At 42.4% G+C, this 112037-nt stretch overlaps 4 protein-coding genes and 1 pseudogene across 7 annotated transcripts; 4 read left to right on the top strand and 1 right to left on the bottom strand.

Moving 5' to 3' along the window:
• The first annotated feature begins 12258 nt into the window (after positions 1-12258).
• On the top strand, positions 12259-22497 carry LOC150017743 (glycine N-acyltransferase-like). 2 transcript variants are annotated; one of them, XM_090267497.1, is made up of 5 exons: positions 12259-12355; positions 17796-17903; positions 19774-19900; positions 21228-21399; positions 21612-22497. In XM_090267497.1, the coding sequence occupies exons 1-5, from the start codon at positions 12275-12277 to the stop codon at positions 22012-22014; spliced, it is 891 nt and encodes a 296-aa protein (XP_090123623.1). In that variant the 5' UTR covers positions 12259-12274; the 3' UTR covers positions 22015-22497. The 2 variants fall into 2 exon arrangements, with proteins under 2 accessions (XP_090123623.1, XP_090123624.1); XM_090267498.1 differs by lacking the exon at positions 17796-17903 and having other exon boundaries at positions 21612-22496.
• A 16417-nt stretch (positions 22498-38914) lies between these two features.
• LOC150017744 (glycine N-acyltransferase-like) lies at positions 38915-49421 on the top strand. The gene is made up of 6 exons (XM_090267500.1): positions 38915-39066; positions 40121-40216; positions 45374-45481; positions 47109-47235; positions 48455-48626; positions 48839-49421. Exons 2-6 carry the CDS (start codon positions 40136-40138, stop codon positions 49239-49241), a joined length of 891 nt encoding a protein of 296 aa, XP_090123626.1. The 5' UTR covers positions 38915-39066; positions 40121-40135; the 3' UTR covers positions 49242-49421.
• An 8595-nt stretch (positions 49422-58016) lies between these two features.
• LOC150017745 (glycine N-phenylacetyltransferase-like) lies at positions 58017-77235 on the top strand. Of its 3 annotated transcripts, none has more exons than XM_090267503.1 (6): positions 58017-58058; positions 64120-64215; positions 67481-67588; positions 73599-73725; positions 74477-74648; positions 76341-77235. In XM_090267503.1, the coding sequence occupies exons 2-6, from the start codon at positions 64138-64140 to the stop codon at positions 76741-76743; spliced, it is 888 nt and encodes a 295-aa protein (XP_090123629.1). In that variant the 5' UTR covers positions 58017-58058; positions 64120-64137; the 3' UTR covers positions 76744-77235. The 3 variants fall into 3 exon arrangements, with proteins under 3 accessions (XP_090123629.1, XP_090123627.1, XP_090123628.1); XM_090267501.1 differs by lacking the exon at positions 58017-58058 and adding an exon at positions 58145-58180; XM_090267502.1 differs by lacking the exon at positions 58017-58058 and adding an exon at positions 58145-58171.
• A 6620-nt stretch (positions 77236-83855) lies between these two features.
• Positions 83856-84750, bottom strand: LOC150017746 (large ribosomal subunit protein eL6 pseudogene; annotated as a pseudogene).
• A 1370-nt stretch (positions 84751-86120) lies between these two features.
• On the top strand, positions 86121-95808 carry LOC150017747 (macrophage-expressed gene 1 protein-like). The gene is made up of 5 exons (XM_090267240.1): positions 86121-86211; positions 88009-88110; positions 91620-91719; positions 92354-92534; positions 93556-95808. Exons 1-5 carry the CDS (start codon positions 86121-86123, stop codon positions 95806-95808), a joined length of 2727 nt encoding a protein of 908 aa, XP_090123366.1.
• Positions 95809-112037: the final 16229 nt, after the last annotated feature.

The following is a 112037-nucleotide window of genomic DNA, read 5'->3' on the forward strand; positions in this document are numbered from 1 at the left end:
CTCACAGTTGTCTCAATTTCCCCCCCCCCTTTATCCTCCTCCGCCCATCCCACCGCCCACTTCCACATTCAATTCCCACCCTGTTGTCCACGTCCGTGGGTCATTCACACATGTTCTTTATCTAGTCCCTTCCCCTTCCACCCTGGTCACTGTCAGTCTGTTCCATGTTTCCATGCCTGTGATTCTATTTGGTTCATTAGTTCTTTATGTTCATAGATTCTTGTTATAGGTGAGATTATATGGTATCTGTCTCTCACCGACTGGCTTATTTCACCTGGCATAATATTCTCCAGTTCCACCCATTCTGTCCCAAATGTAGAAGTTCCTCCTTTCTGGCAGCGGGGTTTTAAAACAAGGGAAAAAGTGCACTTGTGGGCTAAGAATGACGTAGGGATTGACTGTGGGAGCAGGAGGAGAGGTTAGCTTGGTGACGGAGGGCAAAGGGGGAAATTGGGACAACTTCAACAGAATAACAATAAAAATTGAAAAATAACTTAGTGTCAAGTGTGCGCCATAAACCAAGAATGTGAAGAGCTGCCCCTTCCTTCACTTTTCCCTGTTACACTTGCCCCTGAGGTTCTATCTCCATATTCCTTCAACCATACAGCAGCCTCTAGCAGGTAAACCATAACCTGGTGACTTTAAAGATTAGAAGCACAAATACCACATGACCTCACTTATATCTGTAATCTAATGAATACAACAAATTAATGAACAAAAGAGAAACAGAAGCATAGATACATGAAACAGACTGACGGCTGTCGGAGGGGAGGAAGGGGGACTGGGAGAAAGAAGGTGAAGGAATTAGCCAAAGAACATACATGCATGACCCTTGGACAGGGGCAATAGCATGGGGATGACCTGAGGGAGGGGGTCTGGGTGGAGGTGGGCAAAAGGGGGAAAAGTGGGTAAACTGAAAATGCATAAATATTAAAATACAATTAAAAAAAAAAGATCAAAAGCAATGATTTCCACCCAGAATAGTGGTTGTAGAAGTAATGCACTTGATCTGCTGGAAGATGGGTGGACTCTCTAGAACAAATTCTTCTGACTCTTAATGGAAAAGTATTTTTTCATAAACATTCGGTCCCACCTAAAAAGGCCTGCTGAACCTAGAAAATGTTGAATTCCTGGACTACTCTTCAGGAGGCCAGAAAAAGATGGAAGTTGAATGTCTTCCATCTGCCTTCAGCAGGGAACTGGGTGATTTCTACTTTTAGCTGGGGAAGGGAAAGGAGGTGAGTGGGATAACGTGAAAAGGGTCATAAAGGCATAGTTTTTGAGGTAAGCCTTGAAAGTGGGTATTTGGTTGTCTATTGCTATATAACAAAATTTAGTGGCTTCACACAGTTTATCCCTCACTATTCTGTGGTCTGACTGGTCCATGGGATGATGGCCAGGAGGGAGCTCAGCTGGGCAGAATGTCTACGGAGGCTCACTCACATTTCCTACATGGAGGTGGCAGGGAGGCTGGGCTAAGCCAGGATGCTGGCAGAGCGGGGCCCTCTGTCTCTCCAAATAGTCTAATGGTGTCTCCCTTTCCATGTGGTCTCTCCAGCAGATATCTGGTCAGCTCAGGGCTCCAGAAGATTTAGGCTCCAAACTGACACTGCTTCACCTCTGCCACATGGAATTGGTTCACGTGAGCCACAGGGCCAGGCCAGATTCACTGTGCATTGGGACCGCACAGGGGCATGAATCCTTGGAGGGGTGGTTAATTGGGGACCGTCCTTGGAGACTGGTTACAACACTGGGTAAGAAAAAGATGCTGAGAGGTAGCAGAGAGAAAAGCCTAAATAACAGCATAGAATTTCTAAAAAGTACAGAAGAACAGGCTAGTTTAAAGTGTTCAGTTTGAAAAGAAGAGTAAATGGACCCACTGGTTGGAAAGGTGACAACAGTCAGAAGGCTGACTGAGATCCTGAGTGTCAGGCTTAGCAGTTTGAATTTAATTCTGTCTGGTAGTTACCAAATCTAACTGTGCCAGGGAACCTCCTGGGGACTGCGGAATGCCAGCTCCCTCCAAATCAGCAATACAGCCTGTTGATGAGACAGAAATAACAACTTCTCAGCAGAGATTTGGCAGTGCCTCAGAGCAGGAAAGGCAAGGTTAGAATTTATTGAGAATTGGACGATGGGCTTCAGGCAGGTCCTTCACTGGAGAAGGGGAGGTCTTGATTAGGTTTGGGTAAAATCACAACACAAGCATCTAAGGTTAGCAACCAAGTAAGGTAGGCAAAGGAGTCCCATAACCTTAAGGCACAAACTATCTGTTGATGCTTTTGTTGAAGGATTGGTGAATATTTTGGAAAAATTCTATGATGGGTAATGAAGGCATTTGTCTAGGCAAGAATCACCTGGAATAGTCAAGTTTACACTAATGAAGACAGCGGTATAGTAGCTTCATATTAACGTAGAGCGTCGGCTCTTCGCCGACGACGCAGCTTTGACATCACACTCCGAAGAGGGACTCCAGCAGCTAGTCACTTGCCTTTCCCACGCATGCAAGGAGTTCGGACTAGCCATCAGCCTGACGAAGACGAATGTTATGGCTCAAGGCACGGGGACTCCCCCATGCATCACCATCGACGGATACACCCTGAAGGTTGTCAACGACTTCACTTACCTCGGGTCCACCATCTCGAGCTCTCTGTCAGTCGACTTGGAGGTCAACCGGAGAATCGCCAGGGCAGCCACAGTTATGGCCAGACTGAACCGGCGAGCGTGGAACAATTCCAGCCTCACTGAGAAAACCAGACTGCGCATCTACCAAGCCTGCGTACTCAGCACTCTCCTCTATGGCAGCGAGACGTGGACCACCTACGCAAGGCACGAAAGGAAACTCAACAGCTTCCACATGAGGTGCCTGCGACGCGTCCTGCATGTCGCCTGGCAGGATAAGGTCCCCAACACCGAGGTGCTGAAGCGAGCCAATATGAGCAGTTTGCATGCAGTTCTTAGCGAGAGACGCCTCAGGTGGCTCGGCCATGTCAAAAGAATGGATGCAGGCCGTATCCCCAAAGACCTCCTCTACGGCGAGCTAGCAGAAGGCAAGAGGATGACAGGGCGCCCAAAACTGCGGTTCAAAGACATCTGCAAAAAGGACATGACACAATGCTCCATCAATCTCAACACATGGGAAGTTCAAGCAGACGACCGCCTAGCCTGGAGGCTCGTGGTCAGGCAAGGTACGTCACGCGCAGAGGCTGCGCGCAACGAGGAGGCGGCCCAGAAAAGATCGAGGCGGAAGCAGCGTCAACAGCAGCAACAACAGCCATCTGCCTTCACCTGTGACAAGTGTGCCAGGGATTGTCACTCCCGAATCGGACTGCACAGCCATTCTCGGCGGTGCAGATAGACTCTCAGGAAGCTACGCCATCGTCTCTCGAGACGGACGGCTGCCGACGACGACGAAGGCCTATAGAATGTAGATAAGTTGGTTCTTAGAACTTTGTCAAAATACAGCTTCTCAGAACTCATCTTCAGATATTCTTATTCGATGAAGCAACAGAACCTTTATTCTTAACAGTCTTTATAGAGAATTGATGCTATAAGTTGAAGGATAGTGGGCCCACATACCACCCCAAAATATTCTACTTTGATATATTTCTCTAAGATAAAGGTATTTGAAAAAAAGCAAATGCAGGAAGAAGCTTTCTCTAAACTTCGGCTGAAAAACAGACCCTCCAAAAACAACTCAATTGTCCCCTCCCTGGGAGTTTCATCAACGAGGGAAGACTAACTGTTTTTTAATTTATTTTTTAAGTACATGTTATTGATTATATTGTTACAGTAGTCCCATTTTTTTCCCTTTGTTCCCCTCCGCCCAGTACCCCCCTTCCCTCTAGCAATCCCACCCCCTCTTAGTTCATGTCCATGGGTCACGTAAATAAGTTCTTTGGCTTCACCATTTCCTATATTATCCTTAACTTCCCCCTGTCTACTTTGTACCAACCAATTACGCTTCTTAATCCCTGCACCATTTCCCTATTTCCCCCACTTCCCTCTCCCAGCTGATACCCTCCAAATGATCCCCATACCTATGACTCTGTTCCTATTCTGATTTGCTTAGTTGGATTTTGTTTTTATCTTTTAGATTCAGTTGTTGATAGTTGTGAGTTTGTTGTCATTTTAATGTTCATAGTTTTGATCTTCTTTTTCTTAAATAAGTCCCTTTAACATTTCATATCATAATGACTTGGTGATCATGAACTCTTTTAGCTTGACCTTGTCTGGGAAGCACTTCATCTGCCCTTCCATTCTAAATGATAGCTTTGCTGGATAGAGTAATCTTGGTTGTAGGTCCTTGCTTTTCATCACATTGAATACTTCTTGTCAGTCCCTTCTTGCCAGCAGTTTCTTTGGAGGAGTCAGCTGGTAGGCACCCCTTTGTAGGTAACTCTCTGCTTTTCTCTTGCTGCTTTTAAGATTCTATCTTTATCTTTAAACTTTGGAATCTTAATTATGATGTGTGTTGGTGTAGTTCTCTCTGGGTCTAGCTTCTTTGGGACTCTCTGTGCTTCCTGGACTTGTATGTCTATTTCCTTCACAAAATTTGGGGAGTTTTCCTTCATTATTTTTCCACATAAGCTTTCAATTTCTTGCTCTTCCTCTTCTCCTTCTGGCACCCCTATGATTCAGATGTTGTCATGTTTAAAGTTGTCCCAGAAGTTCCTAAGTCTCTCCTCATTTTTTTCAACTCATGTTTCCTCATTCTGTATTGGTTGACTGTTTTTTCTTCCTTATGTTCCAATTCATTGATTGCAACCCTGGTTTTCTCCCCTTCACCATTGGTTTTGTGTGGATTTTCCTTCATTTCATGTAGCTTAGCCTTCGCTTCTTCCCTTATACATTTGCCATACTCAAGCATATCTGTCAAGCCTGTGAGCATCATTATCATCAGTGTTTTGAATTCTGCATCTGTGAGATTGGCTATCTCCACATCGCTTAGTTCTCCCACTGGATCCTTGATCCGTTCCCTCTTTGGGGCCATACTTCTCTGTCTCCTCAACTTGACAGGCTCCTGTGTTTTCCTCTGTGTCTCAGGTAGAGCAGTTGCATCTGCTAAGTTGTAAGCGGTGGAACCTTAGGTATTCATCAGTATGGGGCAACCCATTTCTCCACCTCATGGCGCTGTACATTGGCAAGGGGTCTGAGGGGGAACAATGCCGAATGTCAGCACTCACCCCTTTTCCAGGCACTTCTCTCACTTCCTGTATGCAACTGGTGCCTTTCTAGCTGATGCCGTGGCCATGGATCACAGAGTGGGTGAGTCTACAGACGTTCTAGGACTGTGGGGGCTCTCTAAACAAGGGGACTGTGCTGAGAGACCAGCAGTTTCTTCCTCCACTGGTTTTCAGTCAGAAGCAGTGTGGCTTTATTTTCCCCAGTGCTGGGACCAGTCTGGTCTGGTGCTGTGAGTGCTCCCCAGGTGTCCCCCCTTACTTTTTAAAAATGTGTACTGTGTTTTATGCCAGCAGGCCACGGCCACTGCCACAGCCACCACACTGCATCCTCTCCACCTCTCCTACCTGTCTGGATGAGTATTTATTCTTTATGTCTTTGTTTGTTTTACTTTCATGCAATTTGATTTTCTGGAACTTCTGATTGTCTCCAGTTTTGAGGTAGCTGTATTCCTTCTTAGTTGTGGAGGGAGACGCAGCATGTCTGTCTATGCCTCCATCTTGGCCGGAAGTCCACTGCAGGTATTTTGTCTGCATGTCTGCCTGAATCCCAGCTATGCTCAAGGAGATGGAACACCTGTGCAGGGACTCCAGCAATCATCCAAACAAGGTAAAATGATGGTATAAACTGTGAGCTTTGAGGACATGAGTTAATTCAGTGATGCAAGGCAAGGCTTTTCGCTTCTCTATTTTCCTCATTTCTCTATGATTCTGGGTCTTCTCCAGGCTGATTTGAAGAGAACACATGTATCCATCACCACGTAAGGCAGACCCAGGAGAAATCTTGGAGGAAACATATCAAAGGAAAGGCAGGGAGGCTGCTGGAAGCAGGGATTCCCAGGTGCCCATGGAAGCGCAGGAGCAGAACTGGAAGCATCTTTGAGCCTGCAGGTACCTTGGTCAGTGGATATTGAGTGTTCTGGCAGGGTAGGAGTTGGCTACACAGAGAGGAGTGATTTAGAGGTTTCACCCAGAATCTCCAAGAACTTGCATTCAGAGTGAGAAAGGCCATATGACCCCCATCCAAAATTTAGGACCCCTGGGCCACCCTGACTTGAACTGTCAGCTTACCAGAGTAAAAGCCCACAGACCTCTCAGCCTATGTGATCCTTAGTAGATGTAATCTTGATTACGTTATTCTTTGTTCCTCTCCTTCCCCTCACATTCACAGATGTTTACACAAAAAGTTCACGGAGATTAAGTTTCTCATCCAAGGTCACAGAACTACTAAGTGCCAAGGTATCTCCCAAATCCAATCTGCCAACTCCAGCCAACGCCCGCTGGCGCTGCGGCACAACTACTCGTAGTGCCCCAGCAGGGAGGATGGCGAGCACCTGATCCCCGACCACGTGCACGTGGTGCCGCGGCGGGAGAGCGTGGTGGAGACCCACGCGGAGCTGCTGGACGAGTGGCTCAGCTACACCGACACCTGGGCGGCCTCCATCAACGCTGAGCTCTCCTTCCTCCCCAGCCTCAATGGTAAGTTCTCCACCGACTTCCAGAACGTCAAGAAGTACAGCCTGGAGCACGGGACGGTCACGGTCAGAGTGCAGGTCCGCCACAACATCTACTCTGTGAAGGCCCCCGAGGCCCCCGACTTCCACCCCGACTTCCTGCAGCACCTGCTGACCGTCAGCGACCACCTGGAGAGCAACCAGAGCCGCGAGGCCGAGTACCTGGCGGAGATGCTTGTGTTCCGCTACGGCACGCACGTCCTCACCCACGTGGAGGCCAGGGCTGCCCTGGTGCAGGAGGACCAGGTGAAGCGGAAACTGGTGGGCAGTAAGGCCGGGGAGGGGCGCAACATCACGTTGGCCGCCTCGGCCGCGTTTTTCCGCACGGTCAACGTCGGGGCCGCGGCCTCCTGGCAGGCACAGAGTCAGCTCCTGCAGGACTACGTGAAGAACACGGTGAGCTCCAGGACGCGCAGCCACGGCGGGGTGCCCTTCTACCCGGGCATCACCCTGCAGACGTGGCAGGAGGGGATCGGTAACCGGCTGGTGGCCATTGCGCCACGCCACCCAACACTAACTACTACGCGGTCAACGCGCACCCAGGCTGCCTGCGGCGCGGGGCGCCCGCCTTCAATCCCCAGGCAAAGGACCTCAAAAGGCACACATTTCTTCAAAGAGGACAAATGGATGGTTGATAGATCTATGAAAAAATGCTCAACATTACTAATCATCAGAGATGCAGATTCAAACTACAATGAGGTATCTCCTCACATCTGCCAGAATGACTACCATCAATAAATCTACAAGTGCCGGTAACAACGTAGAGACAAGGAGAATGTAGCGCACTGCTGGTGGGGGTGCAGACTGGAGCAGCCGCTGTGGGAAATGGAACTGCCTTTTGACCCAGAGATCTTACTTCTTGGAATATATCCTAAGAATCCTGAAACACCAATCAGAAAGAATATATACACCCTTAAGTTCATAGCAGTGTTATTTTCCATAGTCAAAATCTGGAAACAGCGTAGTGCCAATCAATAGAAGAGTGGATAAAAATGCGGTGGTACATTTACACAATGGAATACTACGCAGCCATAAAAAGGAAGGAGATCTTACCCTTTGCGACCGCATGGATGAATCTGGAGATTATTATACTAGGTGAAATAAGCCAGTCAGTTAAAGACAAATATCATATCATCTCACTTATATGTGGAACCTAATGAGCAAAATAAACTGATGAACAAAATAGAACCAGAGGCATGGATACAGGGAAAAAACCTCACAGATGTCAGAGGGGAGGGGTTTGTGAGTGTCTGAATAAGGAAGGTGATGAGATTAGTCAAAGAACATATATGCATAGCCCAAGGCCAAGGGCAACGAGACCGGGGACTGAGTGAAGATAAGCAAAGAGGAGGAAATGAGGGATATAAATAGTGTCAACAATAAATTTCTTTTTTTAAAGAAAAAACATCATTGGGAAAAAAATGGACTTAAGAAATAAAAGAATAAAAGAAAATGGCTTTATTTACCTAAACTCTTGGAGGATATCTTCCCTAGATATGAAATATATGGTTGTTTTCCCTGAAGCACTTTTACAACGTTCCAATGCATCATAACTTGTAGTAATGACAAATCAACTATACTTCTTATCATCGATCCCTATATAAAATGTGTCTTTCTCTCTCTGACTGCTTTGCAACATTTATTTATGCATTTATTTGTATTTTTAAAAATATGTAAGATCTTAACAAATATTTAAGTGTTTAACATAATGTTGTTATCTATAAGCACCATGTGGTACAATAGACCTCTAAAACTCTTTCATCTTACATAACTCTTTTTACTTTTTGAACAGAAGCTCATTATCTTTTCCTCTCCACAGCCCCTGGTAAGCACAACTCCACTCTCTGCTTCTATGAGTGTCATTACTTTAGATGCCTGATCTCAGTGGAATCATGCCCTCTTTGTCCTCTAGCTCGCTGATCTGATCCTCTGCTTCATCTAACCTGCTTTGGATTCCTTCTCCTGTGTTCTTCAGTTCAGAAGTTGTATTCTTCAGTTTTTCTGGCTCTTATTGATAGTTTCTATGTCATTTTTTAAAATTAATTTATTTGTTTATTTTTTAGAGAGAGGTGAAAGGAGAAAGAGAGGGAGAGAAACATCACTGTGTGGTTGCCTCTCACTCGTACCCCCAACTGGGGACCTGACGTGTAACCTACTCGTGTGCCCTGACTGGGAATCGAACCAGTGACACTTGACTCGCAGGCTGATGCTCAATCCACTGAGCCACAGCAGCTGAGGTTTCTATGTCATTTTTAATGCTGGTGTAGTTCTCAGTAAGTTCCATGTAGCTCCCCTGGAATTCTTTGTAGTTCCCCTGGAGCTCGTAGTTTTCTCTGAGTTTGTTGAGTTCATTGAGCTTCCTTATTACCATTATTTTGAACTCCACGTCTGATAGTTTGCTTGCCTCTATTTCATCTATCACTCTTTCTGGTAATTCCTCTTTTCTTTTTGATGGGATGTTGTTTCTTCATCTCCCCATTTTAGGTGGCTCTTCTTGTTTGTTTCTGCTTCTTAGATTGATCTGCTTTGACTTCCTGCTTCCATGGTGTGACCTTTTGTGGTAGGAGTCCTGTGAGATTTAGTGGTGCAGACTCCTTGGTCTCCTGAACTTGATGCTCTGGGGATGCCCTTTATGCCATTTATTTGGGCTGTCTGTTAGTATTTCTGTTTTAGTTGTTGTTGTGTTGCTCTTTGTTGAGCTGCTGCTAAAACAAAACCACCAGCCCAGGCAAGAATCCCACGCCCACAAAGATATCCCCCACCTTTAATCACTGTATCAACTGCAAGAGCCAGTATTAATGAGGATGTAAAGAGATTAAGACTGTTATAAGAAAGGAAAGACAAACAAGAGCTGACTAACTGAAAGAAAAATGATTTAGGGGAGGGGGAGGAACAATAATAGTAGCAAGTAGGGATAAGGCAATCAGAGAAAGAAAGTAAACTTTATATCATATATTAAAAAAGGAAGGAAGAAGGTAGAATGAAGTAGTGTGTGTGTGTCTGTGTGTGTGTGTGTGTGAGAGAGAGAGAGAGAGAGAGAGAGAGAGAGAGAGAGAGAGAGAGAGAACAAACACACACACAAAATAAGGAAGATGAATAAGAAGAAAAAATAGGCACCAAATTAGAGAAAAGGTTTCACCACAACACTGTCAATAACCTGAGAGCTAAGATTAATAGAGGTGAGATTGGAGTAAGAGGTAAAAAAGAAAGAGAAGCCTCCGAGATGTCTGGAGGAAAGGAAAGTAAGTGATTTTGAGATGACAGAGGGGAAGAAATACTAAGAGTGAGGAATGAGAACCAGGCTAAGACAGGGAAAGTTTCAAATTTAAAATGAAAAAAAGAAAGAGCTGGAGGAAGGTATAAATGGAGTAGGAGAGGGGGATGATAAAATTTGAGATTTGAAATACCAGAATAGTGAAGATCTATGAATAAAGTTGCAGGAATGTCACAGCTACCACTGTATCCCACTCAATGGGCACAGATAATCAAGGTGGAGAGAGAATAAGTGTACTTAATGATGGGAAAAAGAATGTGAGGTGACTAACGACTAGAAAAATGGTATGGAGAGGCTGGAGCGGTGAGGAATAATCAGCGCAGGTTGGAAATGAGTCATAGCAGAGAGAAGATAGAATGTAAATAAAAATAAGAGGAAATCAGATGGCAAATTGAATGAGAAAAGGGAGGAGAAAATTTTGGGATTTGAAATCAACTATAATATAAAGACTAGTAACTTATAATGCACAGCGTGAAAGGACAAGAAGTGACTGTTGAAAGGATATGCAGGAGACAAATAACTCCCGTAGGAGATCACAGTGGAATTCATGTCTGTCTCCGCAGTATCTGGTTTTACCACTTTCTTCTCCTTCTGGATCCGCCCCTGGTGACGTCAGATTGTGCCCCAGCCTGGACCTAGGTAGCCTGTTTGAGATGACCGGTGTTCTACTGCCTGTGTCTGTCTCTTTCGGTTGCCTTTTACTCTAGGAACTCTGTCATCTGCAGTCAGGCTTAAGCACCCTGGCACACGGTTGAGTGATTTCTTGGGTGGGGCTATTGCTCCTCCAGCTCCTGCCAGTTGAGGAGGAGTGGTCTGCTTAAAAGATTTCTCCGTAAGTGCTGCGGATGAGTCTGCCCTGTGGTGGGGTCCGCTGCTCCCCCAGTTCTCTCTCCCTGACATCAGCACCCCAAGCTCTTCTCAAGCGTCTGTAGTCCACTTCCCCCTCCCTCTGCCAGAGCCCAGGACACGTGGGAGGGAGTACAAACCTGCACGCCCCCCCCTACCCCCCCCTCAGGGACCTCGCCACGCCTCCAGCCTTTCCTCCTGGGTCAGCAAGAACTTGTTGGCCAGAGGAACTTTGTAGCTCCCAGTGTCTGGCGAAGGGTCTTTCTCTGTCATTAATTTTTGATGCCTTGAAGGCCATTTGGATTCAGGTAATTAGGTTTTCTGATTTCCACTTATATTTGAGGATCTAATTTTTTCCATTAGCCCAGTAGTTCTTATCAATTATTTGTTTGAACAGACTCTCTGTGCCCTTCTCTCTTTTGTTTTCATATGTTTTTATTCCTACATTGCTCTTTCTGATAGTCAGATAGTTTATGATTCATAGAGTTCTTTCTTTCTTTCTTTTTTTTTTTTTTTTTTTTTTTTTTTTTTTTTTTTTTAGTGCTCAAGCCTCTTTCTCTTCCCTCTGCATAATTTCTAGATTTTTATATTTGGTATCATTAATCCTTTCCTCTATCAGGTCCACCCTATTACCTATGCTTGCTAATTTATTCTTGAACTCTATCATTGAGTCCTTCATCTCTGGAACTTCTGTTTGGTGAATTTTAAATTTTTCAGTGTTTTTGATAAAGTACTCATTTCGTTCATTGAGGGTTTTTTCTGAGCTCATTAAGTTGTCTGCATTTTCTAGCATCATGAAATAGGAAGCATTTTAACTCAAGTTGAGGGAAGGAGGAAGAGGAAGAAGACAAAGGAGGAAGGAGGAGGAGGAATGAAGGGAAGGAAGAGAAGAGAGAGGAGGAAGAATGGTAGTAGTAATACAATAAAATGTTCAGTACTTACTCTATGTTAGAAACTCCTCTAAGCAATTATTTACTCATTTTAATGCATTAAGTCATTTAATTCTTACAAAAATTCTTAGTGATATTATCACATCTACCTTTGAAGAAACCAAGGTACAGACAGGCTAACTCAATTTCCCCAGGTTACACAGCTTATTACTTGTGGAATTGGGGAATCACTCATAACAACTAAATTTCACAAGGTGTTATATTTTTCAAAATGTGCTCATTAGTCTAACATAAAACTAATTGTTGGAGATCATCAAAGTGTAAGAAAGTGAACTCAAAAAAATCAGAAAGTGCCCTCTCTGCTTTCTGCCATTCTTTTCCTTCCTTGGAGATGATGAGGATTTTCATGAAGGTGATACCAATAAAGGGACACTGAACAGGGACCTGGCCATTAGCATAGAACGTGCTATTACTTGTTTCAGAATCTCCTCTAGTTTTCTCATTCCTGTTTTTTTGTTCTTGTTGTTTGTGTGTTTGTTTTAATCTCTCTAGGTTAAGGTGTCTTCCATGATGTTCCCGCTGCAAGGTGCCCAGATGCTTCAGACGCTGCAGAGATCCTTGAGAAAGAGCCTCCCTGAATCCTTTAAGGTGGCAATTGATGTGCCAAAGCTTTTAAATTCATGTAGTGCCCTTTGTTTATTTTTCCTTTGTTTATCTTGCCTGAAGAGATATATTTGCAAAAACATTGCTATGAGAAATGTGTGAAATTTTGCTGCCTATGTTTTTTTCTAGGACTCTTATGGCTTCACAACTTAACACTTGAGTTGTTAATCCATTTTGAGTTCATTCTTGTGTATTGTGTAAGTTGGTGGTCTGGTTTCATTTTTTTAATGTATGTGTCCAATTCTCCCACCCCTTTTATTGAAGAGACTGTCTTATCCCTCTGTCAAATATTAAGATGTAAGTTTATTTCTGTTCTCTATTCTGTTTCATTAAACTATATGCTTGTTCTTGTGCCAATACCATGCTGTGTTGATTACTATGACCTTGTAGTTTAGTTTGATACCAGGTAGCATGATTCCTCCATTTATGTTTTTCTTTCTCAAGATTGCTGACACTATTCAAAGTCTTTATGGTTCCATATAAATTTTTGAAATATTTGTTCTAGATCAGTGAGATATGTTATTGGTATTTTAATAAGAATTGTAATGAATTGATAGATTGCTTTGAGTAGTATGGACATTTTAATTATGTTAATTTTTCTTCTTCATGGAGATAGTATAGTCTTCCACTTATCTGTATCTTCCTCATTTTCTTTCTTCAGTATCTTAGAATTTTCTGAGTACAGGTCTTTTACTGAGTACATGTATTTTACCTCCTTGGGTAAATTTATTAATAGGTGCCTTATTTTTTGTTGCAATAGGAAATGGGAATGTTTTCTTAATTTCTCCTTCTGGTTAGTCATTATTGTTGTATAAAATACCACCAGTTTCTGAATATTAATTTTGTATCCTGCTACTTTGCTGAATTTACTTATTAGATATAGTAGGTTTTGGTGGAGTCTTTAGGGTTTTCTATATGCAATAGCATGTCATCTATGAATAATGACAGTTTTACTTCCTTATTTCCAATTTGGATGCCATTACTTTTTCTCTTTGTAAGATTGCTGTGGCTAGTACTACCAGTGCTATGTAGAATAAGAGGGGTGAAAGTGGACATCCCCGTTTTGTTCCTGATCTTAAAGGAAATGTTTTTAGTTTTTGCCCATTAAGTATGAGGTTGGATTGGGTTCATTGCAAAAGCAACCACCAACAAAATGGAAAGGGAACCCTCTGAATGGGAGAACACTTTTGCCAGTGATACATCTGAGGAGGGTTAATTTTCAAAGTATATAAAGAGCTTATACTACTCAACACCAAGAAGACAAACAACCCAATTAAAAAATAATAAGTAAAGGACTTGAATAGACACTTCTCCAAAGACAACATACAAATAGCCAATATACATGTAAAAAATGTTCAGTGTCACTAATCATCAGAAAGATGCAAATTAAAGTCACAATGAGATATCACCTCATACTTTTCCGAATGGCTATTATTAATAAATCGTCAAACAGTAAGTGCTGGAGAGGATGTGTAGAACAGGGAATCCTAATGCTTTATTGATGAGAATGAAGACTGGTGCAGCCAATGTGGAAAACAAGAGTTTCCTCAAATAACTAAATATGGAACTGCATTTTGACTCAGTGATTTCACTTCTGGGAATATATCTGAAGAAGCTTGAAACACTAATTTCAAAGAATATATGCATACTCTCTTTATTGCAGCATTATTTACAATAACCAGGATAGGGAAACAGCCCTAGTGCCCATCAGTAGATGAGTGAATAAAAGAAGTCTGGTACATTTACACAATGAAATACTACTATGCCATTAAAAAGGGTATCTTACCTTTGTGACAGGTTAGTTCAATCTGGAGATTATTATGCTAAGTGAGATAAGCTGGTCAAAGAAAGACAGATACCAAACGATCTCACTTATATGAGGTACTAATGAACAAAATAAACTGATGAACAAAAAAGAAACAGAGGAATGGATACATGGAACAGATTGACACCTGTCAGAGGAGAAGAGATTTTGGGGCCTGGATGAGGAAGGTGAAGGAATTAACCAAATATATATAGTGATAGCCAGAAGGAAAGTGGGTGGGGCCAGTGAAGGTGGGAAAAGAGGGGAAAATTGGGACAGAAAGAGACTATGCTTGGGGCAATGGACATATTATTCAGTATGCAGATGATCTTTTGTTGAGATGTACACTTGAAACCTGTATGATTTTATGAATCAATGTCACCCCAAAAATTCAATAAAAAAGAACATTTTAATGCCTTTTAAGAAGAGGTGGAAACTGAAAATTTTGAGGGCAGTAGGAATAGAAAGTTTCTGTGAAAAAAGAGGGAAATGACTAACATTTATTGAGCACCAATTCTGTGCCAGGCACAATTGCATGTTTTCTGTCACTTGATATCATTACCTCCCTATAAGATATTTGTTTATGTCTATGTCACTGATGAGAAGATGGAGACTCAGTTAAGTGACTTTCCCGACGTCACACAAAGTGTGAGTTGCAGTGCTTGGTATGATCATAGGTGTGCCTGAGCCCTACCACGGCCTTTTGTTCTGTGCTCTGTGATTCAGAATGTTTTCCCTTTTCCCTTTCCAAGGAAAATTTTATGATAACACTGGAAATTTTCCCAGAGTTCTCTTCCAAAATTCAAACTACATATTAAGCTTTAATTTGTTCTCATTAAAAGATTACTTTGCCAGGTAAGAATTTTAAAGTCATCATGAATCTTCTTTAGAATTCCAATTTTGAGTTAAATTTTCCAGTTGCTCTGAACTTATTGCATATCAGACTATGTTGTGGCTGACTCCCAATATCTCCCTTAACCTAGTGCAATTGATCAGAAACCTCTTTATCAAATGAAGCATATGCATAAATATCTACATTCTCATGAGCAACTCTAATGATAGACTTGGGTCCTGGCTTGTGCTTTTCTTTAACAACCGAAGGGATAGGGTCCACTCCAGTGGAAGCTAAATGAAACTCTGTATGTGTATTTAGAGGACAACCCTTTTTCCCTGAAAAGTTTTTTAATAGAAATGCAAACTAGTTTTGAATTGTTTTATATGACACTCCTAGATGATTCATTCATCTCTCTCACCTCCTAATAGGTTCATTGGTGTTTCACTGTAAAGAATATATTTAAATTATTTTATTTGTAGATCCATTGGCTTTATTTTAATTTATTAGAAATAGATTAATGAAAACACTTGTCTGTTCTTTGATTACTACCAAAAATAAATGGCTTCAGATCAGCTAATCTAAGACTAAATTCACCACTTTGATAGATCACCCTAACTTTAATCTCTATTACCTAATATTTAACTGCTTTTAATGGATAATCCTTAAGACCAAGACAACCTCTCAGAGATATAGTCAATGTTTCTAAATGTTACATCAGTTATCTGTGAACATTTGCCTAAGACATTTTTTTATGGTGAGTAGCTATTTTTAAAAAATTCTTCAGGCTAAATGATTTTTTTTTCATTCTTTCTTTTATTATTTTTTATTTCTTTTTCTTTTTCTTTTCTTTTCTTTTATTTATTTATTTATTTTCGTTTTTCAGTTACAGTTGTCTCATTTTTCCCCCATTGCTCCCCCCCACCCAGCCCTCCCCCTCTCCCGCAATCATATCCCTCCCCGTTGTCCACGTCCATGAGTCATTTATACTCGTTCCTTGACTAAACCCTTCCCTTACTTATCCCCCTTCTCTCCCTCTCCCCCTCCCCCTATTGACTGCTATACTGCTCTTTGTTCTATTTAGTTCTTTTGTCTGTGTTTTTTCATTCTTTATAGTGTAGAATACCATGATCTCAGTTTCTTTTTATTCCTTGTTTTAAGTGAACCCCAAACATTTGAGAAAACTTTTGGTGTTTCTCAGGTGTCCTTTCTTGGATAATCTCCGTGGTTAGATAAGGTGGCCCTCTTGACTTCTCAACTTTTGAAGGATAACATCCCTAATTTTTGGTTGCATATTAAAGACACCCTTGCCCCCTAACTTAATCTAGGATATTTGTATGTCAGGTACTTTCAATGGAGGCATAACTTAGAACTCAATACTTAGTTGAGTCTCAGTGAGGAAAAGTTCATCCACTTTTCTAACTGTTCAGTATTAAATACAATTTATCATATCTGTCATCTCCACTTGAGTCAGCTTAGAGTAGATGCCTGACTTAACTGCGTTCTGAGTTCAGAAGGAAAAAAAAGAGTTTTTAATGAAATAGGCCATGGGAATAAGAAAGAGTAGCAGTTCTAAATATTTTGCTAAACTACACTGAATTTCTATATCAAGCCTCTGCTCATGGCTGAGGACAGAATAAATTCAGAAAAACAGTCCATTTAGAGGAACTTATTTCCTTTCAATTTCTCTCTGTTCTAACATCAATAGCTCACATGGGGAGGAGGGTGGCAGTGGGGAAGGATGCTGGTATAGTCCTTAGACATCATCTTTCCATGGTGATGAAAACCATTAAAATGTGTACATACCATCTTTTGGGTCTTGGTCATTGGCATGTTTCCATGCTAGTATCTGTGGAGGCTTCATGTTCACAGTCATCATGAGGCCCATGTCGGTACCCGTTGCTGCATCCCCCAACCTTCCAAACCTCAAGGGAATTAATGTTCACCTGCTCAGTCTCACTCATTCTCTCCCCATGCCTCTCTCTCTCTCAATAGCTTGCACAACATGGTGAGGGTAGAGATTCAAGGTTGGTCCCAGCTTATGGGACCCCACAGCCACTTCTGCAGCCTCTGCTTGTTGTTGAGAGTTCACTTAACCTTTTCAGGGGGCAATATGGACATATGTGTTAAAGAGTTTTAAGTCTATCCTTCATACCAGCAAGTACCCTTCTTCATAGTCTACAAAAATATCAGGTGTCCATGTAGAGACTTCTGTGGAAGCACGTTCTATAAAGAATTAGTTGTTAAGATAAAAAGCTGGAAACAGCTAAAATGACCATCAACAGGCAAGTGAATAAATAAAAGTGTGATATATTCATGTCATGAAATTCTATACAGCCATTAGAAAATAATTGAAAATTTTTTTTGTGATTATGAACATATAAACATGTCCACCATATATTCAGTGGGGAGAAACACCATGCATCTGATTATTTTATTTTCTTAAAATTGTGTGTCTCAAAGTGTATGAATAAGAGAAAGTCTGAAAACAGGTAACATTAACTCGTAAAATAGTGGCATACTTAAAATCATTAATTTTAATTGTCTTAATATTCTATTATATGTATGTATGATCCTTATTGGAGGAGATAAAAAAGCTCTTCTCACTTCGGGTTAAAAGAAAAACAAAGTGGGATTGAATACAGGGAGATTGACTAGATTCCTAATTTGGCCTGAATCCACCATAAAATCTTATGATTTCATAGAAATGCTCTTTGTCCTGATCAAACAGGGCCCTTTGCCAGCTCTTCCTAATAAGCCGACCCTCTCATTTTCTTGGGACTCTGCAGGTTTACGGGACGGTCTTCCACATGAACCAGGGAAACTCATTCAAGCTAAAGGCCCTGGTGGACCAGTGGCCTGACTTTAGTACAGTGGTTGTCCGCCCTCAGGAGCAGGTAAGGTGGCAGATGTAGAACGCGTGCACTTCTGTTTGCTGTCTGTGCCTGCCATGCACCTGGCAATGTACACCCGGGGACACAGAAATGTATGTCAGTGATGGTGAACGAGTCCTTGTGCTCAAGGAGCTCACAGCCTGGAGGAAAAGGTAGAAGAGCAAGTAAATTACAACTGAGTACAAAGTGTGTAAGAACAGGAGATGCACGACATGCAGAAGTAGCGCAGACAAACGCGGGTTAAACCACAGCACCTGCAGACGGCGGTCACAGGGTGAGGTCAGACGCACATCTCAGTGGGCATTTCACCGGAACTGCGTCTGTAGGTAACTATCTGTTTGTTAGGCTCACAAGGAAAAGAGGGCACAGCAAGGGCCGAGACAGGAAGGTGGGATACAGGGCAGTAAGTGGGGGCGATCCTAAAAGGCAAATTCATGACACCAGAATTTCCACATACATTTTGGGGAACATTCAGAAATTAGTGCAACTCAATTTTAAAAACAAAACATTCTAAACTCACTTTAGAACATCCAGTGAAATGATACATTTATAAAAATGCAACTAGTATACCTTTCAGACAAATAAAACTTGTTTTAAAACCACTAAATTAAATAATACATAAGTAAAGTAATTTATATTAATAATAAATATAGAAGTAAAATGAAAGTGTATAGTAAGTAAAATTATCTTATCTTTTATCCTAATGGGGCTCTAAATGTGTGAGTGGTATCATTGATGACCCGTGTGTGTGTTGTTACATTTTCTAGCTATATTTTAAGAAGGCTTTCTAATTCTGCTCTAGTCATTGTCAGATAGCCTGGCTCTGAGAAATCACCCGGAGACCACTGGGGGATCAGGCAACTGGCTTATGGAGGGAAAGGGGTGGATGGAAGAGGACACTCCCTGACCAACTCAAGGGCCCGTAGGAGCAAGAGAATGGGGGAGCAGAGACTTCCGGCCCACCTCAGGGATCTGTAAGAATCGCCTGATGGGACCTCGGCAGGAGCCTTTTTTATACTTGCCAAACACACATTTTGTTGGTGGTGAGTTTGCTTATCAACATATTCAGTGGGTCATTTACATCTTTTTGCTTTCACCCCACCAGTTTAGTGAACATATAGGGCTAGGTACATTGATACTTCCTCTGGGAACCAGCTATAACCAGGTTGATTGGCATATGGTTGATTTGCCTATGTCAAAAGTCCAGGTGGGTGTTCTACCTGCATCCATGTTCTGACAGTCATGGTAATTTTTCTGGGCCTCCTTACTCTTAATAATCTTATGTGTTTTTTAATAATTTAAGGGGATCTTTCTAAATAAGTGGGGTTTTCTTTTGTTCTTCTGTAACTACAATTTAACTATAGTCTTGCTTTCAAAAAGCCTGTCTAACTGGTTTCAACTTCTTTAGCTTCATTAAGTATAGATGGAGATTTTAACCCAGAGTTCTGTAACAAAATTTAATACTGTCACATTTATATTTTTCTGTGTGCTGCAACTATTTGAATTGTGGTAAAATTTATTCATGCAACAGCTTTTCCTTGTCAATTGTGTGTCCCTTCTTCTTGTTGGGGATGATAGAAATACAGAAGAATGCTTTCTAAATAGGTGTGTCTTTGTTTGATTTACAATTTTAATGCAATACATGGGTAGAAAATAGTATTGTTCTGCCATTTTACATCATAAACTGAATATTTTACTTTCTCATCTTTATCTTATGATTGAAATGAATCAGAAATAATTGTAAGACACCAGACAACACCCCCGCCAAATTTTAGTACTTAAAAATATCATAGTATAATGGAATTTAGAAAAAAGTATTGCAATGATGAACTACATGGAATTTGCTTTATTTCTTTTTCTCCAACAACAACAGGAGATGGTAGATGACTTTGATCACTATACCAATGCTTACCAAATCTACTCCAAGGACCCCAAGAACTGTGGGGAATTGCTTGGCTCACCAGAAGTAATCAACTGGAAACAGCATTTGCAGATCCAAAGTAAGAAAGGCGAATGGGAAGTGTGCTTACTCACTTCTCGGTCTTACATCTCCTTTCTCCACACTCCAGACCCTAGCCTGCTGTCAATTTTCCCTCAGCTGCAACTCTACTTGTAAAGAGGAAAACACATCCTCAAAGCTTGCAAACAGTGGGCTTCGTTTAAGAAAACATAATATAATGCCTTGAGCCAAGAATTTATGGTATATTTTGCAGACATCAGGTGCCAGAGCAGAACTTCCCCAGGTGCCTTCCATGACACCTGGAATAAGAATGACAACTCATGCTATGAAGCACCTCCCAAGTCATGAAGGGCAACTGTCATGTTTACGAGTTAGCGTCCAGAATCAGACTTCCTATGATGGCATTTTATATTACTTGTATGTAGACGTAGCCATATGACTTATCCTTGCTGAGATCATATATACAAATGTAGTACCTGATGAAGTAAAAGTACCTAAAACACAAGGAGTGTTGAAAGATTGAATGATATCTTGAATGGGAATTGCTTAGCACCATACCTGGATGTGTCAAGTAACTTCCACTGCAAAGCAAATCTTGTAAATCTGTGAATCAACATTTGGGGCGGGCTTTGCAAGGCAGTTCTATTGGTTTCATCTAGGTTTTCTCAAGCAGCTGCACTCTGTTAACAGCTGGACTACGAGCTGGTTGCTCTAGCATGGCCTCACTCACATGTGTGAATGAGGTTTCTGGCTATTGATGCTGACTGATATGGTGACAGCATGATAGGAGCACAAATCCTCAGCAGGCTAGCCCAAGTCTGTTCATATGGTGTTGATCTCAAGGTAATCAGGAACACAAAGGAAGGGCAACCCCAAGGTGCAATCATTCATCAGCTTCTCCCTGCATCAAATTTACTGTTTCCCATGGCAAAAGCTAGTCATATGACCAAGGTCAGATGCAATGCAGGTGGGGACAAGTCCAGGGAGTGGAAACAAAGAGGGGTGGGCAAATTGTGGGTCATTCCTGCAGCAATCTAGCACACTGGGAACATAGTAAGTGCCCAACAGATGTTGGTGACTCTTGTTTTTATAGCTCATCTCCTGTGATGATCAAAACTGCATGACCATGTAGCCCAGAAAACTTTGTTCCAGTCTTGGTATTGCCACAACTGGTATGACCATAGCTTAATAAACTTCTGGGCATATTCATTGCACAAATCCTCCCTATGTGGCCCCAGTCATACAATAGCAGCACCGAGCCAGAACCAAGGTTGTCAGACTGTAAATGCAGACACTTCCTACTCCACTGGAGACTTACTTCACAGAATGTCCTGAATCACGACATCTCTTCTGAAAATCCCGTCTAGGTTCACAGCCCAGCCTGAATGAAGTGATACAAAATCTTGCAGCCACAAAATCCTTCAAAGCTGAACAAACACAGTGCTTTCTCTATGCGGGGCTTGACACTGTGAAGAAACTGATCCCTTCCCTGTTGGATGTAAAGAACTTACCACCTGGCGATGGCAAACCCAAGTCCATGTAAGTCTGATAAATTCTCAGCACCACTCACAACTCTCATTCCTGAAGTATCCTCCCAGCTTCTCTTCCTGCTTTCACTCTGGCCTGCCTACAGTCAATAGTCTTCAAAGCAGGCAGAATAATCATTTGTAGAAATGTAACTTAGACAATGGAAATATGAAGAAATATAGTAAATACTCATAGACTTTACTTTTCTCTTGGAACCTCCATAGCAATCAAGAAATGTTTAAACTTTCATCCCTGGATGTCACCCACGCTGCCCTGGTGAATAAATTCTGGCATTTTGGTGGCAATGAGAGAAGCCAGAGATTCATCGAGCGCTGTATCCAGAACTTCCACACCTTCAGTGTGCTGGGGCCCAAGGGGACCCCTGTGTCCTGGACCCTAATGGACCAGACAGGAGAGACGCGGATGGCAGGCACCGTACCTGAGTACCGGTCCCAGGGTCTCATCTCCTATGTCATGTATACCCAAACCCAAGCTCTGAACAAACTTGGCTTCCCGTTGTACTCTCACACGGACAAGAAGAACAAAATTGTGCAGAAAATGAGTGATAATCTGAAATATCTCCGCATGCCCTGTACCTGGAATCAGTGGCACTGCGTGCCTGTGTGAAGTGTCAGGGGGGCTCAGGCACGTGGCTGGAACAGTGGGTAGATGAGGACAGAGAACGAATAAATGGTAACTGTAATCATCAGTAAAGGATTGGTCTCTGGGAAGCAGTGTGAATGGTCCACCATTGTGGTCCCTGCACTCGAGTCTCTCACTGATGGGCTTCCCTTAGATTTCCCAGTGTGGAGCAACCCAAAGAACTCCGCATTGTTTGGTTCCCCTCACTTCCGGGGATCTCCAAGACACTTTCATCAGCTGCATGTTTCCTGAATGGTTTCTCTTGGAACTTGTAGTGCATGAATCAGTAGAATCTTGCCAAATTTATCAGGGAGGGGTAATATTTCCTGGGAGTTATGACTCGTTCCTTTCTCTTTGTATGGCTTTTCTCTTAAAATCAGCAAGTGTACTGTGTTCATTAGGTCTGTAGAGATCATCCTCTCCTCTGAATGCTGCTTTATTGGTACACTAAACAATTATACACAAATATATATGAAACATTAGGTTAAACATAATGTACATGATATAGCAGGGAGAGTCACTAGAAAAAGACTAACTTACTTTAACCTGTCCTCTCTTCCCTCCACACCAGGGGAAATGATTCAATATTGTTTCTAAAAGCAGAGTTTCCTAAATCCATGAAAACTCTCTAACAATAAAAAAAATCTGTGATTGACTGTACAAGTTGAAGTTAAGTGGTTCATGATGGGAAGACTGGACTGAGTTTATGGAGAGTGGGAGGACCCAGACCCAAGGAGGGAGATATTTATTGAGAAGAGATACAAGTTGGGGGGAGGGCAGTACAGCAGGGGTACCTTCGGTTTTGTTTGATGTTGGCACATTGTTTCAGGATGCCAACTTCTACGTAGTTCAGACAATAGCCTCTTGGGAGAATCTGGTTGGTGTTGTGGAGGGATATTTCCCCTGGTTGGAATAGGGTAGTGGGGAGAGTTTCCTGCCCCAACATTTCAAGAGAAACAGCACTAAAAAATAAAAACAAAATCCAACGAAGCAAACCAGAACAGGAACAGAATCATAGGTATGGGGATCATTGGGAGGGTTATCAGCTGGGAGGGGGGAGGGGGAGAAATGGGGAAATGATGCAGGGCCTAAGAAGCATAATCGGTTGGTACAAAATAGACAGGGGGAAGTTAAGAATAATATAAGAAAGGGTGAAGCCAAAGAACTTATATGCACAACCCATGGACATAAAGTAAAGGGGGTGGGATTGCTGGGGGAAGGGAGGTACTCGGCAGAGGGGAGCAAAGGGAAAAAAATTAGGACTGTGAAACAAAGAGAGCACTGGACTGAAGGTGATCACCCGGATTAAGAACCTGTTCCCTTTTGGTCCTTCTCCATCTGGAATTAGGCTATAGAACTGGGCATGAAGCCAACACACACAGAAAAACCACTGACCGAGGTTTAATCTTGGCCAGTCTAGAGAGGGGAAACTCAGTTTAGAGCAGAGTTTCTCAACCTTGGCACATTTTACAGTGGACAATCCTGTGCACTTACAAGATGTGTAGCCAGATCCCTGCCCTCTACCCACTGGGTGCCAGTAGCACCCTCCCTTCCAGTTATAACTACTAAAAATGTCTTCAGCTGTTGATAATGTATCCCATGGAGGCAAAATCACCTCTGGTTGAGAATCGTTGGTTTAAGAGTAAAGGTTCTCCCGCTTGCAGATGCATCAGAATCACTTAGTGGGATTGTTCATACAGAACGTGGGCCTCACCTCTAGATTTCCTGATCAGTAGATTTTGGGTAGAGCCCAAGAATCGACATTTCTAACAAGTTTCCAGGTGGTCCTGATGCTGCTGGTCCAAAAGCCATACTTTGAAAAGCCAGGTTTGGAGAAATAGTGGAACAAATCTTATACCCTAGAACCAAGGACGAAAATTCATAATGTGCACTCTTATGTGTGTTGTTTTACTTTAGTAGTTATAAAGTAAATTTATGGTCTAATTTATGGTAATATTTTATTTTAAAAATTTAAAAATTATATTGACATCAATATTATTTTACATCGGCTTCATGTGTATTGCATAATAGTTAGATCTTTATATAATTTACAACATGTTCTCCCCAGTAAGACTAGTACTCACCTGGCTCCACACGTAGTTATTAAAGTTATTGACTATATTCCCTGGGCTGTATTCTACATCCCCATGACTACGTTCAATTCTAGAAAGAAGGGACTTATGCCATTGTATGTTCTACAAAAGGCAAGACAGTCATTCAGGAGAGGAAGGACATTCTGACACGTGCTACAGCCTGGGTGAACCGTGACGACATTATGCTCAGTGACATAAGCCAGTCCCCAAACGACAACACTGTATGATTCCACTTATCTGAGATTAGAAGTTCAAGGAGAACGGTAGTCTGCAGTCGCTGGAGGGAGGGGCAATGGGCAGCTGTTGTTTAATGGGTACAATTTTACAAGACGAAGAAGTTCTGGAGCTGGATGGTGGTGATGCAGCACAACAATGTTAATATTCTTAAGGCCACTGAACTACGCACTTCAAATGGTTACAATGGTAAGTTTTATGTTGTATCTTTTTAAAAACACAATATAGGGGGGTGGTATTCGGTTTTACAAAACAGCCTGCAAGGTGACGCGTCCGTGCGGAAGGAGAGCGCCCATCCTAACCTCCGCGCTCACCTGCAGGTATTCGCGGGTCATTTGAAGAAACTGGCTGCCTCCCGTGCCTCTTACTCTGGGCACGTGAGCAGGAAATTAATGAAAACACTGTCAGTTACGTTCATAGAGATTTTTCAAGGCTTAAAAGACTACCTTCACTTTTCATGTGATTTTAATAATCAAAGGAAGTGTTTTATGTTTATGTATTTTAACTTCCCGGAGAAGGAAGCGTCTGGGGCAGGCGGCCGCTGCGGTCTGCACTGCCCTCTGCTGGTAGGCGATGCCAACGCGGAGACGGGCACTCCCAGCTGCCAGAGGAAAATCAGCTCACCGCTAGGGCAGCCTTTTACTTTAGAGGCACTAGGCTTTTATTTATTTTTTAATCAATTAATTTTTTTGGTTATTCTCTCACAGTTGTCTCAATTTCCCCCCCCTTTATCCTCCTCCGCCCATCCCACCCCCCACTCCCACAGTCAGTCCCCACCCTGTTGTCCACGTCCGTGGGTCATTCATACATGTTCTTTATCTAGTCCCTTCCCCTTCCACCCTGGTCACTGTCAGTCTGTTCCATGTTTCCATGCCTGTGATTCTATTTGGTTCATTAGTTTTTTATGTTCATAGATTCTTGTTATAGGTGAGATTATATGGTATCTGTCTCTCACCGACTGGCTTATTTCACCTGGCATAATATTCTCCAGTTCCACCCATTCTGTCCCAAATGTAGAAGTTCCTCCTTTCTGGCAGCGGGGTTTTAAAACAAGGCAAAAAGTGCACTTGTGGGGATTGACTGTGGGAGCAGGAGGAGAGGTTAGCTTGGTGACGGAGGGCAAAGGGGGAAATTGGGACAACTTCAACAGAATAACAATAAAAACTGAAAAATAACTTAGTGTCAAGTGTGCGCCATAAACCAAGAATGTGAAGAGCTGCCCCTTCCTTCACTTTTCCCTGTTACACTTGCCCCTGAGGTTCTATCTCCATATTCCTTCAACCATACAGCAGCCTCTAGCAGGTAAATCATAACCTGGTGACTTTAAAGATTAGAAGCACAAATACCACATGACCTCACTTATATCTGTAATCTAATGAATACAATAAATTACACTGCCAGTTTTCTATTTTAGCCTGTAAATGCTGCCCTCAAGACTGTAAAGGAGGAAAGAGGAAGGACATCTCTAAAATCAGAGAAGGAAAACTCTGACTCCAAAAAACCTCCGCTGCCTTGCGGCATACCTCTTCAGGGGAAAGGCTAAGGGAGTAAACCCCGACAGAAAATCCGGAGCCGGAGTCCCTAAGGCGGTTTGACATTGTAGTCAACACCGGCAACTCCTGCGGCGCACCTGAAGCCAAGCTGTATTGACTTTGTCTTTCCCTTGGACCCTTCAGCTGCGAAGAGAGGGGGGGTCTGCTGCATGGGCAACAGCAGACCCTCCATATCACCCTGCCCAGGCTCTGTAGCTTCAGTTTCACTTGAGAGGACACTCCAGCGTCATCGCAAGATGTCGACTCAACACGGGAGGAGACAGATACCGGTTATCAGCTCATCCGATTGGCGAAGGAAACAAGCGCCAGGGGTCTCCTCTGACGGTGGGAGAGGTCATCGCACCTCACTGGACAGCTACCGTCTAGCCATGGCTCGCCTGCCCCACTGGGTGCGTGGGGATCAGAGAGGCGCCTCTCGAAAAGTGGGCCACAAAACACCCGCACCAGTTAATTCCAAGCAAACAACAAGAAAGAAGCCTCCAGCTCTTCGCCTCGCTAGCTGGAACATCAGGACCATGTGCCCCGGACTTACTTCAGACCTTCCGTGGATCAAGGGTGCCAGGAAAACCGCTGTCATCGATAGGGAACTGGCACGACTAAACATCGACATTGCGGCTCTACAGGAGACCCGGTTGGCCGACAACGGAACTATCAGAGAAACCAACTACACCTTCTACTGGCAAGGGAAGTCTCCGGACCAACCAAGACAGCACGGTGTTGGGTTCGCTGTGAAGAACACGCTTGTTAACTCCATAGAGCCACCCACAGGAGGCACAGAGAGATTACTTACCCTCCGATTGTCAACAACTTTCGGCCCAGTCAGCATTCTTAGCGCGTATGCCCCAACCCTCTGCGCCACCACCGAAGAGAAAGAACAGTTCTACCATGCACTGGACGAAGCGTTATCCAAGATTCCCAGAAGTAACGCTCTCTATCTCCTTGGAGACTTCAACGCAAGAGTAGGAGCCGACCACATAGCCTGGCCCACCTGCCTTGGAAACTTTGGGAGAGGAAAGATCAATGAGAATGGTCAGCGACTGCTTGAGCTTTCGTGTCACCACGGCCTGTGCGTGACAAACACATTCTTCAAGTGCAAAGAGATCCACCAGGTGTCATGGAGGCACCCCCGCTCCCGCCATTGGCACCAGCTTGACCTCGTCATCACCAGAAGAACGGATATTGGCAGCACCCTCCTCACCCGCAGCTACCACAGTGCAGACTGCGACATGGACCATGCCCTCGTGGTAAGCAAGGTGCGCATAACGCCGAAGAGGTTGCACCACTCCAAGATGAAGGGTCGCCCACGCATCAACACCAGTTGTGCCAGCAACCCAGTTAAGACCCAGCAATTCATCAACAAGATGGAAGATGCACTCGGCGAGGGAGTGGCGGCAGATGACATTATCGAATCCAATTGGCCACGTCTCCGCGACGCCATATACAACTCCGCCATTATTGCTTACGGGAAGAAAGAGCGGAAGAACGCTGACTGGTACGAGGCTCACTGGGAAGAAATGGAACCCGTGATCGAGGCTAAGAGGAAGGCCCTACTGGCTTACAAGGTCACGCCCACTCCCAGTACACTTCAAGCTCTACGGGCTGCCAGGAACAAAGTCCAGAAGACCGCCCGCCACTATGCCAACACCTATTGGCTAAACCTGTGCAGAAGCATTCAGGAAGCCGCCGATATAGGCAACGCACGAGGAATGTATGAGGGTATCAAGAAGGCAACAGGCCCAATCCCCTCCAAGATCGCCCCCCTTAAGTCCAAGACAGGTGAGGTCCTCACTGACCAGGAACAGCAAATGCGGCGGTGGACTGAGCACTACCTCGAGCTGTACGCGACGAAGAACACCGTAACAGACACTGCTCTTAAAGCCATCCCAGACCTACCAGTCATGGAGGAGCTAGACACCCCACCTACTGCGGCAGAGCTCGGCAAAGCCATCGACCGCCTCGCTTGCGGGAAAGCACCAGGAAGCGACGGAATCCCTCCAGAAATCCTAAAGAGCGGGAAACCAGTCCTGCTACAGCCGCTCCACCATCTACTCTGTCTCTGCTGGAAGGAGGGTTACATCCCCCAGGATATGAGAGATGCCAACATTATCACCATGTACAAGAACAAAGGAGACCGCAGCGACTGCAACAACTACCGGGGCATCTCTCTCCTCAGCGTCGTCGGCAAAGTATTCGCCCGGGTCGCTCTTGCCCGCCTGCAGACCCTTGCTTCCCGCGTCTACCCAGAGTCCCAGTGTGGCTTCAGAGCTGGCCGCTCAACAGTGGACATGATCTTCTCCCTACGCCAGCTGCAGGAGAAGTGTCACGAGCAGCATAAACCACTCTACCTCGCCTTTACCGACCTCACGAAGGCGTTTGATCTGGTCAGTCGAAGCGGTCTCTTCAGCTTGCTACGGAAGATTGGCTGTCCACCACATCTGCTTGCTGTGGTCATGTCCTTTCACGACAACATGCACAGCACGGTGTCCTACAACGGCGCAACCTCTGAGGCCTTCCCAGTCAGCAGCGGAGTAAAGCAGGGCTGCGTCCTCACGCCTACGCTGTTCGGAATCTTCTTCTCCATGCTCCTCCAATACGCCTTTAAGGACTGCAGCGAGGGTGTCTTCATTCACACCAGATCCGATGGCAAGCTCTACAACCTGGCCCGTCTACGAGCCAAGACCAAAGTCAAAGAGGTGCTCATCCGTGAGATGCTCTTCGCCGATGACGCAGCTTTGACATCACACTCCGAAGAGGGACTCCAGCAGCTAGTCACTTGCCTTTCCCACGCATGCAAGGAGTTCGGACTAGCCATCAGCCTGACGAAGACGAATGTTATGGCTCAAGGCACGGGGACTCCCCCATGCATCACCATCGACGGATACACCCTGGAGGTTGTCAACGACTTCACTTACCTCGGGTCCACCATCTCGAGCTCTCTGTCAGTCGACTTGGAGGTCAACCGGAGAATCGCCAGGGCAGCCACAGTTATGGCCAGACTGAACCGGCGAGCGTGGAACAATTCCAGCCTCACTGAGAAAACCAGACTGCGCATCTACCAAGCCTGCGTACTCAGCACTCTCCTCTATGGCAGCGAGACGTGGACCACCTACGCAAGGCACGAAAGGAAACTCAACAGCTTCCACATGAGGTGCCTGCGACGCGTCCTGCATGTCGCCTGGCAGGATAAGGTCCCCAACACCGAGGTGCTGAAGCGAGCCAATATGAGCAGTTTGCATGCAGTTCTTAGCGAGAGACGCCTCAGGTGGCTCGGCCATGTCAAAAGAATGGATGCAGGCCGTATCCCCAAAGACCTCTACGGCGAGCTAGCAGAAGGCAAGAGGATGACAGGGCGCCCAAAACTGCGGTTCAAAGACATCTGCAAAAAGGACATGACACAATGCTCCATCAATCTCAACACATGGGAAGTTCAAGCAGACGACCGCCTAGCCTGGAGGCTCGCGGTCAGGCAAGGTACGTCACGCGCAGAGGCTGCGCGCAACGAGGAGGCGGTCCAGAAAAGATCGAGGCGGAAGCAGCGTCAGCAGCAGCAACAACGGCCATCTGCCTTCACCTGTACCAAGTGCGGCAGGGATTGTCACTCCCGAATCGGACTGCACAGCCATTCTCGGCGGTGCAGATAGACTCTCAGGAAGCTACGCCATCGTCTCTCGAGACGGACGGCTGCCGACGACGACGACGACAATAAATTAATGAACAAAATAGAGCCAGAAGCATAGGTACATGAAACAGACTGACGGCTGTCGGAAGGGAGGAGGGAGGCCTGGAAGTAAGAAGGTGAAGGAATTAGCCAAAGAACATACATGCATGACCCTTGGACAGGGGCAATAGCATGGGGATGGCCTGAGGGAGGGCGTCTGGGTGGAGGTGGGCAAAAGGGGGAAAAGTGGGTAAACTGAAAATGCATAAATATTAAAATACAATTAAAAAAAAAAAGATCAAAAGCAATGATTTCCACCCAGAATAGTGGTTGTAGAAGTAATGCACTTGATCTGCTGGAAGATGGGTGGACTCTCTAGAACAAATTCTTCTGACTCTTAATGGAAAAGTATTTTTTCATAAACATTCGGTCCCACCTAAAAAGGCCTGCTGAACCTAGAAAATGTTGAATTCCTGGACTACTCTTCAGGAGGCCAGAAAAAGATGGAAGTTGAATGTCTTCCATCTGCCTTCAGCAGGGAACTGGGTGATTTCTACTTTTAGCTGGGGAAGGGAAAGGAGGTGAGTGGGATAACGTGAAAAGGGTCATAAAGGCATAGTTTTTGAGGTAAGCCTTGAAAGTGGGTATTTGGTTGTCTATTGCTATATAACAAAATTTAGTGGCTTCACACAGTTTATCCCTCACTATTCTGTGGTCTGACTGGTCCATGGGATGATGGCCAGGAGGGAGCTCAGCTGGGCAGAATGTCTACGGAGGCTCACTCACATTTCCTACATGGAGGTGGCAGGGAGGCTGGGCTAAGCCAGGATGCTGGCAGAGCGGGGCCCTCTGTCTCTCCAAATAGTCTAATGGTGTCTCCCTTTCCATGTGGTCTCTCCAGCAGATATCTGGTCAGCTCAGGGCTCCAGAAGATTTAGGCTCCAAACTGACACTGCTTCACCTCTGCCTCATGGAATTGGTTCAGGTGAGCCACAGGGCCAGGCCAGATTCACTGTGCATTGGGACCGCACAGGGGCATGAATCCTTGGAGGGGTGGTTAATTGGGGACCGTCCTTGGAGACTGGTTACAACACTGGGTAAGAAAAAGATGCTGAGAGGTAGCAGAGAGAACAGCCTAAATAACAGCATAGAATTTCTAAAAAGTACAGAAGAACAGGCTAGTTTAAAGTGTTCAGTTTGAAAAGAAGAGTAAATGGACCCACTGGTTGGAAAGGTGACAACAGTCAGAAGGCTGACTGAGATCCTGAGTGTCAGGCTTAGCAGTTTGAATTTAATTCTGTCTGGTAGTTACCAAATCTAACTGTGCCAGGGAACCTCCTGGGGACTGCGGAATGCCAGCTCCCTCCAAATCAGCAATACAGCCTGTTGATGAGACAGAAATAACAACTTCTCAGCAGAGATTTGGCAGTGCCTCAGAGCAGGAAAGGCAAGGTTAGAATTTATTGAGAATTGGACGATGGGCTTCAGGCAGGTCCTTCACTGGAGAAGGGGAGGTCTTGATTGGGTTTGGGTAAAATCACAACACAAGCATCTAAGGTTAGCAACCAAGTAAGGTAGGCAAAGGAGTCCCATAACCTTAAGGCACAAACTATCTGTTGATGCTTTTGTTGAAGGATTGGTGAATATTTTGGAAAAATTCTATGATGGGTAATGAAGGCATTTGTCTAGGCAAGAATCACCTGGAATAGTCAAGTTTACACTAATGAAGACAGTGGTATAGTAGCTTCATATTAACGTAGAGCATAAGGCCTATAGAATGTAGATAAGTTGGTTCTTAGAACTTTGTCAAAATACAGCTTCTCAGAACTCATCTTCAGATATTCTTATTTGATGAAGCACCAGAACCTTTATTCTTAACAGTCTTTATAGAGAATTGATGCTATAAGTTGAAGGATAGTGGGCTCACATACCACCCCAAAATATTCTACTTTGATATATTTCTCTAAGATAAAGGTATTTGAAAAAAAGCAAATGCAGGAAGAAGCTTTCTCTAAACTTCGGCTGAAAAACAGACCCTCCAAAAACAACTCAATTGTCCCCTCCCTGGGAGTTTCATCAACGAGGGAAGACTAACTGTTTTTTAATTTATTTTTTAAGTATATGTTATTGATTATATTGTTACAGTAGTCCCATTTTTTTTCCCTTTGTTCCCCTCCGCCCAGTACCCCCCTTCCCTCTAGCAATCCCACCCCCTCTTATTTCATGTCCATGGGTCACGTAAGTAAGTTCTTTGGCTTCACCATTTCCTATATTATCCTTAACTTCCCCCTGTCTACTTTGTACCAACCAATTACGCTTCTTAATCCCTGCACCATTTCCCTATTTCCCCCACTTCCCTCTCCCAGCTGATACCCTCCAAATGATCCCCATACCTATGACTCTGTTCCTATTCTGATTTGCTTAGTTGGATTTTGTTTTTATCTTTTAGATTCAGTTGTTGATAGTTGTGAGTTTGTTGTCATTTTAATGTTCATAGTTTTGATCTTCTTTTTCTTAAATAAGTCCCTTTAACATTTCATATCATAATGACTTGGTGATCATGAACTCTTTTAGCTTGACCTTGTCTGGGAAGCACTTCATCTGCCCTTCCATTCTAAATGATAGCTTTGCTGGATAGAGTAATCTTGGTTGTAGGTCCTTGCTTTTCATCACATTGAATACTTCTTGTCAGTCCCTTCTTGCCAGCAGTTTCTTTGGAGGAGTCAGCTGGTAGGCACCCCTTTGTAGGTAACTCTCTGCTTTTCTCTTGCTGCTTTTAAGATTCTATCTTTATCTTTAAACTTTGGAATCTTAATTATGATGTGTGTTGGTGTAGTTCTCTCTGGGTCTAGCTTCTTTGGGACTCTCTGTGCTTCCTGGACTTGTATGTCTATTTCCTTCACAAAATTTGGGGAGTTTTCCTTCATTATTTTTCCACATAAGCTTTCAATTTCTTGCTCTTCCTCTTCTCCTTCTGGCACCCCTATGATTCAGATGTTGTCATGTTTAAAGTTGTCCCAGAAGTTCCTAAGTCTCTCCTCATTTTTTTCAACTCATGTTTCCTCATTCTGTATTGGTTGACTGTTTTTTCTTCCTTATGTTCCAATTCATTGATTGCAACCCTGGTTTTCTCCCCTTCACCATTGGTTTTGTGTGGATTTTCCTTCATTTCATGTAGCTTAGCCTTCGCTTCTTCCCTTATACATTTGCCATACTCAAGCATATCTGTCAAGCCTGTGAGCATCATTATCACCAGTGTTTTGAATTCTGCATCTGTGAGATTGGCTATCTCCACATCGCTTAGTTCTCCCACTGGATCCTTGATCCGTTCCCTCTTTGGGGCCATACTTCTCTGTCTCCTCAACTTGACAGGCTCCTGTGTTTTCCTCTGTGTCTCAGGTAGAGCAGTTGCATCTATCTGCTAAGTTGTAAGGGGTAGAACCTTAGGTATTCATCAGTATGGAGCAACCCATTTCTCCACCTCATGGCGCTGTACATTGGCAAGGGGTCTGAGGGGGAACAATGCCGAATGTCAGCACTCACCCCTTTTCCAGGCACTTCTCTCACTTCCTGTATGCAACTGGTGCCTTTCTAGCTGATGCCGTGGCCATGGATCACAGAGTGGGTGAGTCTACAGACGTTCTAGGACTGTGGGGGCTCTCTAAACAAGGGGACTGTGCTGAGAGACCAGCAGTTTCTGCTTCCACTGGTTTTCAGTCAGAAGCAGTGTGGCTTTATTTTCCCCAGTGCTGGGACCAGTCTGGTCTGGTGCTGTGAGTGCTCCCCAGGTGTCCCCCCTTACTTTTTAAAAATGTGTACTGCGTTTTATGCCAGCAGGCCACGGCCACTGCCACAGCCACCACACTGCATCCTCTCCACCTCTCCTACCTGTCTGGATGAGTATTTATTCTTTATGTCTTTGTTTGTTGTACTTTCATGCAATTTGATTTTCTGGAACTTCTGGTTGTCTCCAGTTTTGAGGTAGCTGTATTCCTTCTTAGTTGTGGAGGGAGACGCAGCATGTCTACCTATGCCTCCATCTTGGCCGGAAGTCCACTGCAGGTATTTTGTCTGCATGTCTGCCTGAATCCCAGCTATGCTCAAGGAGATGCAACACCTGTGAAAGGACTCCAGCAATCATCCAAACAAGGTAAAATGATGGTATAAACTGTGAGCTTTGAGGACATGAGTTAATTCAGTGATGCAAGGCAAGGCTTTTTGCTTCTCTATTTTCCTCATTTCTCTATGATTCTGGGTCTTCTCCAGGCTGATTTGAAGAGAACACATGTGTCCATTGCCACGTAAGGCAGACCCAGGAGAAATCCTTGAGGAAACATATCAAAGGAAAGGCAGGGAGGCTGCTGGAAGCAGGGATTCCCAGGTGCCCATGGAAGCGCAGGAGCAGAACTGGAAGCATCTTCGAGCCTGCAGGTACCTTGGTCAGTGGATATTGAGTGTTCTGGCAGGGTAGGAGTTGGCTACACAGAGAGGAGTGATTTAGAGGTTTAACCCAGAATCTCCAAGAACTTGCATTCAGAGTGAGAAAGGCCATATGACCCCCATCCAAAATTTAGGACCCCTGGGTCACCCTGACTTGAACTGTCAGCCTACCAGAGTAAAAGCCCCCAGACCTCTCAGCCTATGTGATCCTTAGTAGACGTAATCTTGATTACGTTATTCTTTGTTCCTCTCCTTCCCCTCACATTCACAGATGTTTACACAAAAAGTTCACGGAGATTAAGTTTCTCATCCAAGGTCACAGAACTACTAAGTGCCAAGGTATCTCCCAAATCCAGTCTGCCAAATCCAGCCAACGCCCGCTGGCGCTGCGGCACAACTACTCGTAGTGCCCCAGCAGGGAGGATGGCGAGCACCTGATCCCCAACCACGTGCATGTGGTGCCGCGGCGGGAGAGCGTGGTGGAGACCCACGCGGAGCTGCTGGATGAGTGGCTCAGCTACACCGACACCTGGGCGGCCTCCATCAACGCTGAGCTCTCCTTCCTCCCCAGCCTCAATGGTAAGTTCTCCACCGACTTCCAGAACGTCAAGAAGTACAGCCTGGAGCACGGGACGGTCACGGTCAGAGTGCAGGTCCGCCACAACATCTACTCTGTGAAGGCCCCCGAGGCCCCCGACTTCCACCCCGACTTCCTGCAGCACCTGCTGACCGTCAGCGACCACCTGGAGAGCAACCAGAGCCGCGAGGCCGAGTACCTGGCGGAGATGCTTGTGTTCCGCTACGGCACGCACGTCCTCACCCACGTGGAGGCCAGGGCTGCCCTGGTGCAGGAGGACCAGGTGAAGCGGAAACTGGTGGGCAGTAAGGCCGGGGAGGGGCGCAACATCACGTTGGCCGCCTCGGCCGCGTTTTTCCGCACGGTCAACGTCGGGGCCGCGGCCTCCTGGCAGGCACAGAGTCAGCTCCTGCAGGACTACGTGAAGAACACGGTGAGCTCCAGGACGCGCAGCCACGGCGGGGTGCCCTTCTACCCGGGCATCACCCTGCAGACGTGGCAGGAGGGGATCGGTAACCGGCTGGTGGCCATTGCGCCACGCCACCCAACACTAACTACTATGCGGTCAACGCGCACCCAGGCTGCCTGCGGCGCGGGGCGCCCGCCTTCAATCCCCAGGCAAAGGACCTCAAAAGGCACACATTTCTTCAAAGAGGACAAATGGATGGTTGATAGATCTATGAAAAAATGCTCAACATTACTAATCATCAGAGATGCAGATTCAAACTACAATGAGGTATCACCTCACATCTGCCAGAATGACTACCATCAATAAATCTACAAGTGCCGGTAACAACGTAGAGACAAGGAGAATGTAGCGCACTGCTGGTGGGGGTGCAGACTGGAGCAGCCGCTGTGGGAAATGGAACTGCCTTTTGACCCAGAGATCTTACTTCTTGGAATATATCCTAAGAATCCTGAAACACCAATCAGAAAGAATATATACACCCTTAAGTTCATAGCAGTGTTATTTTCCATAGTCAAAATCTGGAAATAGCGTAGTGCCAATCAATAGAAGAGTGGATAAAAATGCGGTGGTACATTTACACAATGGAATACTATGCAGCCATAAAAAGGAAGGAGATCTTACCCTTTGCGACCGCATGGATGAATCTGGAGATTATTATACTAGGTGAAATAAGCCAGTCAGTTAAAGACAAATATCATATCATCTCACTTATATGTGGAACCTAATGAGCAAAATAAACTGATGAACAAAATAGAACCAGAGGCATGAATACAGGGAAAAAACCTCACAGATGTCAGAGGGGAGGGGTTTGTGAGTGTCTGAATAAGGAAGGTGATGAGATTAGTCAAAGAACATATATGCATAACCCAAGGCCAAGGGCAAGGAGACGGGGACTGAGTGAAGGTAAGCAAAGAGGAGGAAATGAGGGATATATATAAATAGTGTCAACAATAAATTTCTTTTTTTAAAGAAAAAACATCATTGGGAAAAAATGGACTTAAGAAATAAAAGAATAAAAGAAAATGGCTTTATTTACCTAAACTCTTGGAGGATATCTTCCCTAGATATGAAATACATGGTTGTTTTCCCTGAAGCACTTTTACAATGTTCCAATGCATCATAACTTGTAGTAATGACAAATCAACTATACTTCTTATCATCGATCCCTATATAAAATGTGTCTTTCTCTCTCTGACTGCTTTGCAACATTTATTTATGCATTTATTTGTATTTTTAAAAATATGTAAGATCTTAACAAATATTTAAGTGTTTAACATAATGTTGTTATCTATAAGCACCATGTGGTACAAAAGACCTCTAAAACTCTTTCATCTTGCATAACTCTTTTTACTTTTTGAACAGAAGCTCATTATATTTTCCTCTCCACAGCCCCTGGTAAGCACAACTCCACTCTCTGCTTCTATGAGTGTCATTACTTTAAATGCCTGATCTCAGTGGAATCATGTCCTCTTTGTCCTCTAGCTCGCTGATCTGATCCTCTGCTTCATCTAACCTGCTTTGGATTCCTTCTCCTGTGTTCTTCAGTTCAGAAGTTGTATTCTTCAGTTTTTCTGGCTCTTATTGATAGTTTCTATGTTATTTTTTAAATTAATTTATTTGTTTGTTTATTTAATTTTTAGAGAGAGGGGAAAGGAGAAGGAGAGGGAGAGAAACATCACTGTGTGGTTGCCTCTCACTTGCGCCCCCAACTGGAGACCTGACGTGCAAGCTAGTCATGTGCCCTGACTGGGAATCGAACCAGCGACACTTGGCTCACAGGCCGACGCTTAACCCACTGAGCCACAGCAGCCAGGGTTTCTATGTCAGTTTTAATGCTGGTGTAGTCCTCAGTAAGTTCCATGTAGCTCCCCTGGAATTCTTTGTAGTTCCCCTGGAGCTCGTTGTAGTTTTCTCTGAGTTTGTTGAGTTGATTGAGCTTCCTTATTACCATTATTTTGAACTCCATGTCTGATAGTTTGCTTGCCTCTATTTCATCTATCACTCTTTCTGGTAATTCCTCTTTTCTTTTTGATGGGATGGTGTTTCCTCATCTCCCCATTATAGGTGGCTCTTCTTGTTTGTTTCTGCTTCTTAGATTGATCTGCTTTGACTTCCTGCTTCCGTGGTGTGACCTTTTGTGGTAGGAGTCCTGTGAGATTTAGTGGTGCAGACTCCTTGATCTCCTGAACTTGATGCTCTGGGGATGCCCTTTATGCCATTTATTTGGACTGTCTGTTAGTAGTTCTGTTTTAGTTGTTCTTGTGTTGCTCTTTGTTGAGCTGCTGCTAAAACAAAACCACCAGCCCAGGCAAGAATCCCATGCCCACAAAGATATCCCCCACCTATAATCACTGTATCAACTGCAAATGAGCCAGTATTAATGAGGATGTAAAGAGATTAAGACTGTTATAAGAAAGGAAAGACAAACAAGAGCTGACTAACTGAAAGAAAAATGATTTAGGGGAGGGGGAGGAACAATAATAGTAGCAAGTAGGGATAAGGCAATCAGAGAAAGAAAGTAAACTTTATATCATATATTAAAAAAGGAAGGAAGAAGGTAGAATGAAGTAGTGTGTGTGTGTCTGTGTGTGTGTCTGTGAGAGAGAGAGAGAGAGAGAGAGAGAGAGAGAGAACAAACACACACACACAAAATAAGGAAGATGAATAAGAAGAAAAAATAGGCACCAAATTAGAGAAAAGGTTTCACCACAGCACTGTCAATAACCTGAGAGCTAAGATTAATAGAGGTGGGATTGACGTAAGAGGTAAGAAAGAAAGAGAAGCCTCCGAGATGTCTGGAGGAAAGGAAAGTAAGTGATTTTGAGATGACAGAGGGGAAGAAATACTAAGAGTGAGAAACGAGAAACAGGCTAAGACAGGGAAAGTTTCAAATTTAAAATGAAAGAAAGAAAGAGCTGGAGGAAGGTATAAATGGAGTAGGAAAGGGGGATGATAAAATTTGAGATTTGAAATACCAGAATAGTGAAGATCTATGAATAAAGTTGCAGGAATGTCACAGCTACCACTGTACCCCACTCAATGGGCACAGATAATCAAGGTGGAGAGAGAATAAGTGTACTTAATGATGGGAAAAAGAATGTGAGGTGACTAACGACTAGAAAAATGGTATGGAGAGGCTGGAGCGGTGAGAAATAATGAGCGCAGGTTGGAAATGAGTCATAGCAGAGAGAAGATAGAATTTAAATAAAAATAAGAGGAAATCAGATGGCAAATTGAATGAGAAAAGGGAGGAGAAAATTTTGAGATTTGAAATCAACTATAATATAAAGACTAGTAACTTATAATGCACAGCGTGAAAGGACAAGAAGTGACTGTTGAAAGGATATGCAGGAGACAAATAACTCCCGTAGGAGATCACAGTGGAATTCACGTCTGTCTCCGCAGTATCTGGTTTTACCACTTTCTTCTCCTTCTGGATCCGCCCCTGGTGACGTCAGATTGTGCCCCAGCCTGGACCTAGGTAGCCTGTCTGAGATTACCGGTGTTCTACTGCCTGTGTCTGTCTCTTTCGGTTGCTTTTTACTCTAGGAACTCTGTCATCTGCAGTCAGGCTTAAGCCCCATGGGGCGGGGCCAGTGATTTCTCTCGGCGGGACTATTGCTCCTCCTCCAGCTCCTGCCAGTTGAGGAGGAGTGGTCTGCTTAAAAGATTTCTCCGTAAGTGCTGCGGATGAGTCTGCCCTGTGGTGGGGTCCGCTGCTCCCCCAGTTCTCTCTCCCTGACATCAGCACCCCAAGCTCTTCTCAAGCGTCTGTAGTCCACTTCCCCCTCCCTCTGCCAGAGCCCAGGGCACGTGGGAGGGAGTACAAACCTGCACGCCCCCCCCCCACCCCCCCAGGAACCTCGCCACGCCTCCAGCCTTTCCTCCTGGGTCAGCAAAAACTTCTGGGCCAGAGGAACTTTGTAGCTCCCAGTGTCTGGCGAAGGGTCTTTCTCTGTCATTAATTTTTGACAGTTTCAATACAACGTACCTTGAAGGCCATTTGGATTCTGGTAATTAGGTTTTCTGATTTCCACTTATATTTGAGGATCTAATTCTTTCCATTGGCTCAGAAATTGTTATCAATTATTTGTTTGAACAGACTCTCTGTGCCCTTCTCCCTCTCTTGTTATCTTATGTTATTAGTCTTACATTGCTCTTTCTGATAAAGTCAGAGAGTTTTCATAGAGTTCTTTCTTTCTTGTTTTTACTGCTTAAGCCTCTTTCTCTCCCCTCTGCATCATTACTAGATTTTTATCTTCAATATCACTAATCCTTTCCTCCATCAAGCCCACTCTATTTCCTATGCTTGCTAGTTCATTCTTGAATTCTAGCATTGAGTCCTTCATCTCTAGAACTTCTGTTTGGTTATTTTTTAATATTTCAATCTTTTTAGTAAAGTACTCATTTTGTTCATTGATTTTTTTTTCTGAGCTCACTAAATTGTTTGCATTTTCTAGCATCATGAAATAGGAAGCATTTTAACTCGAGTGGGGGGGGGAAGAAGGAGGAATGAATGGAAGGAAAAGAAGAGAGAGGAGGAAGAATGGCAGTAGTAATACAATAACATGTTCAGTACTTACTATCTGTTAGAAACTCCTCTAAGAATTTATTTACTCAGTTTAATGCAATAACTCGTTTAATTCTTACAAAAATTCTGTTAGTGATATTATCGCATCTACCTTTGAAGAAACCAAGGTACAGACAGGCTAACTCAATTTCCCCAGGTTACACAGCTTATTACTTGTGGAATTGGGGGATCACTCATAACAACTAAATTTCAAAAGATGTTGTGTATTTCCAAATGTGCTTGTTACTCTAACATAAAACTAAGGGCTGGAGATCATCAAAGTGTTAAGAAAGTGAACTCAAAAAATTCAGAAAGTGCCCTCTGTGCTTTCTGCCATTCTTTTCCTTCCTTGGAGATGATGAGGATTTTCGAGAAGGTGATACCAATAAAGGGACACTGAACAGGGACCTGGCCATTAGCATAGAACTTGCTACTATTTGTTTCAGAATCTCCTCTAGTTTTCTCATTCCTGGTTGTTTTTTTATTTATCTCTCTAGGCTAAGGTGTCTTCCATGATGTTCCCATTGCAAGGTGCCCAGATGCTTCAGACGCTGCAGAGATCCTTGAGAAAGAGCCTCCCCGAATCCTTTAAGGTGGCAATTGATGTGCAAAAGCTTTTAAATTCATGTAGTGCCCTTTGTTTCTCTTGCCTGTAGAGATATATCTGCAAAAACATTGCTATGAGAAATGTATGAAATTTTGCTGCCTATGTTTTCTTCTAGGACTCTCATGGCTTCACAACTTAACATTTGAGTCATAATCCAATTCGAGTTTATTCATGTGTATTGTGTAAGTTGGTGGTCTAGTGTCATTTTTTTCAAGTATGTGTCCAATTCTCCCAACACCATTTATTGAAGAGACTTCAATATGTATGTTCTTGCCTCCTTTATCAAATATTAATTGACCATAAAGATACAGGTTTATTTCTGTTCTCTATTCTGTTTCATTAAACTATATGCTTGTTCTTGTGCCAATACCATGCTGTGTTGATTACTATGACCTTGTAGTTTAGTTTGATACCAGGTAGCATGATTCCTCCATTTATGTTTTTCTTTCTCAAGATTGCTGAGACTGTTCAAAGTCTTTATGGTTCCATATAAATTTTTGAAATATTTGTTCTAGATCAGTGAGATATGTTATTGGTATTTTAATAAGAATTGTAATGAATTGATAGATTGCTTTGAGTAGTATGGACATTTTAATTATGTTAATTTTTCCTCTTCATGAAGATAGTATAGTCTTCCACTTATCTGTATCTTCCTCATTTTCTTTCTTCAGTATCTTAGAATTTTCTGAGTACAGGTCTTTCACTGAGTACATGTATTTTACCTCCTTGGGTAAATTTATTACTAGATACCTTATTTTTTGTTGCAATAGGAAATGGGAATGTTTTCTTAATTTCTCCTTCTGGTTAGTCATTATTGTTGTATAAAATACCACCAGTTTCTAAATATTAATTTTGTATCCTGCTACTTTGCTGAATTTACTTATTAGATATAGTAGGTTTTGGTGGAGTCTTTAGGGTTTTCTATATACAATAGCATGTCATCTATGAATAATGACAATTTTACTTCCTTATTTCCAATTTGGATGCCATTACTTTTTCTCTTTGTAAGATTGCTGTGGCTAGTACTACCAGTGCTATGTAGAATAAGAGGGGTGAAAGTGGACATCCCCGTTTTGTTCCTGATCCTAAGGGAAATGTTTTTAGTTTTTGCCCATTAAGTATGAGGTTGGATTGGGTTCATTGCAAAAGCAACCACCAACAAAATGGAAAGGGAACCCTCTGAATGGGAGAACACTTTTGCCAGTGATACATCTGAGGAGGGTTAATTTTCAAAATATATAAAGAGCTTATACTACTCAACACCAAGAAGACAAACAACCCAATTAAAAAATAATAAGTAAAGGACCTGAATAGACACTTCTCCAAAGACAACATACAAATAGCCAATATACATGTAAAAAATGTTCAGTGTCACTAATCATCAGAAAGATGCAAATTAAAGTCACAATGAGATATCACCTCATACTTTTCCGAATGGCTATTATTAATAAATTATCAAGCAAGTGCTGGAGAGGATGTTTAGGAAAGGGAATCCTAATGTACTGTTGGTGGGAATGCAGGCTGGGGCAGCCACTGTGCAAAGCAGTGAGGAGTTTACTCAAAAAAATAAAAATGGAACTGCTTTTTGACTCAGTGATCCCACTTCTGGAAATACATCCAAAGAAGCCTGAGACACTAATTTTAAAGAATATATGCATACTTTGTTTATAGCAGCATTATTTACAATAACCAAGATCTGGAAAGAGCCCAAGTGCCCTTCAGAAGATGAGTGAAAAGAAGAGCTCTGGTACCTTGACTCATTGAAATACTACTTGGCCATTAAACAGGATATCTTACCTTTTGTGACAGGATAGATGGACCTGGAGATTATTATGCTAAGAGAGACAAGCTGGTCAGAGAAAGACAAATACCATGTGATCTCACTTATATGTGAAATGTAATGAACAAAATAAACCGATGAATGAAAAAGGGAACACAGGCATGGATACATGGAACAGATTGACACCTGTCAGAGGAGAGGAGGTTTGTGAACCTGGATGAGGAAGGTGAAGGAACTAATCAAATCTATATAGTAATAGCCAGATGGAAAGGGGGTGGGGTCAGTGAAGTTGAGCAAAGAGGGGAAAATTGGGACAGAAAGAGATTTTTCTGGGGGTGATGGACACATGATGCAGTGTGCAGACGATCTTTTGTTGAGCTGTACACTTGAAACATGCATGATTTTGTGAACCAATGACACCCCAATAAATTCAATAAAAAAGAGCATTAGTGATTTTCAAAAGAAGTGGGAGCTGAAAATTTTGAGGGCAGTAGGAATAGAAAGTTTCTGTGAAAAAAGAGGGAAATGACTAATATTTATTGAGCACCAATGTTGTGCCAGGCACTATTCCATGTTTTCTGTCACTTGATATCATTACCTCCCTATAAGATATTTGTTTATGTCCATGTCACTGATGAGAAGATGGAGGCTCAGTTAAGTGACTTTCCCGACGTCACACAGAGTGTGAGTTGCAGTGCTTGGTATGATCATAGGTGTGCCTGAGCCCTACCACGGCCTTTTGTTCTGTGCTCTGTGATTCAGAAAGTATTCCCTTGTCCCTTTTCAAAGAACATTTCATCATAACGCTGGAAATTTGCCCGGAGTTCTCTTCCTACTTGAAACTACATATTAATGTTTAATTTGTTTTTGCTAAAAGATTGCTTTGTCATGAAATCAGTTTAAAATCATCATGAATCTTCTTTAGAATTTCTTTTTTGAGTTAAATTTTCCAGTTGCTCTGAACTTATTGCATATCAGACTCTTTTGTGGCTGACTCCCAATATCTCCCTTAACCTAGTGCAATTGATCAGAAATCTCAGGATCAAATAAAGCATATGCATAAATACCTACATCCACAACTACGCAAGAGCAAGTCTAATGATAGACTTGGGTCCTGTTTGGTGCTTTTCTTTACCAACCAAAGGGATAGGATCGACTCCAGTGGAACCTAAGTGCAACTGTGTGTGTGTGTGTATTTGGAGCACAATCTTTTTCCCTGAAAAGTTTTTTTCATAGAAATACCAACTAGTTTTGAATTGTTACAATCCTAGAAGATTCATTCAACTCCCTCACTTCGAATAGATTCATTGTTCTTTCAGTATAAAAAATATATTTACACTATTTTACTTGTAGTTCATTGGCTTTATTTTAATTTATTAGGAATAGACTAATGAAATCATTTGTCTGTTCTTTGGTTACTACCAAAAATAATTGCTTTCAAGTCAGCTAATCTAAAACTAAATTCACCACTTTAATAGATCCCACTAACATTAATCTCTATTACCTAATATTTAACTACTTTTAATGGATAATCCTTAAAACCCAGACAACCTCTCAGAGAGACAGTCAGTGTTTCTAAATGTTACATCAATTATCTATGGACATTTGCCTAAGACATTATTTTATGGTGAGTAGCTATTTTTGAAACTTCAGGCTAAATATTTTTCTTTCATGCTTTATAGTGTAGAATACTGTAATTTCAGTTTCTTTTTATTCCCTGTGTTAAGTGAACCCCAAACATTTTGAGAAAAATCTCATTGCTTCCAGGTGTCCTTTCTTGGATCATCTCTGTGGTTAGATAAGATGGCCCTCTTGACTTCTTAACTTTTGAAGGAATAGCGTTCCTGTTTTTTGGTTGCATATGAAAGACTCCCTTGCCCCCTAACAGAATCTAGAATATTTGTATGCCAGGTACTTTCAATGGAGGTATAACTTAGAACTCAATACTTAGTTGTGTCTCAGTGAGGAAAAGTTCATCCATTTTTCTAAGTGTTCAGTATTAAATGCCATTTATCACATCTGTCATCTCCACTTGAGTCAGCTTAGAGTAGATGCCTGACTTACCTGTGTTCTGAGTTCAGAAGGAAAAAAAGAGTTTTTAATGAATTAGGCCATAAGAATAAGGAACAGTAGCAGTTCTACATATTTTACTAAACTACACTGAATTTCTATATCAAGCCTCCACTCATGGCTGAGAACAGAATAAATTCCGAAAAACGCAGTCAATTTAGAGAGCTTTATTCCTCTTCTATTTCTCTCTGGTCTAACATCAATAGCTTATATGGGGATGAGGGTAGCAGTAGGGAAAGATGCTGGTATAGTCCTTAGACATCATCTTTCCATGGTGAAAACCATTGAAGTGTATACATACCATCTTTTGGGTCTTGGTCATTGGCATGTTTCCATGTTAGCATCTGTGGAGGCTTCATGTTCACAGTTGTCACGAGGCCCATGTTGGTACCCGTTGCTGCATCCCCCAACCTTCCAAACCTCAAGGGAATTAATGTTCACCTGCTCAGTCTCACTCATTCTCTCCCCACACCCCTCTCTCTCTCAATAGCTTGCACAAGACGGTGAGGGTAGAGATTCAAGGTTGGTCCCAGCCTATGGGACCCCACAGCCCATTCATTCTCTTGAGCATTATGCTTCAGCCTCTGCTTGTTGGTGAGAGTTCATTTAGCCTTTCCTGAGGGTAATATGGACATATGTGTTAAAGAGTTTTAAGCATATCCTTCAAACCAGCAATTACCATTCTGTATAGTCTAAGAAAATATCAGGTGTCCATGTAGAGACTTCTGTAAAAGCACGTTCTGTAAAGAATTAGTTGTTAAAGTGAAAAGCTGGAAACAGCTGAGATGACCATCAACAGGCAAGTGAATGAAGGAAAGTGTGATACATTCATGACGTGAAATCCTATGCAGCCATTAGAAAATAATTGAAAATTTTTGTGTTTATGAACATATAAATATGTCCACCGTATATTCAATGGAGTAAACACCATACATCAGATTATTTTATTATTGTAAAATTGTGTGTCTATGTGCATGAATAAGGAAAAGTGCAAACTGGTAAGATTAACTCCTAAAATAGTAGTATTCTTAAATCATTAATTTTATTTGTCCAAATATTCTATTATATGTACGTATGATTCATATCAGAGAAGATGACCATGCTCTTCTCAATCTGAGGTAAAAAGAAAAAAGTGCAATTGAAGACAGGGAGATTGAACTCGATGCCCTATTTGGCCTTTTTCCACCATGAAATTTTATGATTTCATTGAAAGAATCTTTGTCCTGATCAAACAGGGCCCTTTGCCATCTCTTCCTAATAAGCCGACCCTCTCATTTTCTCGGGACCCTGCAGGTTTACGGGACGGTCTTCCACATGAACCAGGGAAACCCATTCAAGCTAAAGGCCCTGGTGGACCAGTGGCCTGACTTTAGTACAGTGGTTGTCCGCCCTCAGGAGCAGGTAAGGTGGCAGATGTAGAACGCGTGCACCTCTGTTTGCTGTCTGTGCCTGCCATGCACCTGGCAGTGTACACCAGGGGACACAGAAATGTATGTCAGTGATGGTGAACGAGTCCTTGTGCTCAAGGAGCTCACAGCCTGGAGGAAAAGGTAGAAGAGCAAGTAAATTACAACTGAGTACAAAGTGTGTAAGAACAGGAGATGCACGACATGCAGAAGTAGCGCAGACAAACGTGGGTTAAACCACGGCGCCTGCAGACGGCGATCACAGGGGAGGTCAGAGGCACATCTCAGTGGGCATTTCACCGGAACTGCGTCTGTAGGTAATTATCTGTTTGCTAGGCTGACAAGGAAAAGAGGGCACAGCAAGGGCCGAGACAGGAAGGTGGGAAACAGGGCAGTAAGCGGGGGCGATCCTAAAAGGCGAATTCATGACACCAGAATTTCCACATACATTTTGGGGAACATTTAAAAATTAGTGCAACTCAATTTTAAAAACAAAACATTCTAAACTCACTTTAGAACATCCAGTGAAATGATACATTTATAAAAATTCAACTAGGATATCTTTCAGAGAAATAAAAAATATTTTATTTTATTTTTTATTATTTATTTGTTTGTTTGTTTTTAGAGAGAGGGGAAAGGAGAAAGAGAGGGAGAGAAACATCACTGTGTGGTTGCCTCTCTCTTGTGCCCCCAACTGGGGACCTGATGTGCAACCTAGTCATGTGCCCTGACTGGGAATCGAACCAGTGACACTTGGCTCACAGGCCAACACTCAATCCACTGAGCCACAGCAGCCAGGGCTAAAAATTATTTTAAAACTACTAAACAATACATAAGTTAAAGAAATTTATATTAATAATAAATATGGAAACAAAATGAAAGCGTAAAGTAAATAAAATCTTTTATCTTAAGTGCGACTTTAAATCTGGCAGTGATATTATGATGACTTGTGAGTGTGTTACATTTTTTAACTGTATTTTAAAAAAGCTTTCTAATTCTGCACAAATCATGGTAATATTTTTCTGGGCCTCTTTCCTGATAATAATCTCATCTGTTATTCAATAATTTAAGGGGATATTTCTAAATAAGTGGGGTTTTTTTTGTTATCCTGGAACTACAATTTAACAACAGTATAGCTTTAAGAAAGCCTGACTAACTGGTTTTCAACTTATTTAACGTCATTAAGTATAGATGGGGATTTTAATCCAGAGTTCTATAATGGAATTTAATACTGTCATGTTTATATTTTTTGTAACTATTTGAATTGTAGTAAAATTTACTCTTGTAACAGAAGCTTTTCCTTGTCAATTGCATGTCCCTTCTTGATGAGGATGATAGAAATACAGAAGAATGCTTTCTAAATAGGTGTGTCTCTGTTTGGCTTACAATTTTAATGCAATACATGTGTAGAAAATAGTATCGTTCTTCCATTCACTTCATAAATTGAATATTTGAGTTTCTTATCTTTATCTCATGATTTAAATGAGTCAGAAATAATTGTAAGGCACCAAAAAAAACCACAAAATTTTAGTGCTTAAATATATCATGGTATAATGGAATTTAGAAAAAAGTATTGCAATGATGAACTACATGGAATTTGCTTTATTTTTCTCCAACAACAGGAGATGGTAGATGACTTCGATCACTATACCAATACTTACCAGATCTACTCCAAGGACCCCAAGAACTGTGAGGAATTGCTTGGCTCACCAGGAGTCATCAACTGGAAACAGCATTTGCAGATCCAAAGTAAGAAAGAGGAAAGGGAAGTGTGCTGACTCACTTCTCGGTCTTGAACAGTTTCGCCTATAATTTGTATCTCCTTTCTCCACACTCCAGATCCTAGCCTGCTGTCAGTTTTGACTCAGCTGTAACTCTACATGTAAAGGGGAAAACACATCCTCAAAGCCTGCAAACAGTGGGCTTCATATAGGAACACATAATATAATGCCTTGAGCCAAGAATTTATGGTATATTTTGCAGACATTGGGAGCCAGAGCAGAGCTTCCCCAGGTGCCTTCCGTGCCACCTGGGATAAGAATGACAACTCATGCCATGAAGCTCCTCCCAGGTCATGAAGGACAACTGTCATGGTTATGAGCTTGCCCTACAGAATCAGACTTCCTATGATGGCATTTGTCTGTTACTTGCTTTGTAAACCTAGCCACATGACTTACCCTTGCTGAGATCACATATACAAATGAAGATAATAACAGTGCCTAAAACACAAAGAGTGTTGAAAAGGTTGAATAATATCTTGAATGGGAATTGCTTAGCACCATACCTGGATGTGTCAAGTAACTTCCACCACAAAGCAAATCTTGTGATTCTGTGAATCAACATCTAGAGCTGGTTGCTCTAGCATGGCCTCACTCACACCTATTGGTGCTGGCTGCCATGGTGACAGCATGATAGGAGCACAAGTCCTCAGCAGGCTTGCCCAAGGTAATCAGGAACACAAAGGATGGACAACCCCAATGTGCAAGCACTCGTCAGCCTCCCCTGCATCAAATTTACTGTTTCCCATGGCAAAAGCTAGTCATATGACCAAGGTCAGAGGCAATGCAGGTGGGGACAAGTCCAGGGAGTGGAAATGAAGAGAGGTGGGCAAATTGTGGGTCATTCCTGCAGCAATCTAGCACACTGGGAACATAGTAATTGTCCAACAGATGTTGATGACTCTTGTTTTTGTAGCTCATCTCCTGTGATGATCAAAACTGCATGACCATGTAGCCCAGAAATCTTTGTTCCAGTTTTGGTATTGCCACAGCTGGTATGACCATAGCTTAATAAACTTTTGGGCATGTTCATTGCACAAATCCTCACTATGTGGCCCCAGTCATACAATAGCAGCACCAAGCCAGAATCAAGGTTGTCAGACTGTAAATGCAGACACTTTCTACTCCACTGGAGACCTTCTTCACAGAATGTCCTGAATCACGACATCTCTTCTGAAAATCCCATCTAGGTTCACAGCCCAGCCTGAATGAGGTGATACAAAATCTTGCAGCCACAAAATCCTTCAAAGCTGAACAAACACAGTGCTTTCTCTATGCGGGGCTTGACACTGTGAAGAAACTGATCCCTTCCCTGTTGGATGTAAAGAACTTACCACCTGGTGATGGCAAACCCAAGTCCATGTAAGTCTGATAAATTCTCAGCACCACTCACAACTCTCATTCCTGAAGTATCCTCCCAGCTTCTCTTCCTGCTTTCACTCTGGCCTGCCTACAGTCAATAGTCTTCAAAACAGGCAGAATAATCATTTGTAGAAATGTAACTTAGACAATGGAAATATGAAGAAATATAGTAAGTACTCATAGACTTTACCTTTCTCTTGGAACCTCCATAGCAATCAAGAAATGTTTAAACTTTCATCCTTGGATGTCACCCACGCTGCCCTGGTGAATAAATTCTGGCATTTTGGTGGCAATGAAATGGGCCGGAGATTCATCGAGCGCTGTATCCAGAACTTTCACACCTTTTGTCTGCTGGGGCCTGAGGGGACCCCTGTGTCCTGGGCCCTAATGGACCAGACAGGAGAGCTGCGGATGGCAGGCACCGTGCCTGAGTACCGGTCCCAGGGCCTCATCTCCTATGTCATCTATACCCAAACCCAAGCTCTGAACAAACTTGGCTTCCCGTTGTACTCTCACACGGACAAGAAGAATGAAATTATGCAGAAAATGAGTGATAATCTGAAATATCTCCGCATGCCCTGCTCCTGGAATCAGTGGCACTGCGTGCCTGTGTGAAGTGTCAGGGGGGCTCAGGCACGTGGCTGGAACAGTGGGTAGATGAGGACAGAGAACGAATAAATGGTAACTGTAATCATCAGTAAAGGATTGGTCTCTGGGAAGCAGTGTGAATGGTCCACCATTGTGGTCCCTGCACTCGAGTCTCTCACTGATGGGCTTCCCTTAGATTTTTCAGTGTGGAGCAACCCAAATAACTCCGCATTGTTTGGTTCCCCTCAATCCGGGGAACTCCATTATAGTTTCATCAGCTACATGTTGCCCAAATGGCTTCTTTTAAAATTTCTAATGATGAGTCAGTAGAGCGTTGCTGAATTTTTCAGGGAGAGGTAATATTTCATGGGAATTATGACTCATTCCTTTCTCTTCCTATGGTCTTTCTCTTAATAATCAGCAAATGGATTCTACTCATTAGGTCCATACAGACTATCCTCTATTCTGATTGCTGCTTTATTGGTACACTAAACCATTATACTCAAATATATATGAAACATCAGGTTAAACATAATGTACATGATATAGCAGGTAGAGTCACTAGAAAAAGACTAACTTACTTTAACCTGTCCTCTCTTCCCTCCACACCAGGGAAAATGATTCAGTATTGTTTCTAAAGGCAGAGCTTCCTAAATTCATGAAAACCTCCTAACAATAAAGAAATTTTGTGTTTGATTGTACAAGTTGAAGTTAAGTGGTTCGTGATGGGAAGAACCTGGATTGAATATATGGAGAGTGGGAGGACCCAGACCCAAGGAGGGAGATATTTATTGAGGAGGGATACAAGTTGAGGGGGAGGGCAGTACAGCAGGGGTACCTACAGTTTCATTTCACCTTGACACATTGTTTCAGGATGCCAACTTCTACGTAGTTCAGACAATAGCCTCACAGGAGAGTCTGGTTGGTGGTTGGAGGGATATTTCTCCTGTTTGAAACAGGGTAGTGGGGAGAGTTTCCTGCCCCAACATTTCAAGAGAAACAGCACTAAACCTCAGCTCTGTGCTACGAAGAGAGCACTGGACTGAAGGTGATCGATCACCTGGATTAAGAACCTGTTCCCTTTTGGTCCTTCTCCATCTGGAATTAAGGTATAGAACTGGGTATGAAGCCAACTCACACAGAAAAACCACCAACCGAGGTTTCATTTCTTGGCCAGTCAGTAGTTGGGAAACTCAGTTTAGAGCAGGGTTTCCCAGCCCTAGCACAATGAACATCTTAAGGTGGACAACCCTGTGCACTTACAGGATGTGGAGCCAGATCCCTGCCCCCTACTTACTGGATACCAGTAGCACCCTCCCTTTCAGTTATGACTACTGAAAATGTCTCCAGCTATTGATAATATATCCCATGGAGGAAAAATCACCTCTGGTTGAGAACCATCTATTTAAGAGCAGAGGTTCTCCCACTCGCAGATGCATCAGAATCACTTAGTGAGATTGTTCATACAGAACGAGGGCCTCACCTCTAGATTTTTTGATTCAGTCGATTTGGGGTAGAGCCCAAGAATTGACATTTCTAACAAGTTTCCAGGTGACCCCGATGCTGCTGGTCCAGGAGCCGTACTCTGAAAAGCATGGTTTTAGAAAAGTAATAGTACATATCTTATACCCTAGAACTAATGATGAAAATTCATATTGTGCACTCTTACTAACAGTGTTTTACTTTAGTAGTTATAAAGTAAATTTGTGTTCTAATTTACTAGTAATTATTTTATTAAAATTTTTAAAAAATATGTTAACATTCAGTATTATTTTACATCAGCTTCAGGTGTATTGCATAATAGTTAGATCTTTATATAATTTACAACATGCTCTCCCCAGTAAGACTAGTACTCACCTGGCTCCACACGTAGTTATTAAAGTTATTGACTATATTCCCTGTGCTGTATTCTACATCCCCATGACTACGTTCAGTTCAAGGAAGAAGAAACTTATGCCATGTGTGTATTCTGCAAAAGGCAGAACAGTCATTCAGGAGAGAAAGGACATTCTGACACGTGCTACAGCCTGGGTGAACCGTGACAACATTATGCTGAGTGACATAAGCCAGCCACACAACAGCAAACACTGTATGATCCCACTTATCTGAGATATCTAGAGGAGTTCAAGGAGAACGGTAGTCGCCAGTCGCTGGAGGGAGGGGCAATGGGCAGCTGTTTTTTAATGGGTACAGTTTCAGTTCCACAAGGGGGAGACGTTCTGGAGACGGAGGGTGGTGACGTAGCACAACAATGTTAATGTTCTTTTTTTTTTTTTTGAAGTATATTTTATTGATTATGTCGTTACAGTAGTTCCAATTTTATTCCCCTTTGCTCCCCTCTGCCCAGTACCCCCCTTCCCTCCAGCAATCCCACCCACCCCTCTTAGTTCATGTCCATGGGTCGTACATGTAAGTTCTTTGGCTTCACTCTTTCCTATATTATTTTTAACAGTACTGGGGCATGGGAGAACCCTCCTCTTCTGTTGTAATAAACTCTTACGAGCTATAGACCCCTTGACCCATACTGTTGATAGTGACAGAATACTTTCATTGGCCTTTGGCCTTGGAGAAAGAGTAATGAGTGCTTATAGTGACTTTAACCACAGGAGATAAGATTGAGAATTCATATTCTAGGAGGGACAAGACTCCTAGAAAGGGCAGAGAAAAATATGTGCAAGTCTGTGCTGTGCTAGTCCATGCACTGAAGGAGCATGCAAACTTTTTGACTTCCTCTTTGGACTCTAGCCACCCAATTCCTGCCCCTCTGATTGGAGTGACTCTTCTTTCCTCCATAATGAAACTCTGCACCAACGTGGTAAAAAAGGGTAAGGGTGATGAAGACAAGATACAGATAGTGTCAAACTTCCCTTCTTGGTTGTTTCACACAATGGAGTTGGTACTCAAAATACCATTCCACAAACCCCCCGTCTTTTCTGAGGATGGTAGAGCAAGTGTTAATGTGGGGTTCTGAGCACATTGAAGTGAAGAGGCTCGTTGCTTAAATTTTATCTAATTCAGCCATCTGAGCCTCAGATTCCTTCTCTATAAAAGTGAGACTAAGAACTGCAGACACTGAGTCATTGTTGGGGTGCTTAACTGCAATCTCAGAATGCGCAGGGGACAGGGCACAGTTTATACTAGAAAAGGAGGATCCAAACAGCTTTCGTCATACCATACAAGTGACTTTCTGTTCTGCATATGTGTAAAAAAACAGATCAGGTTCTGCAAATCAGGTCTCATTCATATCTTTCCTACTGCCTTGCTGTTACTGCAGGTTCTTGTGCATGGGAAGGGAAGGAAGAATGTACGTCTGCACAATCTGGTTCTCCTTCCAGGATCCAGCCATTGGTTTTACACACACTGCAGACCCTGTGGGGCAAAGAGCAGCCTGGCATAAGAGGATGGGAGTGGGCTCAGATGGCCCACTGCAGCCTCTGAACCTTGCATGGCTCGTTCTTTTACCATGGAACCCAGACAGGAAGGGCTGGATGTTATAAGAGCTGACACCAGACTTCCGGCCAAGATGGAGGTGTAGACAGACACGCTGCGTGTCCCTCCACAACTAAGGAGTACAACTGCCTCAAAACTAGAAAAACCAGAAGTTCCAGAAAATCAAACTGCACGGAAGTCCAGCAAACAAAGATATAAAGAAGAAATACTCATCCAGACAGGTAGGAGAGGTGGATCCGGGAGGGAAAGGATGCGGTGTGGTGGCAGCAGCGGTGGTGGCAGCAGTAGGCTGGCAGAAAGTGCAGTCACATGTTTTAAAGTCAGAAGGGACACCTGGGGAGCACTCCCAACTCCTCACTGGACCTAGCAGATCATAGTCCCAGCACCCGGGAAAGTCAAGCCTCATTGCTTCTGACTGTGCAGACCAGTGGGGGTTGGGGTGGAGGCAGAAACTGCCGGTGTCAGCAAAGTCCACTTGTTTAAAGGGCCCCCACGGACCTAGAACATCCGCAGACCCATCCACTCTGGGAACAATAGCCAGGGAAGCAGCTAGAGGGGCACCAGACTGGTGTGGAAGTGGGAGAGGTGGTTGGAAAAGGGGCGAATGCTGGGCAGGCGGCTTTTTTCCCTCTCGGACCCCCCCCAACATACAGCACCACAACGTGGTGAAACAGGTCGCCCATTACTGATGAATCCCTAAGGCTCCGCCCCTCACAACACAACAAGAGCGACAGCTCTACCTGAGACACAGAGGCAAACAAACACAGGAGCCTGTCAGAATGAGGAGACAGAGAAGTATGACCCAAAAGGGGGAATGGATCAAGGTTCCAGTGGGAGAACAAAGCGAGGAGGAGATAGCCAACCTAACAGATGCAGAATTCAAAACACTGGTAATAAAGATGCTCACAGGCTTGACAGATATGCTTGAGTATGGCAAATGCATAAGAGAAGAAGTGAAGGCTATGCTAAGTGAAAAGAAGGAAAATCCACACAAAACCAATGATGAAGGGAAGGAAACCGCGGTTCAAATCAATGATTTGGAACATAAGGAAGAAAAAAGCAGTCAACCAGTGCAGAATGAGGAAGCAAGAATTGAAAAAAATGAGGAAAACTTCCCAAATTTTGTGAAGTAGATGGACATACAGGTCTGGGAAGCACAGAGGGTCCTGGGCGAGCTGGACCCAGAGGGGACCACACCGGGATGCATCATGATTGAGATGCCAAAGGTGAAAGATAAAGAGAGTCCTAGGGGCAGCAAGAGGCGGAGAGTTGCCTACAGGGGGTGCCTATAGGACAATCAGCTGATTTCTCAGAGGACACTTTGCAGGCAGGAAGGGACTGGCAAGCAGTATTCAATGTGATGAAAGGCAACCTGCAACCAGGACTACTCTATCCAGCAGAGCTATCATTTAGAATGGAAGGGCAGATGAAGTGCTTCCCAGACAAGGTAAAGCTAAAGTAGTTCATCATCACCAAGTCATTATTATATAAAATGTCAAAGAGACTTACTTAAGAAAAAGATCAAAACTATGAACACTAAAATGACAACAAACTCACAACTATCAACAACTGAATCTAAAAAAAAAAAAAAAAGAAAGAAAACAAACTAAGCAAACCAGAATAGGAACAGAATCATAAGTATGGGGATCATTTGGAGGGTTATCAGCTGGGAGGGTGGAGGTGGAGAAATGGGGATATGGTGCAGTGATTAAGAAGCATAATCAACTGGTAACAAATATACAAGGGGAAGTTAAGAAATAATATAGGAAAGGGTGAAGCCAAAGAATTTATATGCACGACCAATGGACATGAACTTAGTGGGGTGGGATTGCTAGAGGGAAGCGAGTACTGGGCCGAGGGGAGCAAAGGGAAAAGAATTTGAACTACTGTAACAACATAATCAATAAAATATACTTTTAAAAAATCAACAAACAACATGTGTTGGCAAAGATATGGAGAAAAGGGAACACTTGTACATTGTTGGTAGGACTGCAAATTGGTGCAGCACCTTGGAAAACAGTATAAATGTTCCTCAAAAAATTAAAAATAAAACTATCTTATGACCCAGAAAAAAAAAAAAAAAAAAAGAGCTGACACTAGAAGTTTTTGCTTGTGCAAGGTCCACCTTACAGACCTCCGCTCAGCGGTTTCTGGAGGAGACACACTAAATGCACGCTGTAAGACCCCATCGAACTGCCTGCGTTAGAAGGGAATTTCGCCCTTGAAGAATCTGCCTTTCTCCTTTGTTCCTGGGGACACCTGCAAAGACTGGTGTGGAGACAGTTCCCCAGGTAAGGACTCACACCCCCTTATGTCCCCAAATGATAATATTTGCTTGTGACATTCTCCCCACTTAAGTGGCACAGATCAAAATGCTCATATTGTGCATGTCCATTAGTAACACCATATACCTAAGGGAAAAAAAAACAAACTTCAAGTTAATCATACATCTGGCACATGCTCTGTAAAGGGCAACTTGTTCAGTACTATAGGTGAAGAGATGAGGGGATTAAGAAGCACAAACAGGTAGTTACCGAATAACCATGGGAGTGTAAAGTACAGTATAGGAAATGGAGTAGCCAGATAACTTATACGCATGACCCATGGACATGAGCAATGGTGGGGAGAATTCCTGAGGGAGTGGGTGGTGCTAGGTGCAGGGGGGTGGCAAAGGGGGAAAAATTAAGATAACTGTAACAGCATAATCAATGAAATATAATTTTTAAAAAATAAAAGGAAAATTCCTTTCAGGGTTCTGATCTGAAATAATAAATGAGGAGAGATTTGGGCACTTCCTAAAAGCAGGTGGTTGAATGGAGCACTTACTATGTGAAGGTGCTGCAAAATATAGCTACATTTAGTCCTTCTGGTTATATTATGTTCATTTTGTTTGTTTTTCAATGGATTTTACTTGCATCATAAATCAATCATAAAGAGAAATGTACAAATTGACCCTTTTTAGAAGATGAAGAAAAGCTGGCTATATTTCCCTTCAGAACATGTAACTTAATTATGAAAATTTCAAATATGCTCTAGTAAGGAAAAAGAAATTGTCAGCTTCTCATCACCAACAAGATTTTGCACCATTTCATTTATCTATCTGTCCCTTTTCCTTTTGCTAATGTATTTTAAAACAAATCTCAGATGAGTACTACATATTTCAGTACTCATTTCTAAGAAATGTAGAGTTCTCATATATTACCAAAATGTCACTATTACACACTTACACACACACACACACACACACACACCCAGCGTGAATGTTACTTTTAAAACTTTTCCCCAAAGTAAAATAGGCATTTGTTTTTGTGAACTTATTTTCTATTGAATTCTGTCATGGGTGAATGGTCCTTTGGTCACCACCAGTGAGTGATCTTCCATTTTAAGGATGTGATTAATTCTGAGAAAGTGTCTGGACTGAAAATCCTGTCCTGCACCTGGAATGTCACCCAGTGACTCTGTCTGTAGCAGAGCAGAACCCTATGTGTGGCCAGGGGTAGCTATTTGCATGAGTTTTACCATAAGATTGTGAAATCTTAATCCTAATAGAAATGTTTCACCTGAAAGGCAGTTCTATACATTTGATCCCCAAGAAAATACCATACTATAGATAGGGGTGTGTTCTTAGTACATTAAAATGTAGCTTCCAAAGGAAGTTAACTTTTTATTTTTTTTACTTATATTTAGAGTTATTTTATATATTTATTTTTAATTGGATTTCTCAGGGTAACATTGGTTAGTAAAGTTATATAGGCTTCAGGTGTACAATTCTATAAGTTTTTTCCCTGCCTGACTGATAAGGAAGTTGTTGTAACTAATTCAGAGATGAAATAATTAGATGAATAAAGACAAGACTACAAACCAAATGTATCATTTATTTAAATCATATCATAAACAAATTTACATTGGGATTTGCCCAGCCCTTGCTAATGTTTGCATGACTTTATAAAATTTTGTTTAGGGCTTTGTTCTTATTTTGATTGTTTTGTTTGGGTAGACTTTCTACTTCTGGAGGGACCGAGTCAAAGATTCTGAAGTTCACTCACAAGGACATGACCTGTGGCCTAATTCTGCCAGCTCACGGCGCGTGTGTCAGCATCTCCATCTCAGTTGCTCTACTCATTGGGCGCCGCTCTTGGTTATTCATTTGTGTGTACATTTTTGAGAGGTGGTCCAAACTCTACACTTTTTTTGAAATACAGTAATGTTATACCCCACGAATTTTACATCAAACTTATACTCATTTAACTTCCTTGTTAGTTGCCTCTAGATAAAAAGATAACTAGCCTTCAGAAATATTTTTCAAGTTCTAAGACCCTCATATAAGACAAAGGCACCTCAACTCTGGTCTGTACTTTTTCCAAGACATAACTTAGCATAAAGTAGCTGAAAACCTTTCCCATGCCCCATGTATATTGTGCACTCAATACATATGTGTTGATTGAATAGATAATTATTTAACTTACGCTTTGGAAGATGTGACTAGACAGACAGGTTAATACAAGCATTTCATACATTCACTCATTCACCATCTACTTACTGAGGCATAATATGTGCCAGATATCATAACAAGCATAATGGATAGAAGAATAAGTAAGATGTCCTTCCTGTCCTAGAGGAGGGCACAACTAGGAAAGTCAACTCTAGCTCAATACAGCAAGTTCTGTAATGGAGAGATGCATAAACACATTTGAGAGCACAGCAAAGGGAAGGAATCACTAGAGATGACAGCCCTTAGCTAGACTTTGAAGAATGAATGGAAGCTGAATTTAGAAGAGTGGAATTTGGGAATCCCACACAGGGAATGAAATGCAGAATGGCCAGACATTCTACAGCAGACACCGTGTTGGAGAAATGTCCTGTGGTCTCATGTAGTGAACAGAAGCAACAGGAGTGTCTAGGAAGGTAGACCAGAGCCAAGTGGTAAAGAAGATGCCATTCACATTAGTGAAATGAATCTTAATACACCTGGCAGCCATGGTCAAGGTATACTGCAGCGTCTATGTTCTGGCCAAATCTCTCCTCTTCTCACATCGTGAAGGAGATGCAAGGGGAAATTAGGCATCTGTGTTTTCTTCAAATTGTTGACAATGATGTGGGAAAAAGACAGCAGACACACACATGGAAAAACCAGGAATATCCACCTACCAGTTTACACATCGCCCAATGAGTTACAGCAGCAGGATCCAAAAATAGAGTGAAATCTTTTTCACCTAAATATGTTTCTCCATTGAAACAAACTAACATTGGTTCCATTTCTGCAAATCCACACCTTTCGTGACCATTCTGAGAAAGAGGAGGTTAAGCTGGAGAAAAAAAAAAAAAAAGGAGGCCCTGAGTCCTGGGGATGACAGAGTGAGCAGAAAACAATCCACTTGGAACCATGCCTCAGAGGTAAACATTTAATTTCATCAATAGCTTCTAGTCAAAGGTCATGTGGAACACATATACACCCCGACAAAGCTGGGGTTGTTGTCTGTTGCCACAAGAGAGACAGCACGCTGTTTGTAAGTGTGGTGAGTCTCAGTAACAGTGTGTCAGGAGGGACTGGAGAGGTGATTGGGAAAGGATTCAAGGATGCATGGGATGGCTCTCGCTTGGATACTGTCATAAAGTATTGCAATTCTATTTGATAATTTTAAAGCAAGAGAAATGGAGCAGGGGTAACGAGGTAGCAGACACTTGTAAACTGGCGAGAGGAGCATTGACCATTTCTGCAGATTCGATTGTCTTCATGTTTTTGTTTCTGCCCAAACATGACTGTAAAATGATCTCATTTGTCTTCTTCCATATGGTGGCAAGATGATGTTGCTGTTCTATGAAATTGTTGTTATAAGGGCTGCTTTTTCTTTCTTTTTTGACATATTCAAAAAGACCTATAGTAATATGGGGAGGTATTTTATTTAAAAAATTATTGCCAACTTGTATGTGCAAATAGTGTAATATTAATATAGAATAATAACTGGTAATAAAATGCAAATGTTCCTGACCTAATCTCACCCACACAGCACCTCGATCAGTAACATCCACACAACATAACTTAGTTTTTGTTCTCTGTTCCTAACTTTTAAAAAAAATTATAGTTCATATAGGATATTACATGAGTTTCAGGCATACGACAGTTAGTCAACATTTATTTACCTTACAAAGTGATCACAGCTATGAATACAGTAAGCATCTATCACTGTCCAAAGTTATTATGATAATATTGACTATATTTCTGTGAATTATTTATCTTGTAACTGAATGTTTGTAACTCTTATACCCTTTTACTTTTTCACAAATTCCCCCACATTCCTCCTCTCTGGCAACCATCAGTTTGTTTTTTTAATCTATGAGTCTGTTTTGGTTTCTGTGAGGTGTTTTTATTGTTCTTGTTGTTGTTCAATTGTTTTGTTTTTTAGATTCCACATATAAGTGAAATCACACTGTACTTGTCTTTCTCTGTCTGACTCATTACACTTAGTATAACACCCTCTAGGTCCATCCATGTTGCTGCAAGTGACAAGATTACATTATTTTTATGACCAGTGAATTTTTTGTTGCATATATGCACCACTTCTTTTCTATCCACTCATCTATTGATAGATGCTTAGGTTACTTCCATATGTTGGCTATTGTGAATAAGGCTTGTTTCCTCATTCTGTACTGGTTGACTTATTTCTTCCTTATGTTCCAAATCATTGATCTGAACCCTGGTTTCCTTCCCTTCACCACTGGTTTTGTGTGGATTTTCCTTTGTTTCACTTAGCATAGCTTTCGCTTCTTCCCTTATGCATTTGCTGTACTTCAGCATGTCTTTGAGCATCTTTATCACCAGTGTTTTGAGCTCTGCATCTGTTAGGTTGGCTATCTCCTTGTTGCTTAGTTCTCCCACTGGAACCTTGATCTTCTCCCTTTTTGGGTCATACTTCTCCATCTCCTCATCCTGACAGGCTCCTGTGTTTGCCTTTGTGTCTTAGGTAGAGCTGTTGCACCTGTTATAGTGTAAGGGACTAAGCCTTAGGTATCATCAGTGTGGGGCGACCTCTTTCACCACATTGTGGTGCTGTGTGTGGGGGAGGGGTCTGAGAGAGAATAATGCCGTTTGCTCAGCACTCACCCCTTTCCCAGGCACTTCTCCCATTTCTGGCATGGGACTGGCACCCCTCTAGTTGTTGCCTGGCTGTGGTACCTAGAGAGGGTGGATCTGCAGACATTCTAGGACTGTGGAGGCCCTTTAAAGAAACAGACTCTGCTGAGAGACTGGCAGTTTCTTCCTCTGCCCCAACCTCCACTGATTTTCACAGCCAGAAGCAATGTGGCTTTATTTACCCCAGTGCTTGAATCATGAGCTGCTCAGTCTGGTCTGGTGCTGGGAGCGCTCCCCAGGTGTTCCTCCCTACTTTTTAAAATGTGTTACTGTGCTTTCCACTGGCCAGCCACTGCTGCTGCCATCACCACTGTTGCTGCCACACTGCTTCCTCTCGTCCCGGCTCTGCCCCTCTCACCTGGAGAGTATTTCTTCTTTATATCTTTGTTGGACTTCCATGCAGCTTGATTTTCTGGAACTACTGGCTGTCTTCAGTTTTGAGGTAGTTATATTTCTTCTTAGTTGTGGAAAGAGACGTAGCATGTCTACTTATGCCTCCATCTTGGCCAGAAGTCCTCATGTAGTTTTGGTTTGCCTTTCCCTAATTGCTAATAAAGTTGAAAATCTTTTCATATGTCACTTGGCCATTTATATGTCTTCCTGGAAAAACTGTCTGTTCAGGTCCTCTCTGCCCATTTTTTAAATTTGATTGATTGTTAGTTTGGTATTGAGTCATACAAGTTCTTTATGTATTTTGGATACTAACCTTTTTCCAGAGCGATTATTGGCAAATATCATCTCCTATTTGGTTGGTTTCCTTTTTTTTAATGTAAGCAGTAATTTCTTGCAAACCCAGGAGACAGTGAGGCCCTTGTCAGCCCCACCACTGCCTTATGTCTCAGAGTTAGCTACAAAAAGCCTGCTGCTTCCGTTCTGCCCTTCAAATCTCCATAGGAATCCCACAGAACCACCCTAACTGGGAATACACAGGGAAGGGAATTCCAGGAAATGTAGTTCAGCCGAGCTTAGGTGGCATCTTACAAAGCTACCACAGTTAAGTTCTCAATCAACAATATGGTGATTGCCAGAGGAAGGGGCTGGTGGAAGAGGGTAAACCAGGGATAAAAGGAGATGGAAGGAGACTAGACTTTGGATGGTGAACACACAATGCTATGTGCAGGTGATAAAGAGCAGAATTGTGCCCTTGAAACCTGTTTAATTTTATTGCCAATATAACCCCAATAAATTCAATTTAACAGTTCTCATTCAATATTTATTGAGTGAATGAATAAATGAGTAGATTGATACTTAGATTTCCAAGCTAGTCACAAAGTTCATTTACTTTTTTAAAAAATTATTTATTGTTTTTCTATTACAATTGTCCTACTTCTTCCCCCATTGTTCCCCCCACCCTGCCCACCCCTTCTCCCACAGTCAATCCCCACCCTGTTGTCCATGTCCGTGGGTCATTTGTACTAGTTCCTTGACTAGATCCTTCCCCTTCTTACCCACCTTCTCCCCCCACCCCCTTCCACCCTGGTCGCTGTCAGTCTGCTTCTTGTTTACATGCTTTTATTCAATTTTGCTCGTTTGTTTGTGTTGTTCATTAGTTTCCTGTATTAGGTGATATCATATGGTATTTGTCTTTCATTGCCTGGCTCATTGACTTTTAATGAAGCTGTACAAATCATTGCTAAATAGAAATCAACTCCAGACCTAGGTGAGGAAAGAGTTTATTTAAAAGGATTATAGCAAGACCTGGGAAAAGGGCTGTTATAACAGGGAGAGGGGGACTGTTTTAGCAGTGAGGACCCAAGACCACCTGCAATGCCTGGTATAAATGACTAGTCTTTTGTAAAGAGGAGTAAGGAAGAGGAGTAAGCAGGATTAAGTAATTTTAAATTTCTTTCAGAGGCTCTAACACATACACAAGCTTGGCCCAGGCTGAGTGTGGGTCAAAGTTCAGTCCTGTGTAGAAGAGAGAAACTTAGATTGGTCAAGTACACGAACACTTCATTAACACACTAGAATGTTGTTCTGGTGGGATGACGGAGTTAAACAGTCAAGCTAACCATTTATGAGGGAAGAGTAAGCAGGGTTATAGAGAATTCAGGGGTGGGAGTGAAGAAGAGTAGAATGAAAGGGAGGCAGGATGGACACAACTCAGGGAATGTTTAACCCTGAGTCCAGCCTCTTCTCGGTAGGAGTAAGGAGCAGGTTACATGCTGACTCAACCCAGGGGAAGGAGAGAAACTTAACTTAAGTTTGGTTCACAAGTAGTTGGTTCTGAAATGTCAGTGGGGATTCACAGTTTAGCTAATCACTTATAAGGCAAAGATTGAGAGTTTGGAACATCAAATCAGGCTTTTTTAGAGGTAAAGAAGGAGAACATCCATGTGTCTTAAGTCTGATGGGGGAAGGCTGGTTCTCTGTAGTGAATCATTTCAGGAATGCAAAGTCAGTGGAAGAATTTCTTTACCCATTTATCTCGTCCAAGATAACAGGACTTGGGTCAAATTCAACATTGGGCATCCACCAGAGAATTACATCTACTGAAATAAGCTTGGATCTCAGCATTTTGGCCTGCTTTGAAAATTAAGTCTACAAATCTTCCTGCTTTACTGATTTGAAGGGTATTGCTGAGGGTTTTAACTACTATATCAGTAGTTTTGAATATGGCTGCACAAGAGAATCTTCTGGAGAAGTGTTGAAGAGGTTGTGGAGCACATGGACCACTCCTACACTGCTATGGAAATATCAACTGGTGCAGCCACTTTAGGAAAACACTTTGACAGTTTTATTTTAGAGTTCAACATCCACTTACCCTGTAACCATGAGACTGCACTTCTATGTATTTACCTGCGAGGAATAAAAGCATATGTTCAAATATTTGTACATGAATGTTCACAATAGCATTAGTCATAATCATCAAAATATAGAAACAACCCAAATGTATCTCAACAGGTGACTAGATAAACTCTGGTAGATCTTTGCAATGGAATAATATGCCACAATAAAAAGAAATGAACTGTTGATTTATGTACGAATTTGAGGCATTTTGCTAGCAAAAGAAGAATAGTCTCAAAAAATCTAAGTAGTTCCTTTCATTTGACATCCTGTAAAGGAAATTGGGTTAATGATTGCTGGGACCTGTCAGTAAGAGAAAGAGGTGGATTGCAAGGGGTATAAGTAAACCTCAGAGGGTATTCAAATTCTCTATATTAATATTATGGTACTATTTACACAAATATATACATCTTCCAAAACTTATCAAGTATCCACTTAGAGCTGGTTTTATTATATGTAAATTATATCACGATTAAGCTGAACATCTGGAGAATTTTTTTTAATATATAATTCTGGAGCTCACGTTCCCTTAAGACCTTCTAAATAAAAAAATACCAGGAGCAGGGTTAAATCATTTTAAATTTCTTTCATATGGCTCTACCACATACTCAAGTTTGGAAAATGTTTCAGTACATTCTTTACTTTTCTCCTAATGAGGACTCATAGAAAAGTTTTTGTTTTTGTTTTTTTGTTTGTTTGTTTGTTTTAGCTCTAGAAGCCAGAAAACATATGCTTTATTTAAGGTATAGTAATAACAATAATAAAAATGTCTGATGAATCCTGAGTATTACTCCATGCCAGGCACTCTGCTAACAATTTAAATTTTATTTTCTCATTTGCCAGATTACATGGATTATCCCCCCATTTAATCCTCACCACAAACTCTTGTGCAGAACAAGTCATTAAAGGGACTTTTTTGGATGACACTGTGGGTTAACTTTTGCTTCTACTAATGATAATAAAAAGGATAATCATACTTATAATCATTAACTGAGTGCTTATTATGTCCCAGACACTGTTCTGAGAACCTTACATGTATTGATTTATTTAATTGGTCAACTACTCTATGGGACAGGAACTATAGTCATTGTCATTTATATTAGATGAGGAAACCAAGGCACAGAGGAGTTAAATAACTTGCCCAGTATCATGTAGCTCCTAATTGGCAAAGTCAGGCTTGTCACGAGTGGAAACTTAATCTCAAAGGACGCTCATTCTTGCTTAGAGACTATATTTGTTAACCTCAGTGAATCTTTAATCATTGGAATTGTGGGTCATGTGAAAATCAAAATGAAAATTTCAGAAATATTGTAAAGTTTGAAAAATGTTAAAAATAATTTCAGAAGGAAGCACCTGCACTTTCTGCCAGGTTTTTCCTTCCTTGGAGTTAGCGAGCAGGTGAGAGAATGAGGTGCCCATGAAACAGCTGGGACAAAAGCCAGACCATTAGCCACAACTGCCGACTGTGTCTGTTTGGTTTCTTTGTATGTCTCCCAGCGTTTCTCAGTCTTTGCTATTTCTTGATCCCTGCTTTAGGCTAAGGGACCTGTCAAGATGTTCCAGTTAAAAGGTCCACAGATGCTGCAATTGCTAGAGAAATCCTTGAGGAAGTTCCTCCCCGAGTCCTTAAAGGTGAGAGTGAAACCTTAGAGGGGAAAAAAAAAAAGACCATCAACTGCATATGAAAAAGGTGGGAAAGAGAATTCGCATTCACTGAGCACCTGTGCTGTGCCAAGCCCTCAGTCATCTTGCATCTCATTTACTTTGCACCGTCTCGCTGCAAGGCCAGTATATTACATCCATGTAAGCAAACAGGAGCTGGGGGTTCAGTTCTATGACTTGACCCAGATTGCACCAGTAGTCAGCTGCAGTGCTTTGTTTTGGAGCCACTATGATCTTTGCCACGTGATGACCCCAAACTATTCCCTTGTGTCTTCTAAGAATTATGTCAGATAACAATAAAAGTCGTTCCAGAATTACAAAGTTGACTGAAACTAACACATTAATACTTAAATTATTCTTTCTAAACAATCAAGGGACTGATGAAAGGTTAACCGTTATGATTCATTTTTGAAATTAATGACAAGTCAATTTCTATTTTGTCAAACTTGAATGAATTATGTTTAATTGGAGTGAAACAGAAATTTAGCTTTAGAAATGGATCAATGGCTTTCTTCTTTAGGGAGGTTTCTTTGCCATTGTTTTATTTTTTGAAATAATATATGCTTCATAGGGACTTGAATATTACGAGGGATAAAAAGTGCTATTGCATTTTGATCAGGCTATCAATTCACCAAAAAGACAAAAAGAAAGCAAGAAAGAAAGCAAGAAAGAAAGAAAGAAAGAAAGAAAGAAAGAAAGAAAGAAAGAAAGAAAGAAAGAAAGGAAAGAAGGAAGAAAGCTAAAATCTATATACCTAACAACAGAGGCTCAAAGTATATGAAGTAAAAACTAATGGACCTGAAAGAGGAAATAGGTAAACCCACAGATATAATTCAAGACTTCTACACTCCTCTCTCAATAATTTACAGAATAGACATAAACCCTGTAAAGAACTGAATGATAATACCATGATCCAATAACAGCCAAATACATATTATATTTAAATGCACAATGAACATCTACCAAGATAGACCATATTTTTAATAATTTGATAAGAAATGGAATCATATCAAGTATGTCCTTGAACAATATGAAATTAAACTTAAAATTTAAAAAACCTGAAGAGTATCTGGAAAACACCCGGATAGTCAGAAATTATACAACACACTTTAAATAAATCCTACTATAAAGTCAAAGAAAAATTAGAAAATATTTTAGTTGGTTGAAAATGGAAGTACATCATATGAAAAGTTTTGGGTGCAACTATAGCAGTGATAAGTAAGAAATAAATAGCATTAAGTGCTTATACTATAGAAGGATAATGGTCAGTCTCAAATCAATGCTTTAAGTTTTCACCTTAAAATAAGAAAAAGAAGAGTAATTTAACCCCAAAACAAACAGAATTAAGGACATTATAAAAGATAAGGGCAGAAATCAATAAATTTTGAGGAGAGAAAACAATTAAGAAAAATCAATGACTTCAATATCTGTTTTTTTGCTAGATTAATAACCAAAATAAACATTTGTCTATTTTAACACTTAACTGTCTTCAGGTGACAATTCTATATAATGAATTAACACACCGTACAGATAATGAAATCCCCTCCCCTTTTTTTTAGGAGGGGAAGTAATTAATCAGTTAATTCTCTGGAGAGTAGGACATTTTGTCTTGAGTGGCTTCCTTGAAAGTTTTCTAGGTTAAATTTTTTTCCCCCATGCTGTATAGGGAAGATGTCTGGTGTTTGAATTGTTCTTCTTGTGTTAATGGATATCAACTTATTTTAAGAAAACTTATGACACTACTCATAGCCCAATTCTATTGTGAGGCAAAGTAAGCCTCAATATTAGATCCTGGCTTAGTAATACTACCATGCTCAGAGAAAAGGAGTGATTTCATTTATTTTTAATCTAGTATATGTATATGAATGTCACTGTTTTCAAACTCAAGTGTTTAAAAAATTTAACCTCTTTTTCTTTCCTAACAATGCATTTAATGTTTATATTGTGCCCTTGCCGATGGCAGAAATTTAATCATTTTATAGAAACTTAGTAAAGTCAACGTTTGCCTTCTACTTTCTCCTGAGTCTGGCATAAATGTTTCATGGTAAGGGTAGAAAAGCGCAGGAAAAGGTGTGGCCTTTGGTTCTTGACATGTTCATTATTCTATTGGTGCTGGTTTGGTATCTTTCCATATCATGTCCTGAGGCATCATGTTTCAGCTGCACTGAGGTGTTGAGGCTATGCCTGGAATGCACTGCTGTTTTACCTATTCCCACAAACCACGGGGCCTCTTTCAAATTAGAGGGTCTTTCTTAGCCTCTTCAATATTCTTCTTGATGCCATAAATGATTCAACAGATGACTGTGGAAAAGTCTAAACAAACTGCCCAGTGGGTGATGTTCTTGGACTTTGGTCACCAAACATTATGTTCTGTCTTTACTTATTAAATAGACAGGTCATTGAACCTTCTTGGAAAGTGTTTTGGAAATATTTGTAAGAAAAAAACATATTAAACGGTAGTTGACCTTTATCCCATAAACTTCCCTTCAAAAATTGGTGATAACAGGCATATTTGTAAAGGATTTCGCAAAATAAATGCTCCTTGAAGAATATACTCATCAGGAGAACAGCTTTGGGGTGAGGTTAAGGGGTGGAGGGATGAAGGAAAAAGGAAAAAGGACTCATGGACATTGACAACAGTGTGGTGATTGCAGGGGGAAAGGATCATGAGGTAGTTGTGTGGTAATGGAAAAAAGACAATAAAAATATTTTAAAGAATAAACTGTTAAACAAAAAATATTAGAAAGAAGTGAAATGACCAGTAATAGGAGATAGGAAACTTAAATTAGAATTCTTCCTTATAATGGATATTATGCGGTCATTAACAAGAAAATATGCCCATTGTTTAGTGTGTGTATGTGTATTTGGATGGAGTGATTATTAAACAAGTATATATAGGTAATTAGAGGATATTTAAAAGTTATGTGTGACCATGTAAATAAGTGAAATAAAATGAAAAGCTGTGTCAACAAATTTGACAATGTGATAGTAAATGATTTTTAATTTATTTATTTTATTTATCTGGATATTTAACTATATTCATATAATATTCTCGCAAGTAGACCCAAAAATTTATTTCTGTTTGGAGGATTAAAGTCATACCTGAAAACTGTTGGAAGTAGATGCTCTCCCAGTTACTTACTATGATTTCATAGAAATAATCTTTGTCGAGATCAAATAGGACACTGTCACTCCTTCCTGATAAGCTGACTCTCACTTTCTCATGATGATATAGGTTTATGGGACTGTTTTCCACATGAACCAGGGAAACCCATTCAAGCTAAAGGCCCTGGTGGACAAGTGGCCTGACTTTAATACAGTGGTTGTCCGCCCTCAGGAGCAGGTAAGGTGGCAGATGTAGAATACGTACACTTCTGTTTGCTATCTGTGCCTGCTATGCGGCTGGCAATGTAGAGCCAGGGACACAGAAAAGTATGTCAGTGATGGTGAACAAGTCCTTGTCCTAGAGGAGCCTGGAGAAAAAGATAGATAAGCAAAAAAATTAGCACATGGTGTGAAAATATACAAAAACGTACAAGAACTTACTAGCTACAGAAGCAGCACTGCCAATAAATGATTAAAACTATAGATGTCAAGGTATGCAGGCGGAGGATCAGAGAGCCTTCCTCGTAAACATTTCACCTAAACTGGATTTGAAGATAGATAGGTTTTTGACAGATGACAAGAACAGAGGATGCATTCCAAGAAGAGAAAATAACAACTAAATAATATATAGTTAAATACGAAAAATGTTAGGGAAATATAAAGAACAAATTGCCATGCTTGTATTTGGGAATATATTTTCAGTACCAGACTTTTACTAATCACTCAAATGCGTATATGACAAAGCCATGGGAACATGGCTTCTATTCAACATAGTACTGGAAGTATTAGCCACAGCAATAAGACAAAAAGAGAGGGAAAAGTCACCCAAATTGGAAAAGAAAGAGTAAAATTGCCATTATTTCCATGACCTTATACTTATATAGAAAACCCTAAATATTCATGCCAAAAACAAAACAAAACAAAAAAAAAACCCTACAAGAACTGATAAGTGAATTTAGTGAAGTAGTTGGGTACTAACTAAATACTTGGAAATTCATTGCATTTTTGTCTATCAGTAATGAATCATCATAAAGGAAAAATAAATATTTTCCACTTATGATTGCATAAAAATAACCCAGAAGTAAATTTATCCAATGAGGGAAAATTCTTATACTCAGAAAATTGTAAGATGCTGAAGAAAGACATTGAAGAAGATACAAATAAAATGAAGCACATACCATACTCATGGATAGGAAGAATTGACATAGTTAAAATGTCCATATTACCCAAAGCAATCTACAGTATTAATGAATTTTTTAATAAATTCACAAAACTAGAACAAATATTTTAAAAGTGTATATGGAACCATAAAAGGTCCCAAATAGCCACAGCTATCTTGAAAAAGAAAAACAAAGTTGGTATATCATGCTACCTGATATCAAACTGTACTACCAGGGTATCATAATCATGAAGCATGATGGTGGCATAAAGACAGATACATAGATCAATGGAAAAGAATATTGAGCCCACAAATAAACTTATGCATCTACAGTCAATTAATATGTGACCAAGGAGGCAAGAACATATAATGGAGTAAAAGAAGTCTAGTCAATAAATGGTGTTGGGCATGTTGCACAGACACATGCAAAAAGAAATGAAACTAGAGCACTTTCTTATAGCATACACAAGAATAAATTCAAGTGCATGAAAGACTTAAATGTAAGGCTCAAAATGATAAAAATAATATAGAAAAACATGGGCAGTAAAATCTCTGACATTTTTATTAGCAGAATTTTTCCTGCTATATCTCCTTGTGCAAAAAAAAAAAAGAAAGAAAGAAAGAAAGAAAAGAAAAGAAAAAGAAAAATATATAAATTGGATTAAATCAAACTAAAAAGGTTTTTCACAGCAAAGAAAATCATCAACAATATAAAAAGACAACCTACTGAATGCGAGAAGATATTTGCCAATCATATATCTGATAGATGGTTAATAACCAAAAGGTATTGTGTAAAGAACTCATAAAACTCAACACCAAAAGTAAAACCAATCCAATTTAAAAATGGGTAGAGGACCTGAATACATACTTCTCCAAAGAGGACATACAGATAGAAAATAGACACGTGAAATATTGCTCAACTTCACTAATCATCAGAGAAATGCAGTTAAAACCACAATCAGGCATAGGTACATGGAACAGACTGACATCTGTCAGAGGGGCGAGGGAAGATTATATGAAAGAAGGTTAAGGGATTAGCCAAAGAACAGGTATGTATAACCAAAAGACAGGTAACAGTGTGGTGATGGCCAGAGGAAAGAGGGTGAGGGCTGGGTGGAGGGGCTGGAAAGAAGGGGGAAATGGTGGCATTTGTAATATTGTCAACAATGAAAATAAAGAAAGAAAAGGAGATGTCACCTTTAGCTGTCAGAAACATTACCATCAATAAATCAAGAAACAGCTAGTGTTGGCTAGGATGTGAAGCAAAGTGAACCTTTAAGTAGGAATTTAGATTGGTGCACTACTATGGAAAACGGTATGGAGTTTCCTCAAAAAATTAAAAATAGACTGCCTTAATATCCAAAAGAGTCATACATGTGTACAATGGAATGTCACTCTGCCATAAAAAAGAAAGAAATCTTGCCATTTGCAACAATGTAGAAGGACCAATAGCACATTATGCTAAGTAAAAATAAGTCAGCCAGAAAAAAATACCATATGATTTCACTTATATGTGGAATGGAAAGAACAAAATAGTTGAACAAAAAATATAGATACAGAGAAGTCTGATGGTGACCAGAGGGGAGGGGAGCTGGGAGACTAGGTGAAAAAGGTAAAGAGATTGAGAAATACAGATTAGTAGTCAGAAAATAGGCACAAGCATGTAAAGTAAAGCATAGGGAATGCATTCGATAATATTGTAATGACTATGTATGGTGCCAGGTGAGTACCAAAAATGTCAGGGGGCCACATTGTAAAGTATGTGATTGTCTAACCATTATGCTGTATACCTGAAACTAATACAAAATAACATTAAATTTAAACTTCAATTAGAAAAGAAAATTTAAAAAGAAAGTAATAAAATTATACTGATTCATATATTTCAAATACAAGTATGTTATAAACATATAAGAAAATATTTTAAAAACTTATGCATCTAGAATATGTAGCCATATAATATTTTAATATAAAATATTTACAAATAAAATTTAAATTTATAGACCTTTTAAAGAAAATATCGACAGAGGTATGGATGCATGGAACAGACAGACAGCTGTCAGAGGAAAGGGGGAATAGGGAGGGAGGGATTGGATGAAAGAAGAGGAAAAGGTTAGTCACAGATCATATATACATGACACATAGACACAGACAACAATATGGTGATGGCTTGAAGGAAGGGGGCGGCAAGGGCTAGCTCAAGGTGGGCAAAGAAGGGAAAAATGGGGACATCTCAAATAGTATAAACAATAAAAATAAAGTTAAAAAATACTAAACTAAACAGAATACAAAACAAAGACATTTAACTTAAAATTCAAAATCTAAAAATGGAAATTTTTTTTGCTTTTTAAATTGAACTTAGACTTCTAACTAAGATGAAGGCATAGGTAAAAATGCTTTGCCTCTTTTCACAACCATAAGAATTACATCTACCTCAAAACAAAAATCAACCAGAACTATCAGGAAATCAAACTGCATGGGAGTCCAACAAACAAAGATATAAAGAAGCAATACTCATCCAGACAGGAAAGAGGGAGGGAGCTACAGCAGCTGTGGTGGCAGCAGTAGCAGCAGCAGCAGCAGCAAGGCAATGGCTGTAGCTGGCCCTCAGAAAGAGCAGTCACACATCATTAAAGGCAGGAGGGACATGTGGGGAGCGATCCCAGTTCCAGGCCAGAACGCACAGCTTATGTATGGCTCCAGTGCTGGGAAAATAAAGCCGAATTGCTTCTGGCTGTGAAAACCAGTGGGGTCTGGGGTGGCGAAAGAAACTGCCTGTCTCTCGGGAGAGTCTGTTTAGAAGGCCCCCGGTCCTAGAAAATCCACAAACACACCCACTCTGGGAACCATCACCAGGGAAAGAGCTAGAGGGTCACCAGTCACATACAGGAAATGAGTGAAGTGACAGGAAAAGGGGTGAGTGCTGAGCAAGTGACATTATTCCCTCTCAGTCCCCTTCCCCAAATACAATGCCACCAGGTGGTGAAACAGGTCACCCACACTGATTAATACCTAAGGCTCTGTCCCTTACAATGTAAAAGCTGCAACAGCTCTACCTAAGACACAGAGAAAAATGCAGGAGGCTGTTAAGTAGAGGAGACAGAGAAGTATGGCCCAAAAGAGGGAGCAGATCAAGGTTCCAGTGGGAGAACTAAGCAATGAGGAGATAGCCAACCTAACAGATGAAGAGTTCAAAACACTGGTGATAATGATGCTCACAGATTTGACAGACAAGATTGAGTGTGGCAAACGCATAAGGGAAGAAGTGAAGGCTATGCTAAGTAAGATGAAGGAAAATTCACACAAAACCAATGGTGAAGGGAAGAAAGCCAGGGTTCAAATCAATGATTTGGAACATAAGGAAGAAAAAAACAGTCAACCAGTACAGAATGAAGAAATAAGGATTGAAAAAAACAAGGAGAGGCTTAGGAACCTTTGGGACAACTTTAAACATGCCAACATCCGAATCATAGGGGTGCAAGAAGGAGATGAGGAAGAGCAAGAAATTGAAAGCTTATGTGAACAAATAATGAAGGAAAACTTCCCAAATTTGGCAAAGGAAATAGACATACAAGTCCAGGAAGCACAGAGAGTCTCAAACAAGCTAGATCCAAAGAGGACCACACCAAGACACATTATAATTAAAATGCCAACAATCAAGGATAAGTAGAGAATCTTAAAAGCAGCAAGAGAAAAGCAGAAAGTTACCTACAAAGGAGTTCCCATAAGACTATCAGATGATTTCTCTAAAGAAACTTTGCAGGCAAGAAAGGACTAGCAAGAAGTATTCAAAGTGATGAAAAGCAAGGACCCACAACCAAGATTACTCTGTCTAGCAAAGCTATCATTTGGAATGGAAGGGCAGTTCAAGTGCTGCCCAGACAAGGTAAAGCTAAAGAAGGTGATCATCACCAAGCCATTATTATATGAAATGTTAAAGGGACACATTTAAGAAAAAGAAGATAAAAAATATGAACAGTAAAATGACAACAAACTCATAACTATCAATAAGTGAATCTAAAAAAAACAAAAACAAACTAAGCGAAAAGCTAGAATAGGAACAGAACTATATATGTGGAGATCATATGGAGGATTGCCAATGGGGAGGGGGAAGGGGAGTATGGGGGAAAAGGTGCAGGGATCAAGAAGCGTAAGTCATAGGTACAAAATAGACAGGGGGAAATTAAGAATAATATAGGAAAGGGAGAAGCCAAATAACATATGAATGACCCATGGACATGAACTAAGGGAGGGGAGGTACTGGGTAAAGGGGGGGCAAAGGGGAAAAAACTGAACAACTGTAACAGCATAATCAATAAAATATACTTTAAAAAAAGACCAGAAGAAAAAAATACTTTAAAAAATTGATCTTAAAAACAATGATTGTCAATGGTATTAATGCTGAGCATTAGTGCATTTCTGTGTGACACTGAGCTATTCTACCCACCTCATGGATTGTTATTCGCTAATTCCTTCTTTCATTTTCCAGTAATCCCATCTCTGATATATTAACTTTGAGAAAATATTTTTGAAGAAATTTTGTGTTTCAATATTGTTGGAAATGCAAATTACTTTTGAAATAATAGTGCATTGTGGTTTATGCTTCAAAGACATTATGTATCTTTATCTTGTATAGCATTATCATATGTATGTAAAAATTCTAATACAAGGTTACATTAGTGATTTCATTTTTGTCATGTTCATAACCATTAGTTCTGAGACTCTTTAAAATAGATGAAATTTACTCTTGCAATGGAAAGTAGCTTTCCTTTCATAATACTCCCTTTATTTCTCCTAAGGATTTCAGAATTATAAAAGAATGTTTTGTAAACAAGTGCATGTGTGGTTGATTCGAAATTGGAATGCAACATATAAATATCTAGCTCAGCAAGTTTTTTAATTACAAATTGAAAAGTCAATTAAATCCATGACATGGTCTCATGATGTAAATGATTCATGGATAATGATAGTATGTTAAGAAAAATATCTATATTTAAGTTTACAAAAGAGTAAGTATACTGAAATCCTAAACTCATATTCCAATCACTTGGTCTAATCAGTTTGATTTATCCCACATTACTCAACCAAACAGGAGATGGTAGATAACTTTGATCACTACACCAACACCTACCAAATCTATTCTAAGGATCCCAAGAACTGCCAAGAATTCCTTGGCATGTTAGATGTCATCAATTGGAAACAACATTTACAGATCCAAAGTAAGTAACAAATCTGGGATGTGTGTCAGCTGCTGGGACTGCTAATATCTATACCTTCCGGATCACTTTTCATCCTGAACACATTCTCCTATTACCTTTACTTCCTTCTACAAAAACCCAGACACTCAACTGTGTTATTTCTTGTTAGCTGAGGATATATTTTACAGTTGTATTAGGATCTTAGTGTGATTCAGTTTAAGACCAGAGCTCTCCCTGTGGCCTAAATTGCTAGGTTTAGAATGTCAGCTCCTTGTGCCATAAAGCACCTCCAAGGTCCCAAGGAAAACTGCCATGGTTATGAGCAAGCCCTCCAGAGTCTGACTCCTTAGGGTAGCATCCTTGCTCTGCCAGTTACTTGATTTGTGATCTTGAGCAAGTGATGTAACTTATCTATTATTCAGTTTCCACATATATAAAGAATAAGGATAACAAAAATACATAAACCATAGATTCAATGTAAGAATCAAATGTGGTATTAGACCAATATATTGGCATGTCGTATGGGCCCATGCAAGGTTGGCTACTATTCTTTAAATATCACTTCTCCTTTGATTTCACAGTGATATAATTAGGATTTCTAGTATTATCTCTGTTTTGCATAAGAGAAAACATGCTCAGTCAGTGACATGGCCAAGGTCACATGGTTATCAGCAATACCAGAAGCAACATTGCCTGATTTTAAATCCTACAAACTTGCAATGGGAAGTTGCTTGTAGCATCTCATTTCTCTCTTTACTTCACCCCTCTATAGGTTCACAGTCCAGCCTGAATGAGGCCATACAAAATCTTGCAGTTATAAAACGGGTCAAAGTCAAGCAAACTCAATGCATCCTCTATATGGAGTCTAAGACAGCAAGACGACTGCTCCCTTCCCTGCCAGAGGCAAACAATTTACCTCTTACCTTGGACAGACCCAAAGCCATGTGAGTTCAAAAAGAAGATGCTCTCACTACTCACATCTTTCACTACTCCCCTCCCTACGGTCTCTTGTCTCTCGATAATCCATTTCCAGAGTCATTCTTTTATTGTGTAACGTGGATGAAGTATATTCACCCTTTGATGTTCCTCGACTTACCTTGAACAAAGGTTAAAGATTTTTATCGACCTTCAAGGTCCAGTAAGACCTGGCATTTATCACCTCTTGGACTTCATCTTGTCTGCCTTGCTTACTCCCACCAGTGACTCTGGTCTTCTTTCTGCACCTTGATCTCATACACCCACACATGCATTTGGGCCATTGCATTTGCTCTTTGTCTACCTAAATACCCTTCCCTATAATCTTCACATTTTTGCCTCTTTTTGATATTCAAACTCACAAATGTTATTTCCCTAAAAAGTTCTTCTCAGAGCACTGTGTCAAAAAAATAAGCCTCTCACATAATCCAATTTTAATTTTTTATTGCATTTGTCATGATCTACAATTACCTTCTTTGTGTATTTACCAGCTTTTGTTGCCTGATCCTCTCCTATGATATTTCAAACTTCACAAGAGCAGGAACCCTCTTTCTGTTGTTCATTAATAGACCTTCAATAGCAGAACACAACACATAGTAGACGCTTGATAAATACTCATTTGATGAATTCATAGAGCAAACATTTCCCAAACATGAAAATTCAAACAAATATGTGTCCCCACTCCCCACAGATTTCTATTCCAACACTGAATATAACTGAACAGTGAGGCTAAGGTTTGAACGGGAGATGCCCAATGCCCAATCCCATGGCACTCCTTGTGTGTGTTAATATGCATAGAATGCTTTATTCACATTATATCACATATTCTACAGGAAAGACACCTCCAAATATATAATATTTTGGGGTTTTATTGCTTTCCCACGAGATAAACAAGGTGGGAGATATTATCCAGAAAACAGGCTCAGATGAAGAAATAGTTTGTTCAGGTCACATGGAAAGTCAAGTCATTACCGGGGATTTATTCTTGACCATCGACTTCTACATTGTGGACTCTTCCCAGGATACTTCATGAAGCCTCTTTCTGCCATAGCAGATGCCTTCTGACTTCAGAATTCTGTACCTCTGGGGCCGCCTGCTCTCCACGTCATTGCCCCTCACATCACTGCCCCTCTCTGGACTTGAGATTCCCCACAGTAGCCAAGGGCCCTCTGCCACCAACATGCTAATAGTCCATGATTCCCAACTCTGGGTTTACATACAACTTGCTTGCATGTAGCGTGTGCTTTGAAGCACTTGTATATTTTCTGTTGATCTGTTTTCATATATGTAAAACAGAGGGGATAGCAATTCCCCCACCATAAGTGGAAAATCACAGTAATGTCCAATGAGCAACACTTAAGTTTTATGTAATATTTATTGTTCATGGGGCACAAGTCCCATATTTATGCAGTAGCTGATGTAATACTCATAATCTGCCTTTTGCTGAGAATGATATTAATATTCCTGTTCTATAAAGAAAAAATGGAGGCAGAGAGACGTTACAAGCTAGTCAGATTATGCATCCAAGACTTGGCTTCAGAATCTATACCTTTACCTGTGTCCTTATTTGCACCATCTAAAGATAATTTTGGGGAAAACAAATGCAGTACTCCACAGTGTGCATGATATTATGGGCTGTTCTTCTCCCTTGTTCCCAACAGCAATGAAGAAATATTTAAACACTCTTCTCTCGATGTTACCCACGCTTTCCTGGTGAATAAATTCTGGCATTTTGGTGGCAATGAGAGGAGCCAGAGATTCATTGAGCGCTGTATCCAGAACTTCCCCACCTACTGTCTGCTGGGCCCTGAGGGAAACCCTGTGTGCTGGGCCGCGATGGATCAGACAGGAGAGATGCGGATGGGAGCCACCCTGCCTGAGTACCGGGGCCAAGGTCTCGTATCCTACAGCATGGTTGCCTTTTTCCAGGTTCTGGAGAAGCTCGGCTTCCCCATATATTACCACACAGACAGAGCCAACAACACCATACAGAAACACAGTCGCAAGCTGCACAACGTCCCCATGCCTTGTGACTGGAACCAGTGGAAGTGTGCGCCTCTGTGAAGCAGCCGTGAACACAAGACAGTGTTGGGTTTGTCGTGGAGCAAGAGGAACATATGGTTGGATGGAGAGACAAATAAATTATGACCAGCAGACAGTAAAGCAGTTCAGTTATTTGGACTCTGGAAGAAGTCTGTGTAGTCGACAGGACTGACACTGTCCCTGCTTGCAAGTCACTAATGGATTTCTCTTTGGGTCCAGCAGACCTGGCCTGTGCAGACCTTCCTGTAGTGAACCCTGGTGCTTTTCTGTTTCCTACACTTAGGGATCTCATTGTTATTCTTTATACAGCTGGAAGCTGCCCTACTGCTTCTCCTGGACTCCTCCGTCACACGTGGTCTGTTGCCAATGGGAATATTTTGCCAGCTTTGCCAAGATGTGCTATTATGGGTAGTATAATTTACCCAACCTCTCTTCATTATCCTTCATTCTTCTCACCCCAGTTTTACTGAGGCATAATCGACAAAGTTATAATAAATTTAGTGTGCAATGAGATGACTTGATGTATGTGTACGTCATGAAAGGGTTCCCACAATCAAGTTAATTAACACATCCATCACATAACATACTGACCTATTTATTTTTGTAAAAATGCTTATGACCGACATCCTGGGTTTTGTGATTGCCGAATCACATGTTAGCTGAATTTCTTAGCAAATTTTCAAAATATAATACAGTATTATCAACTATAGTCAAATACATGAAAAACAAACACAAAGAGGCAGCCAAAATGGGCAGAAAAAGAAACAGGCCCCAAATGAAAGAACAGGAGAAATCTCCAGAAAAAGAGCTAAATGAAAGGGAGGCAAACAATTTATCCGAAACAGACTTCAAAGTAATGGTTTTAAGGATGCTCAATAGCATAAAAAATGATATAGAAACCATGAAAATCAAGCAGTCAGAAACGAAGAATACCATATCTGAAATAAAGAATACACTGGAGGGAATAAAAGAAGTCTGGAGGAAGCAGAGGATCAAATCAGTGATTTGGAAGATGAGGTTTAAAAAAACAACAATCAGTGCAGCAAAAAGAATAAAGAATTTTTAAAAACCAAGGGTAGTTTAAGCGAACTTTAGGACAACATAAAATGTAACATCTACATCATTAGGGTACCAGAAGGAGAAGAAAGTGAACAAGAGATATAAAACCTGATTGAAGAAATAATGACAGAAAATTTCACTAACCTGGTGAAGAAAAAAGTCACACATGTTCAGGAAGCACAGAAAGTTCCATCAAGATGAACCCAAAGTGACCCACAGCAAGAAACATAATTAAAATTGCAAAGATAAACACAAAGAGAAAAATCTTAAAGGCAGCCAGAGAGGTATAGTCAGTTACCCACAAGTGAGTTCCCATAAGGGTGTCAGCTGATTTCTCAATAGAAACACATGAACCAGAAGGGACTGGCATGAAGTACTCAAAGTAATGAAAAGAGGGACAGAGATGCAAAATGAGCTGGTTTCTCACACATGTGTGCTACATAAAAATTCAGTAGGGATATCTCAGAAGTGAGGAGTCCCAGCCCCCCACCAGGCCCCCCAGCCCAGGGTTCCAGTGCCAGGAAGATAAGTCCCCACAAGTTCTTGGAACTCCTAGTGCATGAATCAGTAGAGCCTTGCCAAATTTTCCAGAGATGAGAAATATTTCCTGGGCACTATAACTTATTCCTTTCTATTTCTATGGCCTTTCTCTTAATAATCAGCAAGTGATTATTCAGTCTGCAGAGATTACCCTCTCCTCTGCTGCTTTATCGGGACACTAAACAATTATACACAAATATATATGAAACATTAGGTTAAACATAATGTACATGATATAGCAGGGAGAGTCACTAAGTAAAAGACTAACTTACATTAACCTGCCCTCTCCTCCCTCCACACCAGGGAAAATGATTCAGTATTGTTTCTAAAAGCAGAGCTTCCTAAATCCATGAAAACCTCCTAACATTAAAGAAATTTTGTGATTAATCATACAAGTTGAAGTTAAGTGGTTCGTGATGGGAAGAGCCTGGATTGAGTTTATGGAGAGTGGGAGGACCCAGTCCCAAGGAGGGAGATATTTACTGAGAAGAGATACAAGTTGAGGGGGAGGGTAGTACAGCAGGGGTACCTACGGTTTTGTTTGACCTTGGCACATTGTTTCAGTATGCTGGACTTCTATGTAGTTCAGACAATAGCCTCATGGGAGAGTCTGGTTGGTGGTTGGAGGGATATTTCTCCTGGTTGAAACAGGGTAGTGGGGAGATTTTCCTGCCCTAACATTTCAAGAGAAACAGCACTAAACCTCAGCTCTGTGCTACGAAGAGAGCACTGGACTGAGGCGATCACTCGGATTAAGAACCTGTTCCCTTTTGGTCCTTCTCCATCTGGAATTAGGCTATAGAACTGGGTATGAAACCCACACACACAGAAAAACCACCGACCGAGGTTTCATTTCTTGGCCAGTCAATAGAGGGGAAACTCAGTTTAGAGCAGAGTTTCTCAGCCTTGGTACAACTGACATTTTAGAGTGGATAATCTGTGTACTTATAGGATGTCTAGCCGGATCCCTGTCCTCTACCCACTGGGTGCCGGTAGCACCCTCCCTTCCAGCTACGACTACTAAAGTGTCCAGCTGTTGGTAATATATCCCATGGAGGCAAAATCTCCTCTGGTTGAGAACCATCCATTTAAGAGCAGAGGTTCTCCCACTTGCAGATGCATCAGAATCACCTCGTGGGATTGTTCATACAGAACGTGGGCCTCACCTCTAGATTTTCTGATTCAGTAGATTTGGGGTAGAGCCCAAGAACTGACATTTCTCACAAGTTTCCAGGTGACCCCGATGCTGCTGGTCCAGGAGCCGTACTTTGAAAACCAGTGGATTGGAGAAATAATAGAATGTATCTTATACCCTAGAACTAAGGATGAAAATGTATACTTTTACTTTAGTAGTTATGATGTAAATTTGTGTTCTAGTTTATTTATAATATTTTATTAAAATATTTAAAATTACGTTGACATTCAATATTATTTTATATTAACTTCAGGTGTATAAGCATAGTGGTTAGACTTTTATATAAATTACAACATGCTCTCCCCAGTAAGTCTGGCTCAATACATAGTTATTACAATATTATTGATGCTATTCCCTATGCTGTACTTTACATCCCCATGACTATGTTGTAACTACCAATTCGTACTTTTTTTATTTTGTATATTTTTAATCATTTGTTAAATTATTAATTACAATTGACAGACATCATTATATTAGTTTCAGGTGTACATCCCTGTGATTAGACATTGTATAATAAGTGATTATCCCAATAAATCTCACACCCATCTGATCCATACGTAGGTATTAGACTATTATTGACTGTATTCGCTCTGCTGTGCTTTACACCCCCATGACTATTTTGTAACAACCAGATTGTACTTCTTTTTTTAAAAAAATTATTTATTTATTTATTCAGAGAGAGGAGAAGTGATGGCGAAAGAGAGGGAGAGAAACATCCATGTGTGGTTGCCTCTCACATGTCCCCAATTGGGGACCTGGGCTGCAGCCCAGGCATGTGCCCTGACTGGGAATCGAACTTGCCACCCTTTGGTTCACAGGCTGGCACTCAATCTACTGAGCCACACCAGCCAGGGCCAGATTGTACTTCTTAATCCCTTCACCTTTTTCTCCCAGCTTCCCACGCCCTTTCATCTGACAGCCATCAGTTGGTTCTATGTATTTAGGGAAGTTTTTTTATGTTGTTTGTTCCTTTATTTTATTCTTTAGATTCCACATAAAGGTGAAATTAAATGGTATTCGTTTTCCTCTGTCTGACATTTCACTTAGCATAATACCCTCTTGGTCCATCATAAAAAGATCTTAAAGCTTGTATAAACCTTGTCATTAAACAGTGCAAGAGGCAGACACCAAACTACCTTTTCACTACTTGGCTGTGAAACATGACAACTGGAGAACACCAGAGATTTTCTTTTTTTAATAAAGAGAAAAAACTCTTCCGCCATTGAGTGCTGTACATTGGAAAAACACAGACCCTTGAGTGCTAAGACTTGCCCAGCATGTATATTCAACTAGGTTGTTTGAAATTGACCTGAAGGATCTCTTACATTCAGAGTGACATCTTTACTGTGCCCCATGGCCCCACATTTAAAGACATATTTTCTATCTGCACTGCTCAGCACTAGCATGGCTCTCCAACTACTTGTTCTGAATCACTTTCACATGACCCCAAAGCCAGTTGTAGCCACAATCTAGCATTCTTCAAAGTGTTTAGAGAACTAACCTGGGCCTCTTTGCATATGGAAGCTGCCTTTTTTAATAGTGCCTTTGTCAGAGCAGGAAATATTATATTCCTTGTATCGTAGCTGGATCTTACTGTCCAGCTGAATTAAGATTCCCCATAAACACTGTTGATTAACAGAAAACAACACAGCAGATTCAGCATTTAAGACTTGGGCATTTAAGTCAGAGAAAGACAAATACCATGATTTCACTTATATGTGGAATCTCATGAACAAAATAAACAAAATAGACTCACAGCAGTCAGAGTGGAGGGGGTAATGGGCTGGGCAAAAAAAGTGAAGGGGGAGAAAAAGCAACTTCCAGTCAAGATGGGGGTGTAGGTAAACACAGCTTGCTTCCTCGCGCGGCTCGCCTCCAAAGCAAGAATTACAACTAAACTACAAAGCAACTATCACCCAGAATTATCAGAAAATCAAGTCATATGGAAGTCCAATAACCAAGGAATTAAAGAAGTCGAATTCATTCAGATGGGTGGTGGAGGGAAGACATGGAGTCATGGAGATGTGGAACAGATGGTCCTACAGCCACGTGTGGTGCATAAAAATCGGGAGGGAGATCTCAGGAGCAAGGAATCCCAGCCCCACACCAGACCACCCAGCTCAGGGCTCCAGTGCCAGGAAGATAAGTCCCCATAACTTCTGGCTGGGAAAATCCAGTGGGGGTTGGATGACAGAAGAAACTGCAGGATTATCAGACCTCTCCTTTCAAACGGCCCACAACGGACCTAGGACTCACCGACTCACTCCCTCTGGGCTCCGGCACTGGGGCAGCATCTAGGAAGGCACCAAGGCATACAGAGAGAAACAAGTGTCTGGCATCGGAGTGAGTGCCGGCGGACAGTTTCCTGCTGGATAAGACTTGACAGACCAGGGCCATCTGTCCCGGGGAGCTCTGACTATTCTTAAAAAGACCTGTCTCCTAAGTCTCTTTTGAGATTTCTCTTTTCAGTTACAGTCTGGGGCCGTGCAGAATCACTGTTCGTTTTCACCCTGTGGAATTTCATGTGATTAAAGGCTACTGCCTTAGTAACAATTATGATTACTTAATAAGCATTTCTTATGTGCCAGCTACTATCATAGGCACTAAACTTATGATAGGGGTATAAGGGATAAAATTTTAAAATAAGACTTTTCTTTCTTTTCTTCCTCCACCATTATAGCCTTAGATGATTACTAGTAGAATGTGTAACCAATTAATCAAATGTAAATGTCTCACCTTATGGTCCCGCTGAAATTTTGTTGCAGTTAGCAGTTGACCAGGAAAGAGCAAAGGGACTTTTAAACTAGCCCTGAACCTACACGCCGGGTCACCAGGAACATGGCGACTGATCCATTGTGTCCCAGAAACGCCACGATGATGCCTAACCCAACCACCGCTCGACCGATCAAATGCTGACCATCCTGGTCCAGAAACCAGTAATAAAGATGTTCGCCAAGACCAAAACCCACACAAGGACTCGAATTCCAAGAATGCACATTACCAGGACCCGCCTTGTGCTCTTTGCCCACGTTCCCTTCCCACGCTTCCCCGAGATAAACTTGCCCCTGACATGCTTAGGGGAATGAGAATATTAGGGTTTTTACCTGCCACCTTCTCAGACTGCTGGCCTCTGATATTAATATAAGCACAATTATAATCCAACCTCCGTCTCTGCTGTTTTGGTGAGTGGTGAGAGGCAGCACAAGCCCCTGACTCGGTCGACCTCCGGTTTTACTTACATTACCTAATTTAATTCTCCTAAGTAGCTGAGGAGGCAGGTACTAATTTTTATTTTCATTTTAGAATTGACAAAACTGAGACTTAGGGACATGAAGTGCCTTGCTTTAAAAAAAAAAAAAAAATTCCCTTGGCTAGGAGATGCCAGATTTCTTCAACTCCAGACCTCATGATTATTTCACTTCGGCATCTATTTCTCTTGTCTGACCAAAGTTTGGGGGAGGGTTGTGGGAGAAATACTGATCGAAGGAACACATTCCGGGGTGTCATATTTGTTGGAAATGTGCTGAGGTGAAACAATGGCTTTTCATTTGCAGACTGGCCCGACTTCCTTCAAGTTCCAGGCCTCGGGGGCGGGGGAGGCGACAATTCCTTCCAGGCAGCACCTGGATACAAGTGTGCCCCCTGGTGTCGGAATAAAGGCTCTACCACTCACTTATAAACTGAGACCTTCAGTTTACCTGAGCTCTTGGTGCCCCAGTTTCCTTATTTTCTTTTTTTAAATAGGTCAATAATAGTATCTTAGTGTTGCAAACATTCAATAAAGATAATGAGCAAAAAAATAAATGTTCAATATTATATCTGGCATATGGTAGGCACTCTGTGTATGTTATCTGCTATTATCACCCTTGCCCCCAGTTAGCGGCAGAGCCGATGCCAAGTGCCAGGGCTTCAGACCCAAGCCCAGTGTTTTTCTTATCATGCATGGGGTTGTGTTTGAGCCAGGCAGCAGGAGGAGGTGCCACTGAACCTCAGAAGCCTTCGGCTGGGTGCAAACCGCTTGTGCCTGCTAAGCTCGAAACAACGTTCACTGCACAGGTGACAACATAGAGAAGTATCTGATCAGCCATAGCTCTGGATTCTTCTGCAAGACTGGCAGTAAAAGTTTCAATACTTGGAACGTTCTGAATGTCTTACAAGGGTTGGCAGCCTCTTTTTAAATGTTTATTTTTTTATATGTTTTTTATTTTAAATTAGAGTTGACATACAATATTACATTAGTTTCAGGTGTGCACCATAGTGATTAGACATTTATATGCCTTACAAAGTGACGACATAAGTCTAGTAACTGTCACCATACACGCCACACATACGATTTTTTTTTTTAAACAGATCAGTTATTTAATTGGGTTTTTCGAAAGCTCAGAACTTCATCTTGTGAGGATAAAGCCCGTTCGTGAGAGCGAACAAACAGCGGAGGTAGCCCTGCAGCTGAGGAACAGCTTTGATTTCTGGCAGAATTTGGGAGTCCACGGCTTTCTGATCAATCTTGCGCTGCTCTGTAATCTCATATTTCTGCTTCTCGGTGTCGAAGATCTCCCCTCCTGGTGTCTGGGCTTGCACAGCTTCTTCTTCTTGAAGTAGGCGGCAGGGAGGTGCTTCGGGATTTTCACACCGCTGATATCGATTTTGGTGGAGGTGGCGATGACAAACTTCTGGTGTGTTCTACACAGAGGAACTCGATTAAGAGCCAGAGGTCCAGTCACAAGTAGCAAGCCACCGCTCAGCTGCTTCGGGAAAACCACCCTCTTGCCCCGGTGGCGCCGGTGAGGACGATGAGAATGGTCCCGGGGGTGATGCTGGCCCGCAGTTTCCTCACGTGCTGACTGAAGGGTTTCTTGCCCTGGCTCGACAGTTTCCGAGGCACATCTTCAGTGGGGTAGTATCGAGGCATTTTGCGAAGTTTAACCACTCGGGTGCCACCGTTCTTGTCGCCACCAACTGGTTTTGTGACAGTAGCAAGAACGTTGTCCATTTTCAATCCTGGGTTTGGCTGCTGAATACTTCCTCTTGTACATGGCCTTTCGGGGATACATCGCTGACCCGGAATACCTGCCAATTCCTCGGACTAGGGTTTCGGCTGCAGTGGGGCTTCCCCTTCTTAAGCGTCTTGTGGCCTTGGGGTCACCCTTCTTAACCTTGCCGCCAGCATCAGCCTTCTTGGCTTCAGGTTTCTTCTCCTTAGGATCCGGCTTCTCGGTTTTTTCACCCGCCATCCTGCTAGATGGGAGAAAGAAGACATGTACAATATTATTGACTCTATCCCCTATGCTAGACATTACATGCCTGTGAATTACTTTATAGCCAGTTTGTATTTGTTAGTCCCCTTCCCTTTTAATGTTCATCCTCTTATCCCCTCCCCTCTGGCAATCATCAGCTTGTTCTCTGTATCTGTGAGTGTGTCTCCATTTTGTTTTATTTTGTCTGCCTCTTAGTTCAGTCTCACAACTAACACTATAACCAGAGAAGAGGGGCCTGGGGTGGATCTTTTTTTTAAAGTCTGTGAACTATCTTTTTTTGTTATTATTAGAATATATTTGTCATATAACATTTGTGTAAGTTCACGTGTATAACGTTGATTTGATACATATCGAAATATGATTGGCATTGTAGCCTTAACTAGCAGCTGTATCTTATCACAAAATTATCGTTTCTCTGTGTGGTAGAAACGATTAAGATCTAGTCTCTTAGCAAGTTTGATGTGAGACAGAAGCCAAAGTCAGGTGTATGTAATCTGCTGGAAAGCAGGACATCCTCAGGAAAGTGTGTCCAGGAAAGCAGCCCTTGGGGAGCCGGGAAAGTGGTAATGACGCCTTGTACCGAAGTAACTGGTAGAAAATCAATCAGGCTTATTCCCCCTTTGGCATCATGTTCAAAGAAGGAACTGGGCAGTAAGAAACATTATCTTAATGTTGGCATAAATTTGCATCATGTAGGTAGATTTTAAGTTAACCAAATACTAATTATTAGCCATATAAAAAATTTTATCCAAATTTTTCTTTAAAGTAAACAATAAGCATCCATGGGATTTATAGGTTGAAGGCTGTACTAATTAAACAGTAGAGGTACAGTCTCACTTACACTAGCCTTCTTAGGTGATTCACGATCATATCCCACTTTGGAAGCTTTGCTATAGAGACTCCTAGGGAATCAGGAACATGTAGGAGAGCAGGGCCTCTGGTGTACATCTATCTTGACTCAGACTTGACTGCCTCCTCCAGCTATGCCATCCTGGCTAAGTTCATTAATCTCCTTGTGCCTCAGTTCTCTCATCTGTAAAATGAGGCCAATGATGCCAACTCATTCTGCTGTTGGGAGGACTAAATGAACCAATACCCGTGAGCCTCCTGGGACAGTGGCTGGCTACTACTGTTATCAGTCAAGAGTATTACATTTTCATTGGCCAATGCAACAACCAGAGACTTGCAGAGCTTCTCAGCTAAAAAGTTAATAAGATGATACCAACATCTTAGGCATGCTGACCACACTGTCATTAAAAAAAAAAAAAAAAATCCAGGGATCATCTATTAAGTGTTATTCAATGGGCAAAGTACAGGCAATGCTGAGACAAAGAGTGATCTGGGACATGCTCTTCCAGACCAGATCCTCTACCAGTAATATCTGCTGGCAACGACGGGACGCTCCCTGGACCCAGCAGGTTCTCTCTGCAGCGAGATGTGAGCTTTGCACCCCGGTCATCCCACTCTAAATGTTTTAAATATATATATTTTTCTTCCTTGAATGATTTCATTTAAATGGATTTCCAGACATGAAAACACTGAGTTAAAGGGTGAGTGAGAAGAACATCCTGGTTTTCATACGGAGAGACAGAATGCCCTTAGCAGGGACTTCCCAGGGAATGAGTGTATCGGTTTTCCTGCTCCGTCCCCATCCTCAGTTGGCCCCCACCTACCAAGCACCCAGCTGTACACTAAACACGTATGTGTGGCTGACACAGGCAGGAGCTGAAGGGAGACCCTGATGTCCCACTTCAAATACACGGCATACCCCGAGGTATTCAAATCAAGGAAGAGGAGATTTATGCCATGTGTGTATTGTGCAAAAGGCAGAACAGTCATTCAGAAGAGGAAAGGAATTCTGACACGTGCTACAGCCTGGGTGAACCGTGACATTATGCTGAGCGAAATAAGCCAGCCACAGGATGGCAAACACTGTATGATTCCATTTATCTGAGATATCTGGAGGAGTTCAAGGAGAACGGTAGTCTGCAGTCGCTGGAGGGAGGGGCAATGGGCAGCTGTTGTTTAATGGGTACAGTTTCAGTTCCACAAGGGGGAGACGTTCTGGAGACGGAGGGTGGTGACGTAGCACAACAATTCTAATATTCTTAAGGCCACCGAACTGTGCGCGTAAAATGGTTACAATGATAAGTTTTATGTTGTATGTTTTTAAAAACACAATATAGGGGGATGGTATTCGGTTTTACAAAACAGCCTGCAAGGTGACGCGTCCGTGCGGAAGGAGAGCGCCCATCCTAACCTCCGCGCTCACCTGCAGGCATTCGCGGGTCATTTGAAGAAACTGGCTGCCTCCCGTGCCTCTTACTCTGGGCACGTGAGCAGGAAATTAATGAAAACGCTGTCAGTTACGTTCATAGCTGTTTATTAAGGATGAAAACATTACTTTCACTTTTCGCGTGGGTTTAATAAATAATGACAGGAAGTGGAGAGGGAAGCGTCTGGGGCAGGCGGCCGCTGCGGTCTGCACTGCCCTCTGCTGGTAGGCGATGCCAACGCGGAGACGGGCACTCCCAGCTGCCAGAGGAAAATCAGCTCACCGCTAGGGCAGCCTTTTACTTTACCAGCACCCGGCTTTTCAAAGAGGCAGAAAGTGTACTCACGGGCAAAGAACTTACTTAAAAGCCTGCACTGTAAACCAAGACGGTGGAAAGCCGCCCCCTCCTTTACTTTTCCTTGTTACACTTGCCCCTGCGGTTCTATCTCCATATTCCTTCAACCATACAGCAGCCTCTAGCAGGTAAACCATAACCTGGTGACTTTAAAGATTAGAAGCACAAATACCACATGACCTCACTTATATCTGTAATCTAATGAATACAATAAATTAATGAACAAAAGAGAAACAGAAGCATAGATACATGAAACAGACTGACGGCTGTCGGAGGGGAGGAAGGGGGACTGGGAGAAAGAAGGTGATGGAATTAGCTAAAGAACATATATGCAAGACCCATGGATGCCAACAGCTGGTGTGGGGATTGGCTGAAGGAGGGGGTCTGGGTGGAAGTGGACAAAGGGGGGGAAAGTGGGGACAACTGTAATAGCACAAATAACAAAATACAATTTTTAAAAAGACCAAAGTGATGGTTTTCTTCCAGGAGGGTGGTTTTATCTCTATAAGCAATGCATTTGATCTGCTGGGGACTCTATAGTACAAATTCTTCTGACCCTAATGGAAAACTGTTTTATTCTAAATTTGTGTTCTCACCTAAAAAGGCCTGCTGGCCCTGGAAAAGGTTGAATTCCTGGACTACTCTTCAGGAGGCCAGAAAAAGATGGAAGTTGAATGTCTTCCACCTGCCTTCAGCAGGGAACTGGGTGATTTCTAGTTCTTCAGATGGTGGAAGTTGGGGGGAGTTGAAAGGGATAATGTAAAAAGCTTTATAAAAGGGGTAGCTTTTGAGGTAAGCCTTGAATGTGGATATTTGGTTGTTTGTTGCTATATAACAAAATTTAGTGGCTTTAAACAGTTTTTTATCCCTCACTATTCTGTGGTCTGATTGGTCCATGGGATCTTGGCCAGGAGGGAGCTCAGCTGGGCAGAATGTCTACGGAGGCTCACTCACATTTCCTACACGGAGGTGGCAGGGAGGCTGGGTAAACCAGGATGCTGGCAGAGCAGGGCCCTCTGTCTCTCCAAATAGTCTCATGGTGTCTCCCTTTCCGGGTGGCCTCTCCAGCAGATATCTGGTCAGCTCAGGGCTCCAGAAGATTTAGGCTCCAAACTGACACTGCTTCACCTCTGCCACGTGGAATTGGTTCACGTGAGCCACAGGGCCAGGCCAGATTCACCGTGGGTTGGGACCGCACGGGGGCATGAATCCTTGGAGGGGTGGTTAATTGGGGACTGTCCTTGGAGACTGGTTACAACACTGGGTAAGAAAAATATGGTGAGAGGTAGCAGAGAAAAAAGCCTAAATAAAAGCATAGAATTGCTAAAAAGTACAGAATAACAGGCTAGTTTAAAGTGTTCAGTTTAAAAAGAAGAGTAAATGGACCCACTGGTTGGAAAGGAGACAACAGTCAGAAGGTTGAGATCCTGAGTGTCAGGCTTAGCAGTTTGAATTTAATTCTGTCTGGTAGTTACCAATCTAACTGTGCCAGGGAACCTCCTGGGGACTGCGGAATGCCAGCTCCCTCCAAATCAGCAATACAGCCTGTTGATGAGACAGAAATAACAACTTCTCAGCAGAGATTTGGCAGTGCCTTGGAGCGGGAAAGATAAGGCTAGAATTTATTGAGAACTGGACATTTGGCTTCAGGCAGGTCCCTCACTGGAGAGAGGAAGGTCTTGATTAGGAATGAGTAAAACTCACAACACTACCATCTAAGGTTAACAACCAAGCAAGGTAGGCAAAGGAGTCCCATCACCTTAAGGCACAAACTGTTGATGCTTTCTTTGAAGAGTTCGTGGCTATTTTGGAAAATGTCTACAATGAATAACCAAGGCATTCGTCTAGGCAAGAATGTCCTGGAATCGTCAAGTTTATGCTAAGGAAGACAGTGGTATGGTAGCTTCATGTTAATGTGGAGAGTAAGCTCCGTGGAATGTGGGTAATGTGGTTCTCAGAACTTTGTCAAAATACAGATTCTCAGAACTCATCTTCGAAAGTTCTTCCTTGATGAAAAGTTGAGAATCTCTGTTCTTAACAGGCTTTATTGAAAATCGATTCTATAACCTGAAGGATAGTGGGGCTCACATGCCACCCCAAAATATGTTGCTTTGGTATATCACTCATTTTGAGTTAAAGGCATTTGAAAGACAGCAAATGAAGGGAGAAGCTTTCTCTGAAGTCCCTTGATCTGTCAAAAACACACACCCTCCAAAAGGAACTCAATCGTCATAAGTTCCTTTCCTGGGAGTTTCATCAACCGGGGAAGGTTAACTCTTAACACAGAAGAGACTAGAACCTGGCACCACAACTGGACAAATTGTCGCAAGCAATCACACCTTCCATCTATTTATTCTTCTAAGGGCCCATTCATCTTCCCTAAAAATCATTTACTCTCCCTTGCAGGGTCTACACACTCCCCATTCCTTTCCGTAGTAACATGGTATTTAAGACTAAATTCTAAAGCCACCTCTTTGAGTTACTCATTTTTCCCTGGGTATGTCCCATTTATACCTGTTACAAGTTTCTGTTTTTTGTCCTGTTAATCTATTTTATGACAGGTGGGGTCTCAGTTAAGGACTCAGAAGGACAAAGGGAATTTATTTGTCATCCCCTACAAAGCAGTGAACCCTGCAGGGTTTTTGTCTGCGCGTCTACCTACATCCCAGCTATGCTCCAGGAGATGGGACACCCACATGGGGATTCCAGCAATCATCCAATCAAGGGAGAATGATGGTATAAACTGTGAGCTTTGAGGACATGGGTTAATTCAGTGATGCCGGGCAAGGCTTTTCTCGTCTGTTTTCCTCATCTCTCTACAATTCTGGGTCTTCTCCAGGTGAAGTTGCAGACAACACGTGTATCCATTGCCACGTAAGGCAGACCCAGGAGAAATCTTGGAGGAAATGTATCAAAGGAAAGGCAGGGAGGCTGCTGGAAGCAGGGATTCCCAGGTGCCCATGGAAGCTGGGGAGCGGGAACTGGAAGCATCTTTGAACCTGCAGATTCTTTGGTCAGTGGCTCTTGGGAGGGTGGAGGAGGGGCACACAGAGTGAAGAGGAGTGATTTAGAAGTTTAGCCCAGAATTCCCATCAACTTGCATCCAGAGTGAGAAAGGCCATAAATAAGACCCCCATCTGGAATTTAGGATCCTTGGGCCACCCCTGACTTGAAGGGTCAGCCCACCAAACTAAAAGTCCCCCAGACCTCTCAGCTTATCTGGTCCTTAAGAGACGTAGTCTTGGTTAAATTACTCTTTGTTCCTCTCCTTGCCCTCACATTCACAGATGTTTACAGAAAAATTTCACGGAGATTAAGTTTCTCATCCAAGGTCACAGAACCAAGTGCCAAGGGATCTCCCAAATCCAGTCAGCCAACTCCAGCCAACGCCCCCTCCCTGCTTCTTTTCTTTTTCATTATCCCCTCTTCCCTTTTTAGAAGCAGCATACGTTTTTCAAGCTGGATGATTACTTGTCCTTGTGCTTGTAAAACTGTGTAGACCGATGATGCTGCAGTTAATAACGCTGTGAGTCCATTGAAAGAAATTTCTCCTTTTGTGGTAGTAAGACTATTTTGCATCTTTATTCACTCATTCATTTATGTACTCCCTCCCTAGTTATGCATTGAGAGACATGCAGGGCATGAATGAGGCCCCTCCATGCAGAGGCAATATGTAGCCAGTAACCTCAAGGAGGCATTTGCAGCGAATGTCAGTTCTGACTGGCTGGGCCTGTGACCTGCAGGGTAGTCCCTGTTTGTGCTATTTCCCTGTCTCTCCGCCAGGGTAATTGTGTGTGTGTGTAACCTCTAAGGGAGTTTGGCTGGAATGTGCACAGCCCCAGGGTGGGGTGTGGACTGAGCCTTGGAGGCAAGGACTCAGATCCTGTCCTGCTGCATTGCAGTCTGTGACCTTGCGCACATCACTTTCTCTGGAAATCAATTTCCCTGTGGGTAACACAGTGTGTGTGGCCTGTTACCATTTTTGTAAAAGAAAACGGGATGTGTCTGTGAGCCTGGGAGCACCAACCGCAGAAGCATGTCAGCAAGGATAATGCACCCACCCACCTGTCCACAGTGGTCATCTCTGGGGAGCAGACCTGGGGGAAGGAAGTCTTTTCCACTTTATCTAATCTCTTTTAATTTTCCATAACAAGCATGTTTTTGTAATTTTTTAAATTAACAGCTTAAAAAGTCCTATTTGTTCCTGTTTTGTAGGAAGTCACATTTCTATCCGAGGTCACACGAGGCCTTGGCATCTGGCTCAAGGCCGTCCCGCCTGTGTGTTCCTCACGCTGCCTCTGAACAATTGGGGGATGTGAGGCTGGGCACCACCTGACTCTCCTAATCCCCGGGCCTCAGCAAATGCTGCCCAGGGCTGGTAACCAGACATCCTCCCAGAGATGTCCTTCCCCCTGCCCTGCTGGCATCTGACCTACGTCAGCAAATGCTTAGCCACCACTCAGTCTCTGTGTCCGCTGCTATAAAATGCCCACAAACCTGCTGGATTTCCAGACTTCTTTGGATTTATAACAACATGGGGTGTTTGTTCCTAAGTCACAAGCCTAGCAGACTGAGCAGGGTGTGGGAACACAAAATGAATACTTGCCCGTGTCCTAGGAAGATACACCAAGAGAGGGAAAATAAGCTTTGCTGTTTTCCCAGGAAAAAGTCTTCTCTCTAGTAAACAACCCATCCCAAATTACCATACGATAAGTCAGTCACACTTTATAATAAACAAATGTGGAAACAGAGAGCAGAAGGAACTGTGGTGGTAGAAAGAGCACTAGGCTTTAAAGTCAGGCAAATCTGGGTGCAAATCCAGACCCTGACAAGTCACTTAACCCACTTTACTGAACGAACACCCTATTTTGTATCACGCGTTCTGCTGTGCATTTTACAGCCAACAGCTCGAGCCTGAAAAGGTTTATATTGTTCTCATCTTGTAACAGACGTGGGGCTCAGAAGAAGGCTATGCAAGTGGGATGCAATGAGAGAGCCCAGATTCTTATTCAGATCTGGAGAGGTCAAAGCCAGCACCTGATTTTCGGGGGTGCTACCCCTCCCATGCTTGATGGGCACAAAAAACATCTGCTCCAACTCACTGCTGTCTCCAGGTCTAACCCAGACCAGGTAATATGATCCCGTGTGCCCTTTCCAGGAGCCTTCTTTAACTGCAAAGGCGCTAGGAGGGACAAAAATCAATACCCTGACATTGACTAAGAAGGAGAGGCGCCATGCTCAGATCAGTGGATGGAAACTGTTCTTTGGCTCAGATGAACCTGGAGTCAAATGCTGGCTCCATTGTGCACCTGGCTGTGACCCTGGGCATTATACCTGACTCTCTGGGCCTCAGTTTCCTAATGTGTGATAGGAGGCTGCTGATAGGCTAAAATGAGATTATAAAGCACGAGCCCAGGTTCTCATTTTGAGCATCTGCTAATCTCAGGGGAAAGGGGCCCCTAGAGGGCTCCAAGCAGATGGAAAAGGAGGAGGAAAATCTCAGGCTCTGGACAGGGGGTGGGGGTGGGGGTATGCTAAGCCCCCTTTAGAAGCTCTGTCCCGCCCATACCCAGCTCTCTGGAACATTGGCACAGTCACCCCTCACCTCTTAGACTTGCCCTGAGCCTGCCCCAGTCCTTTCTGGAATACCTGCTGACGTTCCAGGAAATCAGCCTGGAGTGAATGTGACGTGTGACTTCCCAGCCACGGTGCCCACAGGCTGCTTGGCCACCTGGGGGAGGCTCAGGCTGTGTCCCTACCCACTTCCTCACCTAATCTACCCTTGATACTTGCAATAGCAGAACCCTCCTTGCGTTCTGTGACCAGGAGCCAAATATCAGGTACTCAATAGATTAGGTTTGATTTTCTTCGTATAGATGAATCCTCAGGGCCCTTGCGCAGCAGCAACTCTGCACAAGCCTGGTTCATCTCTCCCGGGCCCAGCCTAAAGTAAGCATGGTTCTGCTGGGTTTTACCTCCCTTGGTGCTTCTGATAAGGCCTGGGCTTGATATTCTTTCGCCAAGACTTCATGGAGTGGCGCCTGGGGCAGGGGACTGCTAAGCGGGAGGGGGCTGAGTCAGGCTGAGTCACTGTCCAGTGGCTGGGCATATTTCAGATCCCAAGTCAAGGGCTTGTCCTCCACTACCCCAGACCCTGGAGGAGCTTCTGCCAAGGCGAAGCTCTCCTCCAGCCATGGCCCTCTGCCTCGCGCCGCTACTGGTCCTGCTCTCCATGGGGCGCAGCAGCTTCGGGGACCAAGGGGCGCCGGGCGTCCAAGGCTGCAAGCAGGCACTGAATGTGCTGGGGGCGCTGCCCGGAGGCGGCTGGGACAACCTGCGGAACGTGGAGCTGGGGCTGGTGCTGCAGCACAGGTACTCGCAGTGCCGCACAACGGAGGACGGCGAGTACCTGATCCCCGACCACGTGCACGTGGTGCCGCGGCGGGAGAGCGTGGTGGAGACCCACGCGGAGCTGCTGGACGAGTGGCTCAGCTACACCGACACCTGGGCGGCCTCCATCAACGCTGAGCTCTCCTTCCTCCCCAGCCTCAATGGTAAGTTCTCCACCGACTTCCAGAACGTCAAGAAGTACAGCCTGGAGCACGGGACGGTCACGGTCAGAGTGCAGGTCCGCCACAACATCTACTCTGTGAAGGCCCCCGAGGCCCCCGACTTCCACCCCGACTTCCTGCAGCACCTGCTGACCGTCAGCGACCACCTGGAGAGCAACCAGAGCCGCGAGGCCGAGTACCTGGCGGAGATGCTTGTGTTCCGCTACGGCACGCACGTCCTCACCCACGTGGAGGCCGGGGCTGCCCTGGTGCAGGAGGACCAGGTGAAGCGGAAACTGGTGGGCAGTAAGGCCGGGGAGGGGAGCAACATCACGTTGGCCGCCTCGGCCGCGTTTTTCCGCACGGTCAACGTCGGGGCCGCGGCCTCCTGGCAGGCGCAGAGTCAGCTCCTGCAGGACTACGTGAAGAACACGGTGAGCTCCAGGACGCGCAGCCACGGCGGGGTGCCCTTCTACCCGGGCATCACCCTGCAGACGTGGCAGGAGGGGATCGGTAACCGGCTGGTGGCCATCGGCAGGTCGGGCCTGCCCCTGCCCGAGCTGCTGGTGCCCCAAGCGCTGCCCGAGCTGCCGGCGCCCGCGGTGCGCCGCCTGGCGGCCCTCCTGCGCCACGCCATCCACCGCTACTACGCGGTCAACGCGCACCCGGGCTGCCTGCGGCGCGGGGCGCCCGCCTTCAATCCCCAGGCAAACGTGGACGATGGCTCGTGCGATGGCGACAGCCAAGACAACTTCAGCTTCGGGGGCGTCTTCCAGAAGTGCGAGGCGGTGTACGGGAAGGAGGCGGAGAGCCTCTGCCAAACCTATCGCACCCCGAACCCCCTTACCGGCAACACCTCTTGCCCGGCCAACTACAAGGCCAGCGCCCTGCACAGTGAGCTGAAGACATCGAGCACGTCCCACTCGGAGTGCGAGCAGCAGTGCCGGAGGTGCTGGCTCCTCTTCCGCTGCTGCCAGCCCGTGTGCACGGTCCGCGAGCAGCGCAGCGTGGTGCGCCTGGCCGCCTCCTGGTGCGCGCCGTCCCAGGCCTCCCTGCTCGCCTCTGTCGGGTTCCTCTTCGGAGGCCTCTATAGCCCGGACCACCCAAACCCACTCACTCGGGGCCAGACCTGCCCCTCCTACTTCTACCCCCTGACGCTCTTTGGCGACCTCAGGGTGTGTGTCAGCAGCGACGCAGAGCTGGGTACAGCCCAGGCAGTTCCCTTTGGGGGTTTCTTCAGCTGCCAAGCAGGCAACCCCTTGGCTGGTATCATGAAGGGCCAGAGCCCTGGGCTCCTGCAGGAGATGTTCTACCAGGACAGTCCCACAGCCCATCCCATGAAGTGCCCAGCAGGGTACAGCCAACACCAGGCTTACCTCAGCGACGGGTGCCAAATCCTCTACTGCCTTAGAGCTGGGACACTTTTGGATCAGCAGCAGGCAGCTGTCCGCATGCCCCCATTTGTTCCTCGCCCCGCCTTGCTCAACAACAGCAGCACCTCCCCCAGGCTGGCTGTCCTGGTGGACTCCAGTGGTCAGCAGGCCTGGGTGAGGCCCCAAGGCTCCCACCACTGGCAGCTGGCCAGCATCAACGACCAGTCCCTGCCAGCCAACCTCTTGAGCCAGGCTGACTCCAGACCCTCCGTGGGGGCCATTGTTGGCATCTGTATGGGGACCATCATGGCCATGGCGGCTGTTGCTCTGGGAGTAAGCTACGGCTTCAGGTACTACAAGAAAGGGGGCTACTGGAAAATGCAGAGGGGCATTCTCATCGAGAAACAGGGTACCTACGGGGCTGCTGAAACCGCTGCAGAACCTGCCTCTGAGTGTACAGGCAAGGAGAATTCTGTCTGAACTGTCAAGTAACCAGGCATGACTGTCTCATTACTAATTAAAGCTTTAGCCTATTCTGTTTCTTCTACCACCTAGATAAATAGTGAGATAACCAACCAGAGAACTGGCCCCACTCTCTGAAGTTACCAACGTAGAACTAGGCTTCCTCTCATTCTCCTCCAACCCACCTAACTCAGGGTCAAGTCCTGTGACAATCGCTCTCCCTAACACCCTCTGCCGAGGAGTCTCACTGTTCCCAGGGGTGAGTTCCCATGTTTGGCTGCCTCCCTTGTTGCAAGGAGCCAATAAAGTCAACTTTGTTCCAATACAGGTGTGTTCCTGGTGGTCTTTGGCAGGGGTGGGTGGGGGGAGGATGAACAGGGAAGAAAGACCGTACAAGGCATTAATATAGCTTTGAAGTGGGAACTTTCTTTGTACTTGTTATAAAATCTATTTTATCAATCTTTTTTTCCCAGAATTATTGCCTTGGTCCCCAAAAGTTCTCTCTTGGGCTGCATCTAAGTCAGGGTTGTTCTTTTTCAAGCAGGGCCTGACTTACTTCTGGATCATGAGATGACATAAAAATATAGTGCTTTGTATAAAATAAACATAAGAATTATTCTGTGAAATTTTGTTTCAGTAATATATTAAGTTGATCATAAAAAGTCACTCATATCTACTTATTTTTGACTCACAAAAAATTGGCAGTTTTCTATGGTTTAAACTAATATATGTGTGTGTATCAATACACTGGGTCCCAATGCAAAATATATTTCAAATTGTGATCAGTTGAAACATTTAAAAAGCCACTGAATGTTTTCAGTGGGTGTTCCATAAAGCTTAGCTTTGAAAAACATATTTGTGTCCCTACCCCTAATAGTTCCCAAGGAAGAGACTTCCCTTTGGATGTCCTGTTTCGCTCAAGTTCACCAGAGTAAATTGCCATTCTCTAACCCAAGACAGCAATTTCTTGGGGACAAGGTTGAGTTTTGTAATGTTCTTGGAACTCAGCCTCATCCCAATTTAACTCCAAGGTGTGGGTCTCTGGTTGTCATAAGAACCTGGTTGTCCCATTAAACCCTAACGTCAGAACCACAGGGCATGCAGGAAGGGCCACGTCCAAATGAACCCCTTGCTATGTGAGTTTTTAGAGACCCTATGGGGCTGGTAGTTGGGAAGTATGGCCTCACAGGGTTAAAAAGACCCCACCGTCCCTGGGCAACCTAAGTGAGTCATTTTACGTCTTGGGGTTTCGATTACTCTAGCTACAAAGTGGAATATATCAGGATTCTGATGAGATAGTATTGGAGTGAATGCTGAGTCCTGAGAGGAAGAGGCAACTGAAACCCAAATAATGCTGGGACGTTGGAGAGGGCTGTTCCCACTGGTCCTATGTGGGCACATTGGGGCTGACTGTCAGCTAAGGGTTTACTGACTGGTGGCGCTGCTCAGCCTTCTCTGGACTTGTGGTCCCTATAATTCATAGAGATTTCCTCTCTGTGAAAATACATTTATAATAGCATCTCACTTCATCTTCACAAACCCTGAAGTAGCTCTCATGTTATAGGTGAGGAAATTGAAGCTCAGAGAGGTTATGTGACTTGCTCAAAGTCACATGACTCAAATATTAAGAATAATGGCTAATAAATCAAGAAACAACAAGTGCTGATGAGGATGCGGAAAAAAGGGAACCCTAGGGCACTGCTGGTGGGAACGCAGACTGGTGCAGCCTCTGTGGAAAACAGTACGGAGTTTCCTCAAAAAACTAAAAGTGGAACTACCTTTTGACCCAGCAATTCCATTTCTGGGAATATATCCTAAGAATCTCAAAATACCAACTTAAAAGAATATATGCACCCCAATGTTCATAGCAGCACTATTTACAATAGCCGGGATCTGGAAACAGCCTAAGTGTCCATCAGTAGATGAGTGGATCAGAAAGCTGTGGTACATTTACACCATTGAAGTCTATGCAGCAGTAAAAAAGAAGGCACTCTTACCTTTTGCGACAGCATGGATGGACCTGGAGACTATTATGCTAAGTGAAATAAGCCAGTTAGAGAAAGACAAATACCGTATCCATGATCTTACTTATAAGTGGAATCTGATAAACAAAATAAAGAGAAAAATAGAATCAGAGGTATAGAAACATGTTACAGACTGACAGCTTCAAGAGCTCAGAGTATGTGGGGACTGGATGATAGAAAGCAAAGGGTTTAACCAAAGAATATATATGCATGACCCATGGACACAGACAACGGTGTGAAGATTGCCTGAGGGAGTGGAGGGGGGCTGGGTGGAGAGAGGCAAAGGGGGGACAATTGGGACAATTGTACTATCATAAAAAATAAAATATTTTCTAAAAAATAAATTGCCCTTTCAAAGATTATTTCATCTAAGCCTTTGAAAAACAATTTTAGTTAGGAACTGGGGATACACCTATTTTACCAGAGAGGAAACTGAGGCCAATAATTTAAGCAGCTTTTATAGGAAACGGAAGCTCAGCATAGCAGCAAAGCTATGGGCTTGGTCTGGGTCAAATACTGACCTCTGGTAATTTCTTATGCCTCACTTTGGTTCTCTATAAAATGGAGTTGGCATGTTAAATTTCTAGTTTACCTGAGAAGATTAAATGAGCTAATGGATGCAAAATGCTTTGGAACGCCCTGACCTTCCTAAATTTGAAGTTGACCATGCTAACACTGGGTGTCTATTTGATGCTGCAATAAGAGTGGGACCCCAGCATCAGACCAGACACATCTGGGTCGAAGTCCTAGCACAGCTGCTTACTAGCCCTGTGATCATGGGAACATTGTCACCTTGCTGAGAACTAATCTCATCTACAAAATGGGACTAATCATATGACTGGTGTCATCAGTGGTTGCAAGGATTAAAGAAGATCAGGTGAGGAAATTCCTCAGCACAGTACCTGGCAGGTCAGTGTGAGCTGTCCTGATGTGGAGATAATTCTGACGGTCACATGTGAGGTGAGCGGCAGCAGAGTGCTGGGTGCACAAAGACACATATGTGATCAGGGCTCCCAGCTGAGAGGGTCAGACACCCACAAAACATAAATTACTCATTGTGAAATGTCATAGAGCATCAAACAACATTATGGGGAAATGAAAGAGGAACACAGATTCTAACTGGGCACAGCAAGGCTTCTGTGACGGGACAGGACCCCGCTGGGCCAGGCACATTTTCATGTTTGTTCAGTTCTGGCCTGGGAGGATCCTTCCAACGGCAACTGAAGGCCCCTCTCTGACGGTCTCAGTTCACCTCCTGAAATAAGCGCCCCAGGCAGCAAACAGTGAGCTCCCGCACCACGAGGGGCGATGTGGCGATTGGGGCATAATGAAGGTTTTGACACAGGACAAAAAAAAGAAGGGGGCAGAATGGACTGCCCTAAAGTCCACATCTGAACTCTTGCTGAGGCCAGCGGAGGCGCTATGAACAATTTCATAGGACGTGTTAACCGGAACATGTCACTCCGCTTTTATAGGTGACTTGTTTGCCATGGGACTGACCCGCCCTGTCACCCAGCTCTCCGCTAGCTTCTCCCCATGACACACACTCGCTGTGCTGTGCACACTGGTCCTCACATCATGCCAATTCCTGGCTGTGCCTTTGCCTGTTGAAATCTTAATCATCGAGACTGGGTTCAAATGTCCCCTCCACTGCGAGCACCTTTTGATCTGCCCCCTCCCCCCCCGACCCCCACATACTCCTTCACATCTCCAGGAAGAATGCATATTTTACCCCTTCGCCTCATTAGCAGCGCGTGACCAGGAGTGTGTCACTTTGCATGAGTGCTTCGCCCCCCGCTGGACTGTGAGCCCTCTGAGCGGCGGAGGGATGGTCCGGAGCTGGGCATCAGACAGAACACCTGATCGGGGCTCCGCAGGAGAGTTTGTGAGGCCCCAGGTGACAAGACGCAGCTATCAAATCCTTTTAGATTATCTGCTCCTCTTGGATTCTTAAATGTAGTAGTAGTAGTATTTCATTAATAAACCAGTTTTAGGTCTTGTTTTGCCCATTATGAGAGCTTGAATAAATAAAAAAAGATGAATGATACTCAGTTTTCATTGTCTCAAAATATTCTAGGCATTCAGGTAGAGAAAAACAAAAGGGGTGGAAAGGGGGAGGGGCAGGCGTGGGGTACGTGTCCGGTCCACATGTTCCTTTTCGACCTGTGAGGAGCAGGGCGGAGAGGCTGCTGAGATTTCATCCCCACCGATGACAGAATGCGGACTGCTGGACGGCCGTCCCGGTGTCCTTTGTGACATTGCTGTGTCTTCTCCTGGAACAGACAGCTGGCCTGTTGCTCTCTCGTGGACACTGTAAGAGATGTAAAACAGAGGTCACTCTTCATTTTGACTTCTAGAAAGCTTGGACCCAAATTGCGTCCCGTTCTACAGCATTCTTGTTGCTAAACTCAATCTTGGTTCCAATTCGTCTGCTTTTATATTCCCTCTTGATTAACTCATTTTTCAGATGTTAATGTTCTATGATTTACACAAAACACCGATTTCTTTTTTTGAGTAAAGAGAAATTAATACAGAAGTAACCAGTTGTGGCAGGCGACTTACAAGAAAGAGCCCGGCCCACCTCGGAGCCCCGCCTCCCACGCCCAGTCCTTCTCTCAGCCACAATCTCCTACCTCTAGGCTTAGGCTTGGTCCAAACCCATCCTGTCTAGTGATTGTTCTCTGTACCCCACAGAGGGAAAGCGTTGTAACCCAGATGCTCTCTGGTGATCTCAAGAAGTTCCCGAAGACTTGACAATGAAAACTAATTTTAAGTTTAATTGTTTGGGTTTTTTTTTTTTTTTTTTTTAGAGCAGGTTGGGGATTGTAAATAAAAGTAGGGTGTGTGTGTGTTATTAAAAAATGTGTTGCAGCATCAAAAGGATGGGAACCAGTAAGTTGTAGACAAATAAACCAGCAAGGTTGGGAGCTCAAAAATCAGACTAGGATTCAAGGGATCTCTGTTGACCTTCATGGTTTGGAGAGTCCAGAGTGGGAAGAGGAGAAGCTAAGGAAAGTGGAGGCATTTAAATCATTCATTCACTCTTAAGAAGGCTGACCCTTTACTACTAAGTGCTGAAGATTAAAGCAAAAAACACAGAACAGTGAAGGATAACATATTGGAAGCATCTTTGTGAGACTGAGGTAGGCAAAGATCTTTGGATATGACACCAAAGACACAAGTCATTTTTTTTAGAGTTAATAAATTGGACTTTGATGGAAACCAGACTATGTCATCCCAAAATAGGCTCTTTGACATAAAAATTATTTTGAGCTAAAAAGCAATTAAGAAACAGAAAACACACACACACACACACACAAACTCCTCCTTTCTAGCCTAAAGGCAGGCTATAAATTCTTTTTACTAAGACAGACTCTTACCTACCCAGACATGCACCAGAGAAATCCCAAACGAAATCCCAAACAGATGTTACTGCATCAGTTTACCGCCTCAGAGTTGGAGGCCTTTGGAAGCCTAAGCTTCCCTTTGTCCCACCATTTCTCCATAAATGTTTTCTTCTTTGTGGAGGATGCTGTATAAACTGGGATTCTAAGCTACCCTTTGGACTTACTTTTGGTTCAGGTTGCTCCTGCATAAGTGAGTGGCATGCTTGAATAAATTGTTTTCCTCTTGTTAACCTGTCCTTTTGTTAGAGTCCCAGCTGAAAACCTAAGATGAGCAGGGGTAAGTTTTGCGTTCCTTACGATTTCATCAAAATTTAAAAAGAGAAGGACTCGAAACTCTGAATGAAGTATAATGTTCATATAAAGAAATATGGGTCAGCAGCCATGGCTCACAGTCTGGGCGCCTACTTTTGTAAATAAAGCTTTATCGGAACACAGTCACACCGGTTAGTTTGCCTACTGTCTGTAACTGCTTCCATGTTACAATGACAGAGTCTACAACAGAGATCTTGTAGCACACAAGCTTAAATAAACTTACTCTCTGGCTCTTTAAGGAATAGTTTGTTAACCCTTCATGTTAAGCACAGACTGTCCAACAGAAGTCAAGATGTATTCATCCTTTCACTACCATGGTAATTAAATGGAGTCTGAGGCTGCCTGACACACCATTCCAACCATGGTCCAGCCTAGAGCAGCTTGCCCCCACAAGCCAGACCCCCTCCAGTTTACCGCAGCGTGCCATGCAAGCATTATCATTTCTGTGAAAAAGGTTGGGAAGCACTGATCTAAAGCAGTAATCATTCTTCCACAACACAACACTTTCCAGTCCCTTTACCACTCTCTCTACCTGCTTCCCTCCTCTCATTCACGTTCCATTTGGTGAGCATCTACATCACACCAGGGAAGACACAGCCCCTGCTTCCAAGAAGCCCATGTGCCAGCAGGAGAGAGTAACTATGCACAAATGGTTAATATGCAATGTGCTAAATCATATGATGATGATGTAAAGAAGAATGGCTTATACATCCAAATACCTCAATTTGAATACCAGTCCCGCCAGCTATGGTGGGTGATCGTTAAGCCTTTCCAAGCTTCCACGCTCTCAGCTGCTAAGTGTAAATGATAACAGCACCAAGTGCAATGGGGAGCGGGGTTGTGAGGATTAAGTGAGCTGCTATTTGCACAGCATCTAGTTTGGTGTGAGAACATCAATTATTGTTCTCAGCAGCAGTTATTATTGTTCTCAGGAGCAGTGGTAGTAATAGTAGTTAGTAGCAGGAGCAATAGTGATAGTAGATGCTATGTTGGGTTGTCCAAAAAGTCCATTAAATAAGACACCTTTTTCATTTTCACCAATAACTTTATTGATTTGGGTATTTTGAGTATGTCGGTTATCTCCCGGGTGGTATAGTGTTGATTGTTCTCAGTTAATGTCTCGATTTGATCGCCATCAACTTCAAATGGTCTGCCCGACCGTGGAGCATTGTCCAGTGAGAAGTCTTCAGCATGGAACTTCACAAACCACTTCTGTCACATTTGCTCAGTCACAGCACCTTCTCCATACACCGCACAAATGCTTCTTTGTGTGTCAGTCACACTTGCATCTTTCTTGAAATAATAAAGCATATGCTGAAGTGTTGTGTGTTTTCTTCCATCTTCAATAGTAAAGAGGCTGCACAAAAATTCACCAGTTGTAATCATTTTTTTAAATGTAAGCTCATATGATGACTGTCACAATACACTCTAACAAAATTGTTTTGAATGAAGTTAAAGACAACGAAGTGCTCCTAGAGCCACCTAACAGAAAAAAACCCAACTTTCTGGCCAATCCAATATAAGGTACAAGTCACAACAAAGAGGAGAGGGCAGTGATATGGGTGTATTGATGAGGGACGTGTTCACAAAGAAGGTGACATATGATCTGAATCTTGAAGCAGGACAGGTGTTACTCATGAGGGAGGTGGGGATACAGAAAAAAAATAAAATGAAACCCTTTTGGGGAGCTGCAAATTTGCCCAAGATGAGAGATGGAGAGCGGGGTGGTTTTATGATATGCCTTCTAAGAGCTACGAAGGCTCTGGGGACCGTCAGAATAAGAGGGAGCTCTGCAGTTGCATTAGGACATGGGGACCCTTTCAGTTTCCTTTAGGACTAAGGCAGAAGAACTGACCTGGCCCCTGGTGATTTTTCTTTACCTTTTCTCCTTCTCATGGTCTCTTTTATGCCGACTTTAAGAAGGTCACTGGTCTAGAGCCCTGTCTGCTGTGGCTCAGTGGACTGAGCATTGGCTTGTGAACCAATTTGCTGGTTCGATTCCCAGTCAGGGCACATGACTAGGTTGCACATCAGGTCCCCAGTTAGGGGGCGTGAGTGAGAGGCAACCACACAGTGATGTTTCTCTCCCTCTCTCTCCTTTCCCCTCTCTCTAAAAATAAACAAACAAATAAATAATTTAAAAAAAAAAAAAAAAGGTCGCTGATCTAAAACCTTGAATGCTTCCTCATTGCCTATAGAATGAATCTAAAATCCTTTGAATGGTGTTCAAGCCCCTCATGGTTGACCTCCAACCTTCCTATGGAACTTAATCCTCAGCTGCTCATCTCCCCACTTCTTCCATGCTTCTTATGCTCCTCATTCAACTCAACATATTTAAAACCAGACTTGCGATCTCCTCCACTTCCCCAATTCCTGTTCCCTCTTTTACATCTCTTGCTTAGGTTACTTACTATCCTCCTCGCTTGGAGGGAGTATCTTTTGGCTTCTTCCTCTTTCCAAAACTCACTATCCTCTCCCCACCCTCCAAGCCAAACCCTCTGTCACGGTTTGCAGAGCTGTCCCTCTTTCCTCCATCCTCCCTGTGACATTTAACCCAGTTCCCCATCATCTGGGATTTTTTCTGCTTCTGATCTTGCCCCCATAAACCCACCTGTGCATAGCGGCTTGAGTGACCATTTAAAAAATGCAAACCCTATCATGTCACTTGACTGCTTAAAAATCCCCAATAGTTTCTCTTGCAGTGTTGATACCCTTTAGCCAAAGACCGCAAGGATAACACCTATAGTCAAACAAAGTTGGGTTTGCTGGCTTGTTGCAGCGAAGGAGATTTTGGGCACCCCAAGAAGGAAGTATTAGGGGGAATTTGTTGTAGAAATTGGTTTGGGGAAGAATTCAATGCAGCATAGTTTTGCTGTGGATTGGCTGCTGTCAGAAGAAAGGGACAGTGCTGTGACTGGGTATTTTGATCATTTTTACCTAGAAAGAGACACACTTTGTTATCTATGTGGAAATACTAACCACACATTGACTTGTGTCAGTGTTGATTGTACATAATCTCATTAATAGTGACAGAGAAAAAAAGTAGCCTCCAATGTCCTGAATTGATCTGGTGTTCACAGCTGGACTGCAATCTTATTACACACTGGTCTGAGGCTCAGAGCCAGTGAGGCTAAACAATCTCATAGAATAATAAACCTCTCACAAAGTCACCGTGAGGTCATGATAAATGACACAAAACAAGGCCACTTCATAATTTTGTCTAATCACAGACTAAAGCAAGGTCACTGTGCAACCCACAAAATACCCAATCGTGAAATTGCTCCCACTTCCTGAAAACATCTAATCTAGAGCAAATATCTGCTTCGTTAGGCACTCTCCTGATCACCCAGCCAAGGCCTAATCCTTGTAATGGGCTCTTTCAGCATTCTTTCACTGGCATATGACATACCCCATGGTTTTTCCTGGTATGCATTCTTTCTCACTGCAACACCTAATTAACCCACCGGTTTAACTAGAGGTATGATTGCTCACCTGGTTTCAGCCACCCTGGCCTTCCTTCAGTTCCTTGAAAATAGGAAGCTCATTCCTGCTTCAGGACTTTGCCCTCAGCGGTTCCCTCTGACCTAAATACTGTACCCCCAGGTCTGCTTCTCATCATTCAGATCTCAGCAGGAAATAACCACTTGAGTAAGACTCTCACGGCTCCTACTCTCGCTAATTATATAATACTACCTTTTTTATCTACTGTGTAATTTGTATCAGTCTCTAAGTTATATTGTGTTGCCAGTCTTCCCCACCAGAATGCAAATTTTTAAGGATCAGTGACTACGTGGTGCTCATCTCTGTATTCTAGTGCCTCTAACATTTCCATGAATAATTAAAACATATCTTACCTTCAGCGTGATAGCATCTCTCTACTTCCAGCAGCTTTTACTTTCAATACAGCTCTTACACAGTTGTCTGAGTTATTTTTCTAAAACAAAGGATCGATGCCAGTCTGACTATCCTTCTTCAAAACCTTTCATGGATTCTCTCTTGAAGCTGTCATTGTCTCACTCCTCTGGTCTCATCTCCCATGGTGGCTTTTGGGGACCCTGAGCTTCAGTGATGGTGAACATTCTCAAACATGCCACATGCTTTTGTCAAACCAACTCAAAGGGAGGTTGGAGCCTTTGGCTAGAAACAAATTATAAAGATTTATTCAAGGGTCTGAGAGTTTGTAAACTTTGAACACAGCTAGTGTTTTGAAGAAGAAAGAAAAGTTAAGCGTTCTTATAGTAAAAAGTGCATTGTTGAGACTAATCAGTCCCCCATTCTTAGCCCCAGGACTGGTCCAGACGCTTGTCAGTCAGATGTCAGGGAGTCTGGGTAATGGATGCCAAGGAGTCTAGAGGATGATGGGTGCCAGGAAGTCTGGTCACATCTGGTGGCCCGGATAATAGATGTCAGGAGGTCTGGATATGTGGCTTGACTCCTTCAGGGAGTAATTAGGGTTATCTGCAGGGTTATCCATAGGTCTAGTAGAAGTCAAGATGTATATTCAGACATTGACACAGGACTAGGAAGTTCAAAAAAGTTTAAGTCCCCAGACAGGTCAGAACAAGAATAGAGTCTTTTCTCGTGCCTCAGCCTTCATAATGTTAATAATTTTAACATCTTTGTTAAAGTGACTCCATTTTATATATTCCTTATTTTGACTTTTTCCTAATTTTTTCCTTTTGACCATGATGTTTTCTTTCAAAAAAGAGATCAAATAAAACATATTAAAGTCCCTCATTGCCAGGGTGGTGATGACTTCTCTGGGCCCATAATGTCCCTTGGAGGGACTTGTCATCTATGTGTCTTAATGTTTAGGTTGATGCATTAAGAAAGAATCAATTAAGACATTATTATTAGAAAGAGGAGACTTCCGGCCAAGATGGAGGCCTAGATAGGCATGCTTTGTCTCCCTCCACAACTAAGAAGGAATACAACTACCTCAAAACTAGAAACAACCAGAAGTTCCAGAAAAATCAAACTGCATGGAAGTCCAACAAACAAAGATATAAAGAAGAAATACTCATCCAGACAGCTAGGAAGGGAGGAGCTGGGGCGGAGAGGACGTAGTGTGGTGGTAGCAGCAGGCCGGTGGAAAGCACAGTTACACGTTTTCAGAAGTCAGGAGGGACACCTGGGGAGCACTCCCAGCTCCTCACCAGACCACGGGCCCAGTACCTGGGGGAAAATCAAGCCTCATTGCTTCTGACTGTGCAAACCAGTGGGGGTTGGGGTGGTATCAGCAGAGTCCGCTTGTTTAAAGGGCCCCCACAGTCCTAGAACATCTGCAGACCCACCCACTCTGGGAACAACAGCCAGAGCAACAGCTAGAGAGGTGCCAGTCCTATACAGAAATGGGAGAAGTGCTTGGAATAAGGGGGAGTGCTGGGCAAGTGGCATTGTTCCCTCTCAGACCCCTCCCTGACATACAGCGTCACAACGTGGTGAAACAGGTCTCCCTGTACTGATGAATCCCTAAGGCTCCACCCCTTACAACGTAACAGGTGTGACAGCTCTACCTAAGACACAGAGGCAAACAAACACAGAAAACTGTCAAGATGAGACAGAGAAGTATGGCTTAAAAGAGGGAACGGATCAAGGTTCCCGTGGGAGAACTAAGTGACGAGGAGATAGACAACCTAACAGATGAGGAGACAGATAACCTAACAGACATAGAATTCAAAGCACTGGTGATGCTCACAGGCTTGACAGATATGCTTGAGTATGGCAAATGCATAAGGAAAGAAGTGAAGGCTATGCTAAGTGAAACGAAGGAAAATCCACACAAAACCAATGGTGAAGGGAAGAAAACTGGGATTCAAATCAATGATTTGGAACACAAGGAAGAAAAAAACAGTCAACCAGTACAGAATGAGGAAACAAGAATTGAAAAAAAAAAAAAAATGAGAGGCTTGGGAACCTCTGGGACAACTTTAAACATGCCAACATCCGAATCTTGGGGGTGCCAGAAGGAGAAGAGGAAGAGCAAGAAATTGAAAATTTATGTGAAAAAATAATGGAGGAAAACTTCCCAAATTTGGTGAAAGAAATAGACATACAAGTCCAGGAAGCATGGACAGTCCTGGTCAATCTAGACCCAGAGGGGACCACACCAAGACGCATCATGATTAAAATTCGAAAGGTGAAAGATAAAGAGAGAATCCCAAAAGCAGCAAGAGAGAAGCGGAGAGTTGCCTACAAAGGGGTGCCTATAAGACTACCAGCTGATTTCTCAAAAGAAACTTTGCAGGCAAGAAGGGACTGGCCAGAAGTATTCAATGTGATGAAAAGCAAGGACCTACAACCAAGATTACTCTATCCAGCAAAGCTGTTGTTTAGAATGAAAGGGCAGATGAAGTGCTTCCCAGACAAGGTAAAGCTGAAGGAGTTCATCATCACCAAGCCATTATTATATGAAATGTTAAAGGGACTTACTTAAGAAAAAAAAAATCAAAACTATGAACACTAAAATGACAACAAACTCACAACTATCAACAACTGAATCTAAAAAGTAAAAACGAAATCCAACTAAGCAAACCAGAATAGGAACAGAATCATAGGTATGGGGATCATTTGGAGGGTTATCAGCTGGGAGGGGAAGGGGGAGAAATGGGGAAATGGTGCAGGGATTAAAAAGCATAATTGGTTGGTACAAAATAGACAGGGGGAAATTAAGAATAATATAGGAAAGGGCGAAGCCAAAGAAGTTATATGCAGACCCATGGAGATGAAGTAAGGGGGGGTGGGATTGCTGGAGGGAAGCGGGGTACTGGGCAGAGGGGAGCAAAGGGGAACTACTGTAACAACATAATCAATAAAATATACTTTAAAAAAGGGCATTATTATTATATATCATTTTTAGAAACAATTTCAGTCTTGAGACTAGGTAAGTTCACTTAAACAGCAGTATGTCATTTCAGGAGGTGATGATTCAGCAAGTGGTATTCTTAGGCCTATGATACAAGCAATCAGGTATTTAAGGAGAAGCATCTGCATGGAAACAAAAGAAAAAGCAGTGGTTAATGATGAAAGCAAACTATAATCTCGGTTTCTGAGTTCTGAAGGCAGCCAGCGGGGAAGATTTTAGATGTCTGTCTCCAAACATCTTCAAATGGAATAAAGGCAGGCAGTGGTGATAATGATCTGATAAATTCTCCTGGCTTGCAGTTGGAATGTCTCTGGTGATTTCCCTGCAACAAGCACAAAGATGGTCTATATGTGAGCTGTTATGATGTCCCACTTTAGCTTGCATAACTTTGGAAAAAGGGCAGTTTTAGTTCTTGATGATTCTAAATCAGGGAGAAAAATTGGAAATGCTAATTTGGAGAGTTAGAGCCAGATATTGGAGGAAACTAGAAAAATGCAGGATCTAGTCTAGTTTTCAGGTAAGAATAAAACCTCAAAATATAATGAACAGCACTAGAATCTAATATTCTCAACAGTGTATTACTGAAACATAATTTTTCTCTGTGAAATCATCCTCATTTTTACCAAAGATAGACAAATTAAGACTAATTTATTTTTCAGAATAAGTCTAGTTTTAATACACTTGGCTTGTTATTTATATAGGAGCAGTAAGAATAGTAATTAACCATATAAGCTCTTTTAAGTCTGATTTGCTGAAATTTTTCATAAGGAATCTTCAGATTGAACTTGAAAACCTCTGGAGTCCAGAAAAGCCAAGGTAAGGACTTACCATCAGACTTCACCTAAAATACCTATAGATTTGGGTGAGTTCCTCTCTTCTCCAGGTCCCCAAAATATCTTGAGGTTCTTGCACCTGCCAGGAAGTGGCCTTCTTTACTCACCTGGTGAGGCTGCTGGAGTTCTGTAAGCAAGGTACTAGGCTGATGTTTCCAAGAGTTTTCTTGGCTTCCATAAATCAGTTTCAATTTCTTAAACTGTCTGTCATATCTGAGTCTATGCCTGTTTCTGTCAAATACGAATTGAAATTAAAGCCTCAGTAATATAACCAATTTCCAATTGTTTCTTGTTACATGAAGATTCTTATTGAATTTATGCAAATAACAATGTGGCCATGAAAATAAGAGTTTCCAAATTCTGGAAGGATCAAGTAGGGAGAAAAAGATCAATATTTCAGTTCTGCTCACAAACCTATAGTTTACCAAATTGCTCTAAGTCATAGGTAGCCTAAGAGAAGAGGTTTTCTAATATCTGGAAATCAAAACATTAAAAAACCAACAATATTTCAAAGAAAAAGTCATAAAAAATTGTAGTCATCTGTATCAGTTAATTCAGTCCTATGTTATTCATTCTTGTTGGTCTTGATCTCTTTGTTAGCAGTTTTAGGAATCTAATTTTCCTCAGAGTTCTGTAGATCCTCACTCAGTTTAATAGTATGACCTAAAAGTTTATCAGAAACCGGTATTTTAGAGTGTTAGAGTATTCTCCATGAATCTCTCTGAAGAGAAGACATACTTGCAGAAAGTATCAGAGTAAAACAATGGCTCTCTGTAAATGACAAAGATCTGATCACAATGCAATTGACAAAGACATTTGCTTATTTCTCTGTAACAAACAACATTTTAAGATAACAAATCAAAACATCTTAGATTTTTAGAAATTTCACATAGTTTCTAGAATATTTATTTTAATAGTAGTATGTGCATACAAATACAACATAATTATCCCTTGTGTGACAATGCTTCCCATGTTATTTTAGCATATCAAGTAGCTTATAAAGAAAGTTTCCTTTGAAATGTTTCAGGGATCCTTCTGAAAAAAATCTCAGTTATATTCAGATTAAGGAAAAGATTTTATTTAATTTTGAATTTTGGAATATTGGTCAAATATATCAAAAGTGTTAAAACACCTGGTAAATAGGTCATAGGCTGAAACAATACTGAGTTATCCATTTAATCATGGTGGCAATTGAAGACTTCACAGGCAAACACAGAAAGTAAAATACTTGTAAGCAAAATTCAGCTCTTTTATTATTAAAAAACTTGGTTTACTGAAGCATTCAACAATCTGATGATACAGAACACAGGAAATAATTGCAATAAAACATGAAATCTTTGCATTCCCTTTATAATCTCTTATTAAGAGCATAGCAATAGTACAGGAAAACTTCATTCTTTTAACAAAGAGAGAAAACTTACTTCTAATTTTATCTCAGTGTACTTTTGATGTTAAAATAAAGTTAACTTAAATAAATCAATTCCAATCTTAGCTTGTTTGTACATAAATTCCTGTCTCAAGATTTGTTTTCCACAAATCTTAAAAATGTATTTCTATACTTTAAACCCATATTATTATGGGTTTAAACACATATTATGTCCTTCCATATTAAATAGAATACTTAACCATTAGAAACATTAATTTCTAATTAATAACAACTAAAAAGTAAGCAATTATAATTCTTTAGAGTGGCAAATTTATGAATACATTTCATAACCTCTGGAAACATGGGCTCTTTTACTAGCAAATATATTTTATAATTTTTAGAAACATATGCTTCTTCAATAAAGCACAAAACATGTTCATTAACAGATCCAAATTATTTTTTAATTTCTTTGTTGTAAGAAGTCAAAAGTAGATCAATTTAAACTGCTTTAACAATTGTTTATATTTTATTTGGAAATAATCTAGACAAAGAATTTAACCTAATTCATCACTTATCTTGGCAAAACTCTAAGATTTCAAGTTACCAAAAGATTTTTTGGAAAATATTTAAGTAGACATACTATAAAACATAAATATTGCTGAAAAGTTTACCTAAAAACATTCTTTATCTCATCTACATCAATTTATTTTACTTGTTTCCAATAATTAGGTTTAGGTCACTCGTGAAAATTTCATCATACCTAGTTGTTTCTCTTGCTGACAAATTTTGCCATAAAAGTATTGTATGTAATTGTGATGACTCTAAAACATGCCTATTTAACCAAACCAAACTGAAAGCAGCTTTAATATCAAATATATTTTTCAGATCATGTTGTTAGTGTAGGTAGCTAAGTAGTAATAAAGGAGGTAAGCAAAAGAAATCAGACTTATTAAGCATGATGAACTAGGGAGCATAGACTCACTTCACCAGAAAGTTACAGCCTCACACACTCCCCAGGGCACCACTGGTCCCTTCTCCCACAGATCATTGAGGAAGGGACAGGACAACAAAGGGGAAGGTAAGCACAGGCACCTTAGGAGCCAGGATGGTGACCAGAGAGGCCTGGCAGTCTAGCCTGGGAAAAGAATCGGACTGGATAAGAGATGCAAAGATCTAGGAAATAGATTGGTTGGGGAGTGGACCATCAAGAATCCACAAAAGCTTGGGAAATTCATTGGTTAGTTTGAAAAGTGCACTTGGTCCTTCCCAAGCCCGAGATAATATAATCAATTTAACAAAGAAGCTCTCTCTCCCTCTCTCTCTCCTAAAAACTCCTATACTCGCCTTGGGTGCTCATCCATTTCGCAGCTGCCTGGGGCCTGCTGCAGACCATGTGGGCTCCAAAAGACTAAGCTTTAATATGGCATACAGTCTCTGGAC

Source organism: Furipterus horrens, unplaced genomic scaffold (genome assembly GCF_987537825.1).
Source record: "Furipterus horrens unplaced genomic scaffold, mFurHor1.1.pri manual_scaffold_2, whole genome shotgun sequence".
Lineage (NCBI taxonomy): Eukaryota > Metazoa > Chordata > Mammalia > Chiroptera > Furipteridae > Furipterus > Furipterus horrens.

What these genes read in the sequence shown, in the direction of transcription:
- LOC150017745 (XM_090267503.1), top strand. Translation starts at nt 64,138, where the DNA reads ATGTTCCAGTTAAAAGGTCCACAGATGCTGCAATTGCTAGAGAAATCC. An exon ending in ACAACATTTACAGATCCAAA is followed by an intron (nt 73,726 to 74,476) that starts GTAAGTAACAAA and finishes ACCCCTCTATAG; the next exon opens with GTTCACAGTCCAGCCTGAAT. An exon ending in TTGGACAGACCCAAAGCCAT is followed by an intron (nt 74,649 to 76,340) that starts GTGAGTTCAAAA and finishes TGTTCCCAACAG; the next exon opens with CAATGAAGAAATATTTAAAC.
- LOC150017744 (XM_090267500.1), top strand. Translation starts at nt 40,136, where the DNA reads ATGATGTTCCCATTGCAAGGTGCCCAGATGCTTCAGACGCTGCAGAGA. An exon ending in TTGTCCGCCCTCAGGAGCAG is followed by an intron (nt 45,482 to 47,108) that starts GTAAGGTGGCAG and finishes CTCCAACAACAG; the next exon opens with GAGATGGTAGATGACTTCGA. An exon ending in ACAGCATTTGCAGATCCAAA is followed by an intron (nt 47,236 to 48,454) that starts GTAAGAAAGAGG and finishes AATCCCATCTAG; the next exon opens with GTTCACAGCCCAGCCTGAAT.
- LOC150017747 (XM_090267240.1), top strand. Translation starts at nt 86,121, where the DNA reads ATGCTCTTCCAGACCAGATCCTCTACCAGTAATATCTGCTGGCAACGA. An exon ending in CCTCTGAACAATTGGGGGAT is followed by an intron (nt 91,720 to 92,353) that starts GTGAGGCTGGGC and finishes ATCTTGTAACAG; the next exon opens with ACGTGGGGCTCAGAAGAAGG. An exon ending in CCAGGTCTAACCCAGACCAG is followed by an intron (nt 92,535 to 93,555) that starts GTAATATGATCC and finishes CCACTACCCCAG; the next exon opens with ACCCTGGAGGAGCTTCTGCC.
- LOC150017743 (XM_090267497.1), top strand. Translation starts at nt 12,275, where the DNA reads ATGATGTTCCCGCTGCAAGGTGCCCAGATGCTTCAGACGCTGCAGAGA. An exon ending in TTGTCCGCCCTCAGGAGCAG is followed by an intron (nt 17,904 to 19,773) that starts GTAAGGTGGCAG and finishes CAACAACAACAG; the next exon opens with GAGATGGTAGATGACTTTGA. An exon ending in GATGGCAAACCCAAGTCCAT is followed by an intron (nt 21,400 to 21,611) that starts GTAAGTCTGATA and finishes GAACCTCCATAG; the next exon opens with CAATCAAGAAATGTTTAAAC.